General features: G+C 38.0%; 5 protein-coding genes and 1 long non-coding RNA gene across 12 annotated transcripts; 2 read left to right on the top strand and 4 right to left on the bottom strand.

Moving 5' to 3' along the window:
- Positions 1-7,794: 7,794 nt before the first annotated feature.
- On the bottom strand, positions 7,795-9,986 carry LOC104604523 (uncharacterized). The gene is made up of 3 exons (XM_010268902.3): positions 9,508-9,986; positions 9,263-9,392; positions 7,795-8,848 (listed from the first exon to the last, which is right to left on the bottom strand). The coding sequence occupies exons 1-3, from the start codon at positions 9,908-9,910 to the stop codon at positions 8,074-8,076; spliced, it is 1,308 nt and encodes a 435-aa protein (XP_010267204.2). The 5' UTR covers positions 9,911-9,986; the 3' UTR covers positions 7,795-8,073.
- Positions 9,987-23,297: 13,311 nt separating this feature from the next.
- SVR1 (pseudouridine synthase family protein) lies at positions 23,298-34,724 on the bottom strand. 3 transcript variants are annotated; one of them, XR_736421.3, is made up of 12 exons: positions 34,079-34,724; positions 33,800-33,879; positions 33,455-33,555; positions 33,248-33,320; positions 32,969-33,062; positions 32,790-32,838; positions 32,427-32,577; positions 28,194-28,250; positions 25,312-25,367; positions 23,868-23,978; positions 23,734-23,783; positions 23,298-23,379 (listed from the first exon to the last, which is right to left on the bottom strand). XR_736421.3 is itself a non-coding variant. In XM_010268900.3 (10 exons), exons 1-10 carry the CDS (start codon positions 34,602-34,604, stop codon positions 23,918-23,920), a joined length of 1,248 nt encoding a protein of 415 aa, XP_010267202.1. In that variant the 5' UTR covers positions 34,605-34,724; the 3' UTR covers positions 23,556-23,917. The 3 variants fall into 3 exon arrangements, 1 of the variants encoding a protein (XP_010267202.1); XR_736420.3 differs by lacking the exon at positions 23,298-23,379 and having other exon boundaries at positions 23,556-23,783; XM_010268900.3 differs by lacking the exon at positions 23,298-23,379 and having other exon boundaries at positions 23,556-23,978.
- Positions 34,725-35,322: 598 nt separating this feature from the next.
- LOC104604520 (D-tagatose-1,6-bisphosphate aldolase subunit) lies at positions 35,323-40,277 on the bottom strand. Of its 3 annotated transcripts, none has more exons than XM_088889270.1 (5): positions 39,967-40,277; positions 37,562-37,662; positions 36,964-37,077; positions 36,778-36,879; positions 35,323-35,727 (listed from the first exon to the last, which is right to left on the bottom strand). In XM_088889270.1, the coding sequence occupies exons 1-5, from the start codon at positions 40,208-40,210 to the stop codon at positions 35,557-35,559; spliced, it is 732 nt and encodes a 243-aa protein (XP_088745396.1). In that variant the 5' UTR covers positions 40,211-40,277; the 3' UTR covers positions 35,323-35,556. The 3 variants fall into 3 exon arrangements, with proteins under 3 accessions (XP_088745396.1, XP_010267200.1, XP_088745397.1); XM_010268898.3 differs by having other exon boundaries at positions 36,964-37,080; positions 39,967-40,275; XM_088889271.1 differs by lacking the exon at positions 37,562-37,662 and having other exon boundaries at positions 36,964-37,080; positions 39,967-40,105.
- Positions 40,278-45,536: 5,259 nt separating this feature from the next.
- On the bottom strand, positions 45,537-74,821 carry LOC104604519 (lactoylglutathione lyase family protein / glyoxalase I family protein). Of its 2 annotated transcripts, none has more exons than XM_010268897.2 (9): positions 74,683-74,821; positions 74,314-74,433; positions 74,128-74,189; positions 72,444-72,504; positions 72,281-72,360; positions 72,081-72,151; positions 57,590-57,679; positions 46,838-46,959; positions 45,537-45,801 (listed from the first exon to the last, which is right to left on the bottom strand). In XM_010268897.2, the coding sequence occupies exons 2-8, from the start codon at positions 74,404-74,406 to the stop codon at positions 46,859-46,861; spliced, it is 558 nt and encodes a 185-aa protein (XP_010267199.1). In that variant the 5' UTR covers positions 74,407-74,433; positions 74,683-74,821; the 3' UTR covers positions 45,537-45,801; positions 46,838-46,858. The 2 variants fall into 2 exon arrangements, with proteins under 2 accessions (XP_010267199.1, XP_010267198.1); XM_010268896.3 differs by lacking the exon at positions 74,683-74,821 and adding an exon at positions 74,526-74,676.
- Positions 74,822-84,958: 10,137 nt separating this feature from the next.
- Positions 84,959-102,426, top strand: LOC104604518 (AMP-dependent synthetase and ligase family protein). 2 transcript variants are annotated; one of them, XM_010268895.3, is made up of 6 exons: positions 84,959-86,301; positions 91,096-91,285; positions 92,219-92,364; positions 100,750-100,817; positions 100,939-101,041; positions 102,125-102,426. In XM_010268895.3, the coding sequence occupies exons 1-6, from the start codon at positions 85,291-85,293 to the stop codon at positions 102,236-102,238; spliced, it is 1,632 nt and encodes a 543-aa protein (XP_010267197.1). In that variant the 5' UTR covers positions 84,959-85,290; the 3' UTR covers positions 102,239-102,426. The 2 variants fall into 2 exon arrangements, with proteins under 2 accessions (XP_010267197.1, XP_088745516.1); XM_088889390.1 differs by having other exon boundaries at positions 85,006-86,301; positions 100,913-101,041.
- LOC148790583 (uncharacterized) lies at positions 88,836-89,335 on the top strand. The gene is made up of 3 exons (XR_016077204.1): positions 88,836-88,970; positions 89,050-89,098; positions 89,198-89,335. It is a non-coding gene; the product is annotated as an uncharacterized LOC148790583 (long non-coding RNA).
- Positions 102,427-114,956: the final 12,530 nt, after the last annotated feature.

Below are 114,956 nucleotides of genomic sequence, written 5' to 3'. Positions count from 1 at the left end.
AAAAGACGTAGTGAATATTTGCATTAAGATCTTGACAGTTTGAAGACCATTTGGTTAAGACGTGTATTTTGGTGCAAAAACAAATTGAAAAAATAAACCAAAATGTTCTATTTAGAGCTTCTTGAAAATAACCTAAAACGAGCTTTGCACATTTTTTCGACGCAATGTCTTTTGGCGGTTAGATCTCTTATGAACCAAATGGAAAAAAACCACAATGCGGTCTGCCAGACTTCTAAATATCCGACAGACCATACGGAAAGATACACCAAACGGGGCCCTAATTTCTAGACCTTTATTTCTGGATACACTTGGCCCAACGTCAGGCAGTCCAAGTTAAACTGTGTCAGGCCAAATCATCAACTGTTTGGATTAGATCCAGGGTCCATTTGGGAGAATTGGAGCTTTGACTGAGCTACTTCCAGATATATTGATGAATGCTAGTTATTTATTTAGCAAAATCTTAATATGTAGTGACTTCATTTTGAAATATATGAAATCTCCAATCTCTTGGGATTTCATTTTACCAAGTCTGTTGCATATATATTCAACAAACATGGGATGGGGTTTGCCAAGGAGTAGGAGGCCAAGCTGCCCCAAGAAGAAGCAAAGCTATCTAGGCCCAACTTGGCCATGGCTTCAGCTGAAGCTTTCAACAAGTGGGTAGTTTTCAGGCTTAATTTCGAGGCCCATTTATTTCATAGTCCCAATCAATCCAAGTTCTCCCTTTTTCTTTTTCGTTTTGCACGAAATGTTACTTGGTTTTATTTCTTATGTCAATCTATGAAATTATGCTATATTTTACTCCATGGGCCTCTGGTTCAACTGTAACAATATGAAATCCCAGTACTCAAAACTTTAAAAGAAAGAATATTTATCAGTTCCTTCTTCTTGACAGCCTCTACTGCTTCTCGGTTCACCTGAACCCGACCCGAGCCATTAATATCCCTACCTATTTGCTTATGCTATACAGTAATTAAAGTAAGGTGGTTATTTTATTGCTTTTCTTGCCTAGGCAGATTTGCTTGGGGGAATTTGGATTCACGGGTCGAAAGTCAACCTTCGGATCCAAACCATTAGATACCATTTGGGTAATGAATGAAGGGACTGGTGTATGCTACAGAATCCATGAATCATTATTTTAAAGAGGTACCCAGTTGGCTAAAAACAAAGAAAACCAAGCATGGTTTTGTAATTTATATTGAGATTATTGATTTATATGGAATACAAGAGGTGGTGGACCTTGTTTTGTCGAGTTCCCACCGACTTTGGTGCCGACCAGGTCCAATGGGTTCCCAGCTTATCAATTATGTATAAATATACTTTTACTTTTTGCTATTTTCACTGTACTGGGTTGCACAGACACAGAACACAGCTGCTGGCCGGAGAGCTTTGAAATTTGAATTGCTTCTTAATTAGAGCCATTCTACACATGATATCGGCTTTCCAGTCGCTTCCTTTAACTGGTTTTTGGGATCCCTCCAGATCCAATATATAATTAGGATCAAAAGAAAGTAAGTCAGCCCTCCATTGTTTATTTAAAAAATGATCGCAATAGCGCTGATTACTATGTCTTGCCGACTTCTCATTCTGTAGCACCACCTGCGCATAGTTTCAAAGCAATGTCCTCTTCTTCGGCTGCTGTTCATCTTGGTAATCGGACTAACTCAGTCCCCTCCCTCGGAAAGTTAAGACCTTTCTGTTAATTGTAAACCTTCCTATATTATGGTATATAAAATTAATCTCCGCTGGATACAATGTTAGCTAGATTCAGATGGTTTTAGCTCGAGGATAGCGATGTCAATACTCAATAGGTCGGTTGATGAAGGGAAATTTGGCCCGACCTCGCGATCGCCCGACACGTGGCAAAGGTAAGCAGCTCGGGACAGTGGAGCACCCAAAGCGAACATCGGAAGCAAGTCCAAACTCACTACCGAGCCCGAACTCCAGACCGCTGTACTTAGTCCGAGCTCCTTGTTAAGAGCGAGCTCCCCGTCAAAGGTCCGAGCTCCCTAAAACCCGAGCTCCCTAAGTCCGAGCTCGGTACTAGGAGCCCGAGCTCCCTGATTAAGAGCGAGCTCCCTATCAAAAGTCCGAGCTCCCTAAAACCCGAGCTCCCCAAGTAAGAACCCGAGCTCCCTAAAAAGCCGAGCTCCCTATTAACTCCCTACTGGGAGTCCGAGCTCGCTATTAAGAGCAAGCTCCCTACTGAGAACCCGAGCTCCCTACAAGGAGCACGAACTATACTGGGCCCCAAGCCTCACAAAGCTGACCCGAGCTGACCCGTGGCAGCTCGGAACACTCCAAACCGAACTCAAGGCACCTCGCTCGCCACTCCAACACTTCACTTCCAAAGTACCAGGCCAGCCAAACGTACCCGACACCAAGGACGTCTTTATCCAAGGGCGACGTACCTGACTGATTTGGGATCTGACGCCTGACAGCCGCATTTCAAATAGCTTCCTGCCACCGCCACCTGCAACCGTCGTCACTAGCCGCAGAGACGGCTCCGACAAAAGGAACAGTGGCGGTTCTGTCCGACCAGAGGAAATGACACCCGAACTGGCAGGAGTTCAGAAGTAATCATGCCCGACCTGACGGAGGCCTGGAAGTGAGTGCGCAAGGTGGTTATAAAAGGCTTCTACCCCCCTAGGGAGGAGGTATGCTAACTTTCGCGCTATCTGGTTATTCTTGCCTTTGAAGGACTCTAACTTGAGCTTCGGAGCCCTTACGCCGGGTTCTCCCCGGAGCTTCTCTTCTCCTCACGTTTCAGGTCCCTGTTACTCAGTTCAGAGGCAAGATCATCGACAGCTAAGACCGGCCAGATTGTGCTTCATCAGGTCGGGTCTGTAATAATAAATCCTGAACCAACCCAGGAACTATATAGATCAACATCTGACCCAATAAGACTGGATTATAATCGACCCAGGAACTATATAGGCTCAGTTTGGAAGGAGAATACAAAACCTTGTATCTTGTATTATCTTATATATATTTGCACTGTACATATTTTCAATTGTTTTGAGGCTTTTTAAATTGCAATTGAACTTTTGAATATCCAAATGCAAGCTGCAAAAGCAAACACTTGTATCCACATCTTAAGTTGACTTTAGGCCTAGTTAACTTCAAAGCAATATTCGATCAATGGTTGTTCCTGATCTATAAAGATGAACACAGAACAAATTTTGGGCTAAAGACCCAAGCTTTTGGGTACTTTGTTTAGCAAATTTAATACTTACTAAATGTTTCAATCAAAAGCCAGCTTGAGGCAAGTACCTGTGTCTGTAATTCAGTATTAATTCTTAAGAGCTTTTTTGGCCTTCCTCATTTCACAGTTTTGTATTTGATAATTTTGACCTACCAAATGACTTTAGTACTCCAACTTTCTACTAGTGTGTGTTTGGTTTGAAAGAAAATAAGAAACAGTTTCTTAGTAATCAAACAAGGCCTTAATGGATAATTCTGATTTAGAAGATGGGTTTTCAACAAATAGTTTACAATGTTAAAAATAAATTATGAGGTTGTCCAAATGCAAGTTGGAGCGCTTCACTAGTAATCAAAAGGAGAATGGGAATTAGTTGTTTCTATTTGAGTATAAATTCCATTGCCACCTCATCAATCGTATTTAGGCCCCATTTGGTTCGCAGGATTAGAGGTCTGGAATATGGAATTGGAATGGTCTGGAATCGGAATCCCATTCTCATTCCTGTTGGAATGGCATTCCCCCATTTGAGGGAATGGTCATTCCCTGCCTCTCCCTTGGGAATGAAATCCCATTCCTGCTGATCCTAATTCTCATTCTGATTTTTGTATGAACCAAACAGACTATGAGAATGGAATATTCCAATTAGGATTTTGAAGGATTTTGATTCCAATTCCAATTCTAACTGCAAATTAAACGGAACCCCATTATTATATTTTTTGTGAAAATTTATATATTAATCAGAGTCAAGGATCAAAAATATCAATACTATATGTCATATTCATATTGATTGATGATCATGGAGACGCATGGACACATCGATATAGAAGGACTTGGGGTTTTTCTAAATTTTGGGATGATAGAAGGCTTCCCTCTTATACTGTTAAAATGAAAAAAAAAAAGCATTTATATTGGTCTGTATCAGGGGACACCGATATACCCTATTTGTATCCATATATAATATGTGAAGCAAAAGAGTGATGTTTCATCAGAATGTGAAGAAGTAAAAGATGGTAAATTCAAGATACGTTAAAATTAATTATAGCATTGAATGTGCTACTATTTACTTCAAAAGCAAAATACCAACCCAAATTTATTGTGAGAAGAAATTACCATACTCATAAAAATAAAACAGTGGCTTTTATATTATTTACAGGTTAAGCACTTCACGTGGGCAACTGGATGGCCACATAAATATTTTATTTTAAAAATTTTATGCATTAATTCATAGTTAATTGCTATAAAAGGTGTAGCAAAAAAGGAGGGTTTTAAAGGTGAAAAAACTTTTCACATAATAACATTTAATGCTTTTTTTTTCACTTCACTTTCAGGTCAAACTTGTAGCACAGATTTATTAAAAACAATCAATAATTATTATATTAGTAAATAAGGTGATATTTAATGCAACCAATAAGCTTAAGCTGCTTTTTTTTTTCTCATCTCTTCAGTTATGTTTTGCTTCTGCATTCATTAGATTATGACTTTTAATTTACTCAAAAATTTCAAGAAAACAGGTAGCCATGGATGTGAAGGTCCTAATGGAGTCTATGGCTCTAAATATACAATAAATGCTAATTTACTCCCATGTGTGGAATTAGATATATACCCATTAGTAGAGTTTTGATTTTTGAGAGGTCATGATCTTTTCTTTTTCTTTAATTGGGTAGGGACTAGGGAGAAATGCTTTTTTTTTCTATTTATTGTTTTTGTTTTTTGAAAATATCCTTCACCACTCATTGGGAAGATTCGTACCCTTATGCATGCATGATGATTGATGACATCCTAAGTGTGACCAAACTTAACAATTCTCATACGTCAGGAAGCGTTGAAGAAAAGAGCAAGGAACACTTAGAGTTAATCATAATTTAGGTTGCATTTGGCATTTCTTATTTTAAACATCTATTTCTTTTTTGTAATTAAAAACTCAGTATTCATAAGGGCGTTTTAACTACAAAAAAGAGATAAATCCTTAAAATAAGAAATGTCAAATGTAGCCTTAGTGCTCATAAACATATAAATTAATTCTATCTATATGCCTCATGAGGAATATTGTGTCAGTACAATAAATTTTACCTTATACTAAATATATGCCTCAGCCCTCATGTGCTAATGCTGGTACCATAGTTTTAAAAAAACAACTCATGGCTCCTGCAGTTTTTACTCATACCATTCAATTCATGTGTCTCAAATGAAGGTTCAAAATATTGCAATATATTAATGTATATAGTATGATGGTTCAATTATCAATTTTTGAGAAGCATTGACATATTCAATATTTAGAGTTGATTTATTAGATTTAAATTAGGCTTCTATTATGATATCGTAAAAACATTATATTAGAAAAAATTGTGACCAATCAGATGGTATTTATCAAAATTCTTAGGTGGATTTTGATTGGCCAAAGTTTTGCTAGTACAATATCTTTACTAAAACACCCGATATCCAATATGAGAAATTCGGGAACGATTGTAGTTTTATCCCACTACCTTAGTGTTATTTTATCGTTTATTTATTTATTTTTTTGGGAAAGCATGTAGACAATTTAATAGGGTACGATCTCCTCATAGTTCCCTAAATAAGCATTCTAATTGCTTGGCCCTTCTTTGAGTAAATGCAATATAATTGATTGTAAATCATGGTTTGTTAATATAATTTCAGAGGAAGTTCATTTATGCTCATCTCGTTTTTCATAAATGAGAGGTAGCAGGTGGAAAGGCAAACCTAGCTCGTTTTTCTTCTGTAGTAATAAAGGTTTTGCCAGACTCAGATCGGATGGATTTGCATGGTTCGACCATTCGAGCCAGTGACCAAAAAGCTCCAAATTAAATATTTTCTTGGATGCCATTGCCATGCATTCTTATAAATGTATACTTGGTGACATCCTAAATATATGTCCTCGTAGAGATGTCATAGTTTTCAGTATTTTATTGTTTATGAACTGAAAGAGCCTTAAAGACAATCTGGAACCATTTGCTATCTTTTCTCTAATTTTCTTTTGAGCAAGCTGAGCAGTCAAACCAGTGAACAGACCATTTGACCCAAAAACCTAAGCAAACAAGTGAAAGAAAACTGTCTGTGGCATTTTATATATAAAACGCTACACCAATAAATAAATACTATGCAATATTCAAGGATGTCCACTATTCATTCTGTGAAGCAAATTAACCTCTTAAATGAGTACCAGTCCCAGATTATTACATTAAAAAAATGATCCCAATGCATCTCATAAATTGCAATGACAAAGCCAGATTTTAATTACAAAATTTGTATTAGTAAGCTAAGTAAGTTAATACTACTGGTTCAAACTTCATTTCATGTGGTGTTCCATCCAAATTTGAACCATCAAATAGGGTTCAACGCATCAAATACCCAAACTAATGATGACACCAGAAACATGATTGCCCATTATGGGTTCTGGAAGATAAGATTTACACGCAATGGTCTAATGCAAAATTTCCAAACACAGTATTCAAGGTCCAGTAATTGGATGTTCATCAACATCTATAAATTAATAAGTTTTTATTTTCTACTCTCTACCCATTTGGGCCTCTTACTTTTGTAGCAACTTATCTAATTAAAGAAAACACAGAAACAAATTATGCCTCTGTCTCTCTCTCTCTCTCTCCATCCAAACCTCCAAAGCTGCACCTGTTGATGATCTCTTCTTTATATTTTGAGTCTTTTGACAATCTGCATCAAACCCAGAGAAGCAGCCAAGAGAAATAGCCAATTATTTCAGGTCACAGTAGGTGCTCTACCTTTTGACCTTATTATTAATCTTCTCACTAGAAAAGACATTCCTAGAAACAACTCTCCCCTTCACTTTACAGTTTACACAGCTTTTTGTTTAATTATTTCAAGATTTGTTTTATATCTTATTTTATAATTAAAATAGCTGGCAAACCCAAATTAATAATTTAATCTTAGTGTTAATCCATAGTATTGTCATAGGAAATGAAGATAAAATTGATGACGACTGACGAGGTCAATGGATAGGGGATAGTGGATGCATCTGCTGATATTGTTTTTTCTAATCCTAGAAAGAGTTGTCTCCACAACCCAACAAAACCCATCAACCAATCATCTTCTAAAGGGCATCAAATCCTGTGATCATACATTTTTGGAGTCTTACACTGCTTCCCAAGAAGGATTCTCTTTGTGACTGCATTAAAAGATGACCCCATTCACCCATTTTTTTAATTTGTATGTTCCCTTAGTGGGATTAGTTTACTCATTACTTAATTTTCAAACCAATCTCCACCCTTGATCTTTCATCCCCAAACAAGTCCAAATCAAGGGCTGCTAGCCTGCTATTGTGGGGGACCATGCATTGGTAGCATATCAACCGTTAAAATTAATCAAAAGATCAAAACAATGTTATATCTCTGCGTTCCTTCTGCATGTTACAATCTGAGTTTTAAAATCAAGACAAAAAATTGCTTGTCTGGGAAGACTGAGATCGTGATTAACAAACAATCAAGTCATTGTTTAGGATTAAATTCCCACGAAATCCAAAATCCCCACAATGGCTAGACCCCAAATTAATTAAAATTTAAAAAGAAAAATAAGATAAAATAATATAAGAAAGTGGAATAACAATAGAAACAGTTCATGCTTGGGTTTTTGATTCTTGAATGATGATGATGATTTCTCTAGTTTCCATGACATTTATTTCTGAATGGTGTGCAGTAAAGCTGTACGAAGACATACATCATTTCCCAAAAAGAAATGCACAAAGGCAACTTTACCATGTACTGTCAAAAGTATTTCATCTCTCAAACATAATCCTTCCTCACAAACACGAGTCTGAATGTCTGATCTGAATCTGCATCCACCTTACCCCTTAAATCTTCTGATTTTACTTACAGTCACTGTCAATAGTACATCCCCCTCCCTTGTGTCTTGTTTTCATCAAACCACAAGTTACTACACCCATTACTGCTAACTAGTTGCTTAATCTCCTCGAGACCATAATCTAATGGAGGTTCTACCAGCATCTGATCGTTCGGCTTCTGGCTCGGGGTCCATCCATCAAGCCCACATCCACCGTAGACGTTACCTCCGATCATGAATTTCTGGTTGTCGAAAACATCAGTGTAGGAAAAGCTCTCCAAACCCATTTGTTCACCATTGCCAACACCGCCACCGCCACCGCCGCTGCCACCGTATTCATACTCCATCTCTTTGCCGTAACTGATCTGATTACAACTCCCGTCCGAGGAGCTGCAACTGGGTTCACCTCCGAACATGAGGAGACCCTCTTTCACTTGATAATTGTGCATGGGGCTCATGAAACCGTCTTGGGCTTGAAGAAGAGTACTAGTTGTTGCTGTTGCCGTTGATGTGGTTGTGTAGGTGTTGCAGTTACTCAAAAGATTTGATGGGATTGAAATGGGTTCAAGGCCTACGACAGATTCACTTGGGTTGTAATAAGAACGACTCCCTTGATACGATGACGATGACGACGACAGAGATTGTGAGGGTGATGATACTGCCATTGGAAGATGAGTTGGAAGGGATGGTTGATGATGAGGTGCCTTTCTCTGAGAAGGAGCCATTCCCATGATTTTCTTCTTCAGCTTTGTGTTCCAGTAGTTTTTGATATCGTTATCGGTCCTCCCTGGCAACCGAGAAGCTATTATCGACCACCTGCACTTGGTTGAAATGAGCTCTCCATTAGAAGAAGAAATATCTGAGATTCCCATTAAAATCTCTACCAGAGTATTCATTAAAGATCTAAACTTGTCGTGCATGCAAAAGAGTTGTATACGAATAGCGGATTTTCTGAACTATATATATATATATATATATATATGATTTTTTTTTCTTTTTTTTTCCCGAAAAAAACCATTTAATGCTTCTTTGTTCTTTTCCTCATCTTTTCCCTTCTGTGAAATATATAAATGAATCTCGTTTAACCTTCACATAGGAAGAGAAGGGGAACAGAAAACGGATGATCAGATTAATTTTTGGTAATCGAATTATTAGAAGTGAAAAAAGAAAAAAAAAAACTCTAGCAGAAATGCATTTATATACTGAAACATGAAAATATATTTATGCTACCTGCTTCCAATGCTTGCATAGAGACTCCAGATTATTCTATCTTCCTCATCAGAAAATTCTCCATGTTTTATATTGGGCCTTAAATAGTTCAGCCATCTAAGCCTGCAACTCTTCCCGCACCTCTTCAGGCCTGACAGACAGAAAGAAACCATTCGAGATTACAAACATGGAAGACAGAGAGAGAGAGAGGGAGGGAGCAAATCAAAACCTTTTTATTTGATCAAGAGGATCCTTCTCATACTAACCAGCTTTTTGTGGGAGAGAAATCCAATTCCCACCAGTCCCATATTTCTCTATGAACTCCTTGAGCTTGGCATCTTCCTCAGGTGACCATGGTCCCTTCTTCACGTTTGCCTTGTCGCAGCAAGGAGCCCTCCCCATTTCTCCCCTGAAGCTTTTCTTCTCTGATGGATTTGTCTCTCCTTTCAGACCCTTTTGAGGAATAAATCTAAAATCTTCCTCCCCAAATGGTGCCGGTGGTTGAGTGCCTTTCTTCAGAAGACCTTCTGCGGTGCTGGACAGGAGGATATATATACATATATATATATATATTGAGAGATGCAAGAAGTCAAAAAGGATTGGCTTTTCAATGATTTTAAATATATATGTCTCGCTGATGGCTAATAGAACTTTCTCATCATACTTCATAATTCATATTCATAAATAACCCGTCCCCATATACATTGGAATGGAACCTTACATATCCAGACCCTTACTGGGTCTTTTGATCCCTAGTTCCCTTCTCTTCTCTGACTTTCTCCCTCTCTTCTAAAGAATTCAAAGACTTGTTTGGTGGTGAGACTGAGGCACAACAAGCCTTTTATGAGGCCAAGTCATAGGCAGACCATTGTTGTTTAACTCCCATTCCCACGTATACAGCAAGAAACTCTCTCTCTCTCTCTCTACATAGTCAAAGCTCCATTTTAGTTTAATGGGTCTGTCCTTACGGGCCCACCCACTTCTTTAATATTTTAATGTGGCAGAATAGTCATGGATGCTGATTTAGGCCAGGCCAATAGGGAATAGTCATGGGTCCAACAACCGGGTCGGGTCAAGATCATAGCACGCCTAAAAAAGCAAAGTAAACCAATCATGTTGCCGAACACCCATTGAACCATTGTGCCTAAGACTGGGGGTGATCAGATACATCGACTGTCTGATCCCACCCACGGACGCCTACTTCCGGGGCTGTCCATAACGTCAGAGCTACACTGTCAAATCAATCATCAATTTAACACATATGGACAGTAGGAAACCATTATACCCTACACGGTTGTTGCACATTGGATCATTTTATTTATGTTTCTATAGTGGGCCCTTTTCGTAGAAAGATGGTATATCAGAAGAGGAAAGGCCCAAAAGGACAAATTGTAAAGGACCTCTGCTCTGGGAGATCTTGTTTGCCAAATCATTCAGAGCCCATGGTCCTATCCATCCAACAAGTTGACTTTCATCTGTGGATCTTTTCTTTTTGGGTCATCTCTTCTTTTAATATATATATGTTGCTCTGCATTTTCATGTACAGAGCTCAAGTATTTCAATCTTTTATTGGGCATTAGAGAAACTCCTCAATTTGTATCAAGATAAGAACAAAATAGATAATGCATTAATTCTTTGCAGTTTTACCAATGTCTCTGATTTTTGTTTTACATGGTCAAAAATCAAAATGTAGTGGGTCCTGCCCAATTCAGCTTCAGCCCGATACAACCATCGGACCAGTCCAACTTTCGTGAAACATTGGGTTGAAGTAACTGCTGATTAACTAGGTAGAATAGACACTGTTTTATTGATGCATCACAGGCCCAAGAATATTCGAAAGTTGTCATCTAAGGGTAAGGGGCAAAGCAATGGTTGTGTGGGCCAAGCCACTGGCCAGCCTCACGCCGTCGACTCCGGCCCATCTTTCATCTGGCCATACCTGTAGCTAGCTGATAGGGTGCATGGCTTAGAAAAAGAAAGAAAGGCAATCACCAGCAGTCAGCTTGGAGCCTTGGACGACCCATAAAGCCACAGGAGTGTAGGAAAACTAGTCTAATCGTACTAGCTAGGGTTGACAGTACAGAACAGACATACCCTACACTCTATGACTGATTTAAAAGGTGTTGATGCAAGTAAAATCCAACCACCCTAAATGATCACTATATATCCATACCAACCCATTCAAGGGGTGGCCCACCAATGAATAAAAGGTGGGCCATGCAATTGTATGGAAATGTAGCATAGCCCATTTACAGTTTTACTTACACGCATCCTGATCCTTGCTTTTATATATATTCATCATATGTAATAAAAACAACCTCATATGATCATATCACATTATTTTCGGTAGTCTTGTTAAGGTCTAAAAGGAAGCTGCCCCACACGGTCACAATTTGGTGTATTAAAAATGTCCAAAAATAAATTGAGGCTTTGATTAGTTGATTGATACACTAATGAATTGTATTTTGTTCCGATTAAAATATGTAACCGAAGCTTCTAGGGAGTAAAACTGGGTCCCATCTATTTTAATCTTGATCTACTCGTTGGTTTCCTGGTTCTATATATATTGGAAATTTGCGGCGTCTAACACACAATTCAACCATGACGTTTTAATACGTGTTACATTATTCCTAAAGGTGGCATAAATTCATGGTGTTCCATTCCATTTTCCAATGTATCTCAACTCAAGTACGCTAGCTATGTTTGTAATTGTAACATGCCAAATGGGACCAAACAAAGATAAGAAAAGCTTAGATGTTCACAGTATCAGAACCCTCCATTGAATGGGTATGAGTCTCATTTAGAAGGTCAACTGGGTCCAAAACCGACTTTTTGTTTTTTTTTTTTGTTTCAAAATGAAGAGATCTTCGTTAACTGGTCGTAAAAAATAGAAATAATTACATGAGAAGATCGTCTAGAGTGGAGTTGTTGTTTTTAACGTTTTTTTGTTCATACACATATATACATTTAAAAGGTAGACAAGCTTTTCATCTGATGTTGCTTTATTTGTTGTTGCTTTATTGGGGGACCTCATCCTTTAGAGCTTTATTGTGGGTCCAAAACATGACAACTTATAAGAGCTTTATTATAGACCTCAACGTACAATATCCAACATAGTGATTTCTTTTATTTTTCAAATGAGCTGTGTTGTGTTTATTAGGCTCATATGATGATGACACACGAAGAAGACTTGGTATACATGACTTGATTAATGGGACCCAAACGGTAATGCCACACATCCGTCATATATAAAATGCATGTGGTCTATATAACCAACCACTCAATCTCTGATCACACATTTATGGCCGGCACCAATATCGGAAAAGTACGGACTGGTTCAATGTAGATTAATGAATTCTAGTGCAGATCTATAAACATTCAAAATATCAAAAATTCCTATTTTATACATCAATGCCCATTCTTAAATTGGTATCAATTTCCAACTGGCACTTACTTCAACTCTTCAACTATACTTTGGGTATAAAAATTCTGACCCTGAACTGAACCTTCATTGTCCCTATTTTCATTAGTCTCACAGCCTACTATTCAATCATTGCTAATCTGAATTCCATCAAACAATGACTCCCTTGATTTATGTTCTCGAATGCTAAGTCATTGTTCTATTACATATGCTGGACGTGCTAATTGGCTTCTCCCACTTGAGGGGTGATATGCTTTGCTTCTGATGATGATTATTAATGAAGTACATCTGTTCATAGGCGGGGTAGCCCAATTATCTGGACCGACTATGGTTGGATCTGAACATATTATTAGGCCCGTTGACCCAGACTCGGGCCCTATTATCTAAGCCCAACTTAATTTTGGGCCGGGTCAGGATTTTACCTTAGGGATATATTAGGCTGACCTAATTTTAGTTCACACCAACCTAAATTTTACCTTGGGGTGAGGGTTCAAGTTGAGCCCTTGGAGGTGTTCTTTTTTTTTTTTTTAATTTACTTTTTGAATTTTGAGAGGGGGGAAAATTGGTCAATGGAATTTTGATTCCCATTGATCAAGAAACTAATGTTTTTTTTTAGATTTATGTGGGGATTAGGGAAGTTTATTTTCTTGGTGGGTAAATAACTTTCCCCCTAATAACACTTGAATGGGACAAAAATGCCCCTTTTAATAATAATTTATTATGGCTAAAATGGCTATTGCCTTATTTACCTTAGAAATAAAAGAACATGGGTAAATGCACTTATCCGGATAACTCTTTTCAATGAAACGCTTACCTGGACAAATAACTTACCAAAAAGTGAATGCGGCCCTTGTGTATCATGTTTATGTTATTTACTGGGAGAAAAAAATAATCATCAAAAATAATATGTAAAGACTGTAATTAACAGGGTGATTGTGAATTTGTGATCATGGAGGTTAATTTGAGTCTCCATAGGTCTAGGATGAGAAGAAGTGACTGTAAAATTAAGCTCTTCAAGTTCCATTTGTTTGCAGCACAAATCTGAAATGGATACAAATTTTGCATTTGGTTCAGCTTTGCATCTATTTGTTAGTCATTATGATTTGCAGTCCTACATAATGCAAAGTTTATATCTTTTCTCTCTTCTGCACTCATTGGCAATACAAATTCGGCATCCTAAAAACTGATGCAAATTTTGCACCACCTTCTTCCCACCTCAGTTCTCCCTCCTATATATAAACTGGGGGACCACATCATCTTGCTTCATATTCACTGCAAAACGGAAAAAAAAAACCCTTCTATCTCTATTCACTTTCATAAAAAGATAGGCCCATATAATTTAGATTTGTATTTTACTTCTACAAAATCAAATCTGAATCAAAATAAAGCAAAATTTATATTCAGCCTATTTGCACTTCCATACATTTACACCGGTGCAAACAAAGTTCGCCCTGTGACACCAAACTGAGCCTCAGGGCATGATTTCTAAACCTATGCCATCCTACTTCTAATCTAAAAATATATATTTCTGGGACTACTTGTGAACATAATTAAGTGAATCATGTCCTTTTTATTATTGACTATTGTATGCTTATTTTTATATTAGGTTGTATTTTAATAGGCATCTCACAAAAAAAATGGTATCAAAGCATCCTAATAGCCAAGCAGGGTTGGGGCCCAGAGAAAATCTGAGTTATACAATGCATGGTTAGATAATTGAGATGTCAGTCATACAAATAATTTGATTTTCAGAAGTATGCCAACAGTTGTATGCTGTTGATGGTCCTGACTTGTCATACTAGGGTTTTTCCATGTGGCAATTAATTGAGGAGAGGAATATTCTGGGCTTAAGCTTTACAAATTATCTTATCAAGTATAAAAAAGCAAAGCATGGATGCTTTGTAAAGATTCCCAGATTCAAATTTATATACAATTCTTAAAAAAGAAGTCTGTTACCTGTCAACACATGCATTCTCATTCACACATTATATTTTTCTCACATTACAATGGATTCTTCCTACTAAAGTTGCAACCCTTTTCATCAACTTTTCCTACTACCATAAAGCCTTTAATTACAACAAGACAAAAAGTCTTAAACCATGGTCCACGTGTCACCCCAACAACCCGTTTCAGACCTCTTAATTTGGGTTTAATTAGGTTCAGGGGATTAAACCTGAAACCCAATTCTTCAATTTGCTTTTGGGAAAGGATAACTTAGAAAAAGCGAGTATATATTGAACTTTGTTATATGATGATTGAGTGAGTTGGGCTCTCAATCACTGCTTTGTTTCTTCTTCTCTTCTGGGCTTAGAGAATCTTCAAATTAATGAAAAGAAAATCTTCAACAAAAAATTAATCGTTTGAGGCTCACAAAAAAGACAAATGTCAATCGTCACTTGTATGGACTCTGCATGGCGAGGAAGAGATGTTGGTTTATTTTTTTTTTCTCAATAGTTGGCAAACCAACCGAAAGAGAATTGAAAGGCTGTATTGTATTGATGATGATTATTAAAAAAATAAATAAGATAATTAAGCTAGAGTGGCACTAATAAATTATGACCCAATTCCAAATTACAAATGCTCTGGACCTCTTCATGTGTAGTGTAGAGTCGGTATCATACATGAAATCATCAATCCATGCACATCAATCTCTATCATATACCTACATCCAAGTTTGATGAATTGACATTACTCTAAGATCTTGCACCAATCGGAAGATACGGGTCATTGAATATTGGTCGGTTTAGACATGAAGAAAACTCTACGTTATCGAATTTAATGCCTTACAATATGGGTATCAGAAGCGACCCGGTTAGAAGCCGGGTCGGTCCAATCCGATGAACCATTTTAAACTTCTTTATTTTATTTTTTTTCTATAGTGATTGGTAGCCTTTGAAGTTTGCTTGGAAATCAAGAAAGATGGCAATATATATTGGTAGAAAAAAGAAATTACAGAGAGTCCATGGATGCTTGTTGTAAGGAAGATGTTGATGTGTGTTGGTCCCGACTCCCAAATTTAAGTTGGGCCCTAGTGGGCTCTACTATTTGTGTCGTTTTGTTGAGGAGGATGGATTCCAAAGATGCAAATACTTTGTGCTGTTATTCTTATTTTCTCTTTCAATACAGCTGGTAGGGGTGTTTTCATCTCATTTAAAAATTAAAACAGGGAAGGAAAAAAGAAACAAGGATGTGATGGTTCAATCTGGCCCTATTCGATCCTTAATTTTTTTTTTCTTTTTTAAATGTCAAAGCAAACCGTTAAGGACTTTCGGATCAAGCATTCGGGTGAGAAAGTTAGAGTTGGATGCCCGGTTGACCCGAGCGAGTGATAGGGAGAATCCATCCAGTCATGATCGATCGGTGTTACAGGTGAACCGTGAACGACTTCGAAATCCCAATATGTAAATGGACAAGTGGTGAGTGGCGTGGCACGGTGGCAGTATTGTTATTTCTACAAAGGGAGAGGGTGATCCTTCAAGGTTTAATTGAAGTCAGTAGGAAGATTACTACACTGTACTTTGGTTCGAGTGACAATTTCATCTCCAATTTTTAAAATAGTATTTAAATTTTCAAAATGTGATAATCAGTACCTAAATATTAAAAGTATAACAATTCAGTATCTATTGTTAATCAGTCATTAAGTAATATTTGAAAAATTAAAAATGTGCTAAAAAACCATCTAATTCTCTTTATTAATTATATTGACAAAAAACTGAATAGTCTCAAATTGTAGATTCTTTTAAACAGTCATTAATTTTTTTTTAATATAAGAAATTAGGATTTGGAGTTGTTCTATTTTTTATCAATATTTAGATGATTGATAAAGAGAATTAGATAATATTGAAAAGACATTTTTGATTTTTCAAATATTATTTAATGATTAATTAATGATAGGTACTAAATTGTTATATTTTAAAAATTTAAATACTAAATTATCACATTTTTAAAATTTGGGGACGAATTTATAACTCGAGCCAAAATAAAGGATACAGATAGGGAATTTTCTCTTAGGATTAGTAGAACTGTTGACGATTTGAACTTTAGTCAAGTAAACCAAACTGATAATAACTGAGATTCGAGCGAGAGAGAGGGGTGGGACCGGCTGATGGGTGATGGCGCCACATGTGGCGTGCCGGTTTATGAGTGGTGGGGAGTGTCAAGTGTGTGATTTGGAATCCGAGCCGATTGAAAGGGTAGAAACGTGGCAGAAGTGGGGAGTCGCCCAAAATTAATCTCTGTGAATGATTTGTGGGTCCCATCTTTGTTTTTTAAGGTGTTTAGTTCTCAACGTGAGGTGGGTGCGACAGTGAGAGTGTGGCTTATTGTTGGATTTTGTGGTGGTTTCTGGGTTCTCATCAGTCATCTCAATGTACGGTCTCTCATCGTGTTGGCATAATGGCAAGCCTCCTCTCCCTCTATTTCTACGTGATGAAAGGGGCCCACGTATGCGTCAATCATGGCCTTCTAAATGGGTGGACCGGCGTCCCGGGCCGTCCCCTGTTGACTCGGACAACCCTAACCCTTATCTCAACTATATGGAGTCGGTTAAAATCAAATCTAGTTTTTTCTTTTTTTTTTTTGTGTATTGACGAGAATTTGGAACCGACAAGCTCATATTGATTGAGTTTCTGTATCTTCTATGGAAAATATATACAAAAAAAGTGAAGTTAAAGTAAGGAAAAAGGAACAGAGGTTGAGAGGCTCAGAACCCAGAGAAAGAAATCTAAATTCTGCGGATAAAACGACCAGAGGCTCAGAAGTCAGAACCCAGAGAAAGAAATCTAAATTCTGTGTTGTACGTTGAGAACTTCTTTGTCAGAGCAGCTTTTCCTTGAGAGTTACAATCCTTTTTTGTCTTTTTTTCCTTTGTTTTTTTTTTTCATAGGGAACATGACTCATTTGGTGGTGAAGTAAAACTCTGCAATTATTATTCCTGCTTAGCAGACTAATCTTCCTAAGTCATACTAGTATTCAGTTTTATTTTCCAGGTCTCAAATTCAAGCGACGATGATGATGAGTTGATCTCGAAGTCATCGAAGTCATTTAAGAATTGCAGCTTTGATGTTTTTGTTTGCAGAAATTATTTGGAAAAAAAAAAAAACAGAACTAGTCTTTAATAAGACTTCTTCCAAGAATATGATGACTCTTTAGATGAATTTTCCTCCTTTTTTTTATAGCTCAGATGGCTCTTCATTGGAGACACAGAGAGAGCAAGACTGAAGTAGATGGTGCCGGGGTTCTCTTCAATCCCAAGCTAGCTAACGTAACTTGTTGAGCTCAGAGGCATAAAAGTTCATTTTGTCAATACATTCAGACTACAGCAATATTCCAAGGTCCAAACAACACAGAAAAGTCTTGGATTTAAAAATAGGTTAGACTATTTACTAGGTCTGGATTAATATCATCACAATGAGGTGGTTACAATGTCCAAGTTCACACAAAAACAATTTATAAAAAAAAAAAAAACATATGATCGTATATAATTTTTAGTTTGGTTTTTAATAATTAATGACAACCCCATCTTAAGTCAATGAAGATACCTAATCTAATCGACCCAGATTATGCAATTCAGTGCTGTTGAATAAATAGTAATGTTTTGCATGATATAATATATATAAAATGTATATTATAATTTGATATTTATGAGCTAACTAACTAAACTTTTATTATTAATTGTTTCAGTTCAATCGGTTTGCATTGTCATCTATGGTCGTGCTCATATGGTCGTGCTCATCACTTCTGTAATCAACCCATGCATGTATGTGTCAATCATGGCCTTCTCTTGGGTGGACCAGATGATTAGATGTATATTGAGCTCTAGAATTTTGTTTAGGTTTCCCTTGTTCTAGAAGGAAATGGAAATAATTTTTTTTTTCTATTTCTATTTCTTAACAAAGTTTGTTGGCACACTCAATTACACCTAAGAAGGTGCCAACTGGTTGGTTGGTAGGGTTTTGTCTGATTGTTGCAGAGACTTGGGATTTAATCCTACCTGCATTATGGTTGGAAAGGTTTTGGGCGTAGGGATGGGCTTACCTCCTGTTGTGTAGTCCCATGGAGCAAAACTTGATATCACAAGATGCTGGCGGGTTAATTGGTGAGGTCTCCAGTTGATTAATTCTTCCAGAGAGACTTGAGACGGAATGCCTGGGGTTGAATTCAAACCTACGCCCCACAAACACCCCACAGCATATCCCAATCATGTATTGAGAACATCTCCCACTGACAATTTTGGGAGATGTTTCCAATTTACACTGAGATGTGCATGTGGAGCGCCCTCTTGAGCACCAGAGAGAAAAATTTGCACGTTTGTTGCCCATTTTCTCATATTTTCTCTGGTTTCTACCAACAAAAGACAGACCTCAGTTAAGTGATGACAAATAGGAAATGGTGTCCATAATGTATGTGGGTTTGATTCATTAACGTGCATTTTCTTGGAGAAAATAGAAGGAAAATGCTTTGGCGTACCAAAAAAAAAAAAAAGGTTCAGTTTTGGTTCCTTCAAAGATAAAACAACAGAGTGGGTGAAATCTGTCATATTAAATATAGCTCCTGGTCATGGGCCATGGAAGGTGAAGACAGGATTCAATCCTAATAACAATCTCCACAAACTTTGCCACCATTTTTAAATTGGAAGTAGGTTTTAACCTCAACGGATTTACATAGCACGTTCCAATTTGGATTTCTTCTGGAAATTCCTTAGCTTAAGACATGAAATTTCAATACTTGTGTCATATAATTCAGCTGGGACTCAAAACTAAGTCAAAATGCTGGTTTATGCATAGGGATGAATATCATATTATTGGTGTGGCTAGAAAGTCTAAGATACCATTTTTCTTCCACCATAACAAACTATAGTTAATGACGATGACCATCCATTGTTGCATTGATGAGCAAGGCTCATATATAGTGTGAATACCCTAAATATGCGGGTTTTGTGTACTGAGAGTTCTGAACTATGTAACTCTTGTTTATTTCTACTTATGATTTACTTTTTTGTTTAGACAGATTAATAACGGATGGGGTATGGGCTCTGTCAACGATTGAAACTTTTTAGAAAGTTAAAATTCTTAATAAAGCATGCATCAATGACCTTGACAATTGATACATATGTATATTTTGAATCTTATTCAAAGAGTATACATTTTATCAAAATGATTATAAATATGTAGGCCCTTTAATGATGTTGTAGGGAGGTCATCTCCCTTGGGTCAATCCTCCTACTGTTTATTCTATACCATAAAAAAGGACCTCCAGAGAGGGAAGACACAAAGACCACCCTGCCCTCCCCAAGGGAATGGTCTTAGTTTTGGGGCTGCATTTAGTCATCTAGATCAAGTCAGAAAAGAAAGGATAAGGCTGCATTTGGTTGGTGAGAAAAAGTCAGAAAGGAAGAAAATGAAAGGGATAACTTATGAGACTTCTTTTGGTAATTTGGTTGTCAAGAAAAAGTCAAATTAATTCAAATGTTTTTTAACTATTATATATGGGGCCCCAACAATGACTTCCAACTGAACACACTGAAAACAGACAGTGTTGAAAGTCCCACCAATTTGTTGCCATAAATTCGTAGGATGATTTTTTTTTTTTAAAAAAAAAAAGCGTGGGTCATGCACTCATTCTTTCTTTAATTTGACCCAAAATAAAACAATGCTTTTTGATAGAACAATTGGCAGGATAGAATTCATAGCCGACTCCAAATACTTAGGATTCTTTAATGGGGCTAACTTGAATTGAGCTACTTTCTTTGAGTTTTTCTGTGATTTTCTCTATAATGAATACTAGTTAATGACCATCCTATTACATATTTTGTTTAGAGCCCACTATTCACAGGGTGAATTTTGGTTGGGATTTTTGTTTGAATCAGATCATGGTCTCTTTCTGCAAAAAAAAAGGGTTAAAACTGTATCTAGTCCATCCTCCCAAGACGTAGATAGCTGGGACCAGCATTGGTAATGGCCTTTATTTTTATCTTAGGAGATTAGATCAGGTTTAAGTTACTTAACCATCCATTTCATCTAAAAAATGAGACTCATGTCAATATAAGATATTGAAAGCATTGGGTAAAGGTTTTATTTACCCCTTTTTTTTTCGGCTAGCTACTTGTTTGAAGTTGGGAGAAGACTTTCAAATCTCATAAATTTTGGTGGAAGTAAGAGTTTTAGGGGATGTTTGGAACCATGGTCGTTTTTCAGAAAAATGGTGCCACATCGGATCCACATAGGCGTTTCAATAAATGTCCATGTATCTCATTGTTTAGTTCAGCCGATTATTAAAAAACCGGGCATGCCTTAAAAATTGAGACCCCACCGATTCAACAAACGCCAAATTTGGCGTTTCATGCATCGATGAACCGTTTCCCCCAATGGTTGACTGATGTGTATCCTATGTGGTGCTTACCTATTAGCACATACATGAAAAAGGTGATGAAAATCATCTTACCAAACAGCATAGTGTTGCTCACTGCCTACGTGGTAGAAGCGTTTTTTATTTTTTTTTTGTAAAAAACGGGTCTTGGAAGCATGGGCATTTTTTCTTGAAAATCGGTCCCAAAAAGTGCCCACACTTCCAAACACTATGTTAATGGAACTCCTACATTTTTTCGAGACCAATCAAGAAAGAGAAAGGAAATATAAATTGATTATATTATTTCAACCAAAAATGTATCATACCTGAAAAACTCCTAAGGCTCATTTTGGAAAGAGCACAAATGCATATATGTACACTATTAATAAATATATACAAAATAATACAAATTAAATACAAGGTTTACACTGTGCATACTTGTATTTGTACTCCATCTAAACTGAGCCTAATGCTGTGTTTGGAAACAATGTAAATAAGGGTGAATGCAAATATGTAGAATGTAAAACGGTTCATATAAATTGTAAAATTGGGTTAGTTTTAAATTGACAATTTTACCTTCTTATCAAACAGATTTTTAGCTGTAATGGATGCAAACATGAATTCCAATAAAGCATATGCTTTTTATCAAAAGCCCACTTGAGTGCAAATTTACATCTTTTTTATTAATGTACTTTCACATATTATCAATGTAAATATGCATTGGTCTGTCATTTGCCAATACATAAATGTAATGTTGCCAAACACAGGCAAAAGTGAACCAAAGAACAAATTTACCCTGAACCGGGATTTACACTCCATTTGCATTTGCATCGTTTCCAAACGCAGCCTAAAGATGGAATTAATTAGAAGGAAAATTAATTGTCCCAGAATGCAAAACAAGTGGCCGGAGGATGCTAATCATATTTTTATATCCCATCAAATGGCAAGCCAAGTGAATTGGGTCTCTTGCTGACACCCTACCAAGATGATCTAATACTGCACATCTCATACATGTTGGGTCCCAGTCTCATGGTGAAATCTGTGATGTGTTGGAATGTGTTTTGTTGGCAAGACCACAAGAGATCTGGAGTTTGGTCATCCTTCATAGAGTTCAAATCAGCCCCCCCCACAAGACTGCCCCCCACAACGTCCCACAGCACATCCCTGCCGTGTATTGGGAACATCTCGTGATAATATCAAGAATAATAATGTCATCATTGGGAGATGTTCCCAATACACGGCAGGGATGTGCTGTGGGACGTTGTGGGGGGTTGATTCGGTCTCCATAGAGATGGGGCAGATTCAAGGAAAACCCGAAACTCTGGGGGGTCGGGGATGGTATGTCCACCCCGACCCGACTATTTTATATAACATAACATATATAAAATTGTTAATATATACTAATGCATATACTAATACATATTATATTATATTATATAAAATAGTTCTAGGTACGTTTCAAAAAAAATAAAAAAATAAATTTATAAATATACAAGTAAGAATGATCCGAGCGAGGCGGGACAAAGTCAGAGATCCCCGTTCCCCACATGGACGGGGATGGGGTTAAGATTTTTAGCCCCGCCGGGATTCAGGGCGGAAAGAGGGCGGGTAATTTCAATTCAGGGTCGGGTACGGGGCATGTAAAACCCAGTCCGAAATATGAAACAAACCAGTTAATTATTCTAGACTAGTGGATAGAATTTGATTAACACAAAAAAGATAAGTATATGATTACCATTGGGAAAAAACTAGCTATGGTATTAATGGAAAATAGGAATGAAAAAATATTCAATAACAAAATGCATAGGCCCCTGGAGAAAATAAAGAAAGCCCAATAAAATATATTATGGAAAATAGATTATATTGAAGCCCAATAAAATATTATGGGACAAATAAAATAAAAAGGAAGAAAAATCATATGGGTCAAATGGACCCCACCCGGCCTGATTGGTGTCTTCGAAGTTCGATCATGGTTGTGGAGATGTGTGCCAGCTTGGAAGCTCACAAAATGGAAGAAGAACTAGGTTATCCTCACTGTCATAATTGAAGTTGAAGGTGATTCCAATAAAACTATTTAAGTGCTTAACGGTTCGAGCTAAACTGCAATGGAGATGTCACGTCATAAAGGAGTGTGTGAAGATTGGAGAAGATGTGAACGTCAGAATAAATTATCAACATGGGAAGGCAATCAAACTGTGGATTGGCTTGCCAACTAAGGTCACCAAAGATCAGTTTACACATTATTTGTTTGAGATCATGGGGGTTAACCATATTCTCCACATAGATTGGAAAATGATAATGAGGTTCTTATTCAAATCATCAAAGGAGCAGTCCCTTGTTTTGTCACTCCAATCTGTAAGGCAAGTTTATCCTAGAAAAACAAACAAATAAATCAAGGCATCATCATCGTCATCATCTAAGCCTTATTGGGTTGTCTATATGAATCATGTTTTGAGATTCTGTTCTGTTTAGTGTCATATCCAAGGTTCTTTTTTCTAAGAAAAATGTTACTTGGCAATATTTTTTCACATTTTTGTCCCAATTGTTGTACCAAAGAATATCTTGTCATCTTCAGATATTTAGCAACCAAAAATAGGATAGCTTATCAGTTTTTGCATGGCATGGCATTATTACCATTACATCATCCACCCCCTCTCTAAAAACAAAGGGATGGGGTCCCCCATCTCAAATAACAAAATACAAATACTATAAACAGGAAACTTACACACGTGGGGCAGCCGAACACATCATTCAATGAATCCATCTAATGATCATCTGCAATATAATAAGAAGACAATAACATGATGTGGATACAGATGTTCCTTCAACAAAATGATGTGAAGATGTGCAGTGACCAACCCGTATTTGCAGTGTACTAAAGTCCATCTCTATCATCGTATAGCTCCTGTCTAACTCGTCCCACCCAAAGACTTGAGGTCTCCTTGTTTTAACTCAACATACTTGCCAAGCCTAAAGTAATCATGACAATCTTAGAGCAATAAGCAACGGAACTATAGGAAATACATAGCATGCACAAAGATCAAGGAAACAGATGAATTCATGCATAAGTTTCAGCCTATAGCAATTTGATTCAGAAGTCAATCAGATAATTTAGGTAAATGGATCCTGATCAGCCCCATGATTGAGGCAATTGGCATAAAATGAAAACATCCAACTAGCAAATTGATGCTATTATCCCTTCCTCAAATATCACAGGATATAGTGCACTCAAGTGTGGTTACATTGTATGTAGTGGTCCTATTTTACGTCTTGTATGTCTCAAAATGCACTCATTTGCACCTTTGTAAGCAATTCCAGCTTCCCGCAATTTGACATGTCAGAAATCAGTCTATCATCATGTCAATGATGGCATTGATGGTACCTTTAACTCACTCAAGCATATCTTAGTCTGCCATACACTTTATTTTTACCTTTCTTCTAAATATGCATTTACATGATTTCCATTTACGAGTATATAAATAAATTTCTGTAATTGTGTACATTAACATTTCTACCAAAAAAATAGTAATTGTGTACAAACAAAATTAATTAATATCACAGGTATGAGCTTTAAGGCACAAATTTGTCTATAACTATGGTACCAAAGAAGTCCCATGGTAAGGTTACACAAATTCATGTTCAATAAGTTTATATAAAACTAAGCAGAATGCAAGCAAGAGAAGCCAAATCCCCTAAAGAAAACTAGGGCCACACTCCATAGTTGACAAAACTCTATAAAATTGCAAGGGAAAAGAAAGCCCCATTTTGCAGTGTGATTCCTGCTCCTGACTACATACAAGTTTGATCAAGTCATCAAGATGAATCTTCTTCTGATTCATCAAAATCCCAACTAATTCCAATAAACCCATCAAATTTCACAGTTGCTCTACATTTCTGCACATTTTTCCTGTCTATATAAAACTCTAAAATTGCAGAGGGATTAATTCCTTTCTAAACCCACATTGAGGTACTTCATAGATGTGACAAAATGATACTAAAATTAGATTATGTATGCAATAGAATAATGGTATGTATGTGTAGAGATTCTTGGAGCGAGAAAAGAACATAATTTTTTATGGAATTATGTTCATTCAAATAGTTGTGCTCCAAAGTAGTATAGTGTCATTTCAAATCCTTAAGTAGGTTTTATAAGTCTCATCAAAAACTGAAAACCTAGCAGTCCTTCAATATATTATAATCGCGTGCTCCAAGTAAAACTTGTCACGAAGGCAAGGAGGAATTTTCAACATTGTGACAATATCTCCTTCAAAATCCAAAATAAAGAGTTCAGTGGTGAAATTACCCCAGATCTGATGGAAGCTTGAAACCACCTATTCGTACCCGTTTAAGAGAATGGAGCTGAAAGATTAAGAAAAGGAATCAACTAATATGAAAAATGCAATGTTCAATGTGGGAAAAGAATAAGTGGCACATGATGAATGATATCAGCACCACAAAACTCTTTCTCATAATCTCATGCAAAGGTTTATTGGCTTTGTCAATACACAAATTTGCCCATTCATGAACAGGCTTAGGGATGTTTTCTAACATGAATTTTCTTGTTTTGCTTCCAAAAGCAAAGTTCCCACACCTGGTTTGAAAAAAAAAAGATTCTTAAACAAAAAGCAGAAAACATGTTCTTGATTGTTCAGTGCTTTTCTTGTTTCTTTCTTTTTTTTTTTTTTTTTTGAGAAAAAGTTAATCAGATATCATTAAATAAGACAAGGAGTACATGAGCAGATGTACTAAATAAAGGAAAGAGAACTTAAACAGCAGAAACTCAAAATTACAAGGGGGAAGCCTGTTGCTGTATAAATTTTCTAGGTTGGCTCCAATTTTAGCTAATCCACCTGCAATATGATTCATCTCCCTCGGTATCCACATCAGATTAACATTTAAATTTTCCAAGGAGTCTCTTGCCTCTGACAGATAATGACTCAACCTCCACGGACCCCCCTCCTTGTTTACAAAACTAAAAACAGAAATATGTACTTCAATTGGTTTCAAAAATATGTTTTCCCATGGGGGTTCAACATTATGTTTCGAAAAGCATACAATACTCAAAAAGATTCTGATATTGGCTATGATGGTTCAACATTTGCTCATCTTTCATGTTTTTATTTTTATTTATACTTTGGACTCAAATCAATCTAAATGTCGGTTGGTATGATGCAGAGAAGTGTTAAAGTAGAACTTATAAAAGAGTTTATTTTGTTGTGTGTGCCACAAACCAAATAATAGCCCCATAACAGTCTCATGGAAGTGAAAATACGTCTTTTGTTTTTTCAAAGCCTTTTTTATTGTTTCAGAAACAATGTTATTTTTCTGAATCAAACTTAAAATATTTTCACTTTGTTTTCAAAATCAAACATCCAAGAATGCATCTATGTTGCTGATAAAAAAAAAAAAAGAATGCATCTATGTTTCTTTTGCAGATATGGCATATTTTAGAAACAAGAAAAACAAAAAATTCATGTTGAGGAACACCACTTAATAAAAAGAAAAGTTTCGTAATAATGGAAATCCATTATAATTGTTTTTAAACCTTAGGTGGCGTTTGATAAATCTTAAATCTGAAATCTGAAAAGTTAAAAAGATATTAAAAGTGTCTGAAATCTGAAAAGAGACATAGACGCTTTTTGACTTTTTAGAGGCTCTGAACAGAGAAGGTTGTTTGTGTTGGATCAAACCTTCAGCATCTAAAATTCCTTAATTTTAGTATTTTACCAATTTACCCCTAGAACAGACTATTTTGTAATTTTGAGTTCAATTTGTACTATTTCATAAAATATAATTTATTAAATTCAAAATAATATTGAAAAATATGAACAAATTATGATAAATTATAAAAAAATTATTAAAATAAGAATAAAACTGAAAATACATATAAATTTATAAACTAACAATAAATTATTAAAAGTTAAAATAATAATGAAAATGGTAATAAAGTCCATTAAGCAATGAAAAATTTTAATAATTATCAAATTATTAAATTAAACTATCAAAATATTTAATAATTAATACAAATAAAATTTTAAAATCGAATGCTGCTGCTGAGACAGGGCCACTGTTGTGAGAGAGAGAGAGGAAGAGGGAAATTGAACGCTGCTGCAACTCAGTTGTAGCAGCGGTGGCAGAAAGACAGGGGAGAGAGAGAGAGAGAGAGAGGGAGAGGGAAATCAAATGCTGCTGCTGAGACAGGGAGGGAGGGAAGGAGGGAGAGAGAGAGCAGAACAGACAAAAAGATCAAGATGTCAAGGAAATAGTTCAAAACGGGAAGGTGAATATTAATAAACTGGTGGAGAGGGAGGTGGATGTGGAAAAGTCTCTCGGGCTAGTTTTTTGAGGAAGGGAAGGCTTTGCAAAGATAGCATTGAGAAGTTCGAAAAAAAAAAAAAAAAAAAAGAAAAGAGAAGAGAAAAAGAAGAGGGAAGAATATCTAGAAAAAATAAAGGGGTGGGACGAGGAAGGAGGAGAAGAGGAGGGGTTGGACAAGATTGAGTGAATTGGAAGGAGGGGGAAGACAAGGAAAAGAGGAGGAAGTTGAGGATTCTCAGTTGGAATGTTAGGGAAATGAAGGATGGAAGAGGGAGATAGTGACGATTATGTTTCGAAGTATGGAAGAGAGAGAGAGAGAGAGGGAAATTGAATGCCACTGCTAGGACAGGACCACTGCTGAACAGTGGCGGTGGCGGGAAGACAGGGGGAGAGAGAGAATGGCGGAGGGAGAAGCTTGCGTCGGTGGGTCACCGTCAAGCGGGGGAGAATGAGGGGCATAACGAGAATGGGCATTTTTGTCTTTTAATAGTCTGAAAAACGTTTGAGCGCATTAAGTCATTGGCCCATCTCTTACAAATTCAGATCTGAAAATGCATTTCAGATCCTTTTTTCAAACTCAACCCAAACATAGGTGGCGTCTGAAAAGCAACATTTTCAGACTTCAAAGGTCTCAAAAGTGTTATCAAACGCCACCTTAGTAGTGTGGTAGATCAGAAACAACTAAACCTTTTCATATAGAGAAATAAAGATTTGGTTTTAGGCACAACTACTAGTCACTGTCTGAATAAACATCATTATTAATTGAAAAACAAATAAATACTCAATATGAAACCCAGACATAACGATAAAACAGAAACAGGAATTCTTAGGCAGGAAGAAGGATAGTATCACAAAAGGAAAGCTGACCGTCAGTCCAGCATTTTTGACAAGTTCCCGAACTTCATGATTTCTCCCTTCATGAACCTGTTAAAATTCAGTTAAAGTTCAATTCTGACTTACAAAAGTGATAACAGACAAAAGAGAAGAAAAAAAAACATCAACTACCAAGGTGTGAATGGAAAAATAATATGCAAAACATGGTCATAAATGTTTTACCCTTGATTGACAAAAAATTCAGTGTCATGAGGACAAGAAACCAAAAATGATGCTTAGAACCGATGGATATTATAGAATATGTCAGCAGCTTTAGATCAAAGTATTAGGCAAATCAATTGATGAGGTAGTTGGTATAACCAAGAATAATGATACTATTATGGCCAATTAACTATCCAATGGAAGGAGAAAGTGCAAACTTTTGAAGTGGCTCAAGGTGCAATTAATCTTTTCACATTAATAATAATAATAATAATAATAATAATAATAATAATAATAATAATAATAATAATAATAATAGTAGTAGTAGTAGTAGTAGTAGTAGTACAGGATGAGAACATGTATTCACATTCCATTCAGAAGTAGACTGGGTGGAGGAAATAGCTTTCTACCCCCAGGATATCCCATTACCTACAGTTTATTTATGGCTAAACAGAATGGAGGTGAAAGGAAGGTCATAGTCTCATCAGGTAAATGCTCCTTTCCTGGAAGGGACCCTAGAAAGATCTTTCAGAAGCTAGGGGCTAAGACATTGGTATCCATGACTTTTTGATCAGTAACAAGATCTAGAAAACATTATTACTTAGAAATTTAGAATAAAGAGAACAAAAGTACAAAACATAGAGGAAAGAAGAAAAGACAGATATCCCTAGGTTGTCCCACACAACCTCCCAATACACCTTTTGTACCACAAACAACACTCTTTACTTGGGTAATACTGAATCCCAATACAATTGGCCCCTTGTCCAGTGGAGTGATTGGCGCAATGGTTGGGTTGCTCCATTGCGACCTGGGTGACCAGGGTTCAAATCTTGGAAACAGCCTTTCCAGAATATTACAATTGAGCCCAAAACATTTGATTTTTCTGAACCCCTTGTCTTTCCAAAGAATCAGCCATACTGTTGGCCATTTTCTGGACCCATTGAATTCTTATATCCATACCCTGAATTAGCCACTTAATTTTCTTTAATTTATTTTTATACGTCCATAAGATATTCCCTTTTTTGCAGCCAGTTGAGAGTCCTCTTCTATAATCAGATCATCCACCTACATCTCCTTTGCTTTGATTACCCCTTCTATAACTGCCACCACTTCTGCCCTCAATGAGTCCCCAATGTCAATTGGACCTGAGTAAATTGCCACACCTTACCTAACTCATTCCTGAATAACCTCCCATCCAAGAAGGGTCTGGATTCCCCCTACTACCACCATGAAAGATCAATTTTATGTACCCCTCAGATGGTGGAGTATAATACATGCTAACCCCCTACTTCCAGCCACTTCCTTACTATAGAAGTCATCCACCAAGAATCTGAAAAAAGCTCTAGAGACTTCAGCCAATGGACAGCTCTATGTTGTTGCATTCCTTGTATCTCCACATGACTCTACCTCTCTTCTTTGGGCAGACAAAGGTAAAAAATGAGCAAAGAAGTTGAAAATATTAGGAGCATAGTTGTCAAGGCAACGCCTAGGCGACAAGGCACCCTTGGAGGCTCGCCAAGCAATTTTGCATACTGTGTAATAAAATACTTCTATATTGTTATTTTTTTTTGAGATTATAATTATAAAATAGACATTATTAAGGAAAAATATTCATTTTTTGTGTTTATAAACTTATTTCTTTTTTTTTATTTTCTTATTTGTTAGGGTTTAATCAACACAAGCATTGCTAACTGCTGTATTGAACCCTCAATGACTTCAAAATATGAACCAATAAGGGAAGAACTTAAAATTTTGTCTAATCAACACATTTCTTTTCTTCTTTTCCTATAACAAAAATAGGGGTTCAGCCCTATGTTTTTTGAATTTTCTTTCCTTTCTTCTTTTTCTTCTCATAAATATGTTGCTTTTCTAGACTTAAACATGAAGTTTATAATTTTCTTATGAAAATTATGGATAGTTATTAAAGAAAGTTGGTTATGGAACCTAGGGAACTACCCTAGGATATGTGATTTTTACTTAAAAAAATCCATCACCAGGTGACTAGGTGACCCCCCCTGTCACCTAGCCTCGCATTGGCGCCTTGAAAACTATGATTAGAAGGTGCCCACCTGCAACCAAACAAAGCAAGAAAGCAATCCAGATACCAGTAGCCAAAGGGCAGGAGATTAGCAGGTGAAAGCAGGATTCACCATTTGCCTTACAAAGAACACAACAGAGATAACCAAGATTGAGGTCTCCTTTTTGTAATTAATCATAGGTGGACTGAGATATATCCCCCCTGGCCACTATCTAGCTTCTTGAATCCGATGGTTATAGACTATAGCACTGAAAACCCACCATTCTGGATCCATCCCACCATCATGTGATCTTCTTCAGCATCAACTCTCGTGTAGATTAAAATATTGGTATCTAGGGAGAAAATTTCATTTCATTGGCTTATATGCCAATTTTCTAGACGATCCATTGGCTAATTTTTGTGTGCATAAGATTGCTTTGGACTTCTGAGGATCCAATGACCATTAGAATCTTTTGTAGTTGTGCATGCTATGCTGTTTCACATAAGGTAGGGCTTCCATATTTTGCATTATGCTTTCTATATTTCCTTATTTTAATTTAAAAAATGTGTCTATCATTCTATCCATCTATGAAGGACCATGCATTTGGCTACATAGACACACACACACACACACACACATAGAATGTGTGTAAATGGAGAGTAGGAACCACTTACACATCTGTAGTTTGCAAATGACACAATCTTGTTTTGTGAATGTGGAGACATAAATTGGATCCGGAATTTAAAATTGGCAATACAACTCTTTGAGCAGAAGTCTAACCTCAAGGTGAACTTGGATAAGAGCAGTGGTGGGTGTGAATTTGAAGGAGAGGGAGCTAAGTGAGTATGCAGGTGTGTTAGGTTGTGCAACCTCGGATTGGCCTATGATTTACTTAAGCCTCTCCTTAGGGGATAATCCTAAGAAGGAAAGCTTTTGGAACCCAGTATTGGAGAGATTTGAAAAAAAGGCTTGTTTCTTGGAGGAAAAATTACCTTTCCTTAGGGGGGAGTCACTTTGATTAGGTCTACCCTAGCTAACATGCCTGTTTACTTCTTGTCAGTGTTTAAGATCCCCACAAAGGTTTCTAACATTTTGGAAAAATTAATGAGGAATTTCTTGTGGAAGCCAGGAGAGGAAAAGAGGGACCATAGGGTGAGTTGGGAGGTGGTAACTAGATGTAAAAAGCTAGGATGTCTTGGGATTGGGAATGTCAAGAAAAGGAACATGGCATTGTTGGGGAAATGGTTATGGAGGTTTCCATTGGAAAGAGACAAATTGTGGACAAAGATTGTGGCTAGCATATGGTTGGGAACCTGGAATTTTGGCAAGGGCTACAGCTGCCTCTCCGTGGAAAGCCATTCATGATTTGCTTCCAGTTTTCTCTCCCCTTGGATCAGGTATGGTCTTAACTCCGGTAACTGAATGAGTTTCCTTTTTTTTTTTTTTGAGAGAAAAAGGTGAAGTATTGTATTAATCAAAATAGCAAAAGACTACAACCCCCTACACAACAAGGTATTGTGTTGGGCCTATGTCCTTTCTATACATTTCCTATCTTATATGCATAGGCATTCTAAGGATTGAATGATAGATTATGTAAAGAATGGCTCAAGATGTTTCAACAAAAGATTACTTTATTCCTTTGAGGCTCAAGATTTTTGTACTTCCTATGTCACCATTTTTTCTTAATATGACATGTCAAACTGGATTTGATCCAAAAATCCAAAAGATCCAATTGGGTTCAAATTTGACCAGACACTCCTTAAAACCATCAGTTTTTTAAACAAATTTGGATGAGGCATTTGTGTAATCGAATCAAATTCAAATGAAGGTAGATCCAATTCAACTACAGCCCTAACAAGAAAACCAACTCAATTTCAAAGAAAAAGTGGTCACCAAATTCAATGTCATAAATGAATCAAGAGGATGAAATCATATATGAAAAATGAATCTAGTAATCATAATTGAGGGGAGGTGACAATGACTGATCTAGATACCCAATCAAATAAAATGGCCGATCTACATATTCCTAATGGTGATAACAGAATACCACAATGCGAAGACGGGGCCTTGGAATGTCTGGCTGTTGTGGCAATAGCTCAACAGAATCTGGAGTGCAATGGATGCCTTCAATCATTGTGCCCTCACTGATGGCTATTAAGTGTCGCTTGTTGACAGTTCCAACTATGGTAGCAATATATCTACAAAGGAAAATAAATTTTCACTAAAAAGCTAAACCCTTTTTAAAGAAATCAAATTGAAAATTACCATCTAGCATAGATCAAAATAAAGATGTGCAGTAAGGATTAATAAAAAATCATGTGAGAAGGAGAAACGTTTGCTCTTCCATTTTTAGAATCTCAAGCATGAAAGATTTGATGAAACAAGCCAGAAAATCAGAGATGAAACTTACTCTTTTGTTAATTTAGATGAAGGATGTGAAAGTCTTTGAGCAAAATCTCCTGATAAGAGATAGTTTTATAATTGGCATCAGAAGCCTGCATTTTATTTCTGATCTAAAATCTATGAAAACCATGATAGCAGTCAATTTGTTGTTGGCATCTCCATTTAAAACATAGTAATGAAACTTACCATCATTTGTTACAATAATCAATCCAGTTGTGGCAACATCAAGACGACCAACAGTAAATAGTCTTGGTTTTGGTAATCCTGGATTTCTCTTATCCTGAGAATGCAACATGCTATATTAAAACCTTGGTAGCACAACAAATATTTTTCAGAAAAAAGGACTATGATTAAAGGCAGAAAAGAGTGTCCTTGATACTCTTTAAATTAATTACTTGTGATCTTTTGAGGAACAAGAAAGCTAAAAAGAATAATAGCAGGTCTAAAGATATAGCTAAGGCATACCCAACTCTTCAGATAATCATCAAACAAGGACATAACTGATTTAGACTCTTTCTCCCCACATGAGCATATGTACCTGCAACAATTTAATGCAATTAACTAGTCCATTTACACAAAATATATTAAGCTCAAAACAAAAATAAACCCTTGGATGGCAAAGTTAAGTATCAAAGAGAAACCCAACATCTCACTTGTAGAATGAAAACCAACCCTTTTGGCTTGTTCAGGGCAAAATACACCTTGGGAGGCAGCTTCTTAGAGAGTCGATTGCCATTAACATAGATAACATCCCTTGCTGGGTCAACTCGAGTCTACACAGCACCACCAGCAAATTTTCAATTGCAATATAAGAAGTCCGATTTCCCATGTTACCCAAAATACTATTTAATGGAAGCAATTCTAACTACGCTATACACATGAAAACCATCAGCATGCATGAATGCCTTCTCAATTCTCACAACCATTATAAAGATTAAAAAAAAAACATTATAAAGATTATAGAGTCCGACTGATATAACAGTAAAAGAGAAACAGATAAATAAAGAATGGAAATACCTGAGGAGTATTACATACAGAACCATTAACAGTCACTCGACCTGCAAAGATAAGTTCTTCGCTGCTTCGTCTTGATGCCACTTAAAGACAATAACCACAGAATCCAACAATCAAAAAACAAGTTACAAGGAAGAAGCACTTCAAAACATTTTGTAGGTCCAATTCCACACTGTCCAGTCGGTATTTTGGCAATTGATGAAAAGAAATTTTGAAATACCAATTGTCAAGCGTCAATTACCATAAAGAAAATATTCCAATCGCCAATTTTAGAATTTTTACCTCCGGCGGCAGCAAGAACCTTACTGAGTCGCTGAGGGGGATCTCTGAAGTTTTGGTTGTAAAACCTACGAGAGGCCTTTGAATACTTCGGCTCTGGCGTCAAGGCAAGCGCTTTCGCGGACTTCTTTTTCTTCTTGGTTGCCGTTGACGTGGTCTTGGCGTTGTCCATGGCGTGAAGAAACCGAGCTGGAGGGGTCATTTGGAGCTTGATATTGCCGTTCTCGTCTCGAACAATCCATGGAATTAAGAGCGGAGTGTCTGGAGCTTGTTGGAGATCCGGCTCTTGTCTCGGTAACTCGTCTTCTGAGAAAGGTTTGGGTTTTAGGGTTTCTTTGGAACCAGAACCGAACGAGATATTAAACTCGGTGGAGGAAGAGGAAATCGAAGACCTTATAAGAGGGATTCTTCTGAAATTTCTGCAACAGAGACTGGGCTTGGCGAGGAAGGAGGAAGATATCTGAATTGAAGAAAATGCAGCGGATACTGCAGCCACGGCTGTTGCTGCCGCTGCCGCTGCCGACGCCATTGGAGCGTTCTTCAGCGATGCTGCTTCCTTTACTCCAGTGGTCCACTAAAAGAAGTGAAGTGATAGAAACGAAGGCGTGCAGTACGCAGAATTGCAGATTAGATATTACATCATTTACCAGTCTTCTACCTTTTGCCACATTTCAACAGTTCAACTTATTGTAGAATCCGACCCGGTGGGTGGCCGAAGCCCGAATTCATCAACACAATCCTATATTCGGAACATTCGGATTTCGGACTAACCAAACCACTAACATTGGTAACCGATAGGTGTAGCCCGAAAATTCCCATGATATATATATGATATTTTTTTTTGTATAAATATATATTTATCTATCTACAAATACTTAAAGCAGAAGGGAGAAACGATGGACCGACACGTGGCTGCCTCCCCTTCTCCCACGCCTCCCTCTCTCTCACACCCTTGGGCAGTAGTTGGGCCTTGGCACGGAGTCGAATTCACATATGCTCCTCATAGAGCGCTCCCAGCCGCAGATTGGGAGATGTTCCCAATACACGGTGGGATATTGCTGTGAGGTTGGTGTAAGGAGCAAAACCCAATTTGTTGGAACGGGCGTATCTGAAAGTGCAAACCGAAGATTCCATGAAAACCACCAAATCTCCCACAGAAGTGCGAGGCAGGGAATCATTTGGGACTTGGGAGTAAAAAAGGGGTTTAATCACATTTTCATGGGCAAAACAGTCAAATTAATAAATGAACCAAATGGTTAATGAGATATGCACATTGCCTTGTCAAAGAAAAATATGGACGTGAACGATAAGTCTATATATATAGTAACTACTACTACTACACGGCACCATTCCAGTGCCAGTTTGGTTAAGCACCAATACGGAATACCATAAACAATTTCCGTTATTATACAATAACAAGTCAACAAATTATGTACAGAATACACATTGATGGAAGGAGGTTGGGGAAGACATGGATTATTTTACAAGAAGTCCCACTGCCAATATATCTTCTCAACGATCCCTCCACCACTCCGGACAGCAAGGTGCAGTGTCTCTGATGCAGGAGGAACTCCCCATAGAAGTGGCACAGCAACTGTCATGGTTAGCTTTTCATGCAGGCCTCCCTTGCTTGCCTTCTCTGCCGCTACAACCTGACAAAGGATTTATATAAATCAATTCTGAGAAGTGAACTTCCATTTAGGATTAGTTATCAACAAACAATAATGGCCTAATTGGGTGTTCAGAACTTAACTGGAATGAAATTATTTCCTTTTGGAATTCCATTGCATTCAGTATTGAAATGTAGCAATTTACCATTGTCACCCGTTCACTCGGAATTTAGATATCTTTTTTTTTTATTTTTCTTAACAATTGGAAATGAAACCATCTTAGAAGATTTCATTGTAGGTTCAAAGGCCATGAAACACTGATTTCATGTCACATGGCATACAATCGTTATGGTAGGGAGAATCAGATTTCACTGCCGAATCAAGGATTATGGTACATTGGATTCTAATATCTCAACACCATAAAAAGAGAATGCAATCTTCTTGGAGGAAAATATGATGGTCTCACTCATATCACAAAATGGATTTGCCAGTAATTTCCGAGAAATATTTCTGGACCAAAATACTTGTTTCACAGGTGCTCTATTGATGTGTGCGGCAATTATTAGAATGTTATGAAGCAAACAAATTTTATTACATGATATCAATATAATCCAATCAATACCAAATTCTTGGATTGACAAACCTTGGAGACCTCCAAGCTCTTACTGTGCTATCTAGTTAACAATCAAATAAAATGCCATTACCAAACGTTGGTCCCGGTTATCTGGGGTCTTGGGAGGGTTAGACTGGATACGGTCCTAATCTTTGTCATTTTTTACACAAAGTGACCACTCTCAGACTTGAACCTGCATTCTCACACTTGCTAGCCTGAGATTTTACCATCACACCAAGTAATGGCCCCTATCTAGTTAACCATGAAACGCTTGTCAAAATTGTCATCAGATGCCTCAGTATTTTCTTCTTGATGTCTAACTACAGATCCAAGCAAGCATTCCACTTTATTGTACAGTTCTAATTAATAATCAAATTAATTTTGGGTAAACCGTGCTTATTAATTACTAAATAAATAAAGATTTAAGCTAACATGAAAAGTTAAAGTAGTTCCACAGCTCATTGGCAGAAAGACCATACCTCTCCACCATGCTCCAAAACAGTGTCTTCAACAACATCACTTAGCATCTCAATTGAACGGCAAAATCCAAAGATACAGAGTCTTCTGCCCATATCAAGTCCCTGAAATAGAAGAATAAGATACAAATAAAAATAAATAAATAAAAGATCTCATAACAGATAATTAGAAATAAACTTGTTACATACATTTGTTGCCGCAATATCAAAGAGTGCACCAAGACATAGCCCTTGATTTGGATCCATGTAATCACTCTCTTGAAATCGCTGAAATCTTTGAGAAGCCTTTGATCTCCCTTGTTTCTTCTGCACAATAAAGATGCAGGTATCTTTGAGAAGAAATTTAGGGAAATTGAAATAATAACAAAGGAAGATGCAAAACAAAGGAGGACCGAAATAGCCAAACAAAAAAAGGGAAAGAAAAAGAAGGTAAGAACTGAAACTGAGAAATGAGATAGGATATGACTTTAAATTAAAAAAAAATGATATTTCAGGAGAACTTTGGAAGGCAAAATATGATACTATCATGTGCATAGGGAACTTGAATGTACGTCAACCATTGATGAAGCAAATAGGGGGAAGAAACTTATGATCCATTGAAACAGGAAAATCTTGCTAACAAGTAATGAAATAGAAATTAATGGCAATATGTATCATAGATTCTTTGAGTCCAGTTACATTTTGCAAGCGCCATCCCATTTGCCAAAGCCTTAAAACTTTTTCTTATAGAAAAAGGAAGAAATGATGCTCACTAGTATCTCACAAGTGGAAGTAAAGATGAACATACATCTGAAGAAGAGATACGGCGAGGAACCATGGAACCCCCTATTTGAATCAATCCATCAGCGGTAAAAAGTGTAATTCTGTCCTCAGGCACCCATTCAATAGCTGTAGACCCCAGCACAATTGCCACCAGTTATACAGATTAGCAAAAAAAAGTTATCAAAAAAAGAAATAGAAGGCATTGGTAATATCTAGAAGACCATCTTTTCATGTTATTAGAATACCCACCCAGACAAAATTCAGATTATGTACCTGGACACCAGAAAATGGCTGTATGGAGTCCAGGACTCCAATTTTAAGCGTAGATAGTATATCCATTATAGCAGAGAAATACATTTAGGGTAGTGCTGCAACTTGGGTTGGGCCACCCTGAACCCAACCTGAAAATACGGGGTTGGGTTGGGTTGAAGATTGGGTTAAAAGTTGGAAAATGTGAACCTGATATTGAGTTGGATTACTTGGGCAGGGTTTGACCATAATACCAGAAACACACGATACTGGGAAAACTTGTAACCAATGAACCGGTATCAAAGAAAATGGTAATCAATCAGGTGGTACTTATCAAAATTCACAGGGGGTTTTGATTGCTCAAAGCCCTTCCACTACCATGTCTTTCTGGCAGCATAGATTTTCCCACTTGGTCAACCCAACCAATGAACCCAATGTATTCCGGTTGTGTTATGACTTCCCAAGGATAATTTTGCTCATCCAATTTAGTAGCACAATTACTGATTCTCCTAAATATCTTTGCCCATCAGGAAAATCATCATCGTCATCATCCACACATTATCCCGACTATATGGGGTTGGCTACATGAATCCTGTTTCACCAACCTATTCTATTTAAATCCATATCCACTGTTAAACAATTAGTGCTTAAATCATTTCGTACTACTTCCAACCATGTCCTTTTTGGTCTACCCTTAGCCCTTCTAGCCCCTTCAACTTGTAGCAAATCACTTATTCTAACCGGTGCTGTTGATGGTCTTCTATGCACATGAGCAAACCATCATAGTCTACTTTCTCTCATCTTATCACCTATTGGGGCTACTCCTAAGTTCCTATAGATGACTTCATTCCTGATCCTATCCTTTTTGTTTTACTAAATATTTATTAGTAAAACAGTTGGCCTTTATGGTGTATAACTGTGATTTAACATATAAATTTTCAACAATTTCAGCAAACAAGAAAAGAATGTGAAGACCTCCACGTACATGGACATTGAGGGGCTTAACTAGTCTCTAAATACAGTTTAGTGCAATAGATGAATTCAGGTATTTAGAATCAATACAACACTAAGTTTGTTTTATTTCAATATTCTTTAACTTTAAGGTCAGGTTATAACATTCAAATATTTTTTTCCCAAGAACCGTTAATGAAATGAAATAACCAAAATGATCATAAAAACTGGTTTAACCAAGATAAAGTATGGATGCATTCTTGGAATTTGTACGAAGATTATAAATGGAATCTAGGATGAAATAATGAAAAAGCAATATTTTAGTCAACTAAAATACTACATAAACAGAAGGGAAAAAACAATAACCTTCTGCTTAAGAACCCAAATGCATCCGTGCAGGGCATGGTGATTGCAATCCAGGTTTCATTGGTTAAATTCAAAAGGGAAAAAACAATACGCCGTATCCGAGTATTTCACAATGCTATTTTCTTGGAACTGCTATGTTTCTGTTAAAAAAAAAAATCTGCTTTCCCCAGCTTCTTTTGTTTCAATCGTTCGAGAACTTCTTTTCTTCTCTTTCATAACAGAACAGAAGAAATTGAATAACTCAATAACATCAATGAAATGGCAACAAATAAGAGAAGAGTATCTCATAGGGCATTCACGCATTAAGTAATAAATACCAAATTCTAATGTTTCGGAAAAACAAGAAACTGCAACAATGCAAAAGGAAACTGCTAACTTCTAAAAGAATTCCTACAAATCATGACAAAAATTGAAATTGAATGCGGATATTCTGAGGGCGGTGCATTTAGATTAAAAAAAAAAAATCGGTAAAGGAACTCCCCACTGCGCATAATCATATTTAAAAAAAAAAGAAAAAGTCTCCGACCCTCATCTTGAATCATAATAAGGACACTCAAAACTTCTCTCTTTCCTTGCTTACACTTCTGCGATCAGTGTCTCATAATTTCCTCTTATTCCCAAAGCACGGCTCAGCAACATCTAAAATAAAGGATATGCTCAACGATAAAAAAAAGGCAATATAGAGAAATAAAACACATAAGGCTTATATCCGGCTTCAATAATAAAATCAAAACCATTAAAACTTCAAATTTTATCATTCGCCGCTCGAATTCAAGCGATCGAGTCAAAAAGAATTCAAAATCACGAAAACGAAATGGGAAGGACCGAAGGAGAAAGAGAAAAGCGATGCAACCGACGACTCACCGCCATTTCCATCGCGATTTGGAGAGTCCCAGGGGTATAAACCGAAGGAATCGTCACCCAGGAAATCGCCGGCATTGAGATCTTTGGCACCGACTCGGACTAGACGAGAAGATTGCCGATGAACCAAGGAGAATTTGGCGAGAGAAGAGAAAGACAAGTTCACGGGCGCGGGTGTTTCTCTGGAGCCAGAGAAGATCGAAAAAGAAGGGAAGGTGGAAAAACAAAGAGCAGAGGACTCCGCCATGAGAAAAGTAGAGGAATCCCAATACACTTTCAGGAAGCAGGAAGGAAGAAAGGAGGAAAACTCAGAAAAGTAAAAAAACAGAAATCCCGCGCCACATGTTAGGTTAAGATCCCAACGTGGAAGCCGGACCCACAAAATTAATTTTTAGCAATTATTCCAAGAAAACGGTCTCTTAACCACTAGATTGGAATCTTGGGTCCATCGATGCTTGGGTAATGTATCCATTGCTTTCTGTAGATTCTGATCAGATGACCACAACCAAGTTGTATTTTTTATTGAAAAAAAGAGCGGCCGAGGATTGAAGATTTGAAGCAACCGAACAAAACTGCCACTCAAAACAAACGCAGTTGTGGTCCGGCGTCCCTAACCAGTCGTGGTCAACGATCTGATAACCACAAACTCAAACCTTGGGGCTTGGACGGACTGTTGGGACCTGGTTCGTTGGTCGTCGCGGCAGGCCGTTGGATAACAGCTGAAGTGGCTGAACTGAATTATTTATAAGTCTTCTAGTGAGTAGTAATCTATCTAACATGTAACATCCACTAAAACAAAAAGTAAATAAGCAATTCAGTTCAGCTGTTCTGTTATCAAATGGCTCTTAATGCAATGCATCTTTAGAAAATTTCGACCATCTAACGCAAAGATAATCGATAAGGCTCGATTTGGAAGGAGTACAAATGCAAATTTATAACGTACAAAACCGTGTATTTGTATTATTTTGTATGTATTTACAATTTACATTTGTACTCCTTCCAAACTGAGCCTAACTAAATACAACATAAATCTTGCTCCTATTTTAAAAGAAAAAATAAATGAAAAAAACTTTTATTTTCTATACAAAAACGCATTCATACCAAAAACCCACAAAACCAATCTGAAATGTAAATTCACTTTCATTCTACATTTACACCTTTCTTGATAAATCTAATGCTCAATTTGGAAGGAGTACAAATACAAATATATACTGTGCAAATACATACAAAATAATACAAAATACAAGGTTTTGCACACTACATATTTGTATTTGTACTCCTTTCAAACTAAGCCTAATGGTTTGTTAGTTTCTTGGATTTTGACATAAAGGAAAGTTGATTAATGGGATTTTGGTTTCTATTGACCAAGAAACCCATGTTCTTTTTCTATATTTATGTGAGATCTACTGAAAATTTATTTTCCTAAATCACTTACTCCTAGGTGGGTAAGTAACTTTGCCACCTTAGAGGAAAGTTGTTTTACACTCGGATGAAACAAAATTATCCCTTTTAATAATGTTTTTTAAAGCTAAAATAGTCATTATCTTATTTAGATGGGAAATAAAATTATGTTTGATTACGTGGGTGTTTATTGGAAAAACACCACCATTAAGCATTGGAAATTATTGTGCACAGAACCATTGTTTGGTTTCAATGTTTAACAAATAAACATTAAAAAACATAAACGCTAGGATTTATTTGCATATAACATTGGGAAAACCTCAAATTCTGGTTTCTCCTAATGCCCCAACATTTATTGAAACAAAATGCTTACCTAGAGCATTGTAAGCTAAGGTGGAAGATAGTTTTATGGGGTACTTAAAACACTCATAAAACAATCAACCAAACAACAAAAACAATGAACACTTACGTTTTTTCAATTAAATATTTATTTAAGAAACACTCCATCTATAAACATCAATGCAATCAAACACATATTTAAAAAAAATGAATAGCTGCACTTACCTAATAAATAGAAAATGATAAATAACTTTATCCAAGGTTTAAAATATTGTATCAGCTCGGCCAATACAATCTAAAATGGTTTCCCTTGTTCAATTAATCTATATTTAATACCGAATCTCTCTCATTAATGTATTTTATTACTTATCTATTTAAGCCTAACTTCTTCATTAATTAGTTAATTACTCTTATATTTAAGGCAAATTTAAATTTAAATTTTAGCACTCTCTCTCTCATTAATTTCGTTTTGTTAGTGTAAAAACTACAAATATTAACAATAGCAAGACTTCAACCTTGGTCACCAAATTTTAATACACATAATTTCACCACTAAACAAATCCAATTTGTTTGGTGTAATTACATGCATTTTTAGTTTTAAGTCAATTGTTTTTCTTTTCTTAGTGGTGTTTATTAATAAATGCTGAAATTAATTATTAACATTTATATATTAATAAATATTAAGATAATTATATCGGTTATTTGAAAATTGATGTATATACATTCACATTTTAGTTTTTTTTTTGTTTTTTTTCACATTCTAGTTATTCCATCATTTTTCAACGGCTACTAATTATGTATCAATATGTCACATTTTATATAAAAGTTAAATTATGATTTTTTACATTTAAATGATTTATTTACAATCATATAAAACTTGTAAGCATTGTTAATAATATATTTTTTATGATTTTTTTGAATTTCTTAACATATTTATGCGTATCTTGATTTTTCGTCTGTATCCATGCATATCCAAAACATATCCCGATACATCTCTTAAAATTATCTTTCCGATACACCTTGCGTTTCTGATACTTTAAACCTTGACTTTATCATTGTATAATTTCCAGCAATTAGTACCATTGTAAGAGAATGCTATAATAGCTTGAAAGAATGTTGCAGACCTTCGATGCACAATTGCACATGAGAGACTTGGTACCCATTGGTGAGCCTCGGTCCCTAAGTTGAGCGAAGTTACCCACAATGCACAAAGTACACTCTCGTGAAGCCACAACAAATTATTTACTTGGGCTATGTTTGGTTTGAAGGAAAAGATAGGGAAAGGAAGGGAAATGTAGGGAAACCTTTACAAACCTTGTATAGGTTCCATACCTTTCCCTACATTTTCCTTCAAACCAAACACAACCTTACCTTTTATGAGTTCGACTATAGACTGTGATACCAGAAAATATATGATGTTAAAAATAGGTCTTTAAGATCTCCTAATCTCGCTACTGGTGTGGGCTTATACCTGGTTGGATGGGACTTTCTAATTGAGTTGATTCTATGGGAAAAAAGAGTTGCCTTAAATTAAAGCTCTTGATTTGCCTGCCCTTATTATCCTCATTCGCCCGTGAAGGTGGGTATTGATCGTCATAGATCATAAACTTGTAGACACGGGCTACATGTTCCTTGTGCAATATCTAGCACATGTCCTTGAATCATCCTAGGGATTTGAACCTTAATCACCTTAGGAATATTTTAAAATCTTTCATTTGGTTCTCAATAGGGATTCCTCCCCTTGAGGAAGGAATTCAAGCATTCTGATCGTCTCAGCCTTTGCCTCTTAGACCACTCTTAGGGCCTGTTCATTTGCTCTGAAGTTTGACATTTGAAAGTGCAATAATTACATTAAGAGGTATATTGGTATTAGTGAACTTTTCTTTCATTTGAACTCTGAATGCAAAGAATGTTGTTCTGAATTTTGAAAATTATCAAAGATTCATTCTGATCCCATGTATGAGAGTTTTGTTTGTCTTTTTGGAGGTATTATTGGAAAACAAAAAGTTGTATGATTACACTTCAAGAAATAAGAGATAAGAGGAAACGAATAACCATTTTTCTCTTAAAGTTAAAAGATTCCTCTTAAGAGATAAAAGTTGAGAGGAAACGAACATGCCCTTACCACCACCTTCCATTTACCATTGTATTTCCATCCATATATTTAAGGCAGTGCACCATACCCTTAATATATAGCTTCTAATTTCTTTGGAGTAATATATGATATTAGTACTTTATTAGTAATTAGGGGTGCAACTTGGGCGGGCCCAGCTAGAGGTGTCAATTGGACTAGATTTGGTCCAATCCGGTCCAGCCCAATGTGAGTCCATTACAAATGGACCTGGTCCAATCCAGTCCAATGAATATTTTGGACCAGTCCAGAGACTGTCCAATCTGTTCAAATTTCTGTTAATTTAGACTGATTTCAACTAAAACCTGGTCCATTGACACCTATGTTCTTATCTTCAATGTACCAAATATTGGCTCAATCCAATATAAATTCATTATGGATGGACCTGGTCCAATCCAATATGTCATATTGGTCCATCCAATCCGTCCAAATTCAATATATCTTATTGATCCGTCCAATCCATCCAAATGAATTTTGATTTGGACAAAATCCAACCCAAAACCGGTCCATTGACACCCCTAGGCCTAGCCTAAGACCGAACCGGCCCAACCCAAAATTTTACAAGAACTGGGCTTAGATTTTCAATCCTTGGGCTGGGCTCAGGCCCAAGAAGTCGAGTTTTTTTTATTTTTTAGGCCAAGCTCGGGCCTAACCCTTAGGTATCCCAAACCGACCCGAGCCCGGCCCAATTATATACATTTATACATATATGTGTATATATATATATATATATATATATATATATATATATAAATGTTGCATCCATATTTGCATATATATACATACATATTTGTATATATAACACTTGTATAAATATTTTGCATACAGATTTACATACATATGTATATATATTTACATAAATACATTTATATATCTATACTTTTAGAGTGGGTTCATTGACCAACCCGAGCCCAACCCGATTGCATCAAATTACAAGGCAGACTGGGCTCGGGTTGAGAAAATCGGGCTTCACCTCAAGCTCAGGCCGGGCTCGGGCCTTAAGCCCAAACTTTAGAGCCGGGCCTGGGTTGACCATAAACCCGGCCCAACCCGCCCGACTTGCACCCCTATTAGTAAAAGACTATGATAATAAAATAGAAACTGTATAATTAAAGCATGTCAAAAATAGCACCTAAACGTTCATCCTTTTCCCAAAATTTCAAGTTTCCAACATCTTGGAAGTTAATGTGACTTGACCAAACTCTGATGTCTGAATTGGGCCGACCAATTTTAGACCCTCCTGATCCTGGTTAACCATGACTCTACCCAGTGATTACCCAGGTTGAGACATGGTTTTCAAACCATGGTTCAATTCATAAGAGTACGATTAGCATTCTTCACCTGCATATTATTACTTTCTTTCTTTTTCTAGAAAACGCCAAAAAAAAGAAAGAAATTATCAATATCCTATGAGAAACTCATGAATGCAAGGCTCCATATGTTCCTCCGTTATCCAACTGCTATTAGTCTGTTTGGTACTACAGTCAAATGATCTTCGAAGCTAGGCCTGCTTGGTTGTGTTTGTGCCTATCTCTGGCCTGTCTGGCCCGACGAGCACTTCTATAAAACATTAGTGCGAGCAAGCTGTTTGGACAAATTTTTCCAGCAAACAGCAGGAGTGGACAATGGCACAAGGTCCCTAGTGATCAACCGGAAACCAGACCATAGATCTCTGGCTTTGGTTGCATAAATAATCGCCGAATTTTGAACATGTGGCTCTTTATATTTTGTCCCTTTGCAACCCCAAGGGGTTCTGTAACAATATGGGTTGATCTAGACAGAAACCGAAAGAAAATTTGCACAAAACGGTTATAGCAGTTTCATCACAATCCTGATAAAAAGGACCACAATTCTACAGCAAATGAGAAAAAGTGAGGGGTGAGGAGAAAGAAAACGAAAGAACTTCATCCATGAAAGCAACAGACAGTGACATCCAGCAGATGGTAAAGAACTCCACTCCTCATTTCCTGCAGTGATGAGACCAGCATATTTCAATTCTGAGAAGACCTTTTTTTTAAGATAAAAATGAAGAAAATTTGCTAAGAAAAAAAGAGGATTCGATTCTGAGATACAGTTATGGCCTTCAAGTACCTTTTAGCTTTCCCACAGCCTAGGTCAAAGTTAAGACCATGGTTTTAGATTGTGCAAGGTCAGTCTTGCATTGGTTCATCACTCCCAATTCCCAAAGAATTTCAACACCCACTGAACAGTCTGAATAAATGACTACAGGGGTGTTCATCAATATGTGATTTTGTTTATCAATTTCAAAAGAAGACTACTGTCTTCATCAGAAAAATAGCATTATCTTTTCTGATGTTTGCAGTTTTTTTTATGTTTTGAAAAAATAAAATCATACATATTGGTGAAAACTAGCCAAATCATCCTGCTTAAGAAGCCTCTGACAGCCTCCACGGGAAACACTACCTTTGGGTCAATCCAGCGTGTAGTCACCATGTACATACCAGACATGTTGAACACCTAGGAGCTTGTCAAGGGAAAAATTTGTATCTTGGCTGTGCGTTTGGTTGCAGTGCAAATTTCATTGTATTGATGCAAAACTATGGTAATGCAAATGATTTGGGTGCAAATTCTGATTTTGTTTCAAATTTTACCTTATTTTGTTTTATTACAGTATGAACGATGCAAAAAAAGACCTAATAAGTAAAACCCAAAACAAAATTAAACCAGAGACAGCGTTTGCATTCTTCTCATTTGCACTCCTATGCATTATATAGTGCAAATAAAATTGCACTGCAACCAAAGGCAGCATTATAAGCTACCATATTAAAATACCAATGTGATTATGTGATGCTATGCCATCTAAGTTTTTTTTTTCTGATAAATTTATGCCATCTAGGTTTTACTACACAAGCTTTTAGTACTAGCTTTTAATCCACAAGATTGGACCTCATTCTGAACTTGTAACTGATATTTTCAGGTTTAACATAAAAGAGAAACCAAATTCCAAGAAAAAAAAAAAGGAAAGAAGCTATGAATGTCTACCTTGGTGATCATGGTATTTTCTCAAGCAGCAGTAGAAGTTACAGTCCCAATGGTTTTGAGGTCAAAGATTTCAATCCAATAGCCATCAGGATCCTTGATGAATGCAATTCCTTTCATCTTTCCTGCAACCACCTCAGCAATTTTAGGTCATGCAAATCCATCTGAAGAGCAAGTAATAGCAATTTGTGTGGCACACAGGGGAGAGAGAAAGAGAGAGAGAGAGAGAGAGAGAGTACAAAAGAATTCATTGTACCTGTAAAGCAGGTACAAAGAAAGAGGATGAATCACATTAACACAGCTTCCAAGGACCTAACTTTTGCATTCTATGCAGTGTTGCATAAAACCCAGGGAAGGGGGATCCAAAGTAACCATGCAGGATAGATGGATGAGCCAATCAAAAAGAAACAATACCATGATATCGTTTCTCTTTGTATTCCATAAGAAAATTTAACCAGGAGAATTGCAAAACATTGAGAACAGCAAATGTTGTTCAGATTTAACTACAAGAACTGACTTAGGGATTTAACATATCTTCAGAAGTCTGAAAACAAAAATGAAATTAAGGTAAAAGAAGGAATTTGAGAACACTCTCTTTATACGTGAACAAAAAGAAGCTAAAATGAAACTTAAGGAAATTATGGCAAAAGAACATAATAAGGAATAGGAAGAGCATTCAGAAATCAGGATGAAAAACTTCAACTGATTTACTTGGACCTTATAGGAGCTGAGCTCCTATCACTCCAAGGAATGCAGTTCAGATTCTCACCCAAATACTCATTTAGTTTTAGGGATACTACCAAGGGGTGATAGAGTGGATGCACATTTTTCTTTGGAGGCAGGGGTCCATGGATTAAAGTCATTTTGAATAGAGGCAAAGTGCTTAGCCTGTTGAAGATTCTTTGGGAAGAGATGGAGCAAATAGGGCTTGAATTGGCTTCATTATATCAGGATGCCTTCTCTTTGAAGGGCACTAGTGAGCTATGTTACATGGACATGGAAAAGACATAGCTTGGGCAGGGTGTTTGACACAGAATTTACACTAAAAATTGAAGTGTCCAACACAAACATGGTACCCATTTTTTAAGCATCCATACAATACAAATAGACAGTTACAAAAGTTTCTGGTTGGCTGTTGTACTTATTATTCTTTTCTCCTAGCAGTAAAGATACTATATCGCCCCATGGCCAGTCAATAGAGCAGCCCCACATTTCGCCCACCAATACATTCTAAAACCTACAACTTCCCCATAGCAGAAAGTCCACTATTTTTTTATTCATTATCAACCCCTTTCATAGTAATGCATCTGCCACGGATATGGAGATCCACGAACTCACCTGAAAATACAGTTCAGCCTTGACACCACCCATCTAGCCTCTCTAATATGATGTCATAGGATCAAACATCCATCTGCTTCCTTCATTAAACCAATTGCCACTTGGGAGTGCCCTTCCATTTCCAATAACCAGCAACACAGAGATAAAGCCGATCAGCCTGATCTCAGTCCAGACAGTAAGGATCTCAGCCATCACTAATATCCTCCATTCCTATAGGCACAAGGCAAACCAAAAATAGTATCCCATTCATGGTTTTCAATAGCACCTCCTACTCCAATCCAGATGGCCCTGGATTGCCTAGAGTGCAACCATCAATTTTTTTTTTTCAAACAGGGATGATATGGCGGTTGGCATAGCTGAACTGGCCTTACACCAAATGCAGTAGATGACACAATAGTTCCCCAATAGAAGTTTTTAAATATGTCGCTCATAAACAAAAAGGAAAAAAAAAAAAAGAAAAATTATGAAAAAAGGAGGTATTGCATGTAGAATATCCTTCTCAAACTACTGAATCATCATATGGACCCAAGTCTATGCATATCAGATTCCCTAATCCCAAATCAGACCTTTGTCATAATTCAAGAACTCTTAAACAATGTGTAGGTATATGTTGCTCACCATGACTGCAATGACAATGAAGGCACTAAACCAATACTGCAAAGACACCCGCGATGAGTTCACAACTCCTCACGAACTTGCGATGAGCTCAAAGCCGTCACAGATTTGCAATGAGCTCAAAGCCATCGCAGACCTGCGATGAGCTCAAAGCCACCACAGACCTGCAATGAGCTCAACGCTACAGCATACCAACAACAGATTCAAGGTTACCACAGACTTGCGATGAGCTCAAAGCCATTGCAGGTTGGCGACGAATGAAAGAATAACGGTTAGCCAAAAAACGCTCGCGGCAGAACATCTAACAGGATTAAGTTGGACATGTTAAGACCGGTCTTGACATCATCCGTGCCATGTCAGCCCAGGAGACCCGCAAAAAGAAGTAGCACACGTATTATGAGAATCCTCAGACAAAAGGAAACTTCATTCTGGAGAGATCTCGTAAGACACGTGGCAAACCCCTAGCAGTGTCCCCCTGACAACTGACAATGAATCAAAGACTCCCTTTCCAAATGGGAATCAAACTCTTTTGGCTCCTTCCTTTTGGGACCTCGGGATCTCTCCCTATAAAAGGAGGCGTGAATCATAACGAACACAAGACTCTGTCGATAGAAACCCTTAGCCTACCCTTGTTCCCAGCCTTCCTTCGTCCTCCAAGGAGACCACCACTCCTAGCCTTACCACAGCACTCACACAGTGAATATTAGAGAACTGCACAACACAACATGAAACCAATCATCCTTATTTGTAATATGTTGGTGCAGTAGAAGATCAAGACTGTAATCAGTCTTGAATCCTAATAGGTTTTAGGTTTGCAAAACAGAAAAAAAGTGAGAGAAAGGAGAGAGAATAGAAGAGAAACAAGAGAACACAAGTTGTTGAAAGGAGGGACAGATTCTAAACTGATTTGCTGCCGCCACTCTCTTAATATTTATAGGTTATGTTTAGTACATAATGGAAAAGACACATCTGCCCTTAGTACTTACATAATAAATAAAGTAAATAAAAGCTGAAATAAATAACAACTGAATTAACAAACTGACTCAAACTGACACTACTATAACTGAAACAAATAACTACACTGTTGTCCTACGAACACAGTGGGGACCACTGCAGTGGGGCCCACATCAGTGTTCTCTACACTCCCCCTCAAGTTGGGAATAGATATCTATCATTCCCAACTTGGACAGGTCTGTCTCTAACTTCTTCCTTGGTACAGCCTTGGTGAGGGTATCCACGAGCTGCATATTAGATGTGATGTACGGAAGACACACTTCTTGTGATGTGACCCTTTCTCGCACAAAATGTCGATCAACTTCGATATGTTTAGTTCTGTCATGCTGCACTGGGTTGTGGGCTATATTAATAGCTGCTTGATTATCACAATACAACATTAAGGGCTTTTCATAGTCAATACCCAACTCTTCAAGTAGTGACATCAGCCATAAGATTTCAGCCACTCCATTAGCCATTGACCTGTATTCCGCTTCAGCACTGGAGCGGGAAACAACACTCTGATTCTTACTCCTCCAAGAGACAAGGTTACCTCCCACCAAGGCACAATATACAGAGGTAGACCTTCTGTCATCAACACTTCCAGCCCAATCGGCATCTGTATAGACTTCCACCCTCATGTGATTATTGTTCTTGAGCAATATACCTCTACCCGGGCATCTCTTCAAGTATGCTAATATTCTCTCTGCCGCAAGAAGATGAGAAGTTCTAGGGGAGTGCATGTACTGGCTAACAACACTAACTGCATAGCTGATATCTGGCCGAGTGAGGCAAAGATATAGAAGCTTTCCAACCAACCGTTGGAACAAAACTTTGTCTTCAAGAGGCTCCCCACCCTTTGCACTAATCTTGTGATTTTGTTCGATGGGTGTATCAGCCGGATTAACACCCAACTTTCCAGTTTCCGCCAACAGATCTAGAACATATTTTCTCTGAAAGATAAAAATCCCCAGCTTGGATCTAGCAACTTCAATACCCAAAAAGTACCGTAGTGCACCAAGATCTTTCACCTCAAACTCTTGATGAACGAGTTGTTTGAGGGACTCAATCTCATGACTGCCATTTCCTGTCACCACAATATCATCAACATATACTGCTAGTAGTGTCAGAGAGGACTCCACCCTCTTGATGAATAGTATATGATCTGACTGGGCCTGTACATAACCAAAATTTCCAAGGGCTAATCTGAACCTATCAAACCAGGCTCTAGGTGACTGTTTCAAACCATACAATGCCTTGTTCAGTCGGCAAATCTTCTTACCTGTCTCTGTATCATAGAATCCAGGAGGCAACTGCATGTAAACCTCTTCTTGTAAGTCTCCATTCAGAAAAGCATTTTTAACATCCATCTAAAACAGGGGCCAAGAATGATTTGCTGCAAGGGATAACAGAACTCGAATGGTGGTCATCTTGACTACTGGGGCAAAGGTCTCCAAGTAGTCTATACCATAAGTCTGAGTGAACCCCTTTGCAACCAGTCGGGCTTTGTACCTTTCAATAGAGCCATCAGCATTATGCTTCACAGTGAACACCCATCTGCATCCCACCGGTTTCTTTCCTTTTGGTGGGTCAACCAGTGCCCAAGTATTATTCTTCAACAGGGCATCCATTTCAACTTGCATTGCATTTTTCCATTCTGGAACTGATAAGGCTTCTTGCACTGTTCTTGGAATAGGGACATCGGCAATGGAAGTGAGATAGGACCGGTAAGATGGTGACAGACGATCATAGGATAAGAACTATGAGATGCTGTGAGCTGTAGAAGTGATGCAATGTCGTTTCCCTTTGCGAATGGCAATAGGGAGATCAAGGTCATCCACAGGAGGGGAAGTGGCAACAGTGAGAGGTATCTCAGTAGGCTCTGGATCTGGAGCCGCAGAAGGAACTGGAGCTGGCCGGGACTGCCGAGGACTAGGATCAACCTGCCTGCATCGCCTGTGATAGACTCTCAACTCCGGCTCCCTCTGACCACCCTCACCACTACAACCTTCATTACCCAGTGGAATAGGTAAAGGAACAGCCCCACTTCCACTCTCACTGCTCAGCCCCACTCTCACTGCTCTCCCCCTGAGGAGAAACCCTAGGATAATAGGGTGTCTCCTCAAAGAAGGTGACATCCATGGAGACAAAACGTTTCCCTGAAACCGGATCATAACAGCAATAACCCTTTTGAGTTTGTGCATAACCAAGGAAAATGCATTTGGAGGCCTTAGGTTCAAACTTGGAATGATGAGGCCCGAGAAGCTGAACGAAACAGGTACAACCAAAGGTTTTAAGGGGAACAATGAACAACTCCTCATCTGGGTATAGAAGGGAAAAGGGGGTTCTCATATCAAGGACCCGGAAAGGAACTCGATTAATGAGATAAACTGCCGTGAGGATAGCATCACCCCAGAAGCGAATAGGTACATTGGAGGTAAACATAATGCTTCTAGCCACCTCCAAGATATGCCTATTCTTCCTTTCGGCAACGTCGTTTTGCTGTGGTGTATAAGGGCAAGTGCTCTAGTGAATAACTCCATGGCTAAGAAGGTGGGAGGTCAATGGCTGAGCAAAGTATTCATTTGCATTATCAGATCTAAGGACTTTGATTTTGGTCCCAAACTGAGTGAGAACCATCTGATGGAAGTTTTGGGTTAGAGCAGGAACCTCATCCCGAGAACGCATAAGATAGACCCAAGAAAAACGGGTATGGTCATCAACAAACAGTAGAAAATATCTGTACCCACCCATAGAAGAGATATGATATGGCCCCCAAACATCAGTATGCACAATATCAAAAGAGGAATTACTCCTTTTATTACTTAAAGAATAAGAGGTTCTACAATGTTTGGCAAACTCACAACTCTCACACCTCAACTTTGATAAGTCAACAGACTCAAATAAAGCAGGAAACAGACTCTTCAAAGACTTAAAAGACAAATGACCTAATTGGTTATGCCAAAGCATAACCGAACTCACAGACTGGGAAACAAAAGACTTCTTATCCACTGACTCCTCCCGACGAGAACTCTCTCCAAGCAGATAGATCCCGTTCGTCTCACGGCCAGTCCCAATCACCTTCCTCGTCTCCAAATCCTAAAAAACACATCGGTCAGGGAAAAAGGTTACTGAACAGTTCATGTGTTTGGTAATACTACTAACTGAAAGCCGGTTAGTATCAAGCTTAGGAACATGCAAGACAGAAGATAAAGAGATAGTATCCGATAGCTTGATGTCCCCCTTGCCCGAAATGGGAACAAGAGAGCCATCAGCAATGGATACTCTATCTCGGCCAGAGGACAAGTGATAAGAAGTGAACAAAGATGGCAAGCTAGTCATATGGTCAGATGCACCTGAATCTATTACCCAGCAGTGATTAGTATTACCTGGAGCTGAAGCATGGTAAGCTGAGGCTCGAGTACCTGAATGTGCAAATGCAGATGTGGCAGGAGCTGATGGTGACTGAGATGGCTGAGCTGAACTCCCAACTTCCTTTTCCAACTGTATGAGGGCAGCCCGAACAGCAGCTAAAGTCTCTAGGGATGTGCCTGATGAGGATGTTGAATCAGTGTTCACTGCCATATGAGCATTACCCTTCTAATTTCTTAGTTTTGCTGGGACCAAGTGAGGATGTAGCTTCCAACAAGTATCTTTTGTGTGTTTGGGTTTCTTGCAATGTTCACATACCAGATCCCGTTTATTTTCCTTCTTCCGGTCCCTTTCTGAGTCACCCCCTGGCTTAGGTTTAATAGCTGTCAAGGCTGGGAAAGAGGGTTGAGGCTGCATCATGACTTTCCTCCTGGTCTCTTCACTATGCACCAAGGAGTATGCTTGAAAAAGGGTCACACTATCTCTTGTCAATATCTATTGTCGCACAATGTCATATTCTGAATTCAAACCAGCCAGAAACTCAAATACCCTATTCGTCTCGACTTGCTTTCTGTGAGTCTGTGCATCTTTGGAACTCTCCCACTCAAGGGTCTCTAGATGGTCAATCTCATGCCACAAGGATTTCAAGGTAGAGAAGTAGACAGAAATTGGCTTCTCTCCTTGTTTAAGGCTGTTCACCTCACACTTCAGTTCATAGGCTCTGGCAACATTAAGGGGTTGGGAATAGGTTTCTTTCACAACATCCCACATCTCTTTGGTTGTCTTTGCCCACAAGTAATTTCGGCTGATATGTGGCTACATAGAATTACACAACCATGCCATAACCAAATAGTTCTCTTGAACTCACTTGGTGTATGTTGGGTCCTCCTTGGAAGGTTCTTTCACATCTCCCAAGAGGTAACCCAGTTTTCCCCTTCCTCCAATAGCCATCATGGCTGATTGAGCCCACTCCAAATAATTTGACCCATCAAATCTCATAGTTGTAATCTGAAACCCGGTTTCAGATACACTACCATAACTGTGGTTTCCAAAACTACTTTCTCCCTGACCCTTAAACTCCATCTTTGATCAAGATTCAGTGGCTACAAACTATTAGAGCCACTATACCAGAAAACAGAGTCAAACAAGCAAGTCTGGAATCTGATCCGAAACCAACCCAAATCTGATCTGAAATCAATCGCCTATCACAGTATATGCAAGAAATCAACTCAAATCTGATCTGAAATCAATCGGCATGCACAGTACCAGGCAGCCTATCAATCTGAGATGCTATTTTCTGAAATCACTACTGTGGGGCCCACTGCTGCGAGAGCAAAATTAGGGTTTCAACTGTAGGTCTGAAGTGCTCAGTTACACTCTCCAAGCAGTCCGCACAAGTGGGACTTGTCGTAGGGCAATATGAAACCCTAAAATCTAATCACCTTTAAAGAGGGGGGTTCGGCCCAACAGTCAAACCCTAGAAACAAACTTAAACACAGTTCGGCAAGCCAAACCCTAGAAACAAACTTGAACACAGCTCGGCCCCTCTTTCTAGATAGGTCCAACCTATCTCGACTGATTGCAGTCTCTGAAACTCAGTAAAAAAAAACTTATGTACTTCGGTTTACTGTCGTCTAGGGTTACCTGAACCCTAACCTTCGCTGCCTCTTCCTGGTTACCAACTCTCTGCAAGCCGCGGCAAGTCTTCAACTGCTGCTAACCTCTTCTGGTAATCTCCAAGATTCAGCCACCGAAAAATTCTTCAAAGCTTCCAGCCCTAGCTAGTCCTCATGTGGTCGGCTGGACTAGACACACATGAGAAGCCCTAGATAGGCTCTGATACCAAGTAGAAGATCAAGACTGTAATCAGTCTTGAATCCTAATAGGTTTTAGGTTTGCAAAACAGAAGAAAAGTGAGAGAAAGGAGAGAGAATAGAAGAGAAACAAGAGAACACAAGTTGTTGAAAGGAGGGACAGATTCTAAACTGATCTGCCGCCGCCACTCTCTTAATATTTATAGGTTATGTTTAGTACATAATGGAAAGGACACATCTGCCCTTAGTACTTACATAATAAATAAAGTAAATAAAAGCTTAAATAAATAACAACTGAATTAACAAACTGACACTACTATAACTGAAACAAATAACTACACTGCTGTCCTACGAACACAGTGGGGACCACTGCAGTGGGGCCCACATCAGTGTTCTCTACAGGTGCCATTCAAGATTTGTGCACCATTGCTGCAGGATTAAGTTTCTTACATCATCTCTCCTTTCTACATTAGGGTCAAGGGTTGTACGCTTTCTCTTATCCAAAAAGTTGTACTTTGTTTTCTTTCTACATAATTTTGAGTTTAAGAGATGATTGACAAATTCAGAACCTGAAAGTTTTACTGATTCACTTGATCTTCTTGGCAGCATATTCCTTGACCGTAATGATAATCACGGTAGATAGAACTTGGTCCATCAAATATATTGATTCTTTCTACTGTGTTCTTTCTTCAAAGCCTTAACATCTACTATTCCTCAAGTTTTGTTTCCAATTAAAGATATTTGACTGAGTTCAACTCCATTGAAAATGCAGGCTTTTTGCTAGGAAGCTTTTCATTTGAAAACTAATGCCTATGAGGTCATCCAAAGCAGGAGACCACTTTTGCATTGTTACCCGTTGCTGTCATCTCTAGAAGAATAATTATGAAACCACCTTTCACTTTCTAATCTCCTGAAAGTTTGTTTCTAGTATTTGGAAGTATTTTCTCAGTCTATTTGGTGCAAGGAGGGAGCAGCCAGCAGGGGTGAAACACAATTTTCTCCCCAAACACTTAGAGGGCAAAGAACATGTGGATAAGTAAAAGAGCTGCTACTCTATGAACCATTTGGGAGGAGAGGGATACTTGAATTTTTCAATAACAAAAAGAGAATGCACAGGAGCTTTAATAGATCGTATCCTTTAAGATTAGCTTATTAGATAAAAACAAGAAAAGAATTTGTTCCTTCTTCTATAGACGACATCACCAGAGAATGCACAGGAGCTTTCTCTCATCCTTCAAGAAGAGGACAACCCAAATGGACTATCTATCACTGAAGAGATGAAATAAATTTTTCTGGCTGCTACCTTGGCAATCCAGGAAATTCAGGAACTAGGAGTGCTAAAAAGGATCAACATAGAGAAGTCATCATCGTGTATTCAGACCCAGCAAGTTTAGGTAACTCAATTAGGTCAAAATTCTTTTCAGTACTTGAAGCCCTTAAGATCCGTTCATTATTAAACGTGTCAAGGCTGGAAGTGGAGAGTGACTTAAAGGTTGTGATCTGATGGATGAATGGAGTGGGAGGGATACCTTGGTGTTTCATGCATGCTGTCACAGGAAAGGTTTATGGCTAGAAACATGAATATCTTGTTTAGGTGGACAAAAAGACCAGCAAAGGTTCTGGCTGATACCCTAGAAAAAGGAAAGTGACAAGCAGATATTCCTGATTGTACTAATTGTTTTGGAGGAAGAAAAGGGACTTCTGTGGGGGGATGGGGAGTTTACAGATTTTCCTCCTTGATTCTCTACTGTATACTGCTATTACTATTGCTATTAATACTTTTTTTATGATATGTTAAAGATAAAAAAGAAGGTTCTTTCAACATGTTTATCTTTTTCTTGATGGAAGTCTTATACCATATCCTTACCAAACATTTAAATACATACAACAAGGACATGAAGAAGGCATTTGGACAGAATTTACACTAAAACTAAAGTGTATGACATGGATACCGCATACATTTTAATATGTCCAAGTGGCATACATCCTAACTTGGTCAACTGATTTCATATAATATCAAAAGCACCTTACTTCATCACATGCTTGGCTATATGGCTTTAAAGTAGTTAGTGGACATTGTTCTAATACTATGAAAAGAAGAAACAAATTTATATATTTTTGGTATTAAGTGAAGAAACCAATTTATGTTACATCACACAAATAGGGAAAGATATATGATATAGTATCTAACTAGTAAAATATGGTATGGAATAAGATGCATAACAAGAAAATTATAATGCCATTATACGTACCATATAATATGGAAAGAAACAAATTGAAGGACTCTTCAAAACATTTTATATCATAATATCGGTATTAGATTTGTAGGGATAACCAATACTTAAAAATCCTTAGAAGAGACATACACAAAAAGGCATCTGGAGTATGGACACACTGATGCATAATTGCATATACAATTATTATATGATTGTATTTCTTATATTAACATATTATTTTTGTGAGCATTCTTGAATCGATATTTTTTGTTCGCCAAGCCAGGCTCTTGGACACACATGGACTTTTAACTCCCATATCCATATTTGAGTAACACTGATAAGAAGTTAATTTCAGATCATGATGTACAATCATTCTTAATTTTCTTCCATTCTTAAAAAGGAATTACCATCATCAGGTTTTTTCACAAACTCAACTCCTAGACGTTCAAATCTCTCACATGCCTTGTATGTATCATCAACAGTAATGCCTATATGACCTGAAACAAAAAAATGACATTTTATCAAACTCCATTAAAACGAATACTATTAAGTTAGTTACTTATGAGGTACAATAATTTAAGAACAGAAGATTAAGAACAATAGCCTACAAATAGAACGTTCACAATTCAAATATACAAGTTGAAAATCAGAAGTGTGAAGTGTCATTCAACTAGTAACCACCTTGGAATTATAACTTAGAAGTCAACAAAAAGATATCGGCAACCATCTAATAAATCACATTCAATACAGGTTCTATGTTCCTTCACTTATGATAAAATTCCAAAGAGAGTTATAAACTTCCAATTATGATGACTTTCTGAGAAATACAGGTTCTATGTTCCTTCACTTTTGACAAATAAAAGACAAATAAACCATGCATAAACAATTTTCATGCCTTGGGCCATCAAGTCATAGAGGATATTGTCATTTTAATAGACGAAGACAAAACAAATGTTTTTTGATAATTAAAGATATCTATACTACTATTAAATGTATGAACGAGCTTGTGAAGCTTTCTTTTCTACTAAAATACCCCTACTATTGAATTTGGCCCTCTCTAATTGTGAGGACAAAAAATGTGATTTTGATTTTAATTACTACTTTACACCTCATTCAATTCCTCTCATTAACTCTTATATTTAAGGTATTAACTCCCATTCTCTCTCATTAAATCCTATGTTTAAGATATCTTTTCTCACCAATAGATTCTACTAACTAGATCCATATCAAATATAAAACCCATATTTTTTAAAACCAACCCAAAAACAAAACCATTCTTTTGTCCAAGTGACAGGTAAGCAATTCAACCATATGGGTCAAATGGGTCGGCCCATGATTTCAAAGTTAAATAATAAAATTTTTAAAATAGAAATAAATACAAACAATTATAAAAAATAAAAAACTGAAGAAAATTTTGTGCACAACACTAATATCTTATGTTAATCATATTAAAGAAAAATAGGTGTGATAAACAAGAATTGTTTTTATTGATGATACAAACGAAATGCAAAATCTAAACCAACCCAAAAATGAAATTGTTTTCCTGTTTGTTGGCAGGTCAACAGTTCGACCTTTAGGGTCAAATGTGTCAACCCTTGATGTCGTATTTAAATGATAAAATATACATATATATAACACAATAAAATTATGAAAAAACACATTTTGTAGAAAAGATTTGAGTACACCTCTAATATTATATATTCATCATATTAAACAAAAATAGTTTTGATAAATAAGCATTATTTTTATCAACATAGAAAATAGTTTTTCAAGGCGCCAGGGCGAGGCTTGGTGACAAGGAGACGCCTTGTTGCCAAAGTCACCTAGGCAATGGATTTTTTTAAATAAAAGCCATATATCCTAGGGTAATTCCCTAGGTTCCATAGCAACTAGCAATCGTATTCCTTAATAACTAGCAGAAAGGCCTGTGCTAAATAAAGAGAAAATTAAACAAAAAACATGGACACCACCTTCTTCATGTAAGTGAAAGTTCAATACTCAGCACAAGACAACAAAGAAACAAAGACTATTAACCCAAATAAACATTTTTAACTAATATTATCTTATTTATTATCTATCAAATAAACACACACACGCGCGCGCGCGGGTTCGAATTAGTTTTGGATAGACGAGAACCAAAATAAACCCAACCATTAATAGAGACAAAATCATAGAACTGGAACTGTTATAATTGGTTCAGTCAGTTTGGATCCATTAGGTAAACCTAGACCTGTTCATGGGCCAGGTCGGGCTTTGTATATGTAACAGAATACACTCAGGCCCAAGCCCCAGCCCAAGCCCGACCCTCATATAAAGCCCGAAGCTTGGAACCGAGCCCAAGCTCGACTAGAAAGCTTTTTCTTTTTTTATTCAATAAAAAGTGTTATTTATATTAAAAACCTTCGAAACTCAAAAATAATAAACATCTCACTATTACTTGAAAAAAAAAGAGAACAAAGAAAAAATATTATATATATTTATTAAATAAAATATATTTTTATAAGCTCAAGCTTGGGCCGGGCTTTTTTGAGAAAGCCCGAACCTGGCCCGAAAAAAAGTCAGGCCCGGTGCTTTAGGACTGAGCCCGAGCCCATGGGCCTAAAATTATGACCAAGCTCAACTTAATAACAGGCCGGGCTGGGCCAACCTGTTGGGCTACCTGGCCGATGAACAGGTCTAGGTAGACCCAACCCATTGATAACCCTAATCTAGTTACCTTTTTGCTAGTAATTGTAGTTTGTTAGTAAATTATTCCTTCCTAACTAAATAAATAATTTAAAAATAAAATAAAAAAGCGGAGAAGTACAGACAGGCCCAATGCAGATTTCTGATTTCCACTGTAGAGCTATAAACATTCAAAATGTCAAAAACCCACACTCTATACACCAATGTCAGCCTGTGAATTGGCATCAATTCCGAGCTAGCACCCACCCCAACTATACTTTGGGCCTAAAAATTCTGACCCTGGGCTGAACCGTCATTCTCCCAATCAAAAAGTAATAAATAAAAATAAATAATAAATTTTAATTTTATTAAATAAATAAATGTTTAGATAATATTTTATTAAATTGAATAAAAAAAATAAAGAAAAAGTTTATTGTACTATCGAAGGAATATTGTTTTCCTATGAAGGCCGACTTTGCTCTTCAACTTGGACGTTTGCATTAAAAAATGCTTAAATTATTGGGATTTTTACAAAAAATCAGATACATTTAGAAATATATTACAAAACAGTGGTAACAACAATTATTTTTGGGACCAAATTACCCTTTCTAAAATTTTGCACACCAACCCAAATTTCAATGGCACTATTTATCGCCCCCGTCCTTGGAACGCCACAACAAGGACTGTAGAGCAATCTCTCTCTCTCTCTCTCTCTCTCCCTCTCTCTCTCTCTCTCTCTCTCTCTCTCTCTCTCTCTCTCCATGGACTACCATTTTGAATTACTTTGTTGGAATCGCCGGATTAGGATCCAATGGTTGTATCTTCCTCGGCGTCAACCTTGAGTTCCCTGGCCTCCCCCTCCACCACTCCGTCCATGTCGAGCAATTCATGACCATCAACGCCACCGTCAACGGTGAGACCCAACTCCATTACATGGCCGAATCCTCCGCGCCCTGCGGTCATTGCCACCAACTCATGCAAGAGATGCGCAATGCCCCTAGTATTAAGATTTTGATCACATCCACCGATAACCCAAGTGACAACTGAGACTCAGAAGCTGCATTTCGGCCATTATCTGAATTCCTGCCCCAGCGTTTCAGTCCGGAGGAACTCCTCCACAAGGACTTGCTATTGCTTTGCTTTTAGAGCCTCATCATAATGGCTTGACTTTCAACGAAGACACCCACCACGGCACCGTCAACGATGATGGCCAACAAGTTAAAGTGGGCAGTACTTGAGTCCGGCTTCTATCTGGGCAAGAGTTCATGCACGCACAATTCGCGCAGGAACATGCCACGCATCCTTGAAGCATGTGTGTGCTTGAAACATGCGAGGTGGATCAAACGTTATTAGCTCCGCATTTCTTCCATTCTACTTCCCGCTCCTCTCTCTTGCCACATGCCCACACTGACCCAAACCCTTTTCAATCTCTCTCCCTCTCCAACCGGTGGAAACCAACAGTTACCACCGGCGACTGTTTTAGCTTCTTAAATTTGCAAAGCTTGGATTTTATTAAAGAAAAAAAAAAGACAGAGTAACACAGTAGCAAATAGAAAAGGTCTCTAGCTAAATTAAATCCTACTCAAACTCAAGAGAACAAATTCAATAACCAGAACAAAAATAAATCCAAATCAAATGTCCAATAAGAAACTACCAATTTTCAGAATTCGCAATACATGAATGTGATTCTTCCTCTCATTTATCTTATTTCCAAAAACAATTGCATAGAGACCATTAAAGAGATCCGCCAACAACTGGAAGCTAGCATAGAGACCCGACACCTTGCCCAACATCTCATTGCTTCTCTCCAAACCCTTGTTCCCAACCATGTAAGTTCCCTCGACCTCTCCCTCAAGGTTGTCTCCGCCTTCAATGGCCACCAGTATACTCCATCCCCACTCCCTAATCCTTTCATCCCCCCCCCCGCTAAGCCCCTCCCTAAAACCCTTATGGGCAACTGCCAACCTCGTCGTCGATCCATCGAGCCCAAACTCCCTACGGTCTTGAGGAATCATCAGAACCATAAGGTGTCGCTCTGATAGCGATAAGGGGATGTCAATCGATGGCAATGGGAGCCCGTTGTCCGTTGTTCGATGGCACTGCAATGGGCTCTCCAGAACTTGCTCCGCTATGGTGAAAAAATAAAGAGTTCTCCGATTGAGAGGAATCTCTCCTTCAGGCGGTGTTGGTGGCGTATGTGGCGATCGGCACAATGGAGGCGGGTACGAATGCGGGGGCGTTGGTGGAGAAGAAAGCCACTCCGAGGTGGAGGTTTCAAAGAGGGTAAAGAAGTCATTCCGAAGGAGGACACGTGTTGGACGAAAGGGGGTTACCGTACACCCCCCAAATGCTTTAAGTATATATAGATTATCCATAATTTTCATAAGAAAAGCATAAGCTTCATGATAAAGTATAGAAAATCAACCCTTTTTTTTGAAAAAGATAAGGTAAAATTTTATTCAAAAGCCAAAAGTGGCAGATTACAACCTTGGCCCCTAAGACAGAACCAAAAAACTCACTTTAACACCTACAATACATCATAACTCAAGAAATATCCTAGATCTCAGCTGAGAACAAAGGACAGAAGCCTGAATGTCCTTCGCCACCGCCACCCAGGAAACTATCTTTCCAAATGCAAAGGCAATCAAGCAATCTATGCTAGCGGCCTTATTTTAAAAGATCCTTTTGTTTCTTTCCGTCTAGACTGTGCAAAAGACGACTACAAGCATGACACTCCAAATGCACATCGCCAATTTTGAACCACCCTTCAACTCCCAACTCCATATCATGTCAAGAACTGAATTAGGCATGCACCATTGCAGCCCTACCCCCGATAAAAAGTGATTCCATATTGCAGCTGTAACCGAATCATGAATGAATAGGTGCCTGCCATCCTCCTCCATATCTCCACAAAGAACACACAGCTGGTCCTGAATCTGAACACCCCTTCTAACCAAGGAGTCTTCATAAGGCATCTGTCGAGAGACGCAACCCAAACCAAAGCATTCACTTTAGAAGAGATGTAAATCAGTCCTCTAAATCCGATGTAAACTTGGGAAAAATTAGAGAGAAAGGTGGAAGAAAAGAAGAGAATAGCAGTGCAAGAGAAGGAAGATGGAGAAAAGAGGAGGAAGAAGAAGAGTTTGAATATCTCTTCTCTCCCTTCTCTAATCCTTTTACTAAACTTCAATCTGAACATAATTACAAGTATACCCTTAAGTGGGCGGCCAGCTAGGCAGTAACATAAAGAGAACTAGCAAAAGAAATAGCAGGCTCATTAAGATGGGCCCATTAGCTTACAAATAAATAAAACATACTACAAGAAATGATACTAGGGCCCATTCAGCCCAGTCTCTTTACACTCCCCCTCAAGCTGAGCATAAATGTCAATCATGCCCAGCTTGCTTATATAGTGTGTCAGCTTCCCTCTCTGAACTCCCTTGGTCAAAATATCAGCCAACTGCTCTTCGGAGGTGATGAATGGCAAACAAACTTCTCCTAAGGAAACTCTTTCCCGTATAAAATGTCTATCAACCTCAATGTGCTTGGTTCTATCATGTTGAACAGGATTATGTGCAATATTGATAGCTGCTTGGTTGTCACAGTAAAGCATCATTGGCTTCTCATAGTCAACTCTCAATTCTTCTAAAAGGGATCGTACCCACAATAATTCTGACACACCATGTGCCATAGCCCTATATTCAGCTTCAGCAGAGGATCTGGCAACTACAAACTATTTCTTACTCCTCCATGAAACAATATTCCCTACCACCAAAGCACAATAACCTGAGGTGGATCTCCTATCATCAATACATCCTGCCCAATCAGCATCAGTGTATGCTTACAGCTTCATGTGTCCATATTTGGCAAATAGAATACTTTTCCCTAGAGTACCTTTCAAGTAACACAGAACTCTTTCTATAGCAACTAAATGAGTATCTCTAGGAGAATGCACAAATTGACTAATAACACTCACTGCATAGGAAATGTCCAGTCGAGTCATGCAAACATATAACAACTTCCCAAGCAATCTCTGAAACACACTTATCAAATAAAAGTTCACCATCTGTAGCAGAAAGCTTGTGATTGGGATCAATGGGAGTGGAGGCTGGTTTAACACCAAGTTTGCCAGTCTCAGCAAGGAGGGTCAAGGACGTATTTGCGTTGAGAAATGAAGGTACCGTCTTTAGATCTAGCAACTTCAATGCCCAAAAAATATTAGAGATCTCTTAAATCCTTGATATCAAATTCTGAGTTAAGAAATCTTTTGAGTTTACTGACCTCTTGGGTGTCATTACCTGTAACCACAATATCATCAACATAGACTATCAAAAAGGTCACCAGAGAGCCACTTCTTTTCAAGAACAAGGTATGTGTGTAACCAAATGAGACAAGAGCAGCCCTAAACCTCTCAAATTGAGACCGTAAAGAGATTTCTGCAGTTTACACCTTCCCCTGCATTTCATTTCTATACACCCCCAGAGGCAAAGACATATAGACCTCTTCATGTAAATCGTCATTCAAGAAGGCATTTTTAACATCAAACTGGTGGAGAGGCCAATCAAAAGTAGTAGCCAAAGATAACAAAACCCGAACTGAGGTCATCTTAGCCACAGGAGCAAATGTTTCAAGATAGTCAATAACATACATCTGAGTGTAGCCTTTAGCAACCAACCTGGCCTTAAACCTCTCAACAGAGCCATCAGAGTGATATTTAATGGCAAATACCCATTTACAACCCACTGGTTCCTTCCCTTCAGGCAAGTCAACAATATCCCAGGTATGGTTCTTATGCAAAGCATCCAGTTCAGCCATCATAGCATCCCTCCATTCAGGTTTAGATAAGGCTTCTGGTACAGACCTAGGTATCGCATGGGAAGAAACAAAAGCAAGAAAAGAGTAATAGGTAGGAGATAGAAGGCTATAAGATAGGTGTTTGGAGATACAATGGGTTGTACACTTCTGCTTGCCCTTGCGGAGAGCAATAGGAAGATCAAGGTCTGGGAAAGATGTAGATGGGTCAGAGGAAGGCTGACCTGTTACCTCAGTAATGATGGAAGGAGCAAGAGGCTCTTCTGTAAGAGTGGAAACAACTTTCCCCTGTCTGAGTCTGTGCCTTTGGTACCACCTTTGAAGAACAGGATGAGGAGGAATTACAAGAGGATGAGGTGGAGGAGGAGGAGGAACAGGAATATTGGAAGTAGGCCCAGTGGGAGAAGTGGACACCTCATGAGATGACTCAAAAGGAACAGGAAGAGGAATTGTTGGAGACATAGCAAAGGGTTCCTTAGATCTCTCCCCTTTGGGAGGAATACTAAAAGGAGTAAACTCAACAAATGTTACACCACGAGATACAAAACAAGTGCCATTAACTGAATCAAAACAGCAATATCCCTTCTGTGTGGGGGCATATCCCAAAAAAACACATTTACGAGCCTTAGGTTCAAATTTGTGCCTTTGATGGCTATGAACATGCACATAGCAAGTGCACCCAAAAACACGGAGAGGAAGAGAGAAGAGATCCTCATCCGGAAAGAAAAGGCTAAAGGGGGTTTTGAAGCCAAGAACCCGGGAAGGCATACGGTTAATAAAAAATATAGCAGTAAGGACAACATCTCACCAAAACTTTATAGGAACATGGGATGCAAAAAGGAGGGATCTAGCAACTTCAACCACATGTCGGTTCTTCCTTTCTGCCACTCCATTCTATTGTGGAGTGTAGGAACAAGAACTTTGATGAATAACCCCAAAAGTTTTAAGATAGGCTGAGAGGGTTTTCTCAAAATACTCCTTAGCATTATTAGAACGGAATATTTTGATCCGACTGTTACACTGGGTAAGAATGAGTTCATGAAATTTTGCACAATAGTTGGTACTTCATCCCTAGATTTCATGAGATAGATCCAAGTGTAACGAGAGTAATCATCAATAAAAAGGATAAAGTACCTGTAACCCCCCATAGTAGGCAAATGATATGGCCCCCACACATCAGAGTGAACAATATGGAAAGGAGAAATAGATCTTTTATTGCTTACAGAATAAGATTGTCTACAATGCTTTGCCAGTTCACACGACTCACAACGAAGACTTGATAAAGACACTCCCTTAAACATATATGGAAATAAATGACTCAAAGTAGAAAAAGACAAATGACCAAACCGAAAGTGACATAACATGACTTTGTCAACAGACTCTAACAAAACTGACTCCAAGGCAACTCCATGATGTGGTCCAAGAGCACAATCAGGTGTGTCCAGCAAGTATATTCCATCCACCTCATGGCCAGTCCCAATCATCCTCTGAGACTATAGGTCCTGAAAAACACAATGAGTGGGAAAGAAGGTTATGCTACAATTCATGGATTTAGTCAAGCTATTAACAGATAAAAGATTTGTATTAAGTTTAGGGACATGAAGGACAAAGGATAAATAAAGGGTGTCAGAGGTTTTTATATCTCCTTTGCCAAAAATGGGAGCAAGGGATATTTTCTCTTTACTAGAGAGAAGGTGGTATGAACAGAAAATGTTACACAAGCTAGTCATATGGTCTGATGCACCAGAATCAATGATCCAAGGGATTTTATGATTACTTGAAACTAAAGCATGGTTTGCAAAAGCACGAATACCTGAGTGAGCAAATGTTGATGATGATGATGTGTTGCCTGAAGAGTGAGATGTAGAAACAATAGCCTCCAAGTGACTTAACAGCCTACCATACTTTTCAAAATCTGCCTTCATTGCTGCCAACTATTCAATGGTGGACTTCTCTTCACTCTCCTTACTTCCTCCTTCCAATACTGTGGCAACATTAGCTGTCTTCGGCTTTCCTGTCTGACTGCCCTTCTTAAAATTGTTGTTATTCTTAAACCGGTCAAGAAGAAGATCAGGATGAAGCTTCCAGCAAGTGTTTTTTGTATGCCTTGGTTTCTTGCAATATTCACATACCTACTCCTTCTCACTTGGACCCTTCGGCTTTATTCCCGCATGTGCAAAGTGTTCTGTAGGTGGACTCTGTAACTGAACCTGCCGCCTACTCTCCTCACTGCTCACCATAGCATATGCCTGGGCAAGAGTAACATCATCTTTGGCCAGAACATTCTGCCTAATGATGTCAAACTCAGGGTTGAGTCCAGTAAGAAATTCAAACACCCTGCTTCTTTCCACCAACTTCCTAAACATTTTTGAATCATTCTTAGTCTCCCATGCAACCGTCTCCATAACATCAATTTCCTGCCATAAGGATTTCAGTATAGAATAGTAGATTGCCACACTCTTCTCCCCCTGTCTTAGGTTCTTCACATCACTTTTCAGCTTGTAGACTGTAGCCACATTCAACTTCTGTGAATAAGTTTCAATAACACTGCCCCAGATCTCCTTGGCAGAGGACATCCAGAGATAGTACTGACTTATATGAGGCTGCATAGGGTTGACTAACCATCCTATGACAGTATAGTTCGCCTGCATCCATTTCTTATATTCAGGGTCTGTCTCTTCAGGTTTCACTTTACTGCCTATGAGGTACCCTAATTTTCCTCTACTGCAGACATAAATCCTTATAGATTGTGCCCAAGCAAAATAATTTGTCCCATCTAGCTTGATCGTGGTCACACCAGTCAAAACGGAATCTATCGAGCCAAGCCCAAAAACCGGCACATGCTTGAACTCACTTCCGTATTGCTCCATTAATCAAATGAAAATCAAAAAACCAGAAATTCGGTCCTTATAAACTTACTTGAAGTCAAACCAGTACCCAGATGCTTGAAAACTAGGGTTTCACTACGTCCGGCTGTTGGGGAGAAAGAGAGAAGATGTAGCCGCTCCTACCAGAGCTTCCCAATCTCTTCCAAACCTGAACCGCCCTCTTTTAGAAGTCAAAAGACACCTCCCAAGCACAGAGTGCCACACCCAAAGCTTCACTTTTACTTGTAACTTCGAAAATCTCTAATTGGATAGGGTTTTGGGCAGAAACAATACAGCACCACTTCTTGGCAATATCCGACCAGATTTACACTCTCCAAACCCTCTACCAACTAGACCAAAGATCCTCTGAACTATAGAGAACCTATCTCTCCATACACTCTTAATCAAAGGATGTATGGGAAAAGAGAAAGAAGAAAAGAAGGAAGAAAGAAACCTGCTCTGATACCAAGATGTAAATCAATCCTCTAAATCTGATGTAAACTTGGGAAAAAGTAGAGAGAAAAAAGGAAGAAAAGAAGAGAATAGCAGTGCAAGAGAAGGAAGATGGAGAAAAGAGGAGGAAGAAGAAGAGTTTGAATTTCTTCCCTCCCTTCTCTAATCCTTTTACTAAACTTCAATCTGAACATAATTACAAGTATACCCTTAAGTGGGCAGCCAGCTAGGCAGTAACATAAAGAGAACTAGCAAAAGAAATAGCAGGCCCATTAGCTAACAAATAAAAAAAACATACTACAAGAAAAGATACTAGGGCCCATTCAGCCCAGTCTCTTTACAAGAAGGCACAGAAGGGTTCCAAATTTTCACCACTGGAATTTTAGGATGCACAGCTTCATTTAGAACCTCTGCAAAAGAGCTAACCGAGCAACTACCATCCACACTAAACTTCCAGATCCAAGAGTCCTCAGACGACAAGTCAATGGACTGCCTGTGAAGCAACCCCAAGAGATCTGCAACTTTCCCAATTTCCCAGTCCTGAAATGACCTTCTAAAAGAAGGGCTCCAAATAATAGTGCCCCCACTCACTTGAAATCGACTAGCCACCGATCCATTTTGATTTTCCGCAATCTGAAACAGCTGAGGGAATACTTCAGCCAGGGGTGTACTTTCACACCAAGTATCCCTCCAGAAACGCAACCTATTCCCATTCCCCACTTTTGAAGTTAGATTACTACTCATCCAAGGTAGAACTTCCATGACTTTTTTCCACAGTGAGCAACCTAAAGACTTCAATTGATTAGTGGTTACCCACTTCCCACTGTCAGTCTCATATTTTGCTGAAATTAATTTCCTCCACCATCTGTCTTTTTCTTTCTCAAATCTCCAAATCCATTTTCCCAAGAGAGCTTTATTAAACAACTTAAGCTTCCTGATCCCCAGCCCCCCTTTCTCCTTAGGGCAACATACCTGGTCCCAATTAACCAAATGACATTTCTTTTCCTCCTCCTAGCCCCTCCAAAGAAAATCTCTTTGGATTTTCTCAATTCTTTGGGAAACTTTGACTGGAATTGGGAAAAGAGATAGAAAGTAGGCCGAAAGATTAGAAAGCGAGCTTTTTAGTAATGTGCTTCTGCCCCCCAGCAACAGGTACTTGGATTAACAAGACATAAACTTCCTCTCCACTCTTTCAACCACCAGATCCCACACCACTGCAGAGGTGCATTTAGCTCCAAGAGGAAAGCCAAGATAGGAGATAGGCAAGTATCCAATCTGACCAGGTAAATTCTCCGTGAGCTCTTCGAGATTCTCCACTTTACCCACCGGAATCAATCTACTTTTGGTCCAATTTACTCTCAATCCCAAAACCACTTCAAACCAACTAAGCACCCCCAAGAGAATCTTCAGCTGATCAACATCTGCATCGATGAAACATAGAGTATCATCGGCAAACTGTAGCATCTAAACACTTTCCCCACCCGGAGAGACCTCAAAACCCTTCCATAGACCTTCAACCCCCACCTTCTGCACAAATAGAGTTAGAACTTCCATTATGCATATAAACAAAAGAGGGGAGAGGAGATCCCCTTGTCTTAATCCTCTTGAACTTTTAAAGAATCCCATGGAGTGCCCATTAAGCAAAACTGAGAATTTTGGAGAGGAAATACATACCTTAAATCCAATTTCTCCACTTTTGTCCGAACTTCATTTTCTCTAGCACCAAATCCAAACACTTCCAGTTTACATGATCATATGCCTTTTCCAAATCCAGCTTACAAATCAGCCCTGGTTTACCTTCTCTTATTCTTGAGTCAATCAACTCATTTGCCATCAACACACTATCCAACAGCTGCCTACCCAGTACAAACGCAAATTGATTCTCCTCAATAATCACACTAAGAGCCTTCTTCAATCTTTCTGCAAGGACTTTGGATAGAATTTTATAAAAACTGTTTAGGAGACTAATTGGCCTGAAATCTTTAATGTTTGTTGCACCTTCCACCTTAGGAATAAGGGAGATGAAAGTGCTGTTCAGACTTCTAACCAATGATCCATTTTGGTGATAGTCATGAACACCTTCAATAGATCCCCTTTCACCCCCTCCCAGCACCGTTTATAGAAAATATTTGTCAAGCCATCTGGCCCTTTCACCCCCTCCCCATATTTTTAATTACCTGCCATATCTCATTTTCTGTGAAGGGCGCTTCTAACTCCCTCTGCTGATCCACTGATAGACTTTTGAAAGTGAGCTCTTCTGGAAAGGGCCTTCTTGCTCAGTTTTCTTTAAACAACTCCGAGAAAAAACCCGTGACAATGTTCTTCATTTCTGTCCAGTTTTCACCCACTTGCTCTCCCCGTTCAAGTTTCTCAATTTGATTTGTTCTTTTCCTTGCTTTTACCATTTTGTGAAAAAAACTGGAGTTTTTATCTCCCACTTTAAGCCATTTAACTTTGGCTCTTTAATTCCTCCTTGTAGGCTAATGAATCTAGAGTCACTTTGGCTAGCAGTCTCTTCCTTCTATCTTCCTCTCTAAGGGGACCCACTTCTTCAGCTGAATCCAGTTCTTTAATTACCTCTAGGCACTTTCTTTTTTCCTTGATGATTCACTTTCCAAGATTTCAGCACCTCTTTGATCCCTTTAATCTTATTTGCCAAGATGTAAGAGCTGGTACCCTCCACCTTAAAATCCGCCCATTTTGATATAAGCAAAGGAACCAACTCCTTTTCTTCAAACCAAGCATTTTCCATCTTGAAAGATAGATTACTTCTCACCTGATTCTCCACCTTTCCACATAGTAACTGAATTGGAGAGTGATCCAATAAAGGTCTAGGAAGAGCAACTTGTTTAATTTGCTGGAATGCCTCTTCCCAACTCGAGGAGATTAAAAATCTGTCAAGTTTAACCAGAATCAGGGATTCTTGGTTATTTGTCCAGGTGTTTTGAGCCCCCATCAATGGCAGATCTAAAAGCCCGGCCTGATTAACAAAATCAGCAAATTTTCTTCTGTCCCTCGAGCTCCCATTACCATTGTTTTTTCCCTCAGAAAATCTCACTATATTGAAATCTCCTCCAGCCACCCAAGGCAGGTTTGAGCTATCTCTAGCTACTAACAGCTCCTCCCACAACTTCTCCTTCTCCCCACTATCCGTCGGACCATATACATTAGTGAACATACCTTGAATCCCCCCCCCACTTCCAACACAACTGAGACTGTAAATTCACCAACATGAGAAGAAATTAACTTGCATTTAGATCTGTCCCACAAGGTCAACAAACCTCCTGCACTGCCCCTAGCTGCCTTGCTAACCCACCGCACCTGACCTTGACCCCAAATGCTTCTTACCAAACCTGCATCCATTACTTCCAACTTTGTTTCTCTTTGAAGAATACCACCTCTGGTTTCCACTTATTCAGTAAATTACAAACCACCATTCTCCTACACCCAGAGCCTAAGCCCCGAACATTCCAAGACAAAATAGACAGATCCATTAAACACTCACGACCCTAAAACCCTCTCCCCTCGCTGCTCACTCCCCCTTTCCTGCTGAATCATTCAACCCCCACGCCAATCTCAACATCTCCCTGTTCTGCTTCAACATAGTCATGAGAAGAAAGGAAGAAAGAAAAGAAAATTTAGAAAATATAGGGGATGAACCCCTATTGTTGTTAAAGGAAAACGAAGAAAAGAAAAGGTGGAAGAAGAAGAAGAAGGCAAAAATGATAAACTCATTACACATCATAAATGATACACTCCCACCCATTACAAAAACTGGAAAAACACAGCCTCTAAGAGTCTTCAATGATTGGCACCAAAGAGATGAACTCTTTCAATGCCTCTGATTAGATCTGTCTACCCCTTTTCTTTCCTTCAAAAATTCTAGATTTCCTTTCTCTTAAATGGCCCAACAAATAATGAATGGGGAAAGGTTCCACAAAGGCATTCCCCTTTTTGCTAAAACCCCTACATGGGCAGGACTAAATCAAGTGCTTGGTCAGATAAATAAATATAAAGCACATAGTGAGCAGCTTATTTATAAATCCTAAAATACTGAAAGCTTCACCAATCCAGAGAGTATAGTGTAGGGTCAACTGCATACCAAAACCACGAGGTTCAGAATTCCCATTGTGGTAACCTTTGAAGTCAGGATCACTTTCTGTTCCCCAATTACTGTTTGAAATATTGATGTGTTAAAGGATACGAGTGAAAAACAAGAAACAAGAGAATGAACGATTGTCAAAGAAAAAAAAGGTCAAGAAGAAAGAAAAATAATGGTCATTGCAAGTATCTGATACTTACTGTGTAAGTTCAATTGTAGCCTTTTGGCCAAAGGTCCAAACTGTTCGATCAGTTGGATTTACTGGAGCTTCTGCTGGATTCTACACCAGAAAAATAAGTAAATAATAATAAATGATTGTCTGTAACGAGATGAAAAATACTACTGATAAAAAATAGATCTTACCTCATACCCCATAAAGTACAAGCTGAACTTCATTTCTGGAAAATCCAACCTCTTAAGCAACCTGCAGTATCAAAAAAATAAATAAATAAAGAGAAAGAAAGTACACATAAGGAGGAAGTAATTATCAGATTTCATTTTAATAAGTTAATGCCATAAAAAAAATGTTAACCCATACAGTAAAAGTAAGTTTAATTAAATCCAACCTTCTAAGAGTGAAATTCTAATGAAGAACCAAACAAGTAAATGGTTTTTCAAGCTTCAGTAATATTCTAGAACAAAAACAATAGGGGTTTTTCAAGCCACAGTGATATACAATATACAAATTCATTTGGGTCAGCTCTTCCAGCGTCATTAATGTTGTTGGGCAATATTATTTATGGCTGTATTAAATTTTGCTTTCCCTCACTTGAAGCTTGTTGGTTTAGTCTTGCCTCTGTTTAGTTGCTGGAGGGTTGGACTTTCTGTGTATCATTATCTTTATAAATTCTTTTTGTGTGGCATCATTATATAATAAAATAAATTCCCAGTTAAGTTAATATGAAAAGAATATACATTTCAACTTTGAAATTTCAATATTAAAAGATGGACACCTCAACAGGGGGTAAATAGGGACCATTAGTTGGAGTTCTCCAACTATGTACCAAAATATCAAAAGATGGATACCTCAACAGGCTCAGTTACCTATGCTTTCACATGCTGGAGTCAAATTTTATATAGTTGCCTATTGTAAAGGACATGATTGGAGTACTAGTTCTCACTGGAAAAAAAAAAGATTGGAGTACTAGTAGTGCATCCAATGTCATAGGTTCAATTATTCTCTTTGTTACAGGTCCTGGGCAACAAGATCCTCATTTCTACCTAAAACAGCTTTTTCTTCCCTCTCTCTGGACAACATCCACACAACTCTTATTTTTAAGGCCAACATGTTAATTCTCTAAATTCTAAAACTAGAAGAGCAAGTGAGCAATGCCACTCTTCACTTCAAATCACCAAGGTTGTATGGAAGAGTCCAGATCTGCTAGAAACTAGATGTGTAACAGGCTAGTACACCAAACCAGAAGTAAACATGTCAGTTGTCTGTATGTTCAGATCACTGACTTGGCTTAATTGTGCAATGTTACATATCTTATTCCTAGCATATTCGGGCTCCATATGGAATGGCAATGGCTCCCTTCTTTAAAAGCTCAGGCAATATCTTGAGTTGTTTATTAATAACCTTTTCTTATGAGCAGCATAGAAAAGATTTATCAATGAATACGGAAAAAAAAAAATGAGACTACAAGAACCAAGAAATAGCATGGGAAGCAACCCCACTAAATGAAATAAAGCTACAGACTTTCAGAAGCCTATGCCTCTTATTAGCAATGGAATCTCCTAAAGCATTCACCAAATCGTTGGACTCAAGAGAATGAGGTGTTCACATATCAGGTGATAAATTGGAACCAATAAGCTAATATCTAGGGGATATCGCCTTCTTTAGAAAGCCAAGTAACCAAAGCATGTAGGTATGCATAACTTCTCTAATCTCACTTGTTCAACTACACTACCACATGAACACTATGTATCTAGATATGAGTGCACAGCATGCAACGGAATAGCAACATAAGAAAAACTTCACAATCCAGAGCCAGATGCATTGAACAATCATTATCGGACACAAGAAATTTTCTGGAGAGCAACTTACGACATTCCCAGAACGCGAGAATAGAAATCGAGGCTAACTTTAGGGTCTTTAATTCGAAACATCTACAGAAAAATTGGATCGTCAGTTCCCAGTGCAGATATGGATCTTAGAACTCAGTCAAGAAAAAGAATTAGCCACCAAAAACCAGTTTTAGAATGGAAAGGAAGTCCATAGCTTTAGACATACAGTTTGTTGCATGAAGTATCCTTTAGTGGCTTCATCTGGACTTGTATGGAGACCTTGATTGTTTGAAGGAGATTCCTTCGGCTCTGACGCCATCGAAAACAATCGAAATCGATTCAAATCCTGCAGGACCCATTTTAAGAAAAATGGAGATAAGAAGAATGACGAATTAAACTAAAAATTCTTGACTATACTTGAGAAGAAAACAAATGAACCTTTCTTTTGCTAGTAAGAAAAACAGGGATTGAAAATGAGGGGACATGAGAGTGGAATCTAAAGAAAGAATGACGGGAGATTGAAAAGAAGATCGAAGAGCAAGCCATGGCCTATCGTTTGCCACAATTGTTGAGAGAGAGAGAGAGAGGTACTCGCCTGTGTCCCTTCGATTTTGAGATGATTCTTCGTAGCATGATAGCATCAATGGTTCCTCTCGTGGGATAAATTGGATAATCGGAAGGGGAGCATTTTGGGCCCGGGATTCCGTGGACATAGGTGAGGGTGATCATTCCGAGCCGGCAAATTTCCGGGCTTGAATTAGGTTTGATGCTCGGGCCGTATTGGGCCCGAGTTCAGGCCGAGTTTTCTTGGGCACCGGTTGGTTTCGGTTTGTAAAAAATCATAAATCGATGGTTTGGGTCGGTTTTAGTTTTCGCACATGAAAATCGAAATCGACCCAAACTGAACCGATTTAGTAGTTAGTTTCTAGTTAGTAGTTACAACCTAATTAGTTCCTACTTAACTAAGTTGTCTCTATCCTAGTTACAACCTATCTTAATTTCTAGTCTTCTAGTTAGGAATGACATTAATGGCAAGTATTATAAGACAACTAGACAAGGATTTTTTTTTGAAAATTTTAAAGAAAATAATCAAAGGATCCTAGTTTCTATGGTCTTTTACACCAAATAGGCAACCAATTACAATTAGAATTAGGTGTCCTTTTTTACTTAGATTATAAGGTTTCTTGAAATATACAAATTTCATTATTCTTTTTCTAATACAGTTTGACTTTTTATTTTCTTGATAACTTCTATTCTAACTTGGTCCGCCCCCCTTAGCCCCTCAACTCAAGCACAACCTTTAATACAATTTGACTCTCAAGAATCAAAATTTTGAAATTTCTATTTATTACCATGGTTGAACTTAGAACCAAAACCGACCCAACTTGACTCAAATCGACCAGGTCGGTTTTGCTTAATATAGGTCTATTTCGGTTTCAATTTCAGGTAACCCAACCAGGTCGGATCGGTTGAAAAAATCTCAGTAAACTGACCCAATCCTATCCATGAATAGCCCTAGATACTTTAAGCCCATATATAGAATTAAATACAACATATTATATAAATAGATTAAGTGTATTATACTCAAAGCTTTTAGGCACAGGCCCATGCAGGGTTAAACATTCAATTGATTAGGCCAAAACTTAAAAATGAGCATAATCAAATGACTATAAGCAAATTAACATCAATTGCTCTATGTCCCAGAAATCTTGCCCTAGCTTCACATAGTCTTCCTCTGTGATCTCAATCTAGTACTATGATTATTTTTACTCCATTAACTCATACTAAGGTATCACCATAATTGATCTTGATTTCTAGATGTAATTTAGTTTTGCCTTACAAATTTTAGTTTCATTTATTTATTAGGCACCCGTTTGGGAGGGTTGAAGTTTCTGGGGTGGGCCTTACTTGGATTTCCTATGAAAAATCTGGAGAGCCCACATCGGTTGCCAATCAATCGTTTAAGGGTGGTCTGCTTCAGTATCTTTGAACAGTTCTTCTGAAATGTTTCAAAACAGCCGATCTTCAGCTCAGCCATCGCAAACATGCACTTAATTTGTTCATACCACCTTGTTGGTTTGGGAATTTTCTTTCGAACACTATTTCCAAAAGGTAACCTTTTCTTTATCCATGATTTAATTGATAAAATTTCCCATTATCGGGTGAAGGCATATTTCCTCAGTTTTAGCATCTAAAGAGATGGCAAGTTTGGTCACCATCATCCCCAGCAATCTAAAAAAAAGGATTTGACCTGGCAATCGGGTTGGGTGGGTCGGGTTTGGGTTTGGATTGGGTCAAGACATTTCAGGTTGGGTTATCAAATGCTAGACCCTAACTTTAAATGTTCGGGTTCAGGTTGACCCATGAGATCAATTCGGATCATCCTAAAAAATAAGTGAAATTTAAAAAATAAAGGAAAACTACATAAAAAAATGCCAAAATTAAAAGAACTAACCTTAAAATTCCAAATATAAATAAAAAAACTTGAACATTTAACAATTGAAAGAGTAAACAATAAAGAGTAAAGACTAAATAGAAAAAAAAATTAAAGAGTGGAAACTTCAAACGATGATGCATAAATAGTCCCAATTAGACTTGACAATAGGGTCAACAGGTTGACCCATGACCCAACCCAACCCAACCCAGTTTTTTCCGGGTCGGTCGGGGCGGGTCATCCTCGCATTCAGGTAGCTAAATATGAGACCCTGGCCCTATTTTTCGGGTTGGGTTGGGTCGGGTTCGCAAGTTGGGTCAACTTTTTGCCGGGTCTAGTTGTTGGGAGTTTGGTTTAAAATTAACATGATGATACACTCAATGTTCAAAACTTCAATGGGTATTTCGGGATTTCAATTAGTTCAGGGGGTGGATGGACCTTAAACTAACCCCTTTGAACCGGATTAAAAACTAAAAAAAATAAAGAAAAGCTATCGATACTGCCCAATACGCCTCTACCGGCGTATCAGGCATATTTGAACCTTAGATACACCCAATAGAAATGACACAAGTTGAATGGTACAAACCTCTAGTTTCATTCTATCTACACTTATGGCAATACATGTTCAATTTTGAAACATTTGATTTTTTGCCACCTTTTTGGTCGATCAAATTTTGTTCTCACAAAATTCATCTTCATACCCTTTTGACCTTTTCTCGCAACATTTGGAAACGTGTATTGGAAATATCCCCACACTTGTATGTTTTTATTCATGAGAAGATATTCCCAATGCATGACTAAGGGCTGTGAGGAAAGTACGAGGGATGAAATCCAAAGCACAAGTAGTTTGAGGGAGATGCTCAGCAGGTAATCTCCTTTGGCTTTCGCTGCCTATCAATTGCAGGCCTGATTGCACACTCTTGCACCCTTCTGTATCAAATTCCTTCGATCAAACCATCATTTGCTCGTAACAAAATTGTTCATTGTGCTGTAGCTAATGCTTGTACTATGACTTGGTTTTCTACTTTGGCTGTGTTTGGAAACACTGCAAATGGAGTATAAATTTCGGTTCAGGGTAAATTTGCATTCTGGTTCACTTTTTCCTGCATTTAGCAACATTACATTTATGCATTGACAAATGACATAAAACACGTTTTTCAATACATATTTACATTGATAATAAGATGTAAAAGTACATGAAGTAAATTTGCATTCAAGTGGGCTTTTGATAAAAAAAGGCATATGCTTTATTGGAATTTGTATTTGCATCTATTACAACCAAAAGTCTGTTTGGTAAGAAGATAAATTTGTCAATGCAAAACTAACCCAACTTTACAATTTATATGGACCATTTTACACTCTACTTATTTGCATTCACACTTATTTGTATTGTTTCCTAATGCAACCTTTGGAATTCCTCATACATGAGGTCTGTTGGTCTTACCAGTTACCCCAGAGAACATGCAGTTACAATTAGTGAGTTTGGTCCCATACCTCCATGGATGCCCACTATTCTACTAAACATTGAACTACTAAGTCATCGTATATTTTCTGCTACAATTTGAACCAACCCTCCTCACTCTATGGCCTTGTTTGTTTTGTGGATTTTGGAAGGGGGGAAAGTCGACCAATGGGATTTTGATTCTCATTGACCAATTCTCCCATGTTCTTTTTCAAAATTTAGGTGGGACCCACAGTAAATGCCTTTTCCCTTGGGTATCACTTACCCGAGAGAGTGCTACCCTTCTCCCACTTTGGAAAATTAAATGCTCAAAATATAATATGTCAAAAATGCCATTAAAAAAATATAATTCAAAAAGCATGGACCTGGACCCAAGAGTACTAATGACAAAACATAGAAAAACAAGCCACTTACCTGGGAAAGTGTGTGAGGCAAAAGAACATGCGGAAGTTGAAAGGTCTCATTTACCTGAGTAAATTTAACAAAAAAGAACATGGGTAAGTATATTTACCCAAGTAAATGGCCTCTTTCTAAACGAATGAGGCCTATATTTTAGGCTAGGGGTGTTAGCGGGTCGAGTTAAGTTATAAACCTACACTGATCCAATTGATTTGATTTTAGAATGGGTTCAAGTTGTGATGGGCTCGTCTTGAATTTGATCCGTTAACATTGCAGAATTGAAGATTTTACATATATAAAATTAGTTGAGTATAGGGGTGCAAGTTGGGCCAAGTTAGGTTAGATTCAGGGCAATTCCAATCTAACCCTAAGTTCTGAATTCTAAACCCTAACCCAATCCAATTTAGTAAATCTTGATTAGGAATGGTTTTGGATTGAGTTGGGCCAAATATTTGGTTATGTGAACTTGGCCTGATAGAAAAACATTAGGCTTGATATACAATATAAACTTCATATATTGAAGTTCACTGTGAGCCAAATTTTATATAAAAAAATTAAGAAATGTATACGTATAAAAAATTAAAAGTATGTATATAAAATTATTTTTATTATATGTATAAACAATTAAAAATATTATATATACAATATAAACTCAATTAGGCTTACAAACTTCACACGTTGAGTTTTATTGGGCTCATGCTCGAATCAAAGTTCAATTTAGACCAAGCGCCAAGCTTTTAACAAGCTGAGCTCAAATTTGGGGTGCAACTTGGGTAGGCTCAACTTGAGCCAAATCTGTATCCCCCTTTTCATTTAGATGGATGAAATTGGTTAGAATTACTTTGGATTGGGTTCAGGTTGAGCCAAAGTTGATTCATTGACCTCCCCAATTAAGACATTTTGTCACTTCAAATAATGCGCCATTGCACCTATTCACTCTATGGGTAGGGGTGCAACTTTGGTGGGCTCAGGTTAGATTAGCGTAAGTTAGTATTTTATAGGGAGAATGACGGTTCAGCCTAGGGTCAGAATTTGTAGGCCCAAAGTAGTGTTAGGGTAGGTGTTAGCTCAGAATTGATGCCAATTCATGGGCTGGCGTTGGTGTATAAAGTGTGGGTTATTGACAACTTGAATATTTATAACTCTACAGTGAAAATCAGAAATATGCATCAAGTCTATCGATACTTTTCCGTATTTTATACTTACATTAGATTCAGGTCTTCAGACTGTCCCATTCAAAATTTGACAAAATCCCAACCCGAGTCCGCCCAAATTGAACTACCTATAAGATATGCAGCCGCTAAACATTTAATCCCAAATCTCTTGCATAACAAGCAGAATGCTTTATCATAAATGAATAAGTTAAAGTATAAATACAAAAAACATACACTTACATTTTTTTGAAAAAAAATATATCACGATAATCAAATGGTATCATAAAATGTTACATCAAATATGAAATAAATTACATAAATTGCTTACTGTGAAGAAAGACTCAATTGGCAAAGTCGTAAAGACCCTAGACACGTATTGATAAAATGGCTAGTGGAGCATAAAGATGTAGGGGTGCTGGGTATGATTTTGTTTTCAAAATAAAAACAACTATCCCTTAGTTCTGCTTTTGTAAGTACATGTTTTCAAAATAAAAACAACCATCCCTTAATTATGCTTTTGCAAGTACAAACAGCATGATCTTTTAAGATCCAAGCTTTCTGGCAAAATAGGGCATCCATGTGGTTAGGGGTGTTAATGGACTGGTTTTGGGTTGGACCCTGTCCAAATCTAAATCAATTTAGATGGATTGGATGGACCAATAATACATATTGAATTAGACCAATTCAGATTTAATGGTTCAAAGTATTTATTGGATTGGATTGGACCTGATCCATTCATTATGGATTCATATTAGGTTGAGCCAGATTAAACAAATATCCAGTCCGGTGATAAAAGATAAGAATACATGTGTCAACGGACTAGGTTTGAATTAGAATTAATCTAAATTAAAACCAATTTAAACAGATTGGATGGTTTTTGACCAGTCTAATTTGGTCCAAAGTATTCATTGGATTAGGTTGGACCTGATCCATATGTAATGGTCTTGGATCGGACCAAATCGGATCCAAATGACACCCCTACATGTGGTTTGAGACAAGGTCTAACATAATGAACAAAATTTGTAGATCAAGCAGCCAAAGAAGCAAACTTATCAACGACTTTTCCTCTAATATGTTGTTGAAAATTCCAATTCATCATCGTTATCAACTAAGTCCTGTTCCGTGATTCCGTTCTGTGTAGTGTTTGTTGAAAGTTCACAGAGAAAAATGGGACCTCCATGTGAACAAATCAACAAAGTCTATCGTAAAGGACAAAATTTTAAAACCAGACAAAACTTAAAGACAGAATATGAGCCCAACATCCTTTCGTTGAATCTATTCATCCTTCATATAAACCGCTTTAGGTGCCGTTTGACGACAGTTGAAGAGGCTTAACTGAATGATGCTTTATTTCGCCTTTTAATAAGTCATTAAAAAGGTTGACCCCAAGAATCAAAAAAGCAAATTAACAGGATCCAATCAATTTTGAGGGAGCAACCAGACAGAGCATTATGCACAAGCAATTCGTAGCTTAATTTGCTTCTCAATAAGCATATCGAAATTCGAAAGGTGATGCTAAAGTTTAATAGGGGGAGGAGACTGAGACATTCTTCAATGATAATCTCCAATCTCTATGAGGACTTCACTGATCTTTTGAGGCAGTCAATTATAAACTTTGAGTCACCTTCCGTAATGAGGAATCGTTGAAATTTGTAGAATATTAATTGCTTCTCAAACAGTCTAAGCTTCAACAAAATTGATTGATGTGATACCAATGCAGTAAGCTTTGAGGTCCAGAACCAAATCCAAACGATGCCCGCAATACAATCTACAGAGCACCATCCATCAGCTCTAGATAAGCATCGAAAAGCAAACTTTTATTATTATTTTTTTCTTTTTTGATAGTATAAACAAAATAGACTAAAATGCATAAGTTTGGAAAGACAATGATTTCTTGTAAGAACAGTATTACTTTTTACGTCATTACATGTGTGGCATTGAGGTTGACTTCTAATTTCTCAGCCGATGTGAACATTTATCCATGGTTTTCAAAACCGGATCGGAAAAAATCGGGAGGTGACTGGTTCCGTTTTTTCTCAAAATCGGATTTTTTCAAAAACCCGTTGATTTGGTCAGTAAACCACTGATCCGTGTGGTTTAACCATTCGAACCATTCAATGATTTTGACTGTTTTTTATTTTTTTTTAATTTTTATTTTTTTTTTTAATTTTTAATTTTTTTTTGTCATAACGGGTCGATTGTTTGGTTCGAATGGTCAGACCGTTCGACTTGGGAACCAGACCCCTAACCGATTCGGTCTCTGAGTCGGTTTTAAAAACCTTGCATCTATCTACCTCTTGTATTGTATGGTGCACTTTCCCCACCCATCACCATCTTTTATCTAGTTTTCTCGCTTATGGGAGTTGGAGTTCACATTTGCTCCGATCAAGCTTGTGAGCCCCCCACCCAAATGAATGCGGGGAGACAGTGATGGAATTAGGATTAGAAAAGGGGAAATTCCTGATAGGTACCTTGTTCTTTTGGCCGAGTGTCAATTTAGCATCCGAACTTTAAAATGCGACAATATAGTATTCGAACTTTCATTTTGCGACAATCTAGTAACTGACGTTAACTCACTGTTAGGTGTGATGGGAAAAAGAAACAAATGCCCCTTAAGTTTCGTTTAATTTTTTACTGTTCATCGTCTTTTCCTTGAACACCCCACTGTTCCCCGCCATACAAGAGAAAACCAAAGAAAGAAAACCATTGTTCATAGAGTTAGAACTAAACAAAAGTTCACCACCACTATTACAGTCCGAACCATGATTTGATCTTTGTTCTGCGATTCTTCCGATGGAAACTTTTTTCTTTGAAAAACTATGAATGAATAAAAATGAACATAATGCTCACCAATGAGAAATATAACCCTTTTATGCACACCGTAAATAAGCACGTTATATATATCAAACTTAATTAAAGAAAAATCCTCACGATTCACCAACTAGTTGCAGAAAAACTGCAAACGGCCCCGTGGGTGGTATGATATCGGGAGGCATCGACGGTGGTGGATCGATACTCGGAGGCCTAGGCGGTATTTGATTCGACGGTTGAGGTGGCACTACATCCGGCGGCTTTGGTATCGGAATGTTAGGAATGCTCGGAGACGGAATTGGGGGTCCTGGAAATTCCGGCCTAGGGTTAGGCCTTGGTGGTATCTAAGATGGAGGAGCAGTAGGAGGATTGGGGATCCCTACTTCAGGTGGCAGCGCGGTTTCGATATCCGGAGCTGTACAAGTTACAGGCACCTCCGGTGGAAAAGAGGATGGCTCCGAAGTTGGCCTTGACAGTAGCTCCGGAGGGCTTGCCACAGGTGGATCAGATGAACCGAGGGCAGCTAACACATGATGAAGTGAAAGGCGGATGTGGGTTGGGTTGGTTTGCAGCAAGTGGCTTACACCGTATCTTAAGGAAACTACTTTACAAGAATATGTGAGAGAGGAGATGGAGTGGTGGGGTTTCATTGCAATCGATGAATTCGACATGTAGAGAGAGAAAGAATGAGTGTATTTACTAAGGGTAATTTTGATATTTCAAATTTTTTAAATCGCACATGAGGTCACGTGATATATATAACTAACGGTCCGTTAACGTTAGGTACTAGATTGTCGCAAAATGAAAGTTCGGACATTAGATTGTCGCATTTTAAAGTTCGAGTACTGAATTGACACTTGGCCTAAAGTACATGATACCTATCGGGAATTTTCCCATTGAAAAATTATCACATGATTTTGATTTCTCACAAAGAGTAATCATAGGCTCTTTTAGGGGGCAAGGAGGTGTTTAGTAATATGTTTGATTCTGTTTTATTATCAACCGTTTCAAGAGCTGCTGATCTTTCTTTCTAATTCATTGTCATTTACCAATTACCATTGTTACTCAATTTTTAAGGCTTAATGTGCAGATGAAGTGTAAAATACGTATGATTATGAATTGGCTGTGTGTAAATTCTGATTTATTTTAGCCTTACATTTGGCTTTTCTTTTTTATTTGTTTGTGGTGAATAAATTAGGAAGTGAAATGAAGTAATCCCCCCTTTATATGAAAGATAATGGAGGTAGGAAGAGGGTTATTTGTTTGGGAGTGATACATAAAAAGAATGATGCAGTCTTCACTTTATAATAAAGAGAATCAAGGTAGGTGGATGGTGGTCTTCATTTTGCATTGGATTTTGAGATGCAAAATGTGCACTGCCAATAAATGCAAATGAGTACAAATTTTGTATTAGGTGGGAGTATAAATCACATAGACTCCGTTTGGAAAGAGTGCAGATACAAGGTTTAGAAATGCTGTATATAAGGTTTTGTACTCTACATATAAACTGAGCCATAGCTACAAATAAATAAATATAAAACTGAATCCGGTGTAAAATTTGTATCTGGTTCAAATTTGCATCGCAAACAAGCAGACCTTGGAAGGAAAAATAATTGTCACTCTACAGGATCCCTAATCGTCCTTCTTTTCTATAACCATCAATCATCAACTTTATCTTGGAAGAGAGGGGTCATTGGTTGTCATTCTCTTAAGCTCTAAGGTTTTTGATTGTAGAGAAGACTTTTCCACAGAGTATTATAACTACTAAAACTGAATTTTGATGAATACCACTTGATTGTCATTTTTATGACACCGGTTGATTGGAATTAAGTTTTTCAGGTATCATAGTCAATCCAATTGGATTGGATTTAAATGTATATATTCATATATATACTTATATTTTATATATTAGTGGAGTGGTTTGAATGTTATGTTTTTACTATTTTTACAAAATTTCATCTCAATATATTTTATTCATGATATAAAATACTAGTCAATTTTTAGTTCATTTTATTAACAATATATGATATTTTGATCATTTTTAGTTTATTTTATTAATGCTATTAAATATTAATTATACAATTACAAGTCAAAATTCAAATCTGAATACTAACAATTCAAATTTTGATATACCTTATATGTGATTAGATCCGATCTATTTACAGTTCTTTTTCTATTCCGTTTAAATGGGTTTGGGGTAGGGGTTTTACATTTTCAAGGGTCATTTACAGAGATACCTTCTATAATTTCATGTAAATAGTAAGACCTACAATATAGCTTGTGAACTAATAAGACACCTCTTATACTTTTTAACTGCCTTATTAATGCATCATCTTCTGTTAGGAATGCTTGTATATCTGTTTGGGAATGGTTTTTTGTTTTGAAAATACTCAGAAAGTAATAAAAAACATAAAAATAAGAAGTCAAAGAAAAAATAAAAGGAAGATAACATAAACAAAAATAAAAATAAAATAGACAATAATAAAAAAAAGCAATTCGCATCGGAGAGCACCCCCTAAATTAAATTTTTATTTTGAAAAATGATATGAGCACATTTCATCTTGATCAGTTGAACAAATTCTTAGTGAAAACACAAATAAACCTCTTCTTCATAGTGGTAAAAATTAAAACATGGGGTGTTTCTTTATTTTAGGCTCCAAGCATGGGGCGTTTCTTTATTTTAGGCTCCAAATATGCACTTTTTTTAAGCCCAAATCTCTATCCATATTTCAGAACAGTCATGGTCTACCTCACAAAATGCGATTCCATGTCTGAATTTCATTTTGTTTCTCGATGCAACACGTGAAATTGAATTTGACTCAACACAATTGGGTTGTTGTATTGACTTCGTTGGCTAATGATCACACTTCTCGCTTGCAGTCAGTATTATATCATCTGATCTGAAGTATACCATTTCCATACTACCTCGTTCCTGCAACTTCAATGGAGAAATCTGGATATGGAAGGGATGGGGTCTATCGATCCCTGCGACCTCCTGTGGTTTTTCCTAAGGACCCAAACCTTTCTATGGTCTCTTTTCTATTCAGGAACTCTTCTTCTTACTCTGACAAACTTGCTCTCGTGGACGCCGATTCCGGCGATGCCTTGAACTTCAGCCAGTTGAAATCCACGATTGCTAAGGTTGCTCATGGTTTGGTTCGCTTGGGCATAAAGAAAGGCGATGTTGTTCTCATATTAGCCCCTAATTCGGTTCAATTCCCCATTTGTTTCTTGGGGGTTGTTGCTATTGGAGCTATTGCTACCACTGTGAATCCTCTTTACACCACCGCAGAGATCGCCAAGCAGGTGAACGACTCTGGCCCGAAGCTCGTAATCACTGTTCCTCCATTATGGGACAAGGTGAAGGATTTCGGGTTACCAGCTGTCTTTTTGGGGCCTCCGAGTGCTTCATCGATAGCCTCCCGTGCCAGAACTACTTCCTTCTTTGACCTGGTTAACATGGCGGGAGGGTCAGTATCCGATTTTCCTGTAGCTTCTGTTAAACAGAGCGATACTGCAGCTCTTCTGTATTCATCTGGTACGACAGGTACGAGTAAGGGTGTGATTCTGACTCATCGGAATTTCATCTCGGCCGCTATCATGGCAACTGCCGACCAGGACGTCGACAGAGAGACGCACAATGTTTTCCTCTGTTTTCTTCCTTTGTTTCACATATTCGGGCTTTCAATTATTACGTATGCGCAGTTGCAGAGGGGCAATATGGTTGTTACTATGGGGAAGTTCGATATTGAGATGGTTCTGAAATCGATTGACAAGTACAGAGTGACTTATTTGTTTGTTGTGCCACCAGTCATGATTGCTCTTGCGAAGCAGAGTGTGGTCAAGAAATACAACGTGTCTTCTTTGAGGAAGCTTGGTTCGGGTGCTGCGCCTCTGGGGAAGGAGATAATGGAGGAATGTGCAAAGAATTTTCCTCAGGCTGTGGTCGTTCAGGTACTTCAGCTAGAAACATTTTCCCCTTTCTCTGTAAGAAGTGGTGAAATATAATAGCAGATCTACAAAAATATTAGTGTTACAGAGGTAACCCTTTTTAATGATTGCTTCGATTTTCTCATGTCTTTACTTGAATGTTGTATGTCTACTAAGAAGTCATAAGTTCAAGTCTCGTAGAAAGTATATCTGCTGTTATTTTTTTATAACAGCTTAAGTTGCTGAATTGAAAGACTTATTGCTTTGTCTTTTAGTAGATAAAATGATTAGATAATGAAATATCCAAAAGCATATATATATATATATATATATATATATATATTGGAAAAAGGTAAAGTAAATTATTCATCACATAAAAAGATTAGTACATCAAAACCCAGACCACTAAGAATACCTGGGCACAAATCAAATTACAAACTCATCCATGACTGAGAACAAAACAAACGAGACATATTCTGATGTTTGAACTCCTCAGTCACCAACACCCAAGAGATTAACTTGCCCACAGCTCTCTGCACTACTTCATCCGAGCTTTTAAATTTATCACAAAAAATTCTGTTGTTTCTTTCAGTCCAAATGGACCATAACACAGCTGCTGGAATGGTACTCTAAACAAGCTTTCCTTTCTTGCTGAGGCCCTCAATTCTCCAACAGTTCTGCAGCTCCTTCACTGGTCTTGGCATAACCCAACTAATCTCCAAAGCCTTTAGGAAATGCCCCCAGATCATAGAAGAAACTGGGCTGTGGATACACAAATGCTCTGTAGTTTCTGCAAGAGATCCACACAAACCACAAGAAAGATCCAGAATCTGAATGCCACGTCTCTCCAGATTAACTTTAGTCAGACATTTATCAAGAGCCATTGTCCAAATCAGAAAATTAATCTTGGAGGGGTTAGTTGGATTCCAAATCTGACTGGCAGGGAAATCCACCTGACCTGACCTGTACAGCTTAAGAACCAGGGATTTAACAGAGAAGCAACCGTCTGCATTCTATTTCCATCTCCATTCATCCTCCAGACTCAAATCTATCATTTGACTTTGAAGCAGCCCCAACAGCGCTACATACTCTTCCACCTCCCAATCAAACAAACTTCTCCTACAAGGAGGAGTCCAAATAATGGAACCACCAGAAACATTAAAATTCTTAGCTACTGAAGAATCTTGATTCACAGAGATTTGGAAAATGAGGGGGAAAGCATCTGCCAAGGAGCCCTTTAAACACCAGGGATCCTTCCAAAACTTAACTCTATCCCCTTTACCCACCTTAAAATCTGATCCCATCCAAGTGGATAGGAGGATTCCTCAATATGCCTGCCTAGAGAGATCTGCCCCCACTTGGATGAGGATTCTTAGATCTCCAATCACCCCACTCCACCCCATACTTTCCCACAATAAGGTTTCTCCACCATGCATTCCTATCAGTAGCAAATCTCCATAGCCATTTATTGAGAAGGGCATAATTAAATTTCTTTAGATTTCTTATTCCCAGCCCATCAACTTCCATAGGGAGACACACTTGCTCCCACTTTACAATGTGAATCTTCTTTTAATCTTCACATCCCCTCCATAAGAAGTTCCTTTGGATTTGCTCCAGCCTATTTGCTATTTTGCTTGGGATGGGGAAAAGAGAGAGGAAATAAGTAGAGAGGTTAAAAGTGTACTCTTAATCAATGTTACTCTACCCCCAAATGACAGATATTTTGCCTTCCAAGAAGCCAATTTTTTCTCCATTCTCTCAATAATTGAAACCCAGGTCGAGGAGGAAGAGTATTTATCCCCGAGAGGCAAGCCCAAATACTTTACCGGGAGAAGATCAATTTGACAAGTCATCACTTCTGCACATTCTTCTAAATTTGAGACATGGCCCACTGGGATGATCTGACTTTTACTCAGGTGAGCTTTGAGACCAGACACCACTTCAAACCAGCTCAGAATCCTAAGCACCGATTCCAACTGAATCAGAGATGCATCAACAAAACATAGGGTATCATCTGCAAATTGAAGGATATCGACTTTTTCCTTTCCAGGGGAAATTGCAAATCCATCCCAATAACCAGAATTTGTAGCTTTCTTGCTAAAAAGAGCGAGAATTTCCATGACAAAGATGAACAACAAAGGGGAAAGAGGATCTCCCTGGCTCAAGCCTCTAGAGCTGCCAAAAAACCCCGTAGATTGGCCATTAATTAGGATTGAAAATTTAGGAGTCTTAATACAAACTCCGATCCAATTTCTCCATTGCTGCCCAAAATTCATTCTTTCCAACACAAGACCCAAGCAATTCCAGTTGACATAGTCATGTGCTTTGCTCAATATCAAGTTTACAAATCACACCTGGGGTTCCCTCTCTTCTTCTGGAATCTATCAACTTATCAACAATGAGAATTGAGTCTACCATCTGCCTCCTTGGAACAAATGCACTTTGGTTATTAGAAATTACACTACCTAACACCCCTTTCATTCTTTCTGCCAGAACTTTAGCCAGGATTTTATAGAAACTGTGTAGGAGGCTGATTGGCCTGAAATCCTTAATGTTCACAGCCCTTTCAATCTTTGGAATGAGAGTAATAATGTGGCATTCAAGCTTATTTGCAGAGAGGCATTTGAATGAAAAGCCTGGAACACATTCAACAAGTCTTTTTTCACAAAATCTCAGCATTTCAGGTAGGAAAGGTTTGTAAGACCATCCGACCCAGGCGATTTATCTCCTTCTAACTTCTTAATTGCTGCTCTAATTTCCTCCTCTGTGAAGGGTCTCTCAAGCCAAAGTTTCTATCTTCATTCAGCTGCTTGAAGGGAAGGTCAGTAGGTCCAATTTTCCCTATAGAGATTTTTATAAAAGGTGGTTGCTACTGACTTAATCTCTTTACATGATTCCCACTCCTATCTTCCCACACCAGCTTGTTGATTGAGGAAGCTCTAACTCGGGCGTTTGCCATTTTGTGAAAGAAGTGCGTGTTTTTGTCACCCTCCTTTAACCAAGTGGTTTTACAGCCAACTCATCAAAATTGCTTTTTGCTTGGGATATTTTCAGCCTCAACTCTTCAGATAAGTGACCCACCTCTTAAGCTCTGTCAATCTCTTCAATGGTACTTAGTAAAGCTTTCTTTTCAGTACCCGAATTTAATCTATTCTCCAAATTCCAAAATTTTAATTTTCCTTTGATAGCTCCCAGTTTTTTTGCCAAGATAAAAGAGCTTGAACCCTCCACCTGAAGATCATTCCACACAGATTTTATCAAAGGAATAAGTTTGTCCTCCTCAAACCAGGCATTTTCAAATTTAAAAGGAGTTCTAATTCTCTCACGATGACCACTGATTAGTTGAACAGGACAGTGATTAGAAACAGGTCTAGGGAGGGTAACCTGCCTAAAATCAGGGAAGATAACATCCGAATTCGAAGATACCAAAAACCTATCCAGCCTCACAAGGGTGGGATTTTCTTGATTATTGGTCCAGGCGAATCTGTTGCCCTGAATAGGGATATCCATAAGTTCCATATTATTAATAAAATCAGCAAACAACCTCATCGACCCTGTTCTTCCACCCCTTGTATTTTTCTCTTCCACCGATAGAGTTACATTAAAATCACCACCAATGACTCAAGGATGGGTCAGAGAGCCTCTCATATCTGATAATTCCTCCCAGAAACCGCCCTGAGATTTGAAACTGTTGGCCCATAAACATTTGTGACTTGGATAACATTGCCATCACGAAGCTTCAGAACTAAAGAATTGAGAAATTTCCAATTCTACTAGAAATTAGGCTACAAAAAGAGGGATACCAAAGACTCAGAAGGATCCCAAATATTCGAAAGTATAGTAATTTATCCAACTTCAGTTTCAGACATTAAGGAACCTAGAACCCCTTTGAAAACTTATCCACTAAAAGACAAAGCAATAAGCTTTTCAGTTCAGACATTTCAGTTGTTATTAAATGGTCCCCAAGTCATTTTATTCATGATCTGCAATGCCAAGGTTATTTCTAGTTAACTTTTAATGCATATTATTTTGATTTTTTTTTAGTTCAGTTTATTAATGGTGTATATTATCCACATCCAATCTTGATCTAAATCCATTGGACAAGGTTTGATTTGAATCCGTGTATTAACAGATCAAATTTGAATGTGGGTGGTGTACCTGATCCATAAAAATGCATGAACAATATCTCACAGTTTGGCCATTACCTTACCACAGAAAGAATAAAACACTATTATGATTTACAAGTGTTACAGTAATACAACAAGAACACGAGGTCTGTCCAAACCTTAAGTAAAGCCAAGCAAGTTATTTCCAATTTTGACTTGTCTTCTTTTGTTGCTTGAGAAGTATAACAAGTATACATCTTAGTTTTGATTGACAATTTAGTCTATTGGTAAATTAGCATAATACAAGAAGGAAGAAAGAAATTCATAAGCATAAATAATGAAGCATTCCAGCATTTCTACCTTCTCTGTTAATGGAGGAACTTGAGTTTTCAATATCTTTTTTAATGATCCTTTCCTAGAAAAACAGAAAAGAAAATCCTAGTTCTTTATAGGGCTGATTGTTGCTATTTTTTTTCTTCTTAAAGAAGTTGAATTTTAGTATCATATTCTGGTAAAAATCAAATCATATATTAGAAATGGATAATTCAATTACTGTTGTGGGAATCAAAGTGTTGGATTTTGATGGGTTTCCTTTGGTTCCTATATAAGTTGCCTTGTATGGTTTCTGCAAAGATGTTTGCTAGCGAAGTCTGGTTTCTGGAAATAGCTTAAATCCTGATTTGGATAATTGTACTCCTTGCATCCTTGGCAGGGCTATGGTTTGACAGAGACTTGTGGAATAGTCTCACTAGATAATCCAAGGGGTGGAGCTCGCCATACTGGTTCAACTGGAACCCTTGTTCCGGGGATTGAAGCACAAATAGTTAGTGTAGACACATTGAAGCTTCTTCCTCCTAATCAATTAGGGGAAATATGGGTTCGAGGACCCAATATGATGCAAGGTGTAGCTTTAGTCTCTTTTTCAGTTTTTAATCTTAAGCTATATATTTTGCACTTCTGGATATATGTTATCTTTTCTCTGCTAGTTTTTATTGTGTTTCTCATGATGTGGATATTGTATCTTGAATCCTATAAAGAGTAAAATATCAGCTTGAACAATGAACCACAACCAGATTTTTTTTTTTTTTAATTTAAATCCTCATGTTCTTCTCTATCTATGCTCTTAAAACCTGCTTATTCAAATTTCTAGCTTATATTCTCCCAAGTATGGCATCTCATAACTCATCAATGACATCACTTTGATGAAAACACTAAAAAATTATGTTTTTGATTCTTGCCTTGTAATGAAAGTGGATAGGCAATGGCTAGGCGTTTTTGCTTGGCAAGGTGAGTCAATAGGTGGAAACTAGGCATCTCCTTGGCAACAAAAATAACTAGATGCATACACATTTTATAATGTATGCATATATACATAAGTAATATGGAGTTTCATGTTAATAATAAACTATTACACCACAAATTAAATCATAAATGATGAAATAACAACTTACACTTGGTTTCAGAAATTATGACAATATTTTTAAGTAATATGGAGTTCCAGCTCTGTATACATCTGTATTAATCAAAAGTGGATTGCAGACTAAATTCAATAAATAATGGGGCATAATTGTCATTTACGCATAGTAAGATGAATATATACATACTGCCTGCCTAGCTGGTAATTTAGGTCATTTCCCTTCAAAACACCTAGGTGATTGCCTAGTTGATGCTTTAACTACACCCTAATCTCTTGAAGTCTGTTAAATTAGAATAACATGCATCCTATGATTTTAATCATTGTCATTTACCTTTTGTTGTTGCTTAACTCTTTCCACCATGTGTTGTGTCTAAACCTAAATGCTACTTAGTTTTACCAATCTTAAAAATGTCTACAGGTTATTTTAACAATCCACAGGCTACCAAGTCCACTATAGATAAACAAGGTTGGGTACATACAGGAGATCTTGGGTATTTTGATGATGAAGGACGATTATTTGTTGTTGACCGAATAAAAGAGCTCATCAAGTACAAAGGCTTTCAGGTAATATAGTATCTTGCAGGTGCTGTTACTTATGTTGGCTAATGTTTTGAGAGTTGGATCCAACCATCTGGTTGAACTGGTTTCTACTGAAACTGGTTGTATTTCCAAGTCATTGAAAACCATGAAAAACTGAATTTTTTCAGGTTACCACAGTTGAACTGTGAAGACTGGGAAACGAGGCCTTTCCATTTTGATGCTTGGCCTGATTTTAAATACATTAATGTTAGCATCCTTGTATTGCTCCTTCCCATGCTTACTAACTTCAAATTGCCCTTCATAGATATAACTTGAATATGTATGGCTTGTTTTAAACATACAAATATGTGCATTGACCTACTGTTAGAACTTCACTTTCATGCAATATATGCACGTGAGGTGTGTAACATGCTATTTGAACATGTCATTCTGCATTGAAAACTGATTTATCTAATGGGAAAGAACAGTAGGGGTTCTATGACATTTTTCTCCTCCGTTATATGGTGCAAGGGCAATATAATTCTTTTACTCATGGTTATAAATCAGGGTTATACATGTAATTTACACATTGATTATAAAAGTTAAAGTAAGAAGCATGCTTCTTTGTCACACAAATTAGTCTTCACCTTCTACAAGTAATGAAAAGTTAGGGGGTCATAAAGCCCCACATACAAATGATTTTTTTTTTTTTTTGGAATAGGTAAAATATTGTGTAGCATAAAGACATCTGGGAAGAAAAACCATGCACACAAAGGATCTATACAATGGGAATTTACAAATGATCTGCTATGCTGTCCCACTGAATTGTTGAAAAGGCCATTGCCCAATGTTTGGCCCCAGCCCTCAGGGAGGGGTGAAGTGGATAAAGAGCTAACCTTGGCATTTTTTTCTTGGCACAAAGTGGCCAATCTCAAACTTGAATCCGCATTCTCATACTTGTCACCTGAAGTTTTACCATTTCACCAAGAATGGCCTGTCATATTGAATTATTGTTAGCAAATAAACATTAAAATTCAAACAAAAAAAGTGGAACAAGAGACTGTACAGTGATTTTACATGGTTAATGAGAAGAAGTGTAAAAATATACATGAAAAGGCTTTTACCATTCAAATGAAGAGCTGTTTTTTTTTTCTTTTTGGTAGTGAAGAAACAAAATTTAATAGGGAGCTCTGACCTATTGATTTACTGAAGAAAATGCACAGAATTTAAGCAACTAAAATTAAAAAAATACCCCTATTAATTTACTGAAGTGTAACCAATGTGGTCAACTGTCTGATTAAATGAATCATGAGGTTTTATACACGAATACGATCTGATTAGTTTCCTTAACTAAGCTTCCTCAAGATCTATATAGGGTAGCTACAAGGAACCTATTCCTGGGTGCACTCATCCGGGGACATATCTTTGATCAAATTATAAATTCTAGTCTTTCTGGCTACTTCAACTCACATCATGCACATGATAAACCATCTTTTTATGAAACCAACATTGCCACATGCCAGCAAGCTATTGACCTTAAAAGTGCCAGAGGTAGAGGCTGGGAGGCAGAAACATTGAGATCTTTCTAACCTTCACTAGGTTGTTATATGCAAAATGTAGGGCATAAACCCCATGTCATTTGCACAAATTGTCTAATAAAGTTGAAAGAAAGAAACTAAAAACTGGATATGTTTGGCCTGGCATATACAACATCAGAGCCCCTTAATGAAGGATATGACTTCTTGCCAATGGTTTTCAATAATGAGGTAAAAAATGTTTTCAAGCAACGGGTGCAAATGACATGGGATTTATGCATTGTATTGACCCCCTTAATCCATCTTAGACGCTCTCCTAGATGCCAAGACAAGCAATCTCAATGATTTGTCTAGCCCAAATGCCAAGATATTTGGATCCTTGGTTGGTTTAACAGAATTATTTACCTATAATATATTGGAAGTCAAAATGGAGAAAACTAAGTAGAGATGGCTCATCACTTGCCTGCAGTGTTGCATAAACAAAAGTTGGAATCTGATGCACGTCAAAGAGTCTGACTTGGAAAGACAAGAAAACATGGACTCATAACATGTTTGTAGAAAGTATAACTATTAAAATAGTTCTTATTTTTGAATTCTAAGCATGGTATGCTTACAAAAAATGGGTCTAAAACGTTGCCTTTGTTACTAAGTAACATTTATGTAGAGAACACTGATGTGGGCCCCACAGCAGTGGTCCCCACTGTGTTCGTAGGACAGCATGTGTAATTATTTGTTTCAGTCATAGTAGTGTCAGTTGGGGTCAGTTTGTTATTTCAGTTGTTATTTATTTCAGTTTTTATTTACTTTATTTGTCATGTAAGTACTAAGGGCAAATCTGTCCTTTTCTCTATGTACTGAACATAACCTATAAATACTAAGAGAGTGGCGGCGGCAGATGTGTTAGAATCTGTCCCTCCTTTCAAACCCTTGTGTTCTCCTGTTTCTCTTCTCTTCCTTCTCCTTCCTCTCACTTTTCTTCTGCTTTTCTTAACCTAAAATCTATTAGGGTTCAAGACTGATTGCCGTCTTGATCTTCTACTTGGTATCAGAGCCTATCTAGGGCTTCTCATGTGTGTCTAGTCCACAGCTGTTGAGGACTTGCCGCGGCTTGCAGAGAGTTGGTAATCAGGAAGAAGCAGCGAAGGCTAGGGTTCAGGTAACCCTGGAAGGCAGTGAACAGCATTCTTTGAGTAAGTTTTATTTAGTTTCCAGAGACTGCTATCAGTCGAGATAGGTTGGACCTATCTAGAAGGAGAGGCCGAACTGCTTTAAGGTTTTTCTCTCTAATCTAGGGTTTGACTATTGGGCCAAACCCTCTTTATCTTCTCTCAGAGGTGATCAGTTTTAGGGTTTCATATTGACCCTACGACAGGTCCTAACTGTACGGATTGCTTGGAAAGTGCAGCTGAGCACTTATTTCAGACCTACGATTGAAACCCTAATTCTGCTCCAACATCTCAGATTGCTCTCTAAGCTGGTTTTGGCTTCGAGCTCTTCTAGGGGATAAAAAAACTTGACAGATTGTTTGGTACTGTGATTGCCGATTGATTTCAGATCAGATTTGTATTGGTTTCATGCATATACTGTGATTGCCGATTGGATTCAGATCAGGCCTGCACTAGTTCATGCATATACCGTGATTACAAAGTGGTTTCAAATCAGACCTGCATTGATTTCATACTGTTTTCTGGTTGTGATCGATTGTCCAAGTGCTATTTTCTGGTGTAGTGGCTCTAACAGTTTGTAGCTACTGATTCTTGACCAAAGATGGAGTTTAAAAATCAGGGAGAAAGTAGTTTTGGGAGCAACAATTATGGTAGTGTATCTGAAACCGGGTTTCATATTACAACTGTGATATTTGATGGGTCAAATTACTTGGAATGGGCTCAATCAGCCATGATGACTATTGGAGGAAGGGGAAAACTAGGTTACCTCTTGGGAGATGTGAAAGAACCTTCTAAGGAGGACCTAACGTACACCAAGTGGGTTCAAGAGAACTATTTGGTTATGGCATGGCTGTGTAATTCTATGTAGCCACATATCAGCCGAAATTACTTGTGGGCAAAGACAACCAAAGAGATATGGGATGTTGTGAAAGAAACCTATTCCCAACCCCTTAATGTTGCCAGAGCCCATGAACTAAAGTGTGAGGGGAACAGTCTTAAATAAGGAGAAAAGCCAGTTTCTGTCTACTTCTCTACCTTGAAATCCTTGTGGCATGAGATTGATCATCTAGAGACTCTTGAGTGGGAGAGTCCCAAAGATGCACAGACTCACAGAAAGCAAGTCGAGACAAATAGGGTGTTTGAGTTTCTGGCTGGCTTGAATTCAGAATATGACATTGTGCGGCAACAGATACTGACCAGAGATAGTGTGACCCTCTCTCAAGCATACTCCCTGGTGCATAGTGAAGAGACCAGGAGGAAAGTCATGATGCAGCCTCAGCCCCCTTCCCCATTCCTGACAGCTGTTAAACCTAAGTCAAGGGGTGATCCAGAAAGGGACCGGAAGAAGGAAGATAAACGGGACCTGGTATGTGAACATTGCAAGAAACCCAAGCACACAAAAGATACTTGTTGGAAGCTACATCCTCATTTGGTCGTAGCAAAACTAAGAAATAAGAAAGGTAATGCTCATGTGGCTGTGAACACTGATTCAACATCCTCATCAGGCACATCCCTAGAGACCTTAGCCGCGGTTCGGGCTGCCTTTATATAGTTGGAAAAGGAAGTTGGGAGTTCAGCTCAGCCATCTCAGTCACCATCAGCTTCTGCCACATTTGCGTTTGCACATTCAGGTACTCGAGCCTCAGCTTACCATGCTTCAGCTCCAGGTAATACAGACCACTGTTGGGTAATAGATTCAGGTACATCCGACCATATGACTAGCTTGCCATCATTGTTCACTTCTTATCACTTGTCCTCTGGCCGAGATAGAGTATGCATTGCTGATGGCTCTCTTGTTCCCATTTCGGGCAAGGGTGACATCAAGTTATCGGATACTATCTCTTTATCTTCTGTCTTGCATGTTCCTAAGCTTGATACTAACATGCTTTCAGTCAATAGTATTACCAAACATATGAACTGTTCAGTAACCTTTTTCCCTGACCGATGTGTTTTTTAGGACTTGGAGACGAGGAAGGTGATTGTGACTGGCCGTGAGACGAATGAGATCTATCTGCTTGGAGAGAGTTCTCGTTGGGAGGAGTCGGTGGATAACAAGTCTTTTGTTTCTCAGTCTGTGAGTCCGGTTATGCTTTGGCATAATTGATTAGGTCATTTGTCTTTCAGGTCCTTGAAGAGTCCGTTTCCTGCTTTATTTGAGTCTGTTGAGTTATCAAAATTGAGGTGTGAGAGTTGTGAGTTTGCCAAACATTGTAGAACTTCTTATTCTTTGAGTATAAAATGAGTAATTCTTCTTTTGATATTGTGCATACTGATGTTTGGGGGCCATATCACATCTCTTCTATGGGTGGGTACAGATACTTTCTACTGTTTGTTGATGACCATACCCGTTTTTCTTGGGTCTATATTATGCGTTCTCGGGATGAGATTCCTGCTATGACCCAAAACTTCCATTAGATGATTCTCACTCAGTTTGGGGCCAAAATCAAAGTCCTTAGATCTGATAATGCAAATGAATACTTTGCTAAGCCATTGACCTCCTACCTTCTCAGCCATGGAGTTATTCACCAGAGCACTTGCCCTCATACACCGCAGCAGAACGGAGTTGCCGAAAGGAAGAATAGGCACATCTTGGAGGTGGCTAGAAGTATTATGTTTACCTCCAATGTACCTACTTGCTTCTGGGGTGATGCTATCCTCACGGCAGTATATCTCATTAATCGGGTTCCTTCCCGGGTTCTTGATATAAAAACCCCTTTTTCCCTTTTATACCCAGACGAGGAGTTGTTCATCGTTCCCCTTAAAACCTTTGGTTGTACCTGTTTCGTTCAGCTTCTCGGGTCTCATCATTCCAAGTTTGAACCTAAGGCCTCCAAATGCATTTTCCTCGGTTATGCACAAACTCAAAAGGGTTATTGCTGCTATGATCCGGTTTCAGGGAAAAGGTTTGTCTCCATGGATGTCACCTTCTTTGAGGGGACACCCTATTATCCTAGGGTTTCTCCTCAGGGGGAGAGCAGAGAGTGGGATTTTGAGTCGCTTTCCTTAGGGGGAGCGCAATGGGAGTGGGGCTGTTCCTTTACCTATTCCACTGGGTGATGAAGGCTGTAGTGGTGAGGGTGGTCAGAGGGATCAGGAGTTGAGAGTCTATCACAGGCGATGCAGGCAGGTTGATCCTAGTCATCGGCAGTCCCGGCCAGCTCTAGTTCCTTCTGCGGCTCCAGATCCAGAGCCTACTGAGACACCTTTCACTGTTGCCACTTCCCCTCCTATGGATGACCTTGATCTCCCTATTGCCGTCCGCAAAGGGAAATGGCATTGCCCCACATCTACAACTCACAGCATCTCACAGTTCTTATCCTATGATCGCCTATCTCCCTCTTACCGGTCCTATCTCACTTCCATTGCCAATGTCCCTATTCCAAGAACAGTGCAAGAAGCCTTATCAGTTCCAGAATGGAAAGATGCAATTCAAGTCGAAATGGATGCCCTGCTGAAGAATAATACTTGGGCACTGGTTGACCTACCCAAAGGAAAGAAACCGGTTGGATGTAGATGGGTTTTCACTATGAAGCATAATGCTGATGGCTCTATTGAAAGGTACAAAGCCCGGCTGGTCGCAAAGGGGTTCACCCAGACTTATGGTATAGACTACTTGGAGACCTTTGCCCCAGTAGCCAAGATGACCACCATCCGAGTTCTGTTATCCCTTGCAACAAATCATTCTTGGCCCTTGTTCCAGATGGATGTTAAAAATGCCTTTCTGAATGGAGACTTACAGGAAGAGGTCTACATGCAGTTGCCTCCTGGATTCTATGATACAGAGACAGGTAAGAAGGTTTGCCGACTGAACAAGGCATTGTATGGTTTGAGCAGTCACCTAGAGCCTGGTTTGATAGGTTCAGATTAGCCCTTGGAAAGTTCGGTTATGTACAGGCCCAGTCAAATCATACACTGTTCATCAAGAGGGTGGAGTCCTCTCTGACACTACTAGCAGTATATGTTGATGATATTGTGGTGACAGGAAATGATAGCCATGAGATTGAGGCCCTTAAACAGCTCTTCATCAAGAGTTTGAGGTGAAAGATCTTGGTGCACTACGGTATTTTTTGGGTATTGAGGTTGCTAGATCTAAACAGGGGATTTTTATCTCTCAGAGAAAATATGTTCTAGATCTGTTGGCGGAAACTGGAAAGTTAGGTGTTAAGTTTGCTGATACACCCATTTAACAGAATCACAAGATTAGTGCAGAGGGTGGGGAGCCTCTTGAAGACAAAGTTATGTTCCAACGGTTGATTGGAAAGCTTCTATATCTCTGCCTCACTCGGCCAGATATCAGTTATGCAGTTAGTGTTGTCAGCCAGTACATGCATTCCCCTAGAATTTCTCATCTCCTTGCGGCAGAGAGAATATTAACATACTTGAAGAGATGCCCGGGTAGAGGTATATTGCTCAAGAACAATAATCACATGAAGGTGGAGGTCTATACAGATGCCGATTGGGCTGGGAGTGTTGATGACAGGAGGTCTACCTCTGGATATTGTGCCCTTGTGGGAGGTAACCTTGTCTCTTGGAGGAGTAAGAAGTAGGGTGTTGTTTCCCGCTCTAGTGCTGAAGCGGAATACAGGTCAATGGCTAACGGAGTGGCTGAAATCTTATGGCTGAGATCACTACTTGAAGAGTTGGGTATTGACTATGAAAAGCCCTTGATGCTGTATTGTGATAATCAGGCAGCTATTAATATAGCCCACAACCCAGTGCAGCATGACTAAACTAAACATATCGAAGTTGATCGACATTTTGTGCGAGAGAGGGTCACATCACAAGAAGTGTGTCTCCCGTATATCACATCTAACATGCAGCTTGCGGATATCCTCACCAGGGCTGTACCAAGGAAGAAGTTAGAGGCAGACCTATCCAAGTTGGGAATGATAAATATCTACTCCCAATTTGAGGGGGAGTGTAGAGAACACTGATGTGGGCCCCACAGCAGTGGTCCCCACTGTGTTCGTAGGACAACATGTGTAATTATTTGTTTCAGTCATAGTAGTGTCAGTTGGGGTCAGTTTGTTATTTCGGTTGTTATTTATTTCAGTTTTTATTTACTTTATTTGTCATGTAAGTACTATGGGCAGATCTGTCCTTTTCTCTATGTATTGAACATAACCTATAAATACTAAGAGAGTGGCGGCGGCAGATGTGTTAGAATCTGTCCCTCCTTTCAAACCCTTGTGTTCTCCTGTTTCTCTTCTCTTCCTTCTCCTTCCTCTCACTTTTCTTCTGCTTTTCTTAACCTAAAATCTATTAGGGTTCAAGACTGATTGCAGTCTTGATCTTCTACTATTTAATATGAAAAATGTCATTCATGTTGTACATTATCTGTTCAATGTTGTGCAGAAGTGAAAGTTATCGTTTCCTATAAAAAAAATGTTGTGCAGAAGTGTCCCTCAAGAATCTATGGAGTGTCGTAATTTGATGTGTGTCTGATGCAAAAAAGCCATACATTTAGAAGAGTCCATGCAACACTGCCTACATTTGATCTTTGTCTGCAGATCTAGAATATGAGAGAGAATCAATAACCATAATATGCCCTTTCTCCTGCTGATTTGCTGTGGCCTTTGGATGGTTTAGATGATGCGGAGAGTGGACGCACTACTGGGTTTGAGTAGTGCTAGAAACTTGTTTCTGATTCTAATCTTATATGTATCTTCTACGTATAATAAAAATTGTGCTACAAAAAGTGTTTACTTATCTCCTTGGTCCTTTGTTAGGTTGCACCGGCAGAGCTTGAAGGACTTCTTCTTTCTCATCCTGAAATATTAGATGCTGTTGTCATCCCGTAAGTTTGGATATATTGATTTGTGCAATCTATCTCTCATTATAATTAGCAGAATACTCTAGAAGGAATATGTATATTATTACTCATATTGTTAGTTGTGCTTATTTTATTTCATTTTTAGACTTCCTGATGCTGAAGCTGGTGAGGTCCCAATTGCTTATGTTGTCCGCACTCCCAACAGTTCACTGACCGAAGAAGATGTTCAAAAATTTATTGCCAAGCAGGTAAGGAAATACTTATCTTTGACTCCTATGTTTCTGTCGATGCATTTATAGAACTGTAATATTCAACTGATACACCTCTGTATCTGTACTTTAACCAATACACGTTTTTTTTTTTAGTTTTTTTTTTGTTTTCAAATAAAGGGTTTTGTAAAAACACCTGTAAACAGGTGTATTGGGGCTCAAAGATACAATACAATATGCCCCGTGTCAGGCATATCGTGTCGATACTTTGAACCTTGGCTAGGGATGAATGAATGGTTTGAATTGTTAAGTTGGTGCAATATGGAAAAACCTACGTTTCTTTGGGCAATGGCTTTTCATTAGATGAGTTCATTTCTGCTATTTGATGGCATTATATTTATATGAAAATACATAATTTTTTCCCCTTCTGATAGATGTGGAGTGTTTTCCTCCATTTTTTGTTTGGTTCTATATCGGACTTGAAGACATAATATCATTCTTCAGTTTGGAACATGACAGACCAACTAAATTATGGGTTCAAGTCCTTATCGGGGTTTGATATGCAACCTATTGATTAAATAAGCAAGGATGTTTTTACCTTTTATATAGTTCCTTTCAGATATACTCTTCTGGAAGCAGATGGAAAGTTCTGTCTAGGAAGGATTAGAATGTCATTGCTCAACTTTAGATCCACGCTCTAATTATTTGGTATTTTAGGCTGCGTTTGGTAAAGTTTTACAAATATGTCTCTCTGCTTTTCTGTTCATAGGGACTGGAAAACCAACTGTTTTGTGCTTCCTGGGAACAGGAAACAGAGGGAATGCTTCTCTGAGACATTGTTTTAATATGTAATTGCTATCATGATGGTTGCTTTAGAAAACACTAAATACATCTACTCTTCTAGTCAAGAAGAATGAGCTTTTGCTTCGCATAACTGTTTCCCACTTTTCCCTTCTCATGTTGGATGGAAGCTTTTAACCTTTGAGGATTGTGTCTATATGCCTCCCCACTTTCTTCCGAAGTTGTGTGCAAAATGGCGCACCGCAGGATGCTTATTCTGATAAACTAGGATGTAGGTACTTGTTGGCATGAATGCTTATTCAAATATTTCTTCCGCTACAGGTTGCACCCTTCAAAAGATTGAGGAGGGTAACATTCACAAATAGTGTTCCAAAATCAGCTTCAGGGAAGATTCTTCGGAGAGAGCTTATACAGAAAGTTCGGTCCAAGCTGTAAGAATAAGATGTTACCACATTTCTTTTGTTAGCTGCTCAGCTACTGCATACACATAGGTTGTTATTTTCAAGGTATATGTCTATGTATCAATAAGCTGAAATAATTGATGTGAGGACCAACTTCATAAATGATTTGGAACAGGAAAAAAAAGCATGTATGTGAATTTGCCACGGAAACAATTGAATCAACTCTTCTAGGTGTGCAAATGTGCATACACATTCAAGGGCTAAAGAATTGAATTAGTGTTTTCTCCGACGAACCTCTAGAGCCCTCTAAACAGCAGGCAGAGATGAAAGGGAGACGTAATTATCACAGTTTTAGGCGATTCCCAGGGGTACAGACTACAGAGTTCTTAATTAAAGAAAACTTGTGTGAAAAATTTCTTGCGCACTTCTCTTTTGGCAGTCTGAATTTAAATCGTAGCGTAGCCTATTAGTAACTCTCTATTCACTGCCTGAGCCAGAAAGACAGTTGAGGCATGTCTCGGAAGCTCTTTCTCCATATGCGCTCAAATGGCATTCCATGCTGATTTAGAGCCTGTTTGGGAGTAGGTCCTTAATCATATAAACCACCCGTCGTTTAAGAATTGGGAGTGACGGTCTGCCCCCCAACCAAGTTGTCTTTATGTAATGTAAACCACTTACAAAGTGGGAGTATACTTTCAGTTTTTAGATTTTCTTTTTAACTAAAATACCCTTACCCTTATCATCTTGAAATTTACCTCTTTATTGTGAGAAATATGTTTTTCTGCTTGTCTGTTCCTAGTAACCAGAATAACCAACTATTTTATGCTTCCTCGGAACAAGAAAACAGAGGGAATATTTCTTCTCTGAGACATTGTTTGTCTTTAATCTCAATAATTGCTTTTAAAACTAAATACATCTACTCTTCTAGTCAAGAAAGAATGAGCTGCGCTGAAACAACGAAATCAAGGACTTCGATGTATTGCTACGGCCCCACCTTGAATTAGATGAACCCAAACAAATACAATACGTCAAAGGCTTTGATTCTAGGTTTTAGCCCAAACGCTACGTAGCACAAGTGAACTCCTACTAGTTACAATAAAATAGACTTGTATCCTTGGGCCGTTGGGCGTTGCTTTTTTAACAGCCACACACATTGATCAATGGACTGCTGGAGGCTGATGGGCTGAAAGAGGGAACCAAGCCCAACTAGAAAATTTTACTTTTCTTTGGCCTAGCGCTAGCGTTAGCGTGGAACCAAACTAAAAAAAAAGCTTATTTTCAGTTCAGCCTCCCACTCCCAGGCCGAAGGGCCGGTCCGTCACGGTTTGATGAGCAACAAGTCAACAACCCTCGTGCGAGGTGTTAAGCTTTTCAGTTTTCAGAGTTGAGTGGAGGATCCATGGCAGTGCAGGACGGAATATTGGAGTTCAGTGGATTTCACCGAGAAAGGGTGAAGATCTGATATACATTCCACGCTCCATTCATACAAAGGTGGGCCGTGGGGGTGGTGTTGAGGGGATTCCAGTCTGACAAAACAAAATCATTGCTCCTCTCCCACTCCATACTCCGGCCCTCAGTCTCTCTCAGTGTCCCTCGAATCAAATCAAAATTCAAAAGAGCAATAAAGAAGGAAATTAAGGTGTTGATGATGGGAATGCCAATGACAGACAGCAGGGACTAATCCTTCAATTCTCATCTCTCTTCCTACTGTGAAGTCTTCAGAGTTCACACATGCACGGTGTTGGCCAACAAACCCAGCTTTCATGAATCGGTGCTCCTCCTTTTGCGAGCAGAGCAGACCCACTTACTCATATCAAACCTTGAGTCTCAACTCTCAAGCAGCAGCAGAAGCTTCATTCATGCTTGTTGGCCATTGAAAAGCGCCCATTCGTCGTGCCCATGGATGATTTCCTTTACTTTTAACGTGTCTATTACCTACAGTTAATTGCTTTATTCGTGCTAGCTACTTCAACAACAAATAGTGTAGAACACACGTTTGAAGTCTGTGCAGTACCAGCTTTATATAACCTCAGAACGTTTCTTCAGGGAAGATGGATGGTGCATGATGTTAAGTATATTGGATTTAACTTTATTCTTATTGCAACGCTTGCAAATGTATCTGGTAAATTGCCTGAGAGAGTGTGATCAGTAGATGGGTCCAGCTGAACTACTAACACAATATTGTATCGCTATAAGCATTGCCTATATATGGAAGTTGGAGATGAAATTCGCTACCCCTGATGGCGTAGCCTTGGGCTAAAGCCTGAAATCATGGCTTTTGGACAGGCCCACCTTCAGGTCACTCCATCCAATTTTAAGATGGGCCATATCAAGGGCTGTGATTCACTGGCTTTAATTATATTAGTTCAGGCTTTTGGTATGGAAGTTGGGCTGTGAGTTGTGATTCATCATTCATGGCCTTTGGATGAAATGACGTCTTGCCGAGAGTGAGACTTTATTAGTCCCCCTAAGATCCATAATATTTGCTTTTGGTTGGAGCCATGCATCCGTACGTGGCGTTGTGTTGACTGTTGACGGGTCGGATCAAAGAATTGCGCTGCCTCACAACTCATTCTTGTTGTGCTTCTTTACATTTTTTCGTGTCTCCTCTTTCACGTTGATAGTTACACTCTTGAATCTTGATGTAGCGTGTAATCTTCTTTGACATACGGAATTCATGATTTTTGTTTCTCATGCGAAAGGAAAAGTGGTGAAGTACACTGCACTCCATAGAAATCTGAAATTACAGCCCTATAGTCCGATCTACTAGTGGTCCCCTCTTATAAACCGTAATCTTGTCCGTGAATTTGGCATCGATCTTTCGACGAGATTCATCTTACCTGTACAGTAGTGGGATGAACAGTCATTCTCCCAAGGAAAAGATTGAAACACAATCAACCATAACATATTAAGACATGGAGTCATGTCATGGATAAAGGGGTCTGTCTCCCTTTGCCTTTGGCCTAGTTATCTATCTCTGTGGCATTTTTGTTCCATTTGTTGAGCTCTTTTTTTTTCTTCTTCTACTTTATTATGCATGGTCTATATATGCTTTGTGACTTGAGACCACATTGTGTCAACACTTTGTTGTCTCATGGGTTTGATTTTTGGATGCGTGCTCCTATAACAACAGAAATTAAGGCTAAGTTTTGAAAGGAATACAGTACAGTATAAATACGTATAAAATAATTAAAAAATATATATATTTTTGCACTCTCCATATTTGTATTTATATTCCAGGCTCAGTTTGGAAGGAATACAAATATAAATATATAGAATGCAAAACTTTATATTTTATATTATCTTATATACATCTATACCGTACATATTTGTATTTATACTCATTCCAAACAAAGCTTAAATGTTCTAAAATTGCTGGATAATTGCACCGATGGCTGGGTCCAATGCAGTGATATTATTCTTGAGTGATCATCAATGTAAATCATAAAACTTGCCAATTACTAGTGCCACTGTGAAAGTTAACAGCTACAGAGACGTACTGCAGAGTAGAATCACTCACATCATACAGTGATGGGATATCAGATATGGATACATTCGTATACTGGGCATAGAATATTTGTTGAAATTTTCAATTATTACAGCCGATCAAGATAATGGTCACATCTTGCCAAAAAGGAGTAAAAGTAGAAAGCAAAGCAAGCATTAATCTGTCTACTTGCGTGTCTGCCACTGTCACTACTGCTATGAGAAAAACATATGCTGCGACCGTGGTCGCATGCGATCCTAATGAATTGCACTTCTAATGGTTCAATGTAGTGTTTTTGAAATAAAAAAAAGGGTAAGATACAAAATCCTTTCTGACAATCATAAAAACTTTTCTTATAATTTCATTTTAGTAAAAACCTTTCCGCTATTTCTAAAAAATTTGACAAAAACCTCCTTTCCGTTAATGATCATGCCAGAAAACGTGTATAATTACGAAATTACCCCTAAACATCATCTAATCACTCTGTAAAGTACCATATTTGCCCTCAATAACCTCCCCGCTCTTCTCTTCTGTCTCCCCACCGTCCTTACACAACACCGAACCGCCCCCACATAGACGGAACCTCCACCGCCCCTACACGAATCGGACCATATCAGTAACTGTCCTTGCAGTTCTTTGATATAAGTGGGATAAACTAAAGCAAGGGAAAAGAAGCAAAAAACCCATTATTCTGGGACAATCAATAATCAAGAGCCATGTTGATTATTCAATTGTCATAATAACACAGTGGTAAAGAAACAAATTTAGATTTCGATAAAAAATGGCTATTTTGGTCACAGAAACAGAGGACCACTTTAGCTTTCAAAAACCGAGTGAAAGGGAGAAGGGCATGTAAGCACTGGAACTCCAATAATTCCTAGCATCTGCGTGACCTTCCTCATCGTCAGTCTTAGTGATGGCTCTTCTTGAATGCGCTAAAATGCAACCCTTAAAAATCTCTCCAGTAGATATCTAACCTGCTTTGACAGCAGCAGTTATAAGCCAAATCTGTAAGAATTTCTCCGTTGTCATTTTCGTCAGTTTCTGTTGGAATGTTCTTCCTAGAATAGATGGTCTCTGGCAACAAGACCTCAAAGCAATATATATCAACCTTCGTAGTGATTGCCATACTCCTTTTTTTTTGAGAGTAAGGTAATTGAATTCATTAAGAAAAGAGAAGGGTACATAAGAAGGTGTACACATATAAAGAAAAGAAAAACAAAAACAGGGATCAAATTTGTAGGAATTATACAGGAGGAAACACTTCAGAGTATAAATCTTCTAACAGAGCACCTAATTTTTCTAGTCCATCTACAAGAGCATTAAATTCCCTTGGAATCCAAATCAGGTTTGCATTAGAAGCTGTTAGTAAATCCCTTGCCTTCGTTAGAAAGTGTCCAAGTCTCCACGGTCTGGTCTCTTGTTTTCCTAACCATTTTATAGTGTTTGCTGAATCGCCTTCAATGGAGAGGTTCTGAATACCTAATCTGTTAATTATTCTGATCCTTGTAAGTGCAGTCAACACTTCTGCCTTGGTAGAATCTGCTATGCATACAACCAACACTTCTACCTAATTTGTTAGTCTCCTGAACCACTTGGGTGCAACATACCTTTTGGTTTCCCTAATAACTGTATGAGTTCGACTCTAGTTATTCATCAGAAGCTTTGCCAATCCAAAGTCGGAAATCTTGGTGTAAAACAATCATCAAAAGTATATTTTCACAATGGATGATTTGGGTTCTACACTCTTCATGCAAATACAGGAGCCCTCTTGCAGTTCCAAACACAATATAGGTGTATTGGTTCCAATTGGGCTTTGGAGTTCTGAAAAGGAAGCTTGTTAAAGCACCATTGCTCATGAACTCATACACAAGAAGTCGATGTTGTCCTCATTGCAATACCCAATCAATCAGACTAGATTCTTGTGGTGGGTCTGTCCAATAACACTTATTTCTGTTCTGAACTCTTGCTCGCACTCTTGAATTACTCTTAACTCTTTATTGCAACATCAACCCCTTTATAAACAGTTCCAAAAGAATCCCCTTCCAGCTCTTCGCTGAAATCACTTATAGCTTCTTGGAGGTCTTGCTAAGTAAAAGAGAATGGAACTTCTACAATATTTCTTTTTGGTTAAATCGATTTTGGTTTGTTGCAGTAAGCTAAGAAAACAAACAAGGTAGTTACAACTATCAGTACCAAGTTAACAAAGACAGATCAAGCTACTCGAAAACAACGAGATGATGATGATCATTATCCTTCTCTTATCTTTCTTTACATGGAGATTGTCCACTCTTACTTTGAGGAGAGCCTTTCCATTAATGTTTTTGTTTATCCTTCCATTTGAAAGTGGTAGAGTCTTCTTCCAACAAGTTTGACCTGTGAGAACTACAACACACCAGTGAGTGTGATCGTCAACGAGAAAAACGGAGGAGTGGCAAATAGGATAACGAGAGAGAGAGAGAGAGAGAGAGAGAGAGAGAGAGAGAGAGAGAGAGAGAGAGAGCGGGCGGGTTGGGCAGCGATCCCAACGACTTAGTTGCTTCTCTGTCTCCGACGACAGTATAGCGGGATGTGTCGGTGAGGGTGAAGGAGCTTGGTAGGGATGAAAGAGATAGCGGGATGTTGGAAGGAGGGTAAAATAGGTATTTGGAAAGATTTGATCATTTGTTTAACGTTTTCCGTCATGATCATTGATGGAAGGGAGGTTTTTGTCAATTTTTTTTTTAAATAACAAGGAAGTTTTTGCTAAAGTAAAACTATAGGAGAGGTTTCTATGATTACCAGAAAGTTCAGGGGAGGCTTTTGTATTTTACCAAAAAAAAAAGTAGATTTATGGGTTACTTATTTCATTTTCGAACGCTAGTGTGTACATTTGCTTGGGCGTTGCATTGTTGCATGCAACCATGGTTGCAGCGGATTTCTTCAATACACTACCAGTCTACCACCTACACATATATACATCCTTTATCTTAAACGGAGGGCTGAGATCGACGAAGACAAGCTTCGGTTCAACTCTGTATAAATGTATGTCAAGAGTCACATAATCTTGTTGTTGACAAAGGCACTCTCGGTAAGAAAAGTGGCCTAGATAAGAAATAAGCGGATGGTACTTCAATGGCAGATCGACGGTCAATTTGCCTCTCAGGATTTTTCTCTCCAACCATAACTTATAGCTGTCCGTCTAAATCCTAGCATGGATAGCCAAAAGCCTATGTGTTTAGGGCCCGTTTGGGAAGGATGAACTGAACTTTAAGCAAAATTGGTTCAGCTGCTTTGAGACACTCTGGATAAACTATCTAAATAGCTAGGCTGAGCTGAAGATATAAGCTGGTTGGATCACCACCACCACCTAATCCTTCATCTTAGTAATTGTTTGGGAGGGTTGAGCTGAAGATAAGCTAGTTGGACCACACAACTACCACCACCACCACCATCTAATCCTTCATCTTAGGACTTATTTGGGAGAGCTGAGCTAAAGATAAGCTTTGGTTTAGCTGGATAAATAATACAAGGGTCCGTTTGGTTCTCAGTCAGAATTAGAATGATCTATTCCCATAGTCTGTTTGATTCAAACATGAATGAGAATAAAAATTGGAATCAGTAAGAATGATGATAGAATTCATTCAAATGGGCTGTGAATGACTATTCCTTCAAATGGGGAAATGTCATTCCAGCAAGAATGATGATAGAATTCCGATTCTTCCCAACCAAACAGTTAGAATCGGAATAGTCCATTCTGATTCCAATTCCACACCCCTATTCCTACAAACCAGACGGAGCCTAAGTTATGTTTGTTGGCAACTTGCTTAGCTACATAAAAAAATTAGAGAAGTTAATTAAAAAAAGGCTCAAGTGGGAAACCCTTCAAATGGTTGATTAACAACCAATTTCATTCTTCCGAATTTTCACCAAATATAGCTTATAGGCTGTAGGCCCCGCATATTGATTGGAACCAATGTTTTAACGAAAAAGCACGGACATACCCATTGAAGATTTCTGAATTCTAGTGTAGACCTATAAAAATTCAAAATGTCAAATACCGAGCTGGCACCTACCCCAACTGTGCTTTGTGCCTAAAAATTTTGACATTGGGCTGAACAGTCATTCTCCCATGTTTTAAAACCCGATTAGGAGATTGAACCACTTTTCCCTCTGGGCGGGCAGGTTATTAATAGTTCAACCACTATTCCCCCCCCTTTTTTTTTGTAAATTAGAACCATGATTATGTCACTGATCCAACCGGACGGGTCACAATGGGTTGGAAAACATTGATTAGAATTAGCTTTTTTTGGTAAATAGATTAGAATTAGCTTCATGCATGTGAAACTTGGATGAAAGAAAGAGAAAAAGAAAGGCTATACTATTTGTTTTTCTTTCTTTTTTTGGTAAATAAAGCAAGAAGTGTATTAGAACAAAGAACTAAGAGAAAGGAAACCAATCACTAATGTCTAATTAAGTCTTGATTGGCCACATTTTGGATCCACCGAGGTGAATCATGGACAAACAGACTAGACTTTTTTAGACCTTTTTTTGCAACACATAGGCTACATTGTTACAAGACCTATTAACATGTACAAAAGAGATTGACAAGTCTTCAGTAAGCAAACTAATATCCATGCACGGGAAATTTGTGTCCAAAGCTAGATCAAATTTTATTGAGTTTAAAGCCCGCACTAGAGCTGAGCAATCAGATTCCACTATTAGAACTTCATCCTTAAACATGCTCAAAACTTCCAAACTATTCTGAATTGGCAATGCTTCCACTTGGATAGGGGATGAGGCTGAGGATTTACCAAAAACTGTCGTTAACACTGTCCCATCAGAGTCCCTTAGCACAGCTACGAAACCTGAGCGTCCCGGACACAAAAAACTCCCATCTACATTCAATTTTAAACGGCCTGGATCTGAGGCTTCCCAAAAAAGAGGGTGCAATTGACTAAGGCTTCGATGTTGAAGAGAAGAATTTCACAATTTTGCTTGAAAAATCATCACTCTCTCTCTCCACATCCTATATATATCACAGTAAAAATAACCCGTGGATTTGGATCAAAATTTTCAAACACCTTTAGATTTTTAAGCTTCCAGATATTCCACAACAACAAAAAGGAGAAAGAAATTAAATCTTCTTTTCTATCACAGTCATTCATGCAAATACCTAGCCAAACAAAATTTGTTTTTCTTTCGGATGAAACATGGGTGACGACAAATAGGGCATGGATCAAGTTGAAAACTATCTACTTCGAAACTGTTCCTATTTTAATTGGTTGGCCCAGCCCAACCAAGCTGGTTGGGTTGGTGGGTCGGCCCCATATGATATGGGCCACGTGGCATAGAATGACAACTGCATGGTCATTTGTTAGTGTGTACATAAAGTAATTTTTTTTCTAATTTATTCCACGCGAAAAATGATTTAAATGCCAGCCACTTAAACCCATTAATGTTTTTTTTTTGCTTGTTTCAGAAGAGATGCCTAAACCATGTGAAGGACATTTTGGCTGAAACTGGAAACCACTACTGTTCTCCTTGAATAAAAGAAAAAGTATTTTATAGGTGTAGGCTTGTTACCGTTAAGGATATCAAAAGAATTTTGGTTTCCCACCATTCCTCCAACTAGGGAATTTTATTATATAATTTTGTTCATATATAATACTAATTAATTCAGACAAAGTAAACCCTAATAGGAGGCTAGCATTCCTTTTTCAACAAAATAAGGACATAGGAACCGAATTTTTTGGATGCTTTTAGATTTTACATCTCGAATGATCTGGATGGCAATGGATTAGGTTCCCTTCAAAGTTCAAGCCCACCGGAGGATTTGTGGGTTTGGGAAAATTAAAATTAGGCAAATTCTCAGCAAGCAAATATCAACTAGAACTCGATCTTTCCATTGTCATTCAGTTGGAATTATGAAAGGAGTTAGATTGGGGGGTTGAGTAAAAAAATGATGCCAAAGTTAAGTGAGACTCAGGCTGCAATCGGGTTGGATTATGATGGGATCCAGCTACATTCGAGTCGAATCAGATTTAAGAAAAAAAATCAAATTTAAATCTGAATGGATTTAGGGGTCTTAGATTCAGATTCAGATCCTATTGGGTTCTCTATTTAATCCAAGATTCCAATTCCATGTTAGTATGTTTAGAATGAAAAAGAATTAAAGTCCCGTTTGCTTTTTGATAAGTTACTTATTCAGGTAAATGCATTTACCGATGTTCTTTTATTTCCTAGGTAAATAAACATAATGACCGTTTTAGCCTTAAAAATTCTATTATCAAAAGGGGTATTTTTGATCCATCCAAGTGTTGACAACTTTTCCCTAAATGGGAAAGTTAATTTACCCACCTAGGGGATAAGTATCACTTAAGTGATAACCAGGAAAATAAACTTTCCCCCTCTCAAAACCCCAAAAACGAACACCCCTTAAGGCTTTATTTGCTTTTTTTACAAATGAGAGGAATTGGTCAGTGGGAAAGTTATTTTCATTGACCAACAATTTTGTGTTCGTTTGTTGTTATTGGTGAGTCTCACGGATAAGCATGTTTTTCATGGGTGCCACTTTACCCAGAGTAAGTGATTCCCATCTCTTATTTGGGCAAATTAAATGAACTTTCTCAGGTGGAGACCAATAATTGTAAAATTTTTGGATTGAAAATTTCCCTACTAAATGAACTTAGGTAAATCTTATGTAAAATAACATGTATAAACTTGCTTACCCAAGTAAGTGTTACCTAGAAAACACTTAGGCCATGTTCCCTTTTTGGTAAGTTATTTACCTGAGTAAGTGCATTTACCCATGTTCTATTTCCCAGGTAAATAAGGCAATGGTCATTTTAGCCATAAAAATCTATTATTAAAAGGGTCATTTTTGTTCCATTCAAGTTTTAGTGGCTTCTCCCCCTTGTGAGAAAGTTATTTACCCACATAAGAGATGTGTATCACTTACTTAGGAAAATAAACTTTCCCTAATCCCCACATAAATCTAAAAAAAGAACATGAGTTTCTTGGTCAATGGGAATCAGAATCCCATTGACCAACTTCCCCCATCTCAAAACCCAAAAATAGAATGCCCCCTTAAAGGCAAATGAACACATTTACCTAGGTAAGTGAGATACCAACAAACTAACAGGGATTAAAAGATTGTAAATAAATAATCACTTTTTAACTTATATATATTGAATACATTTATAAGGATATGGATTAATTGATTATTAATCAATCTTTTAACTCATACATGCACAAGCCAACTATAACAGTAGATGAAGATCTAACTAAAACAAGATATTTATATTTGAATTCTTTTATCCCTTTAGGCTGCGTTTGGAAACGATGCAAATGGAGTATAAATCCCAGTTCAAGGTAAATTTGCACTTTGGTTCACTTTTGCTTGTGTTTGACAATATTACATTTATGCATTGACAAATGACATAAAACACATTTTCCAATGCATATTTACATTGATAATAAGATGTAAAAGTACATCAATAAAAAAGAAGTCAATTTGCATTCAAGTGGAGTTTTGATAAAAAAAAAGGCATATGCTTTATTGGAATTCATGTTTGCATCCATAATAACTAAAAGCATGTTTATAAAAAGGTAAATTTGTCAATGCAAAACTCACCCAACTTTACAATTTATATAAACCATTTTACACTATACATATTTGTATTCACACTTATTTGCATCGTTTCCAAACATAGCCTTAGATACCTATTATTGGTACCTCTAAAATTATATACTTCTTTAGTTTGTATTTTCAAGAGTAGATTGTAGGTTAGTGGAATGCTATTTTATGTGCTAAAGTCTTAGAACAAACAACCAGTACAATAGTCTGTCCATACTCTATAGTCTATATGAATAGTATTGGGACATGTCATTTCTTGAGATGGTATTGAGAACAATCATTTTGAATGCCATAAGGTGCTCCAGCTTGGCAATCTCTCTCTCTCTCGGAGCTGAAATTTGATGCCCTGTGACCTACCTAGTTGCTATAGCCTATGTTTATACTTGGGTGGTAAATTTTTTATTTCTATATCCTGTTGGTTCTGTTATTTATTTTTTACAAGGGACACAAACATGCCACAGTTTGTAAGAAAAGGTGTATCTAAAGAAGTGGGCTACCACCCAAGCCTTGAATCTCAATTCAAATCAAACCATCTCAAGTGGTTCTCGTAGTACATTACAATGACAACATGCCACAGTTGAATTTTCAGAGAAAAAACCTAGAGTTCAGGTTGGATTTCAATTCATCCTGTTGTCAAAAGAAATTGGATTGAGGTGATGCGTAGATGTTCTTGTCCACTTGTAGAGAGTGGTGTTGGACACCTGGACCCCATGATACAGCCACCATTTCCTGAAGTTGAAGTTGAATTGGGACACATAAGATAACAATATTTTATACTGGTTAAGAATAATACACAATAGGAAAAAAAACACCCACAGGGTAAAGACAATGGAGTGGGATAATGAGGGTCACATGTAAGCATTTTAGTGTTTACTATTTGATTTTAGTCCCCATTAGTATCAGAAGAGAGAGAGAGAGAAGTTTTCTCTTTTTGACATGTTCTAGGTCACTTTCTTTTCCCCAAATTTAGCAGTTTATCTACCAATCAGGAGAAGAATTATTGTTGGTTAATAGTTAAGCTTATTACTTATATAACTAAAAAGATTTTTTAGTGTTTCATAGAGTTAGGAAAGTCCCACTCCACAAATCACTACATTTTTTTCTTCCTTTTCTTTTGATTCTTAATTCACAAGTTTTTATTGCAAGTCTTGACCCTAACCCATTGTAAATTGACCATAATAACCTTTTTATTCAATACATTATTAGGTACGTATTAGCAGTGTTGCCCAGAGTCTGAACCGTTTTTTTTTTTTTATTTGGTTAATGAGTCAGCGGTTTACCCAACTGGATCAATGGGTCAACCCATGACATCATTAATATAAACAAATTTAAAAAAATAAAAATCCAAATAATCCGCTGAATGGGTATGACAGATCAATAATCAATCATTAGGGTTGAAAGGCCATTGACTGAATCAACCGGTTTTTGTAACTTACTAGAGGTTGACCCAAACCGGGATTGTGATCAGGTCATTCGTTTCATCAATTGGGTCAACAATGGATTGAAAACACTGATTAATACCTTGAAACTAATTTAATTTTATTTACCAAAAAAATCCAATTATGAATAATATCCTAAAGAGGAAAAAAATTTGGCATATTTTTACATGTAAATATATTTATAATCTATTAATGTATTGATATTTTA

This window comes from Nelumbo nucifera, chromosome 6 (genome assembly GCF_055504915.1).
Source record: "Nelumbo nucifera cultivar China Antique chromosome 6, China Antique-T2T, whole genome shotgun sequence".
Lineage (NCBI taxonomy): Eukaryota > Viridiplantae > Streptophyta > Magnoliopsida > Proteales > Nelumbonaceae > Nelumbo > Nelumbo nucifera.
Note: the sequence above shows the minus strand (reverse complement) of the source record. Positions and strands in the feature narration are given on the sequence as shown.

What these genes read in the sequence shown, in the direction of transcription:
- LOC104604520 (XM_010268898.3), bottom strand. Translation starts at nt 40,210, where the DNA reads ATGGCGGAGTCCTCTGCTCTTTGTTTTTCCACCTTCCCTTCTTTTTCG. An exon ending in TTGATATTGCGGCAACAAAT is followed by an intron (nt 36,880 to 36,963) that starts GTATGTAACAAG and finishes CTTCTATTTCAG; the next exon opens with GGACTTGATATGGGCAGAAG. An exon ending in TTTTGGAGCATGGTGGAGAG is followed by an intron (nt 35,728 to 36,777) that starts GTATGGTCTTTC and finishes ATCCTTTGTCAG; the next exon opens with GTTGTAGCGGCAGAGAAGGC.
- SVR1 (XM_010268900.3), bottom strand. Translation starts at nt 34,604, where the DNA reads ATGGCGTCGGCAGCGGCAGCGGCAGCAACAGCCGTGGCTGCAGTATCC. An exon ending in GGTTCTTGCTGCCGCCGGAG is followed by an intron (nt 33,880 to 34,078) that starts GTAAAAATTCTA and finishes ATTGTCTTTAAG; the next exon opens with TGGCATCAAGACGAAGCAGC. An exon ending in TCATCTAAATTAACAAAAGA is followed by an intron (nt 32,578 to 32,789) that starts GTAAGTTTCATC and finishes TTTCCTTTGTAG; the next exon opens with ATATATTGCTACCATAGTTG.
- LOC104604523 (XM_010268902.3), bottom strand. Translation starts at nt 9,910, where the DNA reads ATGAAGTATGATGAGAAAGTTCTATTAGCCATCAGCGAGACATATATA. An exon ending in TTCTCTCCCACAAAAAGCTG is followed by an intron (nt 9,393 to 9,507) that starts GTTAGTATGAGA and finishes TCTGTCTGTCAG; the next exon opens with GCCTGAAGAGGTGCGGGAAG. An exon ending in TATGCAAGCATTGGAAGCAG is followed by an intron (nt 8,849 to 9,262) that starts GTAGCATAAATA and finishes AACCAAGTGCAG; the next exon opens with GTGGTCGATAATAGCTTCTC.
- LOC104604519 (XM_010268896.3), bottom strand. Translation starts at nt 74,633, where the DNA reads ATGGCTTGCTCTTCGATCTTCTTTTCAATCTCCCGTCATTCTTTCTTT. An exon ending in TTCTTACTAGCAAAAGAAAG is followed by an intron (nt 74,434 to 74,525) that starts GTTCATTTGTTT and finishes TGGGTCCTGCAG; the next exon opens with GATTTGAATCGATTTCGATT. An exon ending in TGTACTTTATGGGGTATGAG is followed by an intron (nt 72,361 to 72,443) that starts GTAAGATCTATT and finishes TTTCTGGTGTAG; the next exon opens with AATCCAGCAGAAGCTCCAGT.
- LOC104604518 (XM_010268895.3), top strand. Translation starts at nt 85,291, where the DNA reads ATGGAGAAATCTGGATATGGAAGGGATGGGGTCTATCGATCCCTGCGA. An exon ending in AGGACCCAATATGATGCAAG is followed by an intron (nt 91,286 to 92,218) that starts GTGTAGCTTTAG and finishes AAATGTCTACAG; the next exon opens with GTTATTTTAACAATCCACAG. An exon ending in TCAAGTACAAAGGCTTTCAG is followed by an intron (nt 92,365 to 100,749) that starts GTAATATAGTAT and finishes GTCCTTTGTTAG; the next exon opens with GTTGCACCGGCAGAGCTTGA.